Here is a 130,593-nt window from a genome sequence, read left to right as displayed (position 1 = left end):
TTTCCTGCTGTATTGCACATGTGCCTTTAACCATTAAACTCCATCAAACATTACATTTTTATCTGAAAAACGCACATTATTTACAGTTTTTTATTCAAATTATTCTGAATTTAATGATCATTTAGTCAGTTTTGAAGCCTTTTCCTCATGTCCTGCTGTATTTGTCCATGTGCAATATCAGATGTGTTATTAGATATAGCTGGAAATACAGATAGCTGCTGCCATTGACACACACGTACTGTAAAAGTGACACTGAGCAGATCTAAATATGCTTTAATTCAGTATAAACCCTTCAGTTTTTACAGCATGAATCTCCAGCTGCCCGTGTTTGACTGTCTAATACAGTAGTGTCATGTAATGTTCATATTAATCATATATGTGCAATGCTGCTGCTGGCCGACAGAGGGCAGGATTCAGCATGGAGGTGTCTTTCTCTGTTTCTGTGTGTTGTTTGGGACTTTATTAGCAACATGATTGTCTGTGCCAAGTACGTTGTTGCCTTTCTGTGTAAATCTGGAGTGAAGGGTTAATACTAGATGCTAATGTGCTAATAAAATTATTTTATTTTCACAGTTAAATCAGCAGTCTGTGACATTATTGACCTTGTGTTGATGGCTTTTAGTTTTTTGTTTTTACAGAAAAACACATCAGAAACTGAAGTTCTGAAGACAAAATTAACAAAAATATTGAAGTAAAAAGCCAAATAGGCTACAGATTCATAATAACCCACAATTGACAATAGCTTTTACATTTTTCACTGCTTTTAGAGACGTCGTTAAAATAAGTTTGTTCGTGAAAACCTTACAGAAATGGGGGAAATTCTGACAACCTGTATTTATGGATGAAGAACATGTCGTTAAAATTATAATTAAATGTATAGTTTCAGTCAACATGTAATGCAAATGTACTAATTTTATATGTATATAGTACTCTGTATCTGTACACTTCAGTCACTCTAATCTTTCATCAATCGCCATAACCTGCCCTGCGCTCTTGAAAGACTTTTCTTCACTTCTGGTCACATGGAAAGCTTTTAAGGTGGGACAATCCTTCTTTTTGGGTGGGACTATTACATGCATAATTTAGAGCGGGACTAACAGACCTTTAGGGCGGGACTTTCTGTCCATTAGGGCGGGGCTATTGGTCTTTCTTTTGAAGCGAGACTAACAGTCCTTTAGGGCGGGACTATCTGTCCAATAGGGCGGGGCTATTTTCTTTAATTTAGAGCGGGACTAACAGACCTTTAGGGCGGGACTATCTGTCCAATAGGGCGGGGCTATTTTCTTTAATTTAGAGCGGGACTATGTCCATTAGGGTGGAGCTATTGGTCTTTAATTTAGAGCGGGACTAACAGACCTTTAGGGCGGGGCAATTGGTCTTTCTTTTGAAGCGAGACTAACAGTCCTTTAGGGCTGGGCTACCAGTCTTTTAGGGCAGGGCTACCTGTCCATTAGGGCGGGGCTATTGGTCTTTCTTTTGAAGCGAGACTAACAGTCCTTTAGGATGGGGCTATTGGTCTTTTAGAGCGGGACTACCTGTCTTTTAGGGCAGGGCAATTGGTCTTTTAGAGTGGGACTGGCAGTCCATTAGGGCGGGGCTATTGGTCTTTAATTTAGAGCGGGACTAACAGTCCTTTAGGGCAGGGCTATCTGTCCATTAGGGCGAGGCTATTGGTCTTTTAGAGCGGGACTACCAGTCTTTTAGGGCAGGGCTATCTGTCCATTAGGGCGGGGCAATTGGTCGTTTAGAGTGGGACTAACAGTCATTTAGGGCGGGACTATCTGTCCAATAGGGCGGGGCTGTTTTCTTTAATTTAGAGCGGGACTAACAGTCCTTTAGGGCGGGACTATGTCTATTAGGGCGGGGCTATTGGTCTTTTAGAGCGGGACTACCAGTCTTTTAGGGCAGGGCTATCTGTTCATTAGGGCGGGGCTATGGGTCTTTCTTTTGGAGCGAGATAAACAGTCCTTAAGAGTGGGACTATCTGTCCATTAATGCAAGACTAATGGTCTTTAATTTAGAGCGGGACTAACAGTCGTTTAGGGCGGGGCTATCTGTCCAATAGGGCGGGGCTGTTTTCTTTAATTTGGAGCGGGACTAACAGTCCTTTAGGGCGGGACTATGTCCATTAGGCCAGGGCTATTGGTCTTTTAGGGCGGGACTACCAGTCTCTAGGGCGGGGCTATCTGTCCATAAGGGCGGGGCTATAGGTCTTTCATTTAGAGTGGCACTGACAGTTTTTTTAGAGTGGGAGTATCTGTCCAATTAGGGCGGGGCTATTGGTCTTTCATTTAGAGCGAGACTAACAGTCCTTTAGGGCAGGGCTATCTTTTAGAGCCGGATTAGCAGTCCTTTAGGGTGAGACTATCTGTTCATTAGGCCAGGGCTATTGGTCTTTTTTTTGGGGTGGGACTATATGTCCATTGGGTCTTTCTTTCAGGGTGTCAGTCCATTAGGGTGGGGCTATTGGTCTTTCTTTTAGGGCGGGACTAACTATACTTTAGTGTTTAGTGTTTCTCACTCTCATCATCTGAAATATTCTGCACCAGAGGGCGCCGACGGTGATTCCAGTGGACATTAATTCTCCACAACTGTACAATCTGACATTTAAATCTTCCTTTATAGTGTTAGCACCGCTCCTCTTCCAACAATTGGCACTAACAGTTTTTTAGAGTGGGATTATCTGTCCAATTAGGGCGGGGCTATTGGTCTTTCATTTAGAGCAAGACTAACAGTCCTTTAGAGCAGGGCTATCTTTTAGAGCCAGATTAGCAGTATTTAGGGTGAGACTATCTGTTCATTAGGCCGGGGCTATTGGTCTTTTTTTGGGGGGGTGGGACTATCTGTCCATTGGGTCTTTCTTTTAGGGTGAGACTAACAGTCCTTTAGGGGGGGAGGGGGGGTATAGGTCTTTCTTTTAGGGTGGGACTAACAGTAATTTAGTGTTTCTCTCTCTCATCATCTGAAATATTCTGCACCAGAGGGCGCCGACGGTGATTCCAGTGGACATTAATTCTCCACAACTGTACAATCTGACATTCAAATCTTCCTTTATAGTGTTAGCACCGCTCCTCTTCCAACAATTCACTAGTTCCCAAAGGGGAAAATCATGCACCGCGCTACATTTTTTCCCTCATTTTAGACTGGGTATCCCAGTCCAAATTCAAAATATTGGATGTTTTTTTTCCAAAAACACCTCATGTGTATTTTTATAACTGAATCTGCGTCTCATTTCAGGGTCAGTTTCTGTCCCTCAAGAAACTGCAAGACTAAAATGAAATCTGCTGTGCTTTACAACAAGGCAACCCAGAGTACTCAAATATAACTGGTTGAAGTGGCAGTGGGCGGAGTTACTGAGATCAAAACAAAGACAGACATTCTGACATGAAGCACACGTTCTCAAAGCAGAACATTTCCAGATAACCCAGCACAGGTATGTGCATTTGACATGTTTCTGAAATATCTGCCATCATATTATGGTACAAAAGAGTCAAACACACCGCAGCTTTACAGCTATATTTGAAATGTTCTTGTGAATGTGTGTTTGTATGGTTGTTAGGGTGTTGCTGTGGCCCGTGCTCTTCCGGTGACCCTCATCTCTGCTCAGCAGGAACAATACAGTGCAGCACTGCTCAGATTCTCACTGTCAGAATGAAGGATTGCTGGACTTCTGTCTTTTCTTCTGGATGAAAGATGCAGCGTCTCGTCTCCTGTCTGTCTGTCTGTCTGACACACACACACACACAGAAACACACACTGATGAGAGATTCCTCCTCTCTTTATGTGCGGCTACAATGCCTCTTTTGTTAGAAACATGGAAAGGAATCTCTCTGCTGTCTCTCTCTTGTCTTCTTGAGTCTCAGGATGGCCAGCAGTAGTAAAATATGACTGAATGTGTGTGTGTGTGTGTGTGTGTGTGTGTGTGTGTGTGTGTGTGTGTGTGTGTGTGTGTCTATTGTTTATCTTCTGAGCGCTGTTGAACTGCTGTCTCAAACACCCACAGCAGATGTTTTATGGTGTCGTCCTGACTGACACACACAAGCTCTGATGCGCGAGGAAACCTCATTCACACTCAGACACACACACCGAAGGATGGACAGTTTCTCTGACATATGCACTCTTGAAAAATGCTGGGTTGTCAATACCCAATGTTGGGTCAAATATGGACAAATTCAACTGTTGGGTTAAAAAGTGTCATGTAAATTTAAATGAAAAAACAATTCATCGTTGGGTCCATATTTGACCCAACATTGGGTTATGACAACCCAGCATTTTTTGAATGTGTTGTCTTAGGGTGCTTTCACACCTACACTTTTGTTTCGGAACGTATCTTTTTTGCCCAGTTAGCGCGGTTCGTTTGGCATATGTGAACAGGGCAATCGCGCTTTGTTCCGCGCCAAAGTGATCGCTTGAATGAGGTGGTCTCGGCTCGATTGAAACGAACCCTGGAGCGGATCAATTGAAGTGAGAAAGCGATCCGATCCGAGCGCGGTTATATCACAGTGTTTTATGGATATGTAATAGGCTTACGGCTATATGAAGAGAGAATTATGAGCATGGCGGGAAGTTTCGCGAGTCTCCAGATGCCCGCATACAAGTGATGATCTCCCGGTAATCTCGCGTCTCCCTCCCGGTCCTCAAATAGGCATCGTCACGCACCCTTCTCACCCCTCCCCACCGCATCTCTCCTCAGACACGTCGCGCGCGCACCCTGTCAATCACCACCAAACCACCACCTCTCCTGACAGCTGAGCGGGACACTGCAAAATAAACCCTGACACTGACCAATGTAAGGAGAGTTTACTCGCACGTGACTTGTTTTAGCTCTTTTGGTCCGATTAGAAACTTTGCAGCGTGAAAGTGAACCGGTCCAAGAGCAAAGAGCAACAATGTAACAATTGTAATCTCTGTTTCTGAACAACTGAATCGATTCACAGGTGTGAAAGCACCCATAGTGATGTTTGATTATAAACTATTTTCGAGAGGATCAAGTGCTTATGATTGATCACAGCTGGTCCTGCATCAACTACACATATCGCACCAATCAGATGAGGAATATAAGCTGCGTCCCAAATCGCATACTTATGCACTATTCTACGCCATTTTGTAGTATAAATAGTGTAAGTAGTGTGTTCACACTGAAAACTCTAAAAATAATAAGTGCACTTTAAATACCCGGATGATGCACTCATTCAGCCGCTAAAATGAAGTGTGGAATGATGGACACTTCACGCACTCAACGACCGCAGGTTTGCTTATGTAGCGGAAGGGGCGGAGCTATCGGACGCACATGTTGGATAACTATTTATTTTGGATGGTGAAAGCAAAATTCTCTTACAAGAGTGATTATAGCGCCTCCCGGTGGTGAATGCGGTTATACTCATGGCAGGTATTATTTGATAAGTCGGTCGTTTATTTCACTGATTTGGCAACAGTCAAACGTCATCAGGGAAACGGTTTGAATTTCCGGTTAGTAAAAAAACATTAGTGTGCCATTTGGGACGCCACTACATACATATACTATCCTGTTGAGTGTGTAAGTGCATAAGTACTTAGTGCATGAGTGCATAGTGTAGAGTGTGCCATTTGGGACGCAGCTTTTGTTTTTTCACTTCAGCCATCTTCATCTTGAAGAATCCCCCATCCACTTCAACTCCTCCCCCTTCTCCTGATAGGGCTACACGGTGGCTCAGTGGTTTGCACTGTAGCCTCGCAACAAGAACGCCAATGATTTGAGCCCTTAGCAGGCCAGTCTTTGTTCTGTGTGGAGTTTGCATGTTCTCCCCATGCTCACTTGGGTTTCCCTCAGGTTCTCTGGTTTCCTCTCACCGTCCAAACACATACAATATCAATAAATTGACTATTCTAAAGTGTCCTCATGGACAAACTCTTACACCCCGTTCACACGGGGCTTGAGCGTCAATGCTTGACAGAGGGCGTGTCTGAAGTTGGGGCTGACGCGATCGTCATAGCAGCGTTAGCCAATGAAATTAGTCGGCAATAGGCCACTGTTTGAGCTGGTGTATTTGCATACAGCGATCTGATTGGCTGACGCTTCCATTGCAACTTGAAAAGTTGAGCTAGTCCCAACTTCTGCAGCCAGCAACGCCACTGAAGCAGCACCGACAGCTCCACAATGCAGTTCTGCAGCGCCTGACGTCAGCCATTCAAAGTGAATTGGAAGCATTGAAGCTGACGCCCCTTGTGAATGCGTCAAGTGATTGGTGTGACCCATGGTGCATGCAACGCGCATAGCTGTGCATTCATACTTCTTTGCGCTGTTTCTGTTGCTCTGCAATAACACTTCCGAAACACTAGTTGGCAGTGAGGTATTAATTTTCCTCCGTGTCGAGTTTCTTCGCTGCTGTTTTGTTTTTTCTGAACGCTTCCTTTAATGTACAAGTGGCTCAAACTTGCTTATTTTGAGGCAGGAATCGGCGGACGTGCAACAACTTTGACCATGAGGTAAACACAAAACAGAACTTTTCATCCTGAACTCCTTCACGGGACTCCACACTTGTAAACAGTCGCTCCATGTGGCTCGCACGGCTCTCGGTCCCGCCCACACTCGTCAGCTTGCGCTACTCATAGTTGCGACGTGTACACTGAAAAAAAATGCTGTCTGCAAAATTGTTGCAAACAATTTATTTGTGTTGAATTTAAACAAACAAATTACATTTAGTATTGTTTAACATAATTTGTTTGTTTAAATTCAGCCCAGATAAATTGTTTACAAGCCCTTAACTTAAATTTTTTTAGTAAATCCAAGGAATCATTTTTAAATTATTTTTTTCAGTGTAGTTACATTTTTTTGTGAGGTGCGCATCAGCGACGGTGATGGCCACGGCGAGGGCTATGCGTGCGCTTGACGCAGAAGTATAAATCAGCCTTAAGTCAGCTATCTATTCTTAACACGTTTTTAACCAGGGGAGTTCTCAAGATCTACCTGAGCTCAAACTCCGATCTCACCCTTCAAACGAGAGGGAGCCCCGGGCTCGAGGATCTTCTGAGCTCAGGGCTCTCTCCCGGGACAGCATGCCATTGAATATACTCGAATATACTCTAGAAAATCTTGCGTTATAGTGTGAATAAAATAGATTTTAAACTGTCCTGGTTTTAAGCATAACTTTAAAATATGGTCTCAAGATTTCTAAAAATAACAACTGTAATTTTGTTCTTAAGGAAATGCATAGTGTCTCAGTGGTTAGCACTGTCGCCTCACAGCAAGAAGGTTGCTGGTTTGAGCCCTGGCTGGGTCAGTTGGCGTTTCTGTGTGGAGTTTGCATGTTCTCCCCATGTTCACGTGAGTTTCCTCTGGGTGCTCCGGTTTCCCCCACAGTCCAAAGACATGCGCTATAGGGGAATTGATTAACTAAATTGGCCGTAGTGTATGAGTGTGTGTAAATGGGTGTTTCCCAGTACTGGGTTGCAGCTGGAAGGGCATCCGCTGTGTAAAACATATGCTGGAATAGTTGGTCAGAGACTTATTTTACATCTTGTATAGAGTCGTCTCCTTTAAGAAAGACATTTGTATAGTGGAAAACAACAAAATCGGTGTGTTAGAATAAGAAAGTGATTTTAGATGCTTGTTGTTGTGTAATTTCACGCGGCTGTGATTTGCACATGCTTTCACATTCTGCTCCGTCTGTTTTCAGTCTGTTTCCTATTAGCTCTTCTATCAGATTCAGTCATTTCCATTCTTCTTTCCATCATGTTTGTAATGAAGCGTCAGACAGACTGACTCCGCATGGGACAGAGAGCGTCAGATGATGTGTTTCTCGCAGTGGGGGGTATTTCACAATCCATAATCATACAATTATCATGTCCATCTGAGGAAACACTAGCAGATGTTGGGTAATAGTGCTGATCTCAGGTCAGATCCTGCAGTTTTGCACACTCCAGCTTGATTAAATGTGTTCGAGGAGAGAAAAAGTGCTTGTTTTCATGTGAAATGGGGACAAATGCCACCCAGAAGCACAAATATTCATCAGATATATTTAGGATACTTCACTGAAGTTAAATACTTCAAAATAGTTTTTATAATGTATTCTAGGCTGTTATATGGGTCTAGACTGATATTGATCGATCATGAAATTAATTGTTTTTCAAATATTTCCCAAGTGTTCAGTAATTACTTTATAAATCTATTAATGATTTTTTGCATTTGAATAATTGTGTTAATTAAAAGCGTTTTAGTCCATAAGAAACTTCACTCTTGATTTGCAAGAAACAAATCAAAATTCATTCATTTTCTATTCTGCTTAGTCCCTTTGTTAATCTGGGGTCGCCACAGTGGAATGAACCGCCAACTTCACACATCCCAAGTCTCCCGGAAGTTGCGGGAGTATCACTCAAATGCATAGACACTCCCGGATGCCCGCAAATGAATGATAATCTCCCGGAAATCACTCGTCTCCCGCCCGGTCCTTAAATACGTTACACACCCCTCTCTCTACCGCATCCCTCAGGTACGTCATGCGCAACTCACCCCCCCCGCTCTTCAGGTATGTCGGGTCGTGCGCAACTCCCACCAATCTTCGGGTACGTCTCGCGCGCACACGCCCCCCTAATCAGATACGTCGCTTACTCAACCCCCCCACCTCCCACCTCTCTCTTCAGGCACCCACTATCCCGCTACCTCCGGCAAATCAACTCTGTATCCCCTGGAAATGTCTTTTCCCAACTTGGGATGTCTGCAACTTATTCATCATGTTTTATATAGCGGATGCCCTTCCAGCTGCAACCCTTCCCTGGAAAACATCCATACAAACTCATTCACACACATACACTACAGACAATTTAGCCCAGGGGTGCCCAAACTCAGTCCTGGGGGGCCGGTGTCCTGCAACGTTTAGTCCCAACCCCAATCAGACACACCTGAGTTAGTTAATCAAGCTCTTACTAGGCCAGCCAGGGGTGTCCTGGAGAGTGTAGCTCCAACCCTAATCAAACCAATCCAGTGTTTTTCGTTTTGTCAGTTTAGTGGTTAATTCGTACAAGTTCAGTCCTATGGTTTTGAGTTTTGGGTCATGACTGAAATGACAAGATCTCGGATACAAGCAGCTGAAATGAGTTTCCTTTGCAGGGTGGCAGGGCGCACCCGTATAGATCGGGTGAGGAGCTCTGACACCCGGGGGAAGCTCGGAGTAGAGCCGCTGCTCCTCCACATCCAGAGAATTCAGCTGAGGTGGCTTGAGCATCTGTTTCGGGTGCCTCCAGGACGCCTACCTAGGGAGGTGTTCCAGGCATGTTCCACCAGGAGGAGGCCTCGGGGAAGACCCAGGACACGCTGGAGGGACTATGTCTCTCTGCTGGCCTGGGAACGCCTCAGGATCCCTCTGGAGGAGCTGGAGGAAGTGTCTGGGGAGAGGGAAGTCTGGAGTTCTCTCCTATTGCTGCCCCCGTGACCCAGCCCCGGATAAGATGAAAATGACATAATATGACAAGAAATAATAACATTTTACTTCTAATTCCCTAGAATTCAGTAATACAAAACAATATACAACTGTAAAGCTTTCATATAAAGGAAATTCCCAAAAAAGCAATTCATTTGGTGCCAGATATTCTTTATATGGATCACAGTCCATAAATTAGTACACCCAAAATTAATATGTTGGGAAAAAAAAATTAAATAATCATTTATTAAGCAGTAAAAGTCAATAGAAACAAAGTTATCAAATTTAGTTTAAAATTTTGCTTATTTGATTTTAAACGTATTAACTTTTCATGTCTAAAGATGTTTAGTGACCAAACTCTTATTTTAATATATATAACTGTTTAATAAAACTCTTGTGTAAATGCACCAAAAATGTAGTCTATTCACTGAAAAATGCAGGCTATACGAATATTCAAAAGGAGGTGTACTCTTTTGTTAAAGAGACCCAAAATGAAGATTTCCTCACTATTTTCTGTCTCTAAAGTGATCAGAAACTTTTATACAGTAAGTTGCTTTATTCTGTTGAACACAAAAGGAAATATTTTAAGGACAGCTGAAAACCTGTGGAGATGCGGTGGCGCAGGTAGTGCTGTCGCCTCACAGCAAGAAGGTCACTGGTTTAAGCCTTGGTTGGGTCAGTTGGCATTTCTGTATGGAGTTTGCATGTTCTCTCCTTGTTTGCGTGGGTTTCCTCCGGGTGCTCTGGTTTCCCCCACAGTCCAAAGACATGCGGTACAGGTGAATTAGGTAAGCTAAATTGTCCGTAGTGTGAATGAGTGTGTATGGATGTTTCCCAGAGATGGATTGCAGCTGGAAGGGCATCCGCTGCAAAGAACATATGCTGGAAAAGTTGGCAGTTCATTCCGCTGTGGTGACCCCAGATTAATAAAGGGACTAAGCTAAAAAGAAAATGAATGAAAACCTGTAACCATTGACTTCCTGATTTGTCAATGTTCTTCAGGTCTTCAGCTTCCTTTAAAATATCTTCATTCTGTTCAATAGAAGAAAGAAACAAACGGGTTTGACTTTGAAACAAGTAAAGAGCATGTAAATGATGGCAGAAATTTAAGTTTTTGGTAAACTATCCCGTAACATATTTCAGACGGTGTATATGCACACACGTCCTGCGGGCGGCGCTGTGCGCGTGATTGTGAAAGCGCGTCTCTCTCCAGCTGATGCCGTTGCCGTTCTCTCACCCTGAAAGTGCTCAGTTTTGTCAGAAACTTCTGGAAGTGGCATCTTTTGGTCTAGAGCTCTAACCAAAGTCCTATTTTGTCGTCTGAAGATGTCTGAAGCGGGTGTTTTGTGGGTGTGTGTGCTGGTGGTGTGTGTGTCCGCGGTGTGTGAGGCTGGATGTGCGGACAGAATCGATCCGACCTGCTGCCCGGGCCGAAATAACGACTGTTCGGACAGGAGCTTCCGGAGAACCGTGTGTTACTGCGACACATACTGCCGGAGGAGCGGAGACTGCTGTGAAGATTATAATACCGTGTGTCACGTCTCTGGTGAGTCCGTTAAACCACATCAGCATCATCATAAGAACTTAACCCTTCAACCTGCTGCTGAGATAAGTGCGCGTCACCTTTGGGGATTACTTTTTCTCAAGTTAAAATATCTTACTTAAAAATATCATAAGGTGTTACTTGAGATATTTTAATATTAATATTCAAGTTATACTACTGGGGTGTTGAATGCGATTATTATTGGCTGATGTAATTTTACATTACAAGCAAGGTGTGTGCAGTTATTTTCAGATAACGTTTAACGCACGGCTAAAGTAGTTTCGGCAGGTTTTCGCTCAAAAATCACACCATAACACAACAGAAGGCTTTGAATGAGATGTGTCAGAAAGTACTACACTGGATAAAGAACATAACTAAACAAAACTAACTTATTTTTTTCTAACTTAATCTGAAGGTATATAAGGTGCGCAGTTATTTTCAGACAAACGCACGGCTAAAGTATTTCCGGCAGGTTTTGTGCGCATTACAGATCCATATCACTACGCTGAATGATTTGAGTCATTTCAGATAAAACTGTCAAAAATGACATCAAAACACAACAGAAAGGCTTTGGGTGAGATGTGTGAGAAAACACTACAACGGAAGAAAACAATGCAACTAGTCAAAACTGACCTTTTCAAAATTTTTGGTCAGTCCAAAAATATCAGAAGGGATTTATGCGATTCTGATTGGCGGATGAATATTAAAATAGGGTGTGCAGTTGCATGTTTTCCACGCGTGTTTGCGCGGTGCTCCGGTTTTCCACACAGTCCTAAGACATGCAGTAGGCAAATGTTCGGCCACTTTAGGTATTGTACACCTTACTAGTACCATGTTGGACCCCTTTTGCCTTCAGAGCTTCCTTAATTCTACCGGGATAGATTCAACAAGCAACTGGAAATATTCCTCAGATATTTTGCTCCATATTGACATGATAGCATCATGCAGTTGCTGCAGATTTGTCAGCTTTACATCCATGATGCCAATCTCCCGTTCCACCACATCCCAAGGGTGCTCTATTGGATTGATATCTGGTAACTGTGAAGGCCATTTGAGTACAGTGAACTCATTATCATGTTCAAGAAACCAGTCTGAGATGATTCACGCTTTATGACATGGTGCGTTATCCTGCTGGAAGTAGCCATCAGAAGATGGAGACACTGTGCTCATAAAGGGATGGACATGATCAGCAACAATACTCAGGTAGGCTGTGGCGTTGACACGATGTTCAATTGATCTTAATGGACCCAAAGTGTGAAAAGAAAATCTCCCCCACACCATTACACCACCACCACCAGCCTGAACCATTGATACAAGGCAGGATGATCCATGTTTTCATGTTGTTGAGGCCAAATTGTGACCCGACCAACCGAATGTGTCAGCAGAAATGGAGACTCATCAGAGCAGGCAACGTTTCTCCAATCTTCTATTGTCCAGTTTTGGTGAGCCTGTGTGAATTGTAGCCTCAGTTTCCTGTTCTTAGCTGACAGGAGCGGCACCCGGTGTGCTCTTCTGCTGCTGTAGCCCATCTACCTCAAGGTTGGACGTGTTGTGTGTTCAGACCTCAGTTGTAACGAGTGCTTATTTGAATTACTGTTGCCTTTCTATCAGCTGGAACCAGTCTGGCCATTCTCCTCTGGCATCAACAAGGCATTTTTTTCAGACCATTCTTTGTAAACCCTAGAGATGGCTATGCGTGAAAATCCCAGTAGATCAGCAGTTTCTGAAATACTCAGACCAGCCAGTCTGGCACCAACAACCATGCCACGTTCAAAGTCTCTTAAATCCCCTTTCTTCCCCATTCTGATGTTCGGGTTGAACTGCAGCAGATCGTCTTGACCATGTCTACATGCCTAAATGCATTGAGCTGCTGCCATGTGATTGGCTAATTAGAAATTTGCATTAACAAGCAGTTGGACAGGTGTACCTAATAAAGTGGCCGGTGAGTGTATATGATAGTATATTCTGTGTTATTATGCTCTTTGAAATTTCATAATTCTGTCAAGCGTTTACAGATGAAGAATAGCCATGCTGGGCAATTCTGGCACATTATACAGTAATGTTTATTAATGTGCATTGCCCCTGTTAGCAAATAAACTAAACCTGTGTGAAAGAGGCTCAGAGAGAGGCACGAGGAGATGAGAGATTGAGTTTGATGGCGTAGTGACAGAAGTCTGGCTCAGAAACAGCTGCTCTCCACTTCAAGATGAGTGACGTGATGAGTGAAGTATGTGTGTTGGTGAACCTGTAGGTTATTATCACAGGCGTCATTATCTGTGTGTCTGTCTCTCAGCGGCTTCAGCTACAGAGCTTAGATACAGCTACAAATACAGCGTTTGTATGTGTATAAACAGCACATCCCTTCAGCTCATCGCAGGAGCTATAACACTCCAGTGTTCTGCTCTGTGCAAGGATGTAAAGATGCTTTCATCTCGGTGTTTTGACGTGAGGGAGGTCTTGAGTGTTTTCCAGGTTTATTCAGGAGTTGCCCAATCGTCTGTGTTGTTTATGCTGTAAAGAGACATCTGAAAGCAGAGCATGACCTGTGTTTAAAGCGACAGTTCACACCAAAATGAATATGCTGTCACTTGTTTTAAACCTGTTGAGTTTCTGTCTTCTGTTGAACACAAAGGAAGATATCCTGAAGAATGTTAGGGGAAAAATGCAGCTAAATATATTTCTATCATCCGGTTTTTATGCACATTTTGGAATGTTGCGTATAAAAATGCTTAATAGAAACCCAAGGTGCAACTAAAAATAGAAAATGCACTTTAAAAAAAATATATGCGCAAAGTTCAGCAGGATAAATGTATTATCTGATAACAAAAAAATGTGCATAAACTGCAATGGGAACACATTTAGCAAATACCTTCTGACATGCCCATTAGAAAAGGCATGTTATTTTGTTATAAGAGATCATGTGATGATAAAAATGATAAAAATGCGCTTATTTTGGGCGCATATGCGCCCGATATTTTATCTCTGTGACGTCAAAATATATTTGGGAGCATGTGTGCGAGTGCATGAAATTGTTGTGAGGGACCAGTTTTTACTGCAAAATGTTCAGCACATGCGCGGATTCGGGAGACATTCATGCATAATGCATCTCTGCACTTGAAACGCGAACGCAGCGCTCAGGAATGGTTTAAAACAGTTGTCATGTCAACTTGCTGCAGTAAACAAAGCCAAGTCTGTAATGCTTGCCCCGCCTTCGCGCTCTTCTTATTGGTCCACTGCTCTAGCACTGAAATATCAGCTGTCAATCACTCAGTTAATGCCGTCTGGCTTGGGATGACAGAGAGAGCTACTACCGCGAGAAACTGTAAAGCGCTGAAGATGAGAATGAAGATAACACTGACAGATATTGTTTTACAAACCATGGCATCTAAAGCTACAAATTATGACACATCTTACTAGTGATCATGTGCTGAATGTTAATCCACCATCTACACTTTTCCAAGAGTGGATAAAAGACTTCCTTTGGCTTCAAGTCCGCTATGAAAAGTCTGTGGGATGGAGTTTTTAGGTAACTGTTTGCCACATCTAGTACGAGAGCTTCAGTTTAGTCCTTCATTTAATTGCCAGATGCTGTCCGCCATGCAAGTGGCAGCTATTTGTCAAATTTAACACCACGTACACCATCGCAAACGGGCTTGCACTGAGTAAACTAATATCATTACTCATGAAAAGACCGGTATTGCTATTTCAAGTGCAATAAATCTGTTTGTATAAAACTTGTAGTAACGGTGCTTATAATCGGTGGGTGCGACTAAATTTTGGCTGGTGCGCCTACATTTTTTAAGTTAGGAGCACTGGTGCTACCAAGCAAATAGGTTAATTTCGAGCCCTGAAATGTGTGTGTTGGACAGCATTATTGGACAAAGCAGCATTTCCAGCACATTGTTGCAGATCTGAAAGGTTGTTTTGCTGATTGTAAAAGGCCTCAGCCGTCGGTCTGTCATCACAGAGCTTTAGTATTATTATCATTCCCTCCAGAACTGTCTTGAGCATGTGTCTACGCTCCCAAAGAGCATCTCACACTAGAGATCTGCGCGGGACTAAAATTTTAAGTAGAGAAACTTCACAGAATGTGAATACCTATTGGAGGTAGACCGTAGAAAAACTGTTATTTGCAAGTTTGTCCTCTGGAATTAAAAAGTTCACACTTAGCTGATGATTGATTATGAAGCTTGTTTGGCATGCTGTCCCGGGAGAGAGCCCTGAGCTCATAAGATCCTCGAGCCCGGGACTCCCTCCCAATTGCAGTGCGAGAGGGGAGTTTGAGCTCAGGTAGATCTGGAGAACTCCCCTGCTGTATTAGCTAATGAACAGATAGTGATTGCTCTTAAGAGATAACTGCTTACTAGGAGCATGTCTATTGTGCTGATCTGGATTAGTCAATTAACTTAAGTAGCATGTTTTTGGATCGTGGAAGGAACCTAGGGGAAACTCACATGAGCACGGGGAGAATGTGTAAAATCCAAACATAAAATAGAACCAGGGACGTTCTTGATGAGGCAACAGTGCTAACCAATCCAGCCACCGTGCCACTCATCTAGGATAGGGGGAGGAGTAGAGGTGGAAGGGGGGATTCTTCAAAATTAAGATGGCTGTGATATGGAACTAAGGAGATTTTATAGTAGGTGCGTTCGACTTGAACCATGGCTTACCATGGTTACACCCCTAATATATATATTTATATATATATATATATATATATATATATATATATATATATATATATATATATATATATATATATATATATATATATATATATATTAGGGGTGTAATGGTTCACAAATATCTCGGTTCGATACGATACAGTGGTGTCACGGTTCGGTACATTTTCGATACAGAAAATAAAAGACTTTACAAACAGTAATAGTTATACTTCCAGGGTTTCTGCTTAGCAGCAAATAAAACAAATCCTTCTTTATACTCAAAACCAAAAAGCTGCTTATAAAAAAATAAATATAATATTGTAGCAGTTAAACAAATAAAAATAAAAGAAAAATTTAGTTTTTAAATGGAGTTCAGTTTTAATCAATTAAAAATGTGAGTCTGGAGTCTGGATGCACCGATTTAAGACGGATTTCAATCGATCTGTGCAGCGCTGCATGAAGTTGAATGCACCTATTGGCTAAGCAATCTTCTGATTGCTGAATCATAAATTGGATAATGCAGGACCAGCTGCAAGCAATCATAAGCATGAGATCTTCTCGATATTAGTTTATAAATAAACTACTTAGCAGTAAGAAGCTACGATACAGAATAATGAGCTTAAGCTTGACTACAAAATTAAATGTGTCATCAGAGGGGGAAAGCCCCGCCCACTAGTGCCCATCTCATTAGCATAAACAGCAGCCCTGAGTGAGAAGCAGCCGTCTGTCCATTAGCCATTAGAGTGTTTGAGCTGCTGTAGATAATGTCAGCATAGACTAGGAGGATTATAGATGTGGAGTTTTAGAGGAAGCACAAATGAACAGCGTCAGGAGTCTCCATAGACTAACAGAAACATGAGGCACACACTTATTTACACGTTATTAGTTTTTCACACACTTTCCTGACACGCAGGCATTTGTAGCTCCAGCCTCTTTTGACAAGAGCACAATCTCAAATTTAAAGTGACAGTCAACAAAATGGCAAAATTTGTATTTAAGCCTAATAGGGTCAGTTCTAGAGAGTTGCAAAACAATATTTGTGTGCTATTTTTAGCTGAACTTCACACACACACACACACACACACACACACACACACACACACACACACACACACACACACACTCTCTATGGACATCAGAGACTTATTTTACATCTTGTAAAAAGGGGCATTGTGGGTCTCCTTTAAATATAGCTGTGGAAGTGTGCACACTTCATCTCTTATTTAGTTTCAAAAAGCTCGAATAAAGTCTCCAGATCTTCAAACATCTGCGTTCCTGATGCTTCAGATTCTCAGCCCAAGCCGGACATTGTTGGCAGGTGTGCTGTTGTCTTTGAGAGCGGTCTTCATAATCATCATCTTCGCTGTGCGGATCGTTTTTATTATGAGTAATGCTGGACTGGAGGGATTCGCTTTTGGTTTGTTCATGTCTCCAAATAACAGCTTGATCTGATTCATTCGCACACGCACACTCGCGCTTTTACTCATGATTACTGCCATATGTGTGCGTTGCAGCAGCTGACTTGATATATTTAGCTGAGGAAAACAAATGTTCAGAATATTTGCAAACAAAAAAACTAAACTCTGCGAGCCCTTTAGCAGATTTATGAGTGTGAGTGTGTTTGGCTGTGGGATATTGCTCAGCTATTATTGCTCCATGTTGTTGCTTATTTGACGTTTGGTATTGTTTTGGACTGTAGATGTTAACACGAGACTAAGAGGTAGGGTTTATTTAAATCAATAAATCAAATGTATATGAAACCGTTCTAAAGTTAAAACAAGATTTCCAAAAATGATTTTAAAATAGGCGGCATGGTGGCTTAGTGGTTAGCACTGTTGCCGCACAGCAACAATGAAGTTTGCTGGTTCGAGTCCCAGCTGAGCCAGTTGGTGTTTCTGTGTGGAGTTTGTATGTTCTCCCCGTGTTGGCATGGGTTTCCACCGGGTGCTCCGGTTTCCCTCACAGTCCAAACACATGTGCTGTAGGGGAATTGATTAACTAAATTGTCCGTAGTGTATGAATATGTGTGTGTGTGAGATTGAGGTTGTATGGGTGTTTCCCGGTACTAGGTTGCAGGTGGAAGGGTATCAGCTGCGTACAAATATGCTGGAATAGTTGGTGGTTTATTCAGCAGTGGTTACCCCTGATAAATAAGGAACTAAGCCAAAAAAAATGAATGAATGAGTGAATGCATATGCTTAGAAATGTACTCATTAATATGTGACTATATTTTAATTAGAACTTCAAGGCAAATGTTTGATAAAAAATGTAGAAATATAATATATTCATTCATTTTCTTGTCGGCTTAGTCCCTTTATTAAACTGGGGTTGCCACAGCAGAATGAACCGCCAACTTATCCAGCAAGTTTTTACGCAGTGGATGCTCTTCCAGCAACCCATCTCTGGGAAGAAAAGATTAAAGATTATCTAATGATCTGAATTGTGGATTAATTGTTCACTTTAAGACTAACAATGTGTGCTAGCAAAACAAACAGCATATTTTGATATCATGCAGATTTTAAAGTGATGTTCAGTCCGCAAGTGTTAATAAAATGTCAGTTTGCATATGGGATCTGTTTGTTTTGAGCCATGTTTTTTTTTTCTTTGCCTCTGTCTTTGCTGTTTGGTTGACGTGAGTCTGTTGAATGTGTCTCTGGAAGAGCTTTATTGTGTCTGTGACAGATTCCTGACATGCTGAGAAGTATCTGCCGTGGGTTTGGTGGCCCTCATAAACCTCAGAGGCTGAGAGAGAGAATATAATAGCATAGGACTGCCTGGAAATGGTTGAAATACGGGCATTACACAGTAAATGAGTGATTTGATAGGAAAGTATGTTGGTGTGGCTCAAGGTCATTAACAGTTTTGGATTTTTCGTTAGTTTTAGTTTCCATTTCATTTTGACTTTTTGTTTTCAAATTCAGTTAGTTTTAATTAGAGGGAGATTTACTAGTTTTTATTAGTTTCCATAATTTGAAATGACTTAAGTTTAGTTGAGTTTCTATTAGTTTCAGTATCAGTTTTTTTTCTCTATAAGCATATTGGTTAGGTGCAAGATTCAAAATCAATAAAAACTCAGCCATATATTTTTTGAAACCTGTATTTAGAGGATACATGAACACTATCATCTACCAATACCATATCCATCCTCAAATTCAAATACAACAGGCCACAAGATATCAGCTGTGTTCACACCAGATGCGGAAGAAGCGTCAAGCGTGAGTGATTTACATGATAAGTCAGTGCAAACGCGCAAAAAGACATCCTGCGGCGCGATTCGCGTGAATGGCGTGACACAAATGACGTGAATTGTGCGGCGTGAATGGTGTGTTATGCACCAATGGGCGTCGCAAATTGAGCATTTTGCGCGAACACTTGAGTTTAAAAATTTGAACTTAAGCGAACATTCGGGCCATTCGCGTCAGGTGCTTCCTCTTGTGGGGGCGTGATTGTGATATAGCGTCTGTTGTTGGTGTCCTGGGGGAAAATCCTCCTGCTGACATCGACAACAGTTCATCAAACTGGGCTCGGCTCAGTCAGAAGCACCGCCGAAAGCCTCCATCATCCAGGTTCAGGTTCTGGAGGAGTTTATGAACTCAGAGCTGGATGCATCTCTGAAAAGATCTAGTGAACTCAGTCACAGCCCTAAACGTATCTGCTGTTTTTCAGCCTTCATAAAGCACATAAACACTGTTATTTTAAATCCATGTTAGCCATTTACCAACGAAGCTTGAGTCAGCGGGCTGACAGAATCCCTGCCCATCACCCGTCTGTTCTGAAGCGGGGTTTGATGCGCAAATAAAGCGAGTAAACTCAAATGTTATTTACGCGCGAATAGCGCAATGACATTTATACACAACGCATATTAAAAACATTAAGCGAACGTTACAATATCACAATAATTAACCCCAAAAAAAGCAGCACAATCACTATCAGACTGCTCTTGTGTTTGCGATAAGAAGGGACGAGGCTGAATCCAGCTTCTTATTGACGCTATCTAGCCCACCTTAAAAACTGCAACGCTTCCGTTTTTCAGCTTCTTAATCGCGCTCAAGAAAAACTGTTTTAATCTTCTAAGCAAGGGCTCATTATGCGGTCCTGGCATCTTGTGGATTGACAACGTCAACCGTCTTTGACTAATGGACACCGATGCACTGACTCTCAGAAATTATAAGTATTTGAAAATAGGCACTATCCTTATTAATAAACTGTATGGTTGCAATCTAAACAACTACATTCTCCACTAAAAAGCCTCAAAAGCACATGATGTTGCCCAAGAGCAGGAATATTTGTCAAACTGTAGAGCGTCCTGTGCTTGTCTGTGGGCGGAGTAATACACAAAGGTGAAGAGGCCTTTGTGTGCTGTTACTGACAAAATATCTCTCGGCTATCAGCCAATCAGATTCTAGAACCAGACAGAACTGTTGTATAAAACTATATAACCTGCTTAAATACAAAAATTATATCTGTGTTAAAACAAATTTTTCTTAATTAAGTTTTATTGGTAATGTATGTAAAACCTTTAAAAACAGATATTTTTATGTGGGATAACAATGTTCAGAGTGCATGTAAACAGATCTGTGATTGTCTTCAGTTCATTTGAATTGAAAAAAAAAATAGGTGCATGTAAACATAAACATAACAATGCCTAAATTGCACTTCTTGTCCAGAGAAATCTGATTTTAGCCTGATGCTACAATATATCGAGCTATCAAGACAGAATCAGAAAGCATTGCAATAAGACAATAGAGCAGTAACTCCACTCTGTTTCAAGTGTTTCTGTTTTCCTGATTTGTTCTTGATGCTTTCAAACTAATAAACTATAGCAGTGGAGCAAATTAACGTTTACATTGTTAATGTCTGATTTGTTTTATGCATCAGTAAAACATGGCTGCTGTTCACTTTTAGAAATTGTAGTGATGCATTATTTTTCCTGTAATAGTAGGAAACATATGTTGGTTACAGTATATTGAGAATACAGCCCTAATACGTGGAGCTTGTGTCAGTTACCTGACTGAGTGAGCTGTGTCTGCTACTTTCCACTTTTATGTCATGAATGTGTTGGTGTTGAGGAAAAGCACATGTTCCTCTCTGTCCTCCCTCTTCCTCTCCTGTCGAGTCTATCGCTAATTAAGAGCCAGCAGAGCCGCTCCATCTGTCAGTGCATGAGCAGGTGTGCTGCTTTAGCTCTTTACTGACCCCTGAGCCTCTTAAAAAAAACAATGAAATTTTCATTTTCATTAATTTGCTTTTTTTTTTCAATCAAAACATTTTCATGGCAAATATTTGGGGTATTTTAATAATAATCTCTGTTTTATTTATTTAAAGCTTATTTTGTCATTTTTTTAAAGTAATAATTTAAAAAATAAACAATTAATCAATTCCTTTTTGATAATTTTTTTTATTTTTTGCTTTATTTTTTAATTTGATTTATCAAAAATAATACAGTTTCGTTTCCCTTCTCCTGCCACTGTAAGAATACTTGTCTATGCATGTTTTGAAATAAACTTTTATACAATTTTTATAGACACTACAAAGAATTCATGAATATATATATATATATATATGTATTGTATGAAGAGTTCAGATGTAAAACCCTCTAAGTTCATCAGACCTCTTTTTTTGTAAATGAGCATTTTCCATCAGGCTCCTCTGATTACGTTACAAGTTTAATTTTATATGTAATGATCAGGATATTAGCTGGTAAATAAAATACATTTCTTTTCCAAAAATGTCACTTTAGACAATTCTTTGGTTTTTAACAAGGTCAATTTTCTTTTGTGTCAAAACCAGCTAAATCCACGTCTGCTTTTTCTGCAAAACCCTCTAAATCAGGGGTTCCCAAACTTTTCAGCCCGCGACCCCCAAAATGACAATGACAGTGACTCGTGACCCCCAATGACGCACACAAACACACCAATAGACCCAAGTCTATTTATTTTTATTATTATTATTTTTTTATGTATGTCAGTGCTGTAAATGGGCTAGAAAGTTTAACCTGGTGTTACAAAATCTTCTGCATCTGACAGTATTGCTGTGTCTTTAGTTTAATGTAGTTACCCGAGAAGTCACAATCCAATAGAACTAGTAACTATAAGCTACTATAGTAACTATAGTTTATAGTAACTATAAACGACTATTTTTTTCTCTTCAGTAGGTTATTGATAAAATACAGTAAGTCTTAAGGTTTAATAAAAATTTATTGATTTTTAAAAATCACCTGGCGACCCCCCTTCATTGTCACGCGGCCCCTTGGGGGGTCCCGACCCCCACTTTGGGAACCTCTGCTCTAAATCCACATATCGGGACAAGACATTGTAACTGGCTGAAAATCACTAAAGATGCAATTAGAGATTATTTTACCAAACATAAAACACATTACACAGATCACCTGAAACTAAAAATGTATAAACCTGCCAAGTAAGTGGCGGTTCATTCCGCTGTGGTAAATAAGGCAAAAAGCTGAAGGAAAATGAATGACTGAAATCTGTCAAGTGCATTAATCAATATCAATAAAACATGATATTAATTTAATCTTTACTATCTGTTGTCATTTCTGATATTTGGGATTTAGATTTAATGTAAGTAGAGCAGTGTAAACATTGCAAACATTGTAAAATAAGCTTGGTAGGGTCATATAATGTAGTGTAAAAACATTATGAAACATCAATATCTGTGCACTGTGCATTAATATGAAAAAATCTTATGTATAGGTATTATAAAGTCAAATAAATAATGTACAGTTTTATACATGATATTTATCTTTTAAAAATAGCTTACATTAGCTAATAAAACACCATCATCCCATCATACTTTAGGTCTTGGTCTCTTGTTTATCCTCAGAGCATCCACGTGGGATAAAAGAACGGCTTTTATCTTAACTCTTAGTCTTTCAAGAAACGCAGTTGCAGTTTAATGTATAGTAAATCGGACTCATTCAAAGTAGCGTTGCCACAAAAAAAATGTTATGAATGCATGCTATACTTCTGACTGTATATTGTGTTTTCTTTTCCTTATAATGCACAGAGTTTTGAGGTGAGGGACGTTTTCATTTGCCATTCACTGACAGTCGGACAGGCTCATCCGGTTCATCAAACTCCATCCTCTAAAATTGAAATCTGAAGTGAAATAAATCAGTCTCCTCATAAAGTCGGTGTATCAGCGCGCTGCTACATTGAAAACATATTTCGATTGGCACCTTCTGATTGGTTCTTGGGATATAGTGGTTTTTGCTGTCAAAGGCAGGTGGTGTTTTTAGTGGCTTTTGTTACTGTTATTTCTGAATGCGCTGACGCTGGGATTTGGATGATTAGAAGCAAATCTATTTGTTGAACATGTACTACGTGCCTGAAGCATTCACTCAATGTCATCATATCATTTTTGTCGTAAGTGGCGTTTAGCGGCTTTTGCATCTAAACTCTACATATATTACAATGCTTAGAAGTCTTAGAAGAGACCGTGCAAATGATGAAAACATCAACCTGCAGTCTTAACATGCTCCTTACATCATTCTTCAAAACTGCATGTACCTGTTTAGAAATGGATCTTCTAAAAGTGGTAAATGCTTCACTTCTCTCAGGGATTTTTCCCAAACTCACTTAAAACTGCAGTGTAAACCCCTCTTGAAGAAGAGAAACCTGGATAACACCATATTTTTACCGTGTTCAATTCCTTATTGAGTAATTGAATTAGATTTCAGACATAGTAATTAGAAATATCATTTAAATCCAACTTTAATGATGTAATTAGTAATTAATTACTTTTTTTCAAGTAACTGACCCAACACTGTTGTTGTTATTGAAGCATTGTAGTTTAATGCATCACCAGATCATTGACCTCTGGTGGCCCAGAGTCTGTGAGCGAGATTAAAATGCGGTCGGACCTTTGGACCAGCGGTGAGGCTTTTTTGGCAGTCTGGGAATGGCGAACGAGGCACTTCTGCAGAACTAATGCAGGGGAATGTGGGGAATTTGACAGGGCCTTTGTATGGAGGTGTGTGTTTGTGAGTGTGTTTGCGTTCATTGTGTTGAGATGTGTCACTCTGGTGCGGATGAACAGAAGAATGACAACCAACAAACCATGAGGTCAGAACGCCATGAATAAAACAGAGCGATTCCCAAGCCCCAAATTATTCTTAGCCCTGGCAAATTCTCACTTAAAGTTTTTGGGTCAAATGTAAATAAAAGTAAACACTACACCTATAAACCAGTCATCATAAATGGAAATATAGTAGAGCAGGTCTCGAATAACAATAATAACTGACAATAAACTTAATTTTGATTATAATTTAGAGGCTGTTTATAAGAAGTCAGCGCCTCAGTCTCCTCCGCAAGTTGAGGAGTTTTAATGTTAGTACCCAGACTTTAATCATTAGATCATTAATAGAGAGTGTTCTCACATATAATATAGTGTTTGATGGTTTGGTAACACAACACTTATACAGCAATTATCGCAAATTATCAATTAGGCAAATATGATAACTGATCACAAAAAACATTCTCTGCAGATTATATTCGGCTCCTTTATTGAGATTATACACGTGCCCTTAACTCAGCTTTTAAAATGTTACCATCAGGACAGGTTTAGAATTCCTAAAACCTGAATAAATGCTAATAAAAAGTCATTTATACCAATTGCAGCTCTTGTCTTATATCAGATCACTGTTTGAAGTGAATGGGGTGCTTGTCAAGAATAATCTGCAGTAATATACTAATACAATACTACTAATTACTAGCCCCCCCTGAATTATTAACCCCCCTGTTTATTTATTTTTATTTTTTTATTTTTTAAAATTTGTTTACAGAGAGCTGATGTTTCCAACACATTTCTAATCATAATAGTTTTAATTACTCATCTCTAATAGCTGATTTATTTTCTCTTTGCCATGATGACAGTAAATAATATTTGACTAGATATTCTTCAAGACACTAGTGTTCAGCTTAAAGTGACATTTAAAGGCTTAACTAGGTTAATTAGGTTAACTAGGCAGGTTAGGGTAATTAGGGAAGTTATTGTATAATGATGGTTTGTTCTGTAGACTATCAAAAACAAAAATAGCTTAAAGGGGCTAATAATTTTGTCCTAAAAATTAGGACATTTTTAAATGTCATTTAAAAATCAAAAACTGCTTTTATTCTAGCCGAAATAAAACAAATAAGACTTTCTCCAGAAGAAAAAATATCAGACATACTGTGAAAATCTCCTTGCTCTGTTAAACTTTATTTTGGAAATATTAAATAAAGAAAAATAAATTCAAAGGGGGGCTAATAATTCTGACTTTAACTGTAAATGGGGCTAATTTGCTTTTTAAGTTTTTAATGTATGTTGTTGTCTTGACGAGTGTTGATATTGTGTGATTGTTGTATGGTTGTATGCATGCAGTTGTTGTCTTAAATCCAGTGTTAAAAACAAAATTCCTTTCTATGCCAAGCAGAACAAACTATAAAGTTTAAACTAAACTAAACTTGACTAAAAGCTGAGAAATACTTTTTTCCACATTGATGCCTCTTGTACATCGTCTTATCTTTTGGACGAAACTGTGTCAAAAGAACTTGCTGGTTGAATTTAACTTTAAAGGGCCATGAAACCCCCTTGTTTCAGCAGGGTGTTTCACACCTCTAATTTGGAAAAGTCAGAAAAGTGGGCGTGTCCAGCTCTGTTTAGGGGGAGGGGCGGGTGTCGGAGGAGCAAAAGAGGGAGGGTCTGTAAAAAATGGAGTGTCGATTTGGGCCTGTGTTGATTTTCAGAGTCAAAACACACACACACACACACACACACACGCACACACGCACACACACACACGCGCACACACACACACAGACACAGGTGGGAAAGTGTTTACATGGACATCAGTAATCAAATTATTTGCCAAACTATTAAATGGTGGACTTCAACTGCAGTTTGGCTCTTTCATTCAGGAATTTCATTCATGCCCCTCATGAAAAACGACATATTTGATTCGGGGAACTGCTCTAAGCGTGTATTTTTTATGTAATGTTTGATACCGCACGGCGAATGAGAAAAAAAACCCTCTGCATTTCCTGGAAACTAAGATGCTCACGGTAGGCAGCGTCAGAAAGCCGTGTGTGTTATTCCGGTCACAAAATGCAGTGAAAAACCTACATGACGATAAGTTTAATTGTGGTGCTTACACGTTTACACTCGGTGTAATAGTTAGTTCAATACAAACTAACTTTTCCATTTAAATAAACAAAGAGCACTGGTCTCTCACTTACCAAATCTGTAGAGACTGGAAAATCACCAGCAACTAGAGCCGCGTCTTTATTAAGAGGAGACGAGCAGCAAATCCAGATCTCAGCGTTTGCAGATGAGAACAGCTCTCAGGTAAACAATGTTCCTTAGACACGTGTTGTTGTCGAGCGTAGTGTGCACTGTAATCCACACGTGAGTCCATCTGCGCTCTCATCGAGAGAAAATATAAACAAAACCGTCACTGCAGCAAATTATGAAAGCAACACTTCACGCTTGTTTTAGTAGCACAACGTGTCGTCTTTCTGCCGTCTGAACACTGTAACATTAATGAATATTAATGAAGTTGCACAATAGAGCGCGCTGATTGGTTTGAACAAAGTCTTACTCATGAATGAATGCAGCACACTCAGAGACGTAATAAGGCACTCTCAGGTACAGACGTCCAGTCTACACGCTGGAATACACGCTAAGATGTCATGGCCGTGACGCAGCTTCAAAAATTTGTTTCAAACCGGAAGAACGAATTTGCTCGAAATAACGCAAAAACAACCAATTTACACTTTTTAGTGAAATATAGGTGTCCTAATAGTGTTTTTAGCAGTGTGGGACACATGAATGACAGTCAACAGCTCCAAATATGTTTGGTGTTTTGTGACCCTTTAAGGGGTATGAATAATTTCATTTTAAAGTAAGTATTATTAGCCCTCTTAAGCAATATTTGTTTTGGATTTTCTGCAGAACAAACGTTCGAGGTTACTAAAGTAACCCTTCGTTCCCCGAGGAGGGGAACGGAAGCACTATAAGTGGATTTGATTGTAAAATCCACGCATTGGGAGGTTCGGTTCAGAAGCTACTCGTCTGAAAGAGTATTGAACGGGCCAATTAAGAATGAATTGGCAGCGCAAGCCTGCGCAGGTGAGCGGCATGAGCAATCAACTGAGTATATAAGCTCACCTGGCGCCAGCAGACGCTATCCTTTTTAAGCTGAAGAGACTTTCAACAGCTAAGGGACAGTCATTATGGCGACGGAGTATAGTGCTTCCGTTCCCCTCCTCGGGGAACGAAGGGTTACTTTAGTAACCTCGAACGTTCCCCTTCGGGGGGAACTTCAGCACTATAAGTGGATTTGATTGTAAAATCCACGCATTGGGAGCCCATTGAAAGCGCCATAATGACTGCACCTTACCAACACCCCCGATGAGGAGATAGTCAAGCAAGCGTGACGCACCCACATCATGGGGGGCGCGGTCCTCCAACGTGTCCCTGGCCCTAATTTATCCTACTTCAACAGAAGTTTTACGGATTTATATATATTTTTTGGGAAGTCGTGAGCATCTAGATAATTCTAGGAAAATACGACAGTACGTTGGGAAGCGTGCAATCCCGATAGGGAGGACGCTGCGGAGGCCATCCGTTACCCAAGGGGGGATAGATGGCAGAATTTACATATGGACTAGCCCTAAAAAGGGGGAGTACGCATAGCAAAAGAGTGGTTAGCGGGGAGGGAAGACACGGGTCCGCCCAGGGGGGGGGGACTTAACCGTGGCTGAATAAGCATATGGGATCGCCTAGTGGGGACCACGCATAGCAGGCACCTTTACCCAAAACGCGGGCTGACCAGCGGGCAGACCTACAACGTAGTGGGCCAGCAAGTGACTCCTCCGCTGAGTCAGTGCTGGGGGCCACGGAGGAATCTGCAGGGCTCACCTGACGGGGAACTTTACTGACAGATAAAAAGGCGCACGTATCTCCGTGTTAGGGAAAATGGCGCAGCAAGCGTGTTTCAACACCCTACCGAATTGTTTCCTCAATCACCAAGGGTTACCTAATACCCTTGAGGAAACCGGCTCCACTCGCAGATTGTAAAACCTTGCAAATGTGTTGGGTGTCACCCAGCCCGCAGCTCTACAGAAGTCTGTTAGAGGGGCGCCGCGTGCACGCGCTCGAGAGGATGCGAAGCTCCGAGTGGAGTGCGCACGCGCTCTCGGGAGACGCGGCTCATCTCGGCTCTGATAGTGAAAGAAAGGCATCCACAATCTAGTGGGAACTTATTTCGGTACGGCACTTCCCTGCTGCCGACCGCTATAACAGACGAAGAGCTGCTCAGATGATCTAAACTCTGAGTGCGGTCCGGATAATACGCAAAACGCGAACTGGACCATAAGAAGGGCTGGGTCTGCCTCCTCCGAGGGCAGCGCTTGCAGGCTCACTACCTCGTATTAAAACGGAGTGGTAGGAACCTTGGGCACATATCGCGGGCGGGGTCTCAGGACGTGAGAGAAGCCAGCCCAATTACAGGCACGAGTCACTGACCGAAAAATGCCTCCGGGTCCCCGACCCTCTAATCGATATCAACGCGACCAGCAGAGCTGTCTTCAGGGACAGAAAGATACTGAGTCGAGGATCGAAGGGATCTGACGCGGCTTGTGTAGCGAGGGCGAGATCCTAAGAGGGCATGCGGATTAATTCGCTTAACGCCCCTGAGGAACCGGATGATGAGGTTATGCGTTCCCACGGTGCTGCCAGATGGCAGCCACGTAACCTTGAGTGTGGAGGGCGACAGCCTGCTCTCCAACTTCTCTCGGCGTAAAGAAAGCACAACGCTGATCTGGCAAATTACGGGGGTCTTCTCAGCGAGAGACACGCCATTCAGTGAATAGACTCCACGTCAGGGCATAGGCGCGCTCGGGGAGGGGGCTCTAGCCCGAGTGACGGTATTAGCCACCGCGATCGGAGGTTACCTAAGTCTTCCTCGCGTCTAAAATCTCAACAAAGATCGGCGAGGGTGCCAGGTGGTGCCCTGTCCCTGAGAGAGTAGGTGCTCTCTCGAAGGGACTGCCAGGGGAGGGCTATCGCGAGGGAGAGCTCTGACATCCAGGTCCGGTTGAGCCAGAGGGGCGCAACCAGCAACCTGTTCCTCGTCCTCTTCCTGACCTTGCACAGTAACTGCGCGAGCAGGCTCACTGGGGGAAACGCGTATTTGCGCGTGCCCCGAGGCCAGCTGTAAGCCAGTGCATCCGTGCCGAGAGCACTCGGTCAGGGAAAGAACAACTGGCAATGAGCGATCTCGGGGGAAGCAACAGATCGATCTGGGCTTCCCCGAATCGCGCCCATATCAGCTGAACAGACTCGGGGTGGAGTCTCCATTCTCCAGGACGCAAGGCTGCCGTGAGAGCGCATCGGCTGCACGGTTGAGCTTGCCTGAATATGAATGGCGTGCAGTGATTTCAGCCGCGGATGACTCCAGAGGAGCAGACGGCGGGCGAGCTGAGACATGCGGCGAGAGCGCATACCCCCTATACGGCTGATATACGCCACCGCCACCGTACTGTCCGTCCTGACCAGCACGTGTTGCCGCTCCAGCACCGGAAAAAAACGGTGGAGAGCGAGGAACACTGCCAACAGCTCCAGGCTATATGCCAATGCAACTGGGTACCTTTCCACAGGTCCGCAGCCGCATGCCCGCAACGCACAGCCCCCCAGCCCGTGTTGGAAGTGTCTGCTGAAACGACAACAAGACTGGACGCCTGTTCTAGAGACACCCAGGCCTGTAGGAACGAGGGGTCGCTCCAAGGGCTGAGGGCGCGGCGACACAGCGCAGTAACAGAGACTCGGTGTGCGCGCGCGTGCCATGCGCGTCTGGGGACTCGATCGTGAAGCCAGTGCTGAAGTGGTCTCATATAGAATAATCCGAGCGGCATGAAGCGGCTGCGGATGCCATATGCCCCAGGAGCCTCTGAAATAGTTTCAGTGGGACCACTATTTTACTGTCGAGCTCTCTCAGACAGTACAGCATCAGCTGAGCGCGCTCTCCGGAGAGGCGCGCTGCCATGGTGACCGAGTCCAGCTCCAGCCCGAGAGAAGAGATCCTCTGCACGGAGGCGAGTTTGCTCTTTTCTCGGTTGACCTGAAACCCCCACAGGTGGAAGTGCCAGAGCACTTTGTCTCTGTGCATAATCAACTGCTCCGAGAGAGGGCAAAAATCAGCCAGTCGTAAAGAATTGAGTATGCAGATGCCCGCGAGCCGAAGGGGCGCTGAGGCACCCTCCGCGGGCTTGGTGAGGACCCGCGGAGACAGAGAGAGCCCGAAGGGGAGGGCTTTGTATTGCCAAGCTCGACCTTCAAACGCAAACCGCAGAAACTGTCGGTGGCGAGGAAGAGTGGAGACATGGAAATACGCGTCCATCAGGTCTAATGCTGCAGACCAACCCAGAGGACGAACGCACCGGAGGATGCGCTTCTGCGTGAGCATTCTGAACGGCAGCTTGTGCAGGCAGCGGTTCAAAACGCGCAGATCTAGGATTGGCCGTGACCCACCGCTCTTTTTGGGCACGATGAAGCGTGGGCTGTAAAACCCGCTCTCCATCTCGGCTGGAGGGAGCGGCTCGATTGCATCCTTCGCCAGGAGGACAGCAATCTCCTCTCGCAAGACAGGGGCGGACAGGGGGCTGACCCTGGTGAATACACACCCGTGACTTGGGGGGGCCGTTTCGCGAACTGAATCGCATAGCCGAGTCTGATTGTGCGTATGAGCCACCGCGAAGAGCTGGCCCGCGCTAACCAGGCAGGCAGAGCTCTCGCTAATGGACTCATCGCTACAATCGCTGACGTACCAGCAGTGGGGCAGCGCGGAGTGGGTGTGCTGATCCGGGAAGCTCGCGGGTCCCACGGAAAAGCTGGAGGTGAGATATTTGCTCTCACTCCAAACCCGAGCTCCGGAGGGGAGGCTCGAGGGGTGGGAGAAAGGAGACCGTCCTCCCAGCGCTCGTGAGCCACTGGCGAAACGCACCGAATCTGCAAGCTAGAAAGCATAGCGTCCCAGACTGGCAGATTTCGGGCTGTCACATCTGGGGAAGTGAAAAGTGCCCTTTCATAATGTTTTCATGGCAGTAAAAAGTGCCGTTGGAAATAGGGCCCCGCCCTCCAGCGGGGAAAGAGCAAGTTTCCTCTTCTCTAGATGGCCTGTCCCAGGGGCGCTTCGCGGTCCGTTGCCGGACTTAGCGGCGTTCTGGGCAGGGGGGCTGCCTGCTTCCGAGGTGCCCGACGCGCTCGCTTCGCCGAAGGCGTGTGCGGGGGCGGAGCAGCTCTCGTAGGCGGGCGCCTTCGGCGAGGAGCAGGTATGAATGGCACGGCGGGCGGAGCGGGCTACGGACCGCCGATAAGACATCACCCACCAACTGCTCTCTCACCGCCTTGAATTCCTGGGTGAATTCACAGACAGTGTCGCCGAACCTGGCTGGGGATATGGGGAAGTCAAGAAAGCGGACTTTGTCGACTTTGCGCATATCAGCCAGGGGTGGCGCTCCTGGACCACTAATGTGGACATCGTCCTCCCCAACGCACACGCAGCGGACTCAGTAGAAGAGCTAAGTCGGCGGCGGTGCGAAGCTCGTAAGCCTGGGTTGGACCCACCCTCGTGCAGCTCGGCCAGCGCCTGCGCTTGGTAGCGCTGGTAGGTGGCTATCGCATGCAAGGCGGAAGCAGCCTGGCCCGCAGCTATGTAAGCTCTAGCTCCGAGGGAGGTAGATAACTTACAGGCTTTGGATGGGAGACAAAGCGGACCCCGCCAAGAAGAGGCGCCGCGCGGATTTACCGCCATCGCGCACTCAACCTGAGGAATCGCCACATACCCCCTGGCTGTTTCACCGTCAAGAGTGGTTAGGGTGGAGGAACACGCAGCACGAGCAGAAAAAAGTGCTTTACAAGACCGCGTGAGCCTACTGTGCACCTCCGGGAAGAAGGGAACGCCCCTCTAGTCGGTCCGGCCGCGGAGCTGGGGGATAAACCATCTCCAACCCACGGCCGAAGCAGCCCGGGAAAGCACGGCTAACATGTCCGTTTCAGGATCCGTAGTGACAGCGCTCACCAGCCCGAAGGGGGCGAGCGGGTCTGGATCATCATCGGACAATGAAAGCCCACCCTCCGATGCCGCGATGGACATCTGGTCTCCGGTGTCATCGGGCGTAAGGGCTACCATCTGTTAGACGGATCGCTTCCCCCGCCCGAAGCTTGGATGGAGCGCTTAGAGGAGCGGGAGGTCCGCGGGCCCGTGGGCGACGGATTATCTCTCGCTGAAACCCTCAGATCTGCCCGAGTGCCCGCTGCAGAGCAGGGGACAACTGGGGTGGTTCGCCCTTCTGCAAAGGCTAACCGCGATCTTGCGCAACAGTCATGGCATCGCAATGACGACATGAACTGCCCGCGAGCAGCGCATTAACATGCTGGACCCCCAGACATGTAACGCAGTGCCCGCGCCCATCATCCGAGGACAGGAAACCACCGCATCCAGAAACGCACAGTCGGAGCGCCGTCCTGATAAGGACGTGCTGCACGACTGTGTTGCTCTTTCTGTGAAGTTTGCAACTTTATACGCACCGCTCTGGAGGACCGGACCCAAAGAACGCCAGGCAAGGGAGAAACCCAGCTCGACCGTCTGCCACTGCGTGTACACACTCTGGACCGGGAGAATGCTCTCGTTCGCTCAGAATCGCTGGTCACAGCAGGAGGAACCCTCATCGACTCGATCAGAAAGTCTCTGAAGCGAAAAGGATAGCGTCTGCTGGCGCCAGGTGAGCTTATATACTCAGTTGATTGCTCATGCCGCTCACCTGCGCAGGCTTGCGCTGCCAATTCATTCTTAATTGGCCCGTTCAATACTCTTTCAGACGAGTAGCTTCTGAACCGAACCTCCCAATGCGTGGATTTTACAATCAAATCCACTTATAGTGCTGAAGTTCCCCCCGAAGGGGAACCACTGATATACAATGACCAGGGCCGGCGCGTCCATAGAGGCGACATAGGGTGGCAGAATAGAGAGGGCGGCATCTGCGATCGGCGTTACTTTATAAAAAATAAATAAACGGTTTACATCAAACACAAATGAAGCACTGCAGTAAGAAATATTTATTTTGCTTGTTTGTTTTTACAAAACAAACAAACGATTATAATATCGATTATAATAAATCATTCAATTTAAGGCTGAACAGAAAAATAACATGCATCTCAAGAAGGAATGGACAAGAGTAAGTAATTAAAGTCTCGCTTCTACCACTTTAAAAGTTTTGGTTTTGGTTTGTGTCATTGTAAATGCTCAGTCTCGTTCTGTGCGGATCTTCATTTTTCTGTGTGTTGTGAAATATAGCAGTCGAGTCAGCCGGCCCAATATATGAGCAGGCAGAGCAGGATTCTCGCAATGACCACCGGCGCAATGCCGTTTTTTTTGTAATGAGACAGATTCAATTTAAACTCGGTAAAGGCGAGCTTCATTGGCGAAGATGTGTACAGTGTTAAATACTACATTTAGCGGACATTTGCGCTGAACATACAGTGAATGCAACGCAAAAACATGTCAAATTGCACAAACAAAATCCTCTAAAAAGGGCAAGGTACATGATATTTGACTAGTTATTTAGCAAGATAGTATTCAGGTGAACTGCATTATAGTGAGGGACCACTGTATTTGGACATAGATATATACACTAGATATCACATAGGGACCCTGAGCATGCGTCAGTAGCGCCGCCATATTTGTACAGTGCTCCCAGGACAAGTGTCATTCAACCGCACTAGTCAAGACAGTGTTACTACATGAAGATGCGGGACTTTAGTGCTGTCTATGGGTGTAGTAACGAGCAAACAAAGAAAACAAAGCACAAAGGCAGAACATTTCATAGGTAAGATTCAGTTTTTTACGTTTTTGTATGTTATGAACCTTTGTAATAATCAGGTAACGTTATTGATGATAATACAGTCACTTACTGCATTCACCATAAGGCAAAGCAGCTCCAACTCACACTAAACACTCGGCTTATGCTAGTTTTGTTGAATAAAATCAGCAAACAATGCAAAAGAAATATGACAACGAGATGCTGCGGTAACTTGTATTATTGTTGGCTAGTGAAGGAGTCGTTCATAACGGAGATTCATTCACAAATATGCGTATTTGGAAAGGCTCCCACCGACTTCCATTGTAAGGACAAAAATACAATGGAGGTCAATAGGAACCAAATCCATTCGGTTAACAACATCCTCCTTCACAAAGGGTTCCATAGAAGGAAGAAAGCTATACAGGTCTGAAGCTTAACAAGTGTAAATGCAGCATGACAGGATTATATTGTGGTTTTGTTAATTTGATGTGCTTTCGAGTGTGGAATAATGACTTTGTTTTGTTTAATATTCACTCAGTGTCTTGCCAGGAGGGTTTGGGTGAGGTCCTACAGCTCCAGATCTGCTTTGAATTACTGATTTGATTGCCTGTTTTTCTCCGATTCCATTTATATTCTTGGAGCAGTGGTGGAAAGACACGCATTTACTGCTCTGAGGGTCAAACAGGCCAGTAAACAACAATAAAAGCCTGATTTACAGTTTGAAGAGGTCTCAGGGAATACAGCGCATGTCAGTCTCCAGATTTTTTTTTTTTAAACTCCAGTTTATTTGGGCTTTTTGAGTGTAGTATACAGTTATACATCATCAGCGCTTGACATTACCATTTTTGATCACCAGCCACTGTGGCTAGTAGATTTCCAACATTACTAGCCACTCTTTATTTTCACTAGCCACAATTTTATTGTTGGGAAAATATATTTTATACTCATAAATATGACTTTGTCATGCTGAAATGGCTTGTTTTAGATTTTGCGTTATGTCCACATGCATGTGTTAGCCCATACCTGTCAACACTGAGATGTGAAAATACTTAAATACCCGACCCCCTTAAAAAATTCCCCAAATTACTAAATATGCTCATTTGGAGCGGTTTCATTGTAAATAAACAGTTAAATGGTCAGTAATATGTTTTAATATTATTATTATTTACAAAAGAAACAAATAAATAGTGCACATCAGCAGCAAATAAATGAGTATAAAGTTCAGCTTATTAAAATGAATAGCTATTATAATGACATAGAGTCAAATCTCATTAGCCGTTTCTTCACCGCATAACTTACACATTTTGATTAAAGAGCATTGCATGAATGATTTATTTAGATTTTTTTTGTTTGATTAAATTAAATAACAGGTGTCACTTTAAAAATGCACACGTCTAGCATTATAATGAAAGCATTCGACTGCTTTCCTAACTGTTTATGCTCATTTAGGACGAAATTACTTGTGTTTGAAAAAAAAAAAAAGTGTAGTTTTTTACCCAGACATTTAAAAAGCATATATATTAGAGCAGTAATCATAATACTGTGATACCGTGATATTTTTATCCAAAAAAATGTTATACCTAATATTATACCATGCCTAAAAATTTAAACAAATTTTTTTTTTCTGATTTTCTTTCTTTTTAAAATTGTATTTAATATTTTTCTATAACATAAATTTGGCTGTACTAGTTTTTTTGAAAGTTATCATTAGTTATTTTGTTAGATTAGCTCCAGATTTGGCTTCAGTACTGACTAATCTAATGTATATGCACAAATATAATATTGTAAAGCTTCCTATTAAAAATATGAAGGATAAAAATATGAATATGGTGTACTCATATGCTGAGCACTGTAACACACACATATACATAGTCAAAACAAACATTTAAATCGCAACTCATTTCAGTCCAGCCCTACTAATACCATTTGCTTCAACTGTTTGTGGTGTTTTGACTCTTGGCTATTTGTTTTGTATTTGTTCCAGCCTATTTTATGTTTATGTGTGTTTTCTTACAATCTGCTCATGCCTCAGTTTTGTTTACAGGTGGGCCTCATGATATTTTATGTTCCAACAGTTATACATTATGTGCTGATGTGCATTTGTTTGTTATTTAATATTATCATGTAGAGCTGCACAATTAATTGTAAAAAGATGGCGATCTCGATTCGACCCCCTAGACCAGGGGTCTCAAACTCGCGGCCCGCGGGCCATTTGCGGCCCTCAGTGCAATATTTTGTGGCCCGCGCCGATCGCTGTACACTGACAGAATCAGCGGAGCGGGGAGAGAGAGCACTCCCCGCTCTGCTGATTCTATCTGTACACAGCGGTCACAGGCATTCCCCGCCCGCCGTGTAAACAAAGGGGCGGGGATGCCGGTGTTGTCACCACGCACCCCGCCCTTTTGTTAGACGCTGTGACGGGAGGGAACTCGCTCCGGCCAGAACCAAGGTAAGCTGTTCCCGCCCCTGCCTGCCACTTAGCTACCTAGCTACAGCCTGCGTCTTACAGGGCTCAAAATTGCATGCGCCCGAAAATTAATCTATGCGACCTCAAAATATATTTGGGCGCATTAGTGCGACTGCAGATAATGGTTGTAGTGCGACCTGTTTTGATTTTTTGTAAAAACGTGCTAAATCGCTCTTCCCTGCCGCTATATTGGTTCATATTAGCTGTCAATCACTCAAGGTATTCCGCTGTCAGATGACAGGGAAGGAGCTTTTATGACCACAGGAAATGCAAACGGCTGAAGAGTGAAAACTTAAAGCACACAGGTTTGCAAACCCCACCTAAAGTAGAGGCGCAGATGAGAGCGATCATGACACGTCACGTGGTGAATAATGATCCGCCAGCTGAGATCAATCGAGTACGCGCTTCTTAGAGAAGGCGCCCGAATCTCGATGCGTCGCATTCACTGCGTGTGCAGCGCAAATGTCCGCTAAAAGTCAAAATCTAATACTGTACTGTACATATCATCGCCAAAGAAGCTCGCCTTTACTAAGTTTAACGTTACACTGAAACTGATAAATTGGGTCGACTGACTCGCCAGCTTTTCCACTAACACAGAAAAATGAAGATCATCTCAAACTGAACCTTTAAATTGACACAAACTGAAACCAAAACTTTTAAAGAGTGATAGAAGTGAGACTTTACTTACTTTCTTTTCTCTATTCTTTTTTGAGGTGTATATTATATATATTTTTTTTATTTACTGATGACTGCTTTGCAGCTTTCATCATTGAATTGAATGATTTATTATAATCTTTTGTTTGTTTTGTAGCAGAAATATTATTTATTAATTTGACATGCATATAAAAACAGCAGCACAAAATAAATATTTCTTACTGCAATGCTTCATTTTTGTTTGATGCAAACTATACAATTATTTTTCATAAAGTAACAGACTTTTTATAGCAGATAACCTACATTCATGCACATTCAAGGCAGTATCATAATGAGAAATGTAATTCATTGTTACTATTATTGTCATTTTCATCATCATTAATATTCTATAATTATTAGACATTCATTTTGGAATTATTGCACACAAATATCAATGTCTTCGCAGCATTAGTTAAATAGTTGTTTCTGGTTTTTGTCAGTCCTATTAATGTTGTTTTAAAATACAATAAATCCCTTAAAAAGCAATTTGCAGCGGTGCTCATTCATTTTTGGTGGGTGCTCCTAAATTTTTTTTTGTGCTCCTAAATTTATTTTGGTGCCCCTAAATATTTGAAGTTGGGAGCACCGGTGCTACCAAGTAAAAAAGTTAATTTCGAGCCCTGAGTCTTATATATATTATAGGTAGATACAGACTGGTACAGACTGATGTGACTGGAGTGGGGTGGGGGTGTTTTATTTATACATATATACGCCTTTTGTTTAGGTGAGGGAATGGAAGTTTTGAGTGAGTTCCCCCATATTTTTCCCTAGGACTTGGCCTTTTTGGGAGCACATATTTGTGTGAGAAGTTATTCTCCACCTTGAACTTCAATAAGTCAAAGTACAGGTCTAGACTTAATGATGATCATCTTCAAGCCATACTGGGGGTCTCAACTGCTTCCGCTCTAAAGCCAAATGTGGTTCAGATTTGTGAGAAGAAGCGCTGTCAAGTCTCTGGCAGCAAAGAGTAGGCAAAAGATGCCATGTTCAGAAGAACTGTTCATAATCTTCACTCAATGTTCTATTAATGTTCAGGACACTTCATCTTCAGAAGAAATAATTAAAACTGTTAATAATGACATTTGAGGACTTTTTTTTTGTGAAATCCCTTATGCGGCCCAGCCTCACCCAGACTTTGCCTCCTGCGGCCCCCAGGTAAATTGAGTTTGAGACCCCTGCCCTAGACGATCTTAATCCAGCATTTCTACGATTCTGTCAATCATATATTTAAGTTCAGGAGAGAAGTAAAGGCGGCTGCACGAGTCTTTTCATTGTTTCACACACGTTGCTCAGCGATATGGACGACTCCAAATAATGTTCAAAGAGTCACATACTGTATTTATAAGGTATAATTCACCTAAAAATGTCATTTTTTATCTTCATGTAACGTTAATGTTGTATTCGGGGCCGGGAAATCACACGTGGCGCACCCTACCTAATGATAGACGCGCACGTCTATTTTAGTGAACAGAACCTGCTTATGCTGTGAGTAACAGGTAATACAGTTGTAAATAATATTCAGTTTGTGCCACAGAGTGATCGCTTGAGAGCCGCGCGAAGTATGAACAGCACACGGCAGTGAAAATGAAACCGAAAGCGTGCACTTTATTTAAATAATCATATCGCATTTAAGAGTTATGACTGCGACAAGCATTTGATTTTTTTCTTTCATAGGGAACACACAGCTGTGCATGAAAATAAATGTTTACAGTGTCAGTATAACTACTCGAGCCTATATAATGTTGATTTTACCAGTGAATTAAATGGTCTAAAAATGTTGTCAATGACAGATTGCGAGCATAGGCCAATATCTCAAACATAATTCAACATCAGAATTATTATAAGTAGAATAGAATTATTTAGCTACACATAATATTAATATTGTTTTACCGTATGTTTAAGAAAAAACAATAATCTCTTAAGCTTTATTTTACATCTACAGAATCGTGAGAAAATCCTGATCTTTAAATCAAGCAAAAAAATCGCGATTCTCATGTTAGCCAGAATCGTGCAGCTCTATTATCATGGTATTTTGTGTTTCAAGACTTTGGTGTGTTTTACAGCTGCAGTCTACATGTGCTCTATGAGAATAGTGTGTGAGTGCTGTACAGTATGTGTGTGCTTGTGCACATACAGTACCTGGTTGCATGTGTTCATGGTTTGCATGTTCTGGTGAATAACCTGAGCACATGTTACAAATACTGGAAGGTCAGGAGTAAAGTTCACCGCACACTACGTCTGGAATTTTCATTGGAAATTATTGCCATAGAGCGTCACAGTGGCTCAGTGGTTAGCACTGTGGCCTCACAGCAAGAAGGTCGCTGTGTGGCACAGGACACAAAATTGACACCTACGCCAGGCTGACGCAAAAATCACTTTGGTGAAGGAACTATACTGTAGGGGCGTCATGGTGGCGCAGTGGTTAGCACTGTGGGCTCACAGCAAAAGTTTGCTTGTTCTCACCATGTTGGTGTGGGTTTCATCAGGGTGCTCCGGTTTCCCCCACAGTCCAAACACATGCGCTATAGGGGAATTGATGAACTAAATTGTCCATAGTGTATGAGTATGTGTATGGGTGTTTCCTAGTACTGAGTTGCAGCTGGAAGGGCATCCACTGTGTAAAACATATGCTTGATTAGTTGGTGGTTCATTCTGCTGTGGTGATCCCTGAAATAGAGATAAAGCCAAAGGAACATGAATGAATTTCATTTTAGTTGATTTGTTTTCTCTTTATTATAGGAGCTAACCTGCAGCCGGTTTATTATGTGGCGCAGGAATGACTGGTTAAGTGTTTGGATCTTTGTTCCTCTGAGCCCCACATGAGAGAGCAGCTGTGTTATTGAGATCTAGACTCAGCGTTGTTGCTTTCTTCTCTGTTTGTGTGCAGTCTGTGGGTGTGTGTGTGATGTCACAGCGCACAGCTGCTCCAAGATGAGCTGTGGAAATGCATCTTCACCTATTCTCAGAGACAAAAGTCTAAATGAATTACTATCCTGTGAAATTTGTATTCTTTTTCAAATATTTTCCAAATGATGTTTAACAGAGCAATCTGACAGTATACATTTCCTATATTTATATATATATATATATATATTGTTTTGAAAGTCTTTGAATTTGTTTTAGCTTGGCTGGAATAAAAGCAGTTTTAATAGCTCATATTAGCTCAATATTTCTTTTGAGTTGTCCAATGACTTGCCTAATTAACATATCTTGCCTAATTAACCTAGTTAAGCCTTTAAATTCATGTTTATTTAATTTTAATTCATGTTTATGTAGCGCTTTTTACAATGTAAATTGTGTTAAAGCAGCTTAACATGGAAGTTCTAGTAAACTGAAACAGTGTCAGTTCAGTTTTCAGAGTTTAAGTTCAGTTCACTTTAGCTCAGTTCAGTGTGGGTTCATTTTCACTGCTGAAAGTTCAAACACGGAAGAGTAAATCCATCGATTCACAGCTCCACAAGTCCCAACCAAGCAGGCCAGTGGCGAAAGCAGCAAGGAACAAACTTCACCAATTGGCAAAAGTGATGGATAAAAAATCTGGAGAGAAACCAGGCTCAGTTGGGCACAACCATTTTTAATTTAGCCAAACTTCCTGTTTGATCAATAAAATGAAGCGTATGCGGCATAATTAAGTTCAGTTGTTTACTTCAATTAAAATGCTGTTCCAAACAGAAGCAAATTTGACTAGACAGCACTTGCAGTCTAAGCACCAGAGACTGGAGAGCGCTGGACATCCATTGTAGGGGACTGCAGGTGTGAGTAGGGCACCTGGGGGTGATCAGGGTGGCCCACAGGATCAGTGTGAAGACTCGTTTGTCACTGTGGTCTCATGCTGTCCACTCCTCCACGACCACCAGAGCATCAGAGATACCTTGGCATCATTTCTTCACAGGACTTGGATTGCATCAATGGTGCTGCATAATCTCTGGGGGCCTCGGGATGAGTAGCCCCAGGTGGAAATGGAGAATAAAGAAAATAATTAGCATAGCTGCTATTCATAGTGTATTTAAACGAGATACAAAAATGAAGTTTCTTAGTTTGTTTTTGTTTGTATACTTTATAGTCCCTCAAGGGGAAATTTTTCTGTGTATCACACTGCACTTCAGCAAGTTCTGACACAATAACAATAAAAATAAGCAAACGTGCAAAAGAATTACATACAGGAAAAAAAAAAACATAACACACTATTGATCAGTGTTCAAAAGTCTGATTGACACTTGGATAAAAGAGTTCTTGGATCCTATCATACACCCAGTGCAATGTGGCGCAAGGCTTGACGCAAGAGTCATTTTGACGTTTAGCGCTACGCTGTTAAAATAGCAAATGCATTTGCGCTCATATGTGCGCCCATAGGTGTTCTGCTCTAAAAAGGAATGCGTGTTTAGGCACATTGCTGGCAAGTTGCTATTTTGTAAAACTATAATAGATTTTTTAATAAACCAGAACAAAGCCGGTCTATTGTCGAGCGCAGAGTGCGTTAGTTGTGCGCCTGACTTACACACTGCTTAATACACACAAGATGTAGAGCAATACGCAAATATCTTTAGATATAAAAAATAATAAGGATGTATATATAGGATATAATAAGGATATATAGGATATAAATATAAAGGATTAAAATATTACAAAACATATAATTTTCTAGCCTACATAAATATAAAAACCACTTCCTTCATGCCTTCTTCATCTCAGAGGGATTTTTTTGTTCATTCATAACAATTCGCTTTTGTATAATGTTGCTATTATTAGCAGTATTATTTATTATATCCATATTTATATTTGTTTTATTATAAACAAGCTTAGATTTGCCCACCGGTCAGGTTTTAGACCATATGGGTCGCAGCATGTGTATTTGGATATAACTCAGTTTTTTGAGCACACTTTGTTATTATTGTTCATTTATTCGTTTGCTGGAAATTAGAACTGAATTTAGAAATAGTTTTTAAACAAATCATAGCGCTTAACAAACGAAATTAAGTATTTATAGGCTAATGGATATCTGTGCGTACAGCAAGTTTCCCTATCCACGAGAGTGAAAGTGAAAGTAAAGAATGAGGAGGCTCATCTCTCATTCTCGCGCTGCAGATGCTCTGTTTAACTGCTTTCTCTCTAATGAAGTGTTCAGTTTTTCCACTTACAAATTTTGTTATGTAAATAGCAAATGCGCTTATGGCGCGATGCAACTGACTCTTAAAGGGAATGTGAGATGAGACTCTGATTGGTTTATTCTCAACACACCTATAACTCATTAGGAGAATAAGCTTAACCCTGTTAGACCATGTGCCACGACGCAAAGCGGATTTTTCTGTCCTTATATTAGCAAAAGTGGATTCTGACACGCCCTTAATGCATTTAATGTAAAATGGCAAGAGTACATGAGATGGATTGTTTCAAATTCTTTTCGCTTTATTCAGAGTGCATTGCTCTTTAAGTGTTTGAATATTAGTAGGAGTTTCAGATCCTATTAGTCTCGTAGCAGTTCTGATAATATAAAAAAAAATATTTCAGATTTACAGAAAGTGCTATAAATGAAAATAGTAGTTATATAAACAAACAGGTAAAGCATATGAGTTTTTCTAGCAAAATGTCTGGTGCATTAAATGTCACTTTAAGCTAAATAGTATCTTGCAAAATAACCAGTAAAATATTACGTGCTGTCATCATAGCAAAGACCAAATAAATTAGTAAATAGAAATAAGTTATTAAAAATATTATGTTTAAAAATGTATTGAAATAATTCTGCTAAACAGCACTAGAGAAATATTGGAAAAAGAATAAAAAATTCATGAGAATCATTTTGTCTCTTAACTGTGTATAATCTCCTCATATTAAAAGTTTTAAATCGCATCTTATGACTTTTTCTTTAGCCATTTAAATGTTACTGTGTCATTTTTATGCTGTATTTTATTCTATTAACTTTCTCTAACTCAGTTATGTTGTTGATATGATTGTGGGACGTCGTGCTTTTAATGTGCATTAGAAATCTGCCTTATAGCAACTTTATGTAAAGAATTATAACGTTGTGTATATGTATATTCTCATTGTATTTTAAAAGGTTGGCGGGGTGGGTAGCACTGTGGCCTCACAGCAAGAAGGTCACTGGTTCGAGTCCCGGCTGGGTCAGTTGGTTTTTCTGTGTGGAGTTTGCATGTTCTCCCCGTGTTGGTGTGGGTTTCCTCCGGGTGCTCCGGTTTCCCCCACAGTCCAAACACATGCTGTATAAGTCAATTGGGTAAACTAAATTGGCCGTAGTGTATGAGTGTGTGTGAATGTGAAATTGTATGGGTGTTTCCCAGTACTGGGTTGTGAATGGGAAAGGCATCCACTGCGTAAAACATATGTCTGAATATTTGGCGGTTCATTCCACTGTGGCAAGCCCCTGATAAATAAGGGACTAAGTTAGGGAAAATGAATGAAATTAGCCTTGTAAGCGTGTGCTCATCTGTTTCCTCTCTCAGCAGCTAAAGACTGTGAGGTCACACTGTGGGGTGCCTGGTCTCCATGTTCATCCGTCTGTGGGGCGGGGACTACAGAGCGGAGCCGACAGGTGGCTACACCCCCTCGCAATGGAGGCACGCCCTGTCCTGACCTCAAACAGCGCAGAGGGTGTTTCGCACCCACCGACACGTGCAGCGCAGCTAAAGGTGAGTTACTTATTGAGCTGACGTACGAGCGGGCGCAGCCATTGAAATCTTTTTAACTTGACACTTCTGGTCTCATCCACTTCCATTGATTTTTAGACACTAAAACAGCTTGGAGATGTGAAGCCGGCGTCTGGCCGATGAAAGTAAATCCATATAATAGCAAGAATAGCAAATTCTTCTTTCTGTTTTATGGTGGTAGAAAACAAACTTTTTGGTGAGTTACTGCCATCTCTCGCTCGGGTCGGTGACAATACCAATTAATCATTGGGCTGACACGAGAAACTTGCTTGATGGAAAGATGACTGTAGAGGAATTATTTCTGAAGCAGGACCATACTCTAGAAGAACATGTCTTTAGGGTGCTTTCACACTTGGTTCATTTGCCTGAACTGTACCCAAGTTTGATTGTCCCCTCTTGCCACCTTCTCGGTTGGTTTGTGTTCACACTGTCTGAACCCCGCTACGCTTGCGTCATCGAGCTGCTGTTTTGTTTACGGTTGTTGCTAGGTGACGGTCACGAAAGCAAATCGCTGAAATGGAAAGACGTCTGCACATCGCGGTCATTCTGCTTTTACTGAAGCTTTTAGTTTTGGACATACAGAAAGCGACTCGCGTCCATCTGCCGCAAATATATTATAAACATTCAGAAAATCAGTGTGTCTGCAGAAGCTGTTTTTGGAGGAGACAAGCAGACATCACTGTGCTTGCCCTAGCTCAGTCCCGCTTGTTACAAATGTATGAAACATGAGACACACACACATACACACACACACACAAACGAACGTTATGAAAACAATAGTTTGTTGTACAGTTGGCAGTTTACTTGATGTGTATGATTGTTCACATCAGAAGTGAACCGTACCAGAGTTTGCATGAACCGTACCCCAGAACACCTCTTTCAGGCGGACTCGGGTACGGTTCACCGGTGCGCACCCGAGTTCAGAAGACACGTTCACACTAGCTAAACGTACCATACTAAGACGTCAAATGAACCCGGGTGCGGACCAAAGGTGCCAGTGTGAAAGCACCCTAAGTTACAGTAATTCTGATGCTGTTCTGTTGTTAGAGCTGAATTGGTTTTACATTTATTCACGGTCTGTTCTGCAAGTGTGCTCAAGTGCTGTCTAGTCAAAATTGTTTCTGTTTGGAACAGCATTTTAATTGAAGTAAACAACTGAACTTGCCCTTTTCAGCTAGTTGCCCTGCCTTGTCCCGATAGGTGGATTTAGAGGGTTTTGCAGAAAAAGCAGACGTGGATTTAGCTGGTTTTGACACACACACAAAAAATGACCTTGTTAAAAAACAAAGAATTGTCTAAAGTGTTATTTTTGAAAACCTGTATTTTATTTACCAGCTGATAACCTGATCATTACATATAAAAAAAAACTTCTGAATCTAATCCGCCTGATAGAAAATGCTCATTTACAAGAAAAGAGGACTGATGAATTAAGAGGGTTTTGCATCTGAACTCTTCATGTATTTCCAATATCCATATAGCCTGTGCTATAAAACTCCAAATTAATTTAATATAGAATTAGCAGAATCATAACACTTAACTTTGTATTAGCAGTGTGCATGCAATCATTGAAACAACTGCATGTGTGTGTGTGATCCAGGATAAAGAAGTAGAGGGAATGAAAAATGTGTGTTTGTTTATAGTCAAATGTCAGCTGAATTCCCCCATCAGTATTGCATTATAACAGTGCATCATTCAACCTTCAGAGACTTCACCAGATGATTTTACTGGTGCAGCTGCATTATTATTATTATTACAGATCTCATTGCAAGATGTTTGACTGCATACATAAATACAAAGTCTTTACCAATTTACAACGTTGTTATGTTACATTGTGTTTTAATATACCTTTTAATGTCTTTGCACTTCATATAAATGATGTTGCATTGTGAAAATTAAATGCAATTGCAATAAATGTCTCTAAATCAATATGAGCTTTAATGTTTAATGCAATACTGAGAGATAGTGTATTCAAGTTTAAAAATAGCCTTAGAAGTACAGGATGCCAGACTGCAGAACACTGCTGAAGCTGTCCCTGTGCATGTGTGTTGTTTTTTTGGCACTGTGCTTTGTCTCTGGAGGAGGTTAATTTGCTCTCTTTCATTATCTTGATCTCTTCCTCCTCTTTAGAGGTGGCCAAAATCCTGCCTGACTCATTCAAGCGGAACTTTAAGGACCCTTGGAGACGGCCGCATATGCTTATGAAGGAGGTGAAGAAGAGGTGAGAGCAAACGTTTTAGAAAGCAAAGTAAAGCAACAACAAAAAAAGGAGAAAACGGTACATTAGCAGATAATGCAAACACATTCCTGTGAATGAAGGCCTTGCACTGCGAGTCTAAACATCAGCAGTGTTGTCTAGACGTACAGCGACCCTCACAACTACAAGAAGAGAAGTATAAAACTGCACTAGGATTATATAGTTAGGAAAGTAAATGTAAAACTTGGACTAGGGCTGCACAGAATTGGAAAAATCTAGTATTGCAATTATTTTATTTATTTTGCAATGTACAGTTAGTCAAAATTATTAGCCCCTCTGTTTGTTTTTCCCCCCAATTTCTGTTTAATGGATAGATTTTTTTTCAACACATTTCCAATCACAATAGTTTTAATAACTCATCTCTAATAACTAATTTATTTTATCTTTACCATGATGACAGTAAATAATATTTGACTAGATGTTTTACTAGTATTCAGCTTAAAGTTACATTTAAAGGCTTAACTAGGCTAATTAGGTTAATAGGCAAGTTAGGGTAATAATTTTGACCTTAAAATGGTGTTTAAAAAATTTAAAGCTGCTTTTATTCTAGCCGAAATAAAACAAATAAGACTTTCTCCAGAAGAAAATATATTATCACAAACCTTGCCGCTTTCGGTTTGAATGCACAGTTATAGCCAAAGTTTTAAAACCCTCGTCTGATGATGAGACTGATGTGAATTTGGTCACTGTTTAGTAGCACACTTGCTTAGGGTTAAATATTCAGTCTATAAGCCACCTTATTTACCTAACACCTGATTGAGCCAGGAAATCTTATTAGTGTGTGCTTTGAACACAAGACAATGAACACAATGTGTGTGTGTGTGTGTGTGTGTGTGTGTGTGTGTGTGTGTGTGTGTGTGTGTGTGTGTGTGTGTGTGTGTGTGAGATCAGTAATGAGGAGTTAAACAGGATCACAGGAATGAAATGGCAGGTGCAGGTTCAAATGAACTGAGATTAAACGACTATCCAAGGCTCTTTCCCAGCCGCGCACACACACAGGAAATCCCAGAACACCCTTTCATTAATCACAGGTGTATGGTTTCATGTGTGTGAGAAGAGGACCAGGATGACATGGAGACCATGGAGGAGGAAAAACACAGGCATAACACATCAGACTAATTAAATCCAGTGTAGGAGGACTGATCTTTAACCTTGACTGCACCACACGTGCATGGACAAAGGAATTATTATTGAGTGGAAAGGGTGTTTCGCAATTGAAGTGCATATTTAGGGGGTCAAGCGCGAAGCGCTGAAACCCTATTGTTTTTGTTAAGATTTTTATTATTAGGGGGTCAAGCGCGAAGCGCTGAAACCCTATTGTTTTTGTTAAGATTTTTATTATTATTATTATTATTATTATTAGGGGGTCAAGCGCGTAGCGCTGAAACCCTATTGTATTTGTTAGGATTTTTATTATTATTATTATTCTGCCGAAGTCACTATTGCCCAGACCAAACCGTAAGGCCGAGAGAGCTGAAACTTGGCCAGATCGTAGTACCCCGGTACACTACATTCTCACCAAAGATCAGCCAAATCGGACCATAGGTGGCGCTACAGCGCTAAAAACCAACATTTTGGACATTTTTGGCCGCTGTACGTTCACCGTTTGTCGTAGACTCAAAAACTTTACATTTTTTCAATCCTTGGGTTAGCCCCAACAAAAGTGCACAGCTGCACTTTTTGCTCTACGACGCACCGTTTTCCCGTTACATCGCCATTTGTCCGAAACCTACTTTTGCGAACTAGTCCTAGGTTTTTCTTTCAATCTAAACCAAACCAGCTCTCAAATGTTCTCTAGACACTGAATATCAATAATTATCAAAAAAAAGTTGACATTTTTATTCTCACGCGAAACAGTGCACAACAATGTTCGATGCTAATTGAAGCTAAATGCTAATTGGAGCTATAACTTTTGAACGGAATGAGATATCATCACCAAACTTGGTACACACATGTTTAAGGTCAATTTGAGGTGACTGTGCAAAAACAGCGGACTTTGGCCACACGGTGGCGCTATAAAGCTTAAAAACCATAAAATGACCCTAACCTTACAACCGTTAGTCCAATCAGCTTGAAATTTGGCATGCAGTGTCTTTGACCAGTTTGCCATGATATATTATAAGGACATTGGCACATCTCAAAAAACGTGGCCGCCATTGGCCAATTAAAATTGAGCAGCCATTTAACAAGGTTAACGATGAGTGATCGAAACGAAACTCGCTGGGCATGTTCGACTCATGGTCCTAGAGGTCTGTAAGAGTTTTGAAAGAAATCGGCCACTAGGGGGCGATTTTACGTATTTTTATTGTGTAATGGGTTGTGTATCACACAACCTTTTGCGCAACCACACAAAATACATATCATATGATAGGCCTGCTCATACCGAACAGTTTGACACTAAAACCACTGCTGTCACTTACACCGTTCATTAAATATTCATTAATATAGTAAAAACCTACTTTTGCGAACTAGTCCCTGGTTTTTTGCTCAATCGCGACAAAACCAGTGTTGTTAGAATCTCTGGACTGTGTAGATCAATAATTATCAAAAAAAAGTTGAACTTTTCACTTTGACTAGCTGTAACAGGCTAATTGACAAAAGGGGCGTGTCCACACGAGCCTACATGCCTGTAAACCAATACGGAAAGCCCAAAACATCACAGAAATTGGTGAGCACATGTGGCATATCAACGAGAAGAAACGGGCAAAATTTTGTGAAGATCAAACCATAGGTGGCGCTATAATAGCAAAAATAGTCTTAAAAACATGCCAAATGGCTTAAAAATAAAGTAAATGTGCTTCATTTAAACACTATTTCACAAATACACTTAATCTACATATCATATGATAGGTCTGCTCATACTGAACAGTTTGAGACTAAAACCACTGCTGTTACTCAAACTGTTCATTAAAAAACCATCAATATAAACAAAACCTACTTTTTCGAACTAGTCTCTGGTTTTTAACTCAATCGCAACGAAACCAGTGTTGTATGAACCTCTGGACTGAGTAGATCAATAATTATCAAAAAAAAGTTGAACTTTCTATTTTAGATAGCTGTAACAGGCTCATTAACAAAAGGGGCGTGTCTACACGAACCTACATGCCTGTAAACCAATAAGACAAACCCAAAACATCACAGAAATTGGTGAGCAGATGTGGCATATCAATGCGAATAATCATGCAAAGTTTTGTGGTGATCGGGCTATAGGTGGCGCTATAATAGTGGAAATGGTTCTAAAAACATGCTAAAATGGCTTAAAAATGCAGTAAATGTCCTTCATTTACACACCTATCACTGAAATGATTTATAAGTTTTTTTTTTTGCCCATCTTGGATGTTTAAATGTCTCAAAAACACATATTTTCAATATTCTATCATTTTAGCCACTATAACACAGACTTTTAACTGTCACCTACTATTTCTAACCACTAGATGTCACAACAAGACCACTTATTTATTGTTCATAACATTTGCATACCTTTGTTGTTTTACTTTTTTGAGTTAAAAGTCAGGGAAATTGCATTTAGGATCATTCTGAATCACATTTGACCTGATATAAACACTGTTATGCATTAAACATCTAAGTTGGTCCCAGTTAACCTCTGTGTAATAATTCTAATAGGCAAAACTGGTTCTATGATTAAACACATTGTTTTAAAACATATGTAAAGAAAATCACAACTGTGGCCACTAGATGGCAATAACAGACCACTTATAGTTTATAGTTTATTTTACTGCTCTGTAGCAAAGAATGTGATGTAATGTAATGTAATGCATTCTGAATCCCAAATTGACATGAACTGAACACAGTTAATGCATTTAAGATTAAATTTTGTCAAAGCTTGTCACACTTTTTACTCAGTAGATTTTTAAATTCTTTTAATAAAACACAAAATTATTAGTTTATATAGTTATATAGTTTTGTAATTTTTGTTGGGAAGAGCTAAAATAGCCATAACTCATGAATGGATTGAAATATCTACACCAAACTTGTTACACATATGCAAGAGGATAATCAGAGGTCATAGCATGAAATTCGTAGACATTGGCCACATGGTAGCGCTATACGTTGTAAAATCACTTTATCTGAGTAACCATTTATCTGATTAACTAGAAATTTGACATGTCGTGTCTTTGTCTAAGGTGCCATGACTCGATCTACACATTATATCTTAGGGCTGCTTATACTGAACGCTTTGACATAAAAGCGGTCACTCGAAATGTTCATTAAAAATTTGTCAATATTTAAAAATCGAAGTTGCTTCTCTGGAGTGTTTAAGCAAACATTTGTTAGCTCAATCTATAAACTTTAACCCTCTAATCGTATATTTCGTTGTCGAATAAACTACTTACAGGCGTCCTAACTGCTATATGACCTTACCCTGCTAAACTGCTTGACCCCCGTTAATTGCTGCTTGCAGCTATATTTATTATTATTATTATTATTATTTTTCTGCCCTAGTTTTTATTGGGCAGACCAAACCGTAAGGCCTAGAGAACTGAAACTTGGCCAGATGGTAGTACCCCGGTACACTAGACCCTGGCCAAAGATCAGCTTAATCGGACCATAGGTGGCGCTATACCGCAAAAAAACAACATTTTGCACATTTTTGGCCGCCATTTGTAAACCGTTTGTCGTAGAATCAAGTAATTTACATATTTGGAATCCTTGGGTCTGTGCAAACAAAAGTGGAGTGACTCAGATTTTCTCTATGACGCACCGTTTTCCCGCTACATCGCGATTTGTCCGAAACCTACTTTTGCGAACTAGTCCTAGGTTTTTCAACCAATCTAAACCAAACCAGCTCTCAAATGTTCTCTGGACACTGAATATCAATAATTATTGAAAAAAAGTTAAAATTTTTATTCTCATGCAAAACAATACGCAAAAATGTTCCATGCTAATTGAAGCTAAATGCTAATTGTAGCTATAACTTTTGAACTGAATGAGATATTATCACCAAACTTGGTACACACATGTGTAAGGTGAATTTGAGGTCACAGTGCAAAACCCGTGGATTTTGGCCACATGGTGGCGCTATAAAGCTTAAAAACATAAAAATTACTCTAACCTTACAATCATTAGTCCAATCAGCTTGAAATTTGGCAAGCAGTGTCTTTGATCAAGTTGTCATAACATACTATAAGGACATTGGCACATCTCAAAAAACATGGCCGCCATTGGCCAATTAGAATTGAGCAGCCATTTAACAAGGTTAACGATGAGTAATCAGAACGAAACTCACTGGGCATGTTTGACTCATGGTCCTAGAGGTCTGTAAGAATTTTGAAAGAAATCGGCCACTAGGGGGCGATTTTGTGTTTTTTGAGGGTGTAATTGATTGGTTATTACACACAGTTTTGCGCAACCACACAATTTACATATCATATGATAGGCCTGCTCATACCGAACAGTTTGACACTAAAACCACTGCTGTCAGTCACACCGTTCGTTAAATATGCATCAATTAATGAAAAACCTACTTTTGCAAACTAGTCCCTTGTTTTTCACTCAATCGCAACGAAACAAGTGTTGTTAGAATCTCTGGACTATCTAGATCAATAATTATTAAAAAAAAAGTTGAACTTTTCACTTCTGATTGCTGTAACAGGCTCATTTACAAAAGGGGCGTGTCTACATGAACCTACATGCCTGTAAACCAATAAGGAAAAACCAAAACATTACAGAAATTGTCGAGCACATGTGGCATATCAATGTAAAGAAACATGCAAAATTTTGTGAAGATCGGGCATTAGGTGGCGCTATAATAGTGGAAATGGCATTAAAAACATGCTAAATTGGCTTAAAAATGCAGTAAATGTGCTTCATTTACACACTTTACCAATTTTAGTCTAAGCTTATCACTGAAATGATTTACATGTTAAACTTTTTGTCCATCTTGAATGTTTTAAAGGTCTCAAAAACACATATTTTCCATATTCTATCATTTTAGCCACTATAACACAGACTTTTAACTGTTACCTACCATTTCTAACCACTAGATGTCACCACAAGACCACTTATTTATTGTTCACAACATTTGCATACCTTTGTTTTTTAAGTTTAAAGTCAGGGAAATTGCATTTAGGATCATTTTGAATCACACTTTGACATGATGTAAACAGTGTTGTGCATTAAAAATCTAATTTAGTCCCATTTAACCTCTTCATAATAATTCTAATTGGCAAAACTGGTTCTATGATTAAACACCTTGTTTTAAAACATGTGTAAAGAAAATCACAACTGTGTCCAGTAGATGGCAGAAACACACCACTGATAGTTTATAGTTTATTTTACTGCTCTGTAGAAAAGAATGTAAAGTAATTGGCCATATCATGAAACTCGTAGACATTGGCCACATGGTGGCGCTATACATTGTAAATTCACAGGCTTCATGACTGCTATATAACCTTACCCTGCTAAACTGCTTGACCCCCGTCAATCGCCGCTTGCGGCTATATTTAGGGGGTCAAGCGCGAAGCGCTGAAACCCTATTGTTTTTGTTAAAATTTTTATTAGGGGGTCAAGCGCGAAGCGCTGAAACCCTATTGTTTTTGTTAAGATTTTTATTATTATTATTATTATTATTATTATTATTATTATTATTATTATTATTATTATTCTGCCGAAGTCACTATTGCCCAGACCAAACCGTAAGGCCGAGAGAGCTGAAACTTGGCCAGATGGTAGTACCCCGGTACACTACGTTCTGGCCAAAGATCAGCCAAATCAGACCATAGGTGGCGCTATGACGCCAAAAAAACACTTTTTGGACATTTTTGGCCGCTATACGTTCACCGTTTGTCGTAGACTCAAAAACTTTACATTTTTTGAATCCTTGGGTTAACCTGAACAAAAGTGTATACCAGAACTTTTTGCTCTACGACGCACCGTTTTCCCGCTACATCGCGATTTGTCCGAAACCTACTTTTGCGAACTAGTCCTAGGTTTTACACTCAATCTAAACCAAACCAGCTCTCAAATGTTCTCTGGACACTGAATATCAATAATTATCAAAAAAAAGTTGACATTTTTATTCTCACGCGAAACAGTGCACAACAATGTTCAATGCTAATTGAAGCTAAATGCTAATTGGAGCTATAACTTTTGAACGAAATGAGATATCATCACCAAACTTGGTACACACATGCATAAGTTCAATTTGAGGTGACACTGCAAAACCCGCAGACTTTGGCCACATGGTGGCGCTATAAAGCTAAAAAAACATAAAAAGTACTCTAACCTTACAGCCGTTAGTCCGATCAGCTTGAAATTTGGCATGCAGTGTCTTTGACCAAGTTGTCATAATATACTATAAGGACATTGGCATATCTCAAAAAACATGGCCGCCATTGGCCAATTAAAATTGAGCAGCCATTTAACAAGGTTAACGATGAGTGATCAAAACGAAACTCGCTGGGCATGTTCGACTCATGGTCCTAGAGGTCTGTAAGAATTTTGAAAGAAATCGGCCACTAGGGGGCGATTTTACGTATTTTTAGTGTGTAATGGGTTGTGTATCACACAACCTTTTGCGCAACCACACAAAATACATATCATATGATAGGCCTGCTCATACCGAACAGTTTCACACTCAAACCACTGCTGTCACTTACACCGTTCGTTAAATATTCATCAATATAGGAAAAACCTACTTTTGCGAACTAGTCCCTGGTTTTTCACTCAATCGCGACGAAACCAGTGTTGTTAGAATCTCTGGACTGTGTAGATCAATAATTATCAAAAAAAAGTGGAACTTTTCACTTTGGCTAGCTGTAACAGGCTAATTTACAAAAGGGGCTTGTCCACACGAACCTACATGCCTGTAAACCAAAAAGGAAAACTCAAAACATCACAGAAATTGGTGAGCACATGTGGCATATCAACGAGATGAAACTTGAAAAATTTTGTGAAGATCAAACCATAGGTGGCGCTATGATAGCAAAAATAGTCTTTAAATAATGTTAAATCGCTTAAAAATAAAGTAAATGTGCTTCATTTACACACTATTTCACAAAAAACACTCAATCTACATATCATATGACAGGTCTGCTCATACTGAACAGTTTGACACTAAAACCACTGCTGTCACTCAAACTGTTCATTAAAAAACCATCAATATAAACAAAACCTACTTTTGCGAACTAGTCCATGGTTTTTAACTCAATCGCAACGAAACCAGTGTTGTATGAACCTCTGGACTGAGTAGATCAATAATTATCAAAAAAAAGTTGAACTTTCCATTTTAGATAGCTGTAACAGGCTCATTTACAAAAGGGGCGTGTCTACACGAACCTACATGCCTGTAAACCAATAAGGAAAACCCAAAACATCAGAGAAATTGGTAAGCAGATGTGGCATATCAATGTGAATAAACTTGCAAAATTTTGTGGAGATTGGGCAATAGGTGGCGCTATAATAGTGGAAATGGTTCTAAAAACATGCTAAAATGGCTTAAAAATGCAGTAAATGTGCTTCATTTACACACTTTTCACTGAAATGATTTATAAGTTATTTTTTTGTCCATCTTGGATGTTTAAAGGTCTCAAAAACACATATTTTCAATATTCTATCATTTTAGCCACTATAACACAGACTTTTAACTGTCACCTACCATTTCTAACCACTAGATGTCACAACAAGACCACTTATTTATTGTTCAAAACATTTGCATACCTTTGCTGTTTTACATTTTTTGAGTTTAAAGTCAGGGAAATTGCATTTAGGATCATTCTGAATCATATTTTGACCTGATGCAAACACTGTTATGCATTAAACATCTAATTTGGTCCCAGTTAACCTCTTCATAATAATTCTAATAGGCAAAACTGGTTCTATAATTAAACACCTTGTTTTAAAACATATGTAAAGAAAATCACAACTGTGGCTTCTAGATGGCAGTAACAGACCACTTATTGTTTATTTTACTGCTCTATAGCAAAGAATGTAATGTAATGTTATGTAATGCATTCTGAATCCCAAACTGACATGGCATGAACACAGTTAATCCATTTAAGATCAAATTTAGTCAAAGCTTTTCACACTTTTTACTCTGTAGATTTTTTATTATTTTAATAAAATACAAAATTTTCTTTTTATACAGTTAGAACATGCTTAGTCATAGAAGGGATATGTTTATGCACACCTAAATGGCTGTAATCACATAAATAAATTACACTGTGGCCACTAGATGGCACTAGGAGATCACTAATAGCTTATTCACTGCTCTTTTGTCATTTTTATTAAGAAGAGCTAAAATAGCCATAACTCATGAAGGAATTAAAATATCTTCACCAAACTTGTTACACATATGCAAGAGGTCAGTCTAAGGTCATAGCATAAAACTCGTAGACAATGGTCACATGATGGCGCTATACATTGTAAAATCACTGTATCTGAGTAACCATTTATCTGATTAACTAGAAATTTGACATGTCGTGTCTTTGTCTAAGGTGCCGTGACTCGATCTACACATTATATCATAGGGCTGCTTATACTGGTCACTTTGACATAAAAGCGGTCACTCGAAATGTTCATTAAAAATTTGTCAATATGTAAAAATCGAAGTTGCTTCTCTGGAGTGTTTAATCAAACATTTGTTAGCTCAATCTATAAACTCTAACGCTCTAATCGTATATTTCGTTGTCGAATAAACTACTTACAGGCGTCCTAACTGCTATATGACCTTACCCTGCTAAACTGCTTGACCCCCGTTAATTGCTGCTTGCAGCTATATTTATTAGGGGGTCAAGCGCGAAGCGCTGAAACCCTATTGTTTTTGTTAAAATTTTTATTATTATTATTATTATTATTATTATTATTCTGCCGAAGTCACTATTGCCCAGACCAAACCGTAAGGCCGAGAGAGCTGAAACTTGGCCAGATCGTAGTACCCCGGTACACTACATTCTCACAAAAGATCAGCCAAATCGGACCATAGGTGGCGCTATGGCGCCAAAAACCCACTTTTTGGACATTTTTGCCTGCTATACGTTCACCGTTTGTCGTAGACTCAAAAACTTTACATTTTTCCAATCCTTGGGTTAGCCCCAACAAAAGTGCACAGCTGAACTTTTTGCTCTACGACGCACCGTTTTCGCGCTACATCGCGATTTGTCTGAAACCTACTTTTGCGAACTAGTCCTAGGTTTTTCACTCAATCTTAACCAAACCAGCTCTCAAATGTTCTCTGGACACTGAATATCAATAATTATCAAAAAAAAGTTGACATTTTTATTCTCACTCGAAACGGTACACAACAATGTTTGACGCTAATTGAAGCTAAATGCTAATTTGAGCTATAACTTTTGAACGAAATGAGATATCATCACCAAACTTGGTACACACATGCATAAGCTCAATTTGAGGTGACACTGCAAAACCCGCAGACTTTGGCCACATGGTGGCGCTATAAAGCTAAAAAAATATAAAAATTACTCTAACCTTACAGCCGTTAGTCCAATCAGCTTGAAATTTGGCATGCAGTGTCTTTGACCAAGTTGTCATAACATACTATAAGGACATTGGGATATCTCAAAAAACATGGCCGCCATTGGTCAATTAAAATTGAGCAGCCATTTAACAAGGTTAACGATGAGTGATCAAACCGAAACTCGCTGGGCATGTTCGACTCAAGGTCCTAGAGGTCTGTAAGAATTTTGAAAGAAATCGGCCACTAGAGGGCGATTTTACGTATTTTTAGTGAGTAATGGGTTGTGTATCACACAACCTTTTGCGCAACCACACAAAATACATATCATATGATAGGCCTGCTCATACCAAACAGTTTGACACTCAAACCACTGCTGTCACTTACACCGTTCGTAAAATATTCATCAATATAGGAAAAACCTACTTTTGCAAACTAGTCCCTGGTTTTTCACTCAATCGCGACGAAACCAGTGTTGTTGGAATCTCTGGACTGTGTAGATCAATAATTATCAAAAAAAAGTTGAACTTTTCACTTTGGCTAGCTGTAACAGGCTAATTTACAAAAGAGGCGTGTCCACACGAACCTACATGCCTGTAAACCAATAAGAAAAACTCACAACATCACAGAAATTGGTGAACACATGTGGCATATCAACGAGATGAAACTTGCAAAATTTTGTGACGATCAAACCATAGGTGGCGCTACAATAGCAAAAATAGTCTTTAAATAATGCTAAATCGCTTAAATATAAAGTAAATTTGCTTCATTTACATACTATTTCACAAAAAACACTCAATCTACATATCATATGATAGGTCTGCTCATACTGAACAGTTTGACACTAAAACCACTGCTGTTACTCAAACTGTTCATTAAAAAACCATCAATATAAACAAAACCTACTTTTGCGAACTAGTCCCTGGTTTTTAACTCAATCGCAACGAAACAAGTGTTGTATAAACCTTTGGACTGAGCAGATCAATAATTATCAAAAAAAGGTTGAACTTTTCATTTTAGATAGCTGTAACAGGCTCATTAACAAAAGGGGCGTGTCTACACGAACCTACATGCCTGTAAACCAATAAGGAAAACCCAAAACATCACATAAATTGGTGAGCAGATGTGGCATATCAATGTGAATAAACATGCAAAATCTTGTGGAGATTGGGCAATAGGTGGCGCTATATTAGTGGAAATGGTTCTAAAAACATGCTAAAATGGCTTAAAAATAAAGTAAATGTGCTTCATTTACACACTTATCACTGAAATGATTTATAAGTAATTTTTTCTGTCCATCTTGGATGTTTAAAGGTCTCAAAAACACATTTTCAATATTCTATCATTTTAGCCACTGTAACACAGACTTTCAACTGTCACCTACCATTTCTAACCACTAGATGTCACAACAAGACCACTTATTTATTGTTCAAAACATTTGCATACCTTTGTTGTTTTACATTTTTGGAGTTTAAAGTCAGGGAAATTGCATTTAGGATCATTCTGAATCACATTTTGACCTGATGTAAACACTGTTATGCAATTAACATCTAATTTGGTCCCAGTTAACCTCTTCATAATAATTCTAATAGGTAAAACTGGTTCTATGATTAAACACATTGTTTTAAAACATGTGTAAAGAAAATCACAACTGTGGCTTCTAGATGGCAGTAACAGAGCACTTGATGTTTATTTTACTGCTCTATACCAAAGAATGTGATGTAATGTTATGTAATGCATTCTGAATCCCAAACTGACATGGCATGAACACAGTTAATCCATTTAAGATCAAATTTAGTCAAAGCTTGTCACACTTTTTACCCTGTAGATTTATAATTATTTTAATAAAATACAAAATTTTCATTTTATACAGTTAGAACATGCTCAATTATAGAAGGGATATGTTTATGCACACCTAAATGGCTGTAATCACATAAATAAATTACACCGTGGCCACTAGATGGCAGTAGGAGATCACTAATAGCTTATTCACTGCTCTTTTGTCATTTTTATTAAGAAGAGCTAAAATAGCCATAACTCATAAATGAATTAAAATATCTTCACCAAACTTGTTACACATATGCAAGTGGTCAGTCTAAGGTCAAAGCATGAAACTCATAGACATTGGCCACATGATGGCGCTATACATTGTAAAATTACTGTATCTGAGTAACCATTTATCTGATTAACTTAAAATTTGACATGTCGTGTTTTTGTCTAAGGTGCCATGACTCGATCTCCACATTATATCATAGGGCTGCTTATACTGGTCACTTTGACATAAAAGCGGTCACTCAAAATGTTCATTAAAAATTTGTCAATATGTAAAAATCAAAGTTGCTTCTCTGGAGTTTTTAATCAAACATTTGTTAGCTCAATCTATAAACTCTAACACTCTAATCGTATATTTCGTTGTCGAATAAACTACTTACAGGCGTCCTAACTGCTATATGACCTTACCCTGCTAAACTGCTTGACCCCCGTTAATTGCTGCTTGCAGCTATATTTATTAGGGGGTCAAGCGCGAAGCGCTGAAACCCTATTGTTTTTGTTAAGATTTTTATTATTATTATTATTATTATTATTATTATTATTATTATTATTATTATTATTCTGCCGAAGTCACTATTGCCCAGACCAAACCGTAAGGCCGAGAGAGCTGAAACTTGGCCAGATGGTAGTACCCCGGTACACTACGTTCTGGCCAAAGATCAGCCAAATCAGACCATAGGTGGCGCTATGACGCCAAAAAAACACTTTTTGGACATTTTTTGCCGCTATACGTTCACCGTTTGTCGTAGACTCAAAAACTTTACATTTTTTGAATCCTTGGGTTAACCTGAACAAAAGTGTATACCAGAAATTTTTGCTCTACGACGCACCATTTTCCCGCTACATCGCGATTTGTCCGAAACCTACTTTTGCGAACTAGTCCTAGGTTTTACACTCAATCTAAACCAAACCAGCTCTCAAATGTTCTCTGGACACTGAATATCAATAATTATCAAAAAAAAGTTGACATTTTTATATTCACGCGAAACAGTGCACAACAATGTTCAATGCTAATTGAAGCTAAATGCTAATTGGAGCTATAACTTTTGAACAAAATGAGATATCATCACCAAACTTGGTACACACATGCATAAGTTCAATTTGAGGTGACACTGCAAAACCCGCAGACTTTGGCCACATGGTGGCGCTATAAAGCTAAAAAAACATAAAAAGTACTCTAACCTTACAGCCGTTAGTCCGATCAGCTTGAAATTTGGCATGCAGTGTCTTTGACCAAGTTGTCATAACATACTATAAGGACATTGGCATATCTCAAAAAACATGGCCGCCATTGGCCAATGAAAATTGAGCAGCCATTTAACAAGGTTAACGATGAGTGATCGGAACGAAACTCGCTGGGCATGTTCGACTCATGGTCCTAGAGGTCTGTAAGAATTTTGAAAGAAATCGGCCACTAGGGGGCGATTTTACGTATTTTTAGTGTGTAATGGGTTGTGTATCACACAACCTTTTGCGCAACCACACAAAATACATATCATATGATAGGCCTGCTCATACCGAACAGTTTGACACTCAAACCACTGCTGTCTCTTATACCGTTCGTTAAATATTCATCAATATAGGAAAAACCTACTTTTGCGAACTTGTCCCTGGTTTTTCACTCAATCGCGACGAAACCACTGTTGTTAGAATCTCTGGACTGTGTAGATCAATATTTATCAAAAAAAAGTTGAACTTTTCACTTTGGCTAGCTGTAACAGGCTAATTTACAAAAGGGGCTTGTCCACACGAACCTACATGCCTGTAAACCAATAAGGAAAGCCCAAAACATCACAGAAATTGGTGAGCACATGTGGCATATAAACGAGATGAAACTTGAAAAATTTTGTGAAGATCAAACCATAGGTGGCGCTATAACAGCAAAAATAGTCTTTAAATAATGCTAAATCGCTTAAAAATAAAGTAAATGTGCTTCATTTACACACTATTTCACAAAAAACACTCAATCTACATATCATATGACAGGTCTGCTCATACTGAACAGTTTGACACTAAAACCACTGCTGTTACTCAAACTGTTCATTAAAAAACCATCAATATAAACAAAACCTACTTTTGCGAACTAGTCCCTGGTTTTTAACTCAATCGCAACGAAACCAGTGTTGTATGAACCTCTGGACTGAGTAGATCAATAATTATCAAAAAAAAGTTGAACTTTCCATTTTAGATAGCTGTAACAGGCTCATTTACAAAAGGGGCGTGTCTACACGAACCTACATGCCTGTAAACCAATAAGGAAAACCCAAAACATCACAGAAATTGGTGAGCAGATGTGGCATATCAATGTGAATAAACATGCAAAATCTTGTGGAGATTGAGCAATAGGTGGCGCTATAATAGTGGAAATGGTTCTAAAAACATGCTAAAATGGCTAAAAAATGAAGTAAATGTGCTTCATTTACACACTTTTCACTGAAATGATTTATAAGTTATTTTTTTGTCCATCTTGGATGTTTAAAGGTCTCAAAAACACATATTTTCAATATTCTATCATTTTAGCCACTATAACACAGACTTTTAACTGTCACCTACCATTTCTAACCACTAGATGTCACAACAAGACCACTTATTTATTGTTCAAAACATTTGCATACCTTTGTTGTTTTACATTTTTTGAGTTTAAAGTCAGGGAAATTGCATTTAGGATCATTGTGAATCATATTTTGACCTGATGTAAACACTGTTATGCATTAAACATCTAATTTGGTCCCAGTTAACCTCTTCATAATAATTCTAATAGGTAAAACTGGTTCTATATATAAACACCTTGTTTAAAAACATGTGTAAAGAAAATCACAACTCTGGCTTCTAGATGGCAGTAACAGACCACTTATTGTTTATTTTACTGCTCTGTAGCAAAGAATGTTATGTAATGTAATGCATTCTGAATCCCAAACTGACATGGCATGAACACAGTTAATCCATTTAAGATCAAATTTAGTTAAAGCTTGTCACACTTTTTACTCTGTAGATTTTTAATTATTTTAATAAAATACAAATTTTTCATTTTATATAGTTAGAACATGCTCAATTATAGAAGGGATATGTTTATGCACACCTAAATGGCTGTAATCACATGAATAAATTACACCGTGGCCACTAGATGGCAGTAGGAGATCATTAATAGCTTATTCACTGCTCTTTTGTCATTTTTATTAAGAAGAGCTAAAATAGCCATAACTCATGAAGGAATTAAAATATCTTCACCAAACTTGTTACACATATGCAAGAGGTCAGTCTAAGGTCATAGCATGAAACTCGTAGACATTGGCCACATGATGGCGCTATACATTGTAAAATCACTGTATCTGAGTAACCATTTATCTGATTAACTTAAAATTTGACATGTCGTGTCTTTGTCCAAGGTGCCATGACTCGATCTACACATTATATCTTAGGGCTGCTTATACTGGTCACTTTGACATAAAAGCGGTCACTCGAAATGTTCATTAAAAATTTGTCAATATGTAAAAATCGAAGTTGCTTCTCTGGAGTGTTTAATCAAACATTTGTTAGCTCAATCTATAAACTTTAACACTCTAATCGTATATTTTGTTGTCGAATAAACTACTTACAGGCGTCCTAACTGCTATATGACCTTACCCTGCTAAACCGCTTGACCCCCGTTAATTGCTGCTTGCAGCTATATTTATTATTATTATTATTATTATTCTGCCGAAGTCACTATTGCCCAGACCAAACCGTAAGGCCGAGAGAGCTGAAACTTGGCCAGATCGTAGTACCCCGGTACACTACATTCTCACAAAAGATCAGCCAAATCGGACCATAGGTGGCGCTATGGCGCCAAAAACCCACTTTTTGGACATTTTTGCCTGCTATACGTTCACCGTTTGTCGTAGACTCAAAAACTTTACATTTTTCCAATCCTTGGGTTAGCCCCAACAAAAGTGCACAGCTGAACTTTTTGCTCTACGACGCACCGTTTTCGCGCTACATCGCCATTTGTCCGAAACCTACTTTTGCGAACTAGTCCTAGGTTTTTCACTCAATCTAAACCAAACCAGCTCTCAAATGTTCTCTGGACACTGAATATCAATAATTATCAAAAAAAAGTTGACATTTTTATTCTCACTCGAAACAGTACACAACAATGTTTGACGCTAATTGAAGCTAAATGCTAATTTGAGCTATAACTTTTGAACGAAATGAGATATCATCACCAAACTTGGTACACACATGCATAAGCTCAATTTGAGGTGACACTGCAAAACCCGCAGACTTTGGCCACATGGTGGCGCTATAAAGCTAAAAAAACATAAAAATTACTCTAACCTTACAGCCGTTAGTCCAATCAGCTTGAAATTTGGCATGCAGTGTCTTTGACCAAGTTGTCATAACATACTATAAGGACATTGGGATATCTCAAAAAACATGGCTGCCATTGGCCAATTAAAATTGAGCAGCCATTTAACAAGGTTAACGATGAGTGATCGAAAAGAAACTCGCTGGGCATATTCGACTCATGGTCCTAGAGGTCTGTAAGAATTTTGAAAGAAATCGGCCGCTAGGGGGCGATTTTACGTATTTTTAGTGTGTAATGGGTTGTGTATCACACAACCTTTTGCGCAACCACACAAAATACATACCATATGATAGGCCTGCTCATACCGAACAGTTTGACACTCAAACCACTGCTCTCACTCACACCGTTTGTTAAATATTCATCAATATAGGAAAAACCTACTTTTGCGAACTAGTCCCTGGTTTTTAGTTCAATCGCAACGAAACCAGTGTTGTTAGAATCTCTGGACTGTGTAGATCAATAATTATCAAAAAAAAAGTGGAACTTTTCACTTTGGCTAGCTGTAACAGGCTAATTTACAAAAGGGGCGTGTCCTCACGAACCTACATGCCTGTAAACCAATAAGGAAAGCCCAAAACAACACAGAAATTGGTGAGCACATGTGGCATATCAACGAAATGAAACTTGCAAAATTTTGTGAAGATCAAACCATAGGTGGCGCTATAATAGCAAAAATAGTCTTAAAAACATGCCAAATGGCTTAAAAATAAAGTAAATGTGCTTCATTTAAACACTATTTCACAAATACATTTAATCTACATATCATATGATAGGTCTGCTCATACTGAACAGTTTGAGACTAAAACCACTGCTGTTATTCAAACTGTTCATTAAAAAACCATCAATATAAAAAAAACCTACTTTTGCGAACTAGTCCCTGGTTTTTAACTCAATCGCAACGAAACCAGTGTTATATGAACCTCTGGACTGAGTAGATCAATAATTATCAAAAAAAAGTTGAACTTTCCATTTTAGATAGCTGTAACAGGCTCATTAACAAAAGGGGTGTGTCTACACGAACCTACATGCCTGTAAACCAATAAGGAAAACCGAAAACATCACAGAAATTGGTGAGCACATGTGGCATATCAATGTGAATAAACATGCAAAATTTTGTGGAGATTGGGCAATAGGTGGCGCTATAATAGTGGAAATGGTTCTAAAAACATGCTAAAATGGCTTAAAAAAAGCAGTAAATGTGCTTCATTTACACACTTATCACTGAAATGATTTATAAGTAAATTTTTTTGCCCATCTTGGATGTTTAAAGGTCTCATAAACACATATTTTCAGTATTCTATCATTTTAGCCACTATAACACAGACTTTGACCTGTCACCTACCATTTCTAACCACTAGATGTCACAACAAGATCACTTATTTATTGTTTATAACATTTGCATACCTTTGTTGTTTTACATTTTTTGTGTTTAAAGTCAGGGAAATTGCATTTAGGATCATTCTGAATCATATTTTCACCTGATGTAAACACTGTTATGCATTAAACATCTAATTTGGTCACAGTTAACCTCTGTGTAATAATTCTAATAGGCAAAACTGGTTCTATAAATAAATACCTTGTTTTAAAACATTTGTAAAGAAAATCACAATTGTGGCCACTAGATGGCAGTAACAGACCACTTATAGTTTATAGTTTATTTTACTGCTCTGTAGCAAAGAATGTGATGTAATATAATGCATTCTGAATCCCAAATTGACATGAACTGAACACAGTTAATGCATTTAAGATTAAATTTTGTCTAAGCTTATCACACCTTTTACTTTGTAGATTTTTAAATTCTTTTAATAAAACACAAAATTATTAGTTTATATAGTGATATAGTTTTGTCATTTTTGTTGGGAAGAGCTAAAATAGCCATAACTCATGAATGGATTGAAATATCTACACCAAACTTGTTACACATATGCAAAAGCTGCCATGACTCGATCTACACATTATATCATAGGGCTGCTTAAACTGGTCACTTTGACATAAAAGCGGTCACTCGAAATGTTCATTAAAATTTTGTCAATATGTAAAAATCCAAGTTGCTTCTCTGGAGTGTTTAATCAAACATTTGTTAGCTCAATCTATAAACTTTAACACTCTAATCGTATATTTCGTTGTCGAATAAACTACTTACAGGCGTCCTAACTGCTATATGACCTTACCCTGCTAAACTGCTTGACCCCCGTTAATTGCTGCTTGCAGCTATATTTATTATTATTATTATTATTTTTCTGCCCTAGTTTTTATTGGGCAGACCAAACCGTAAGGCCTAGAGAACTGAAACTTGGCCAGATGGTAGTACCCCGGTACACTAGACCCTGGCCAAAGATCAGCTTAATCGGACCATAGGTGGCGCTATACCGCAAAAAAACAACATTTTGCACATTTTTGGCCGCCATTTGTAAACCGTTTGTCGTAGAATCAAGTAATTTACATATTTGGAATCCTTGGGTCTGTGCAAACAAAAGTGGAGTGACTCAGATTTTCTCTATGACGCACCGTTTTCCCGCTACATCGCGATTTGTCCGAAACCTACTTTTGCGAACTAGTCCTAGGTTTTTCAACCAATCTAAACCAAACCAGCTCTCAAATGTTCTCTGGACACTGAATATCAATAATTATTGAAAAAAAGTTAAAATTTTTATTCTCATGCAAAACAATACGCAAAAATGTTCCATGCTAATTGAAGCTAAATGCTAATTGTAGCTATAACTTTTGAACTGAATGAGATATTATCACCAAACTTGGTACACACATGTGTAAGGTGAATTTGAGGTCACAGTGCAAAACCCGTGGATTTTGGCCACATGGTGGCGCTATAAAGCTTAAAAACATAAAAATTACTCTAACCTTACAATCATTAGTCCAATCAGCTTGAAATTTGGCAAGCAGTGTCTTTGATCAAGTTGTCATAACATACTATAAGGACATTGGCACATCTCAAAAAACATGGCCGCCATTGGCCAATTAGAATTGAGCAGCCATTTAACAAGGTTAACGATGAGTAATCAGAACGAAACTCACTGGGCATGTTTGACTCATGGTCCTAGAGGTCTGTAAGAATTTTGAAAGAAATCGGCCACTAGGGGGCGATTTTGTGTTTTTTGAGGGTGTAATTGATTGGTTATTACACACAGTTTTGCGCAACCACACAATTTACATATCATATGATAGGCCTGCTCATACCGAACAGTTTGACACTAAAACCACTGCTGTCAGTCACACCGTTCGTTAAATATGCATCAATTAATGAAAAACCTACTTTTGCAAACTAGTCCCTTGTTTTTCACTCAATCGCAACGAAACAAGTGTTGTTAGAATCTCTGGACTATCTAGATCAATAATTATTAAAAAAAAGTTGAACTTTTCACTTCTGATTGCTGTAACAGGCTCATTTACAAAAGGGGCGTGTCTACATGAACCTACATGCCTGTAAACCAATAAGGAAAAACCAAAACATTACAGAAATTGTCGAGCACATGTGGCATATCAATGTAAAGAAACATGCAAAATTTTGTGAAGATCGGGCATTAGGTGGCGCTATAATAGTGGAAATGGCATTAAAAACATGCTAAATTGGCTTAAAAATGCAGTAAATGTGCTTCATTTACACACTTTACCAATTTTAGTCTAAGCTTATCACTGAAATGATTTACATGTTAAACTTTTTGTCCATCTTGAATGTTTTAAAGGTCTCAAAAACACATATTTTCCATATTCTATCATTTTAGCCACTATAACACAGACTTTTAACTGTTACCTACCATTTCTAACCACTAGATGTCACCACAAGACCACTTATTTATTGTTCACAACATTTGCATACCTTTGTTTTTTAAGTTTAAAGTCAGGGAAATTGCATTTAGGATCATTTTGAATCACACTTTGACATGATGTAAACAGTGTTGTGCATTAAAAATCTAATTTAGTCCCATTTAACCTCTTCATAATAATTCTAATTGGCAAAACTGGTTCTATGATTAAACACCTTGTTTTAAAACATGTGTAAAGAAAATCACAACTGTGTCCAGTAGATGGCAGAAACACACCACTGATAGTTTATAGTTTATTTTACTGCTCTGTAGAAAAGAATGTAAAGTAATTGGCCATATCATGAAACTCGTAGACATTGGCCACATGGTGGCGCTATACATTGTAAATTCACAGGCTTCATGACTGCTATATAACCTTACCCTGCTAAACTGCTTGACCCCCGTCAATCGCCGCTTGCGGCTATATTTTATTATTGTTTTTATTCTATTTTGCTTAAATGTGGATCTAAAAGACGTCCAGAGTTTACATTTTTTGGGTCAGTTATCTTTTTTAATAGGGTTGGGTATTGTTTAGGATTATGTCGATACCAGTGCTAAATCGATGGTATGAAAACTGTATGGGAAATTATGTTGGATGCGTCTAGAAAAATCTTTTACAGGGTTTCTGCAGATATAATTTCAAATTTAAGACTTTTTAAGAACTTTTTAAGACTATTAAGTAAATTTAAGACCTATATCACAATATCAAAAACACGCATGCATAGAGAGAAAATGCAAAATCACAAAATTAGTGGCAAAATAAATATATTCAAATTGAACAGTACTGAAGACAGGTTAGATGCACCATTGAACTACAGAAAAAACAAACATGCATCTTAAGACCTCTTTTTTTTGTTTGTTTGAACAAACTCATCCCACAGGTTTTTTTCCAAACTTTTCCAAAGACTTTCCTCCTTTTCCACTGCTGTTGCAATTTCTAGCCAAGAATTATTAATCATCTGGTTCTACTTCTCCCTATGATCACGCATGGACGGATCATAGAAGATGTCTGTACAGTCACACCTGTTTCAGACAAAATCTCTTCAAAGTGATTCATATTCAACTTAAATGAAATGCGGCGCCGCGTGAACTGTTCTGCAAACGCAGCGATGATGTCACATTCGCCGTGCGCACCGAGTTCAATAACAGAAAGCTGATTGGCTATTGCATGTCTGTCTCTCATTCGTAGTTGTAATACTGCAAATTACATTAGGACAAGTGGAATAAAGAACTACAACACCATGAAAACCAAGCAACATCAATAAAAAAGAATTTAAATGAGCATTAGATGTAGCGTTACATGGACATCAGAAAAATAAGACCTGTGCAAAAATATTTAAGACCTAGAACAGCCAATTTAAGACTTATTAAGGCCTAAAATTTAGATTTTTAAATGAAAGACTCAAGACTTTTTAAGACCCCGCGGAAACCCTGTTTTATTTGACAAAATAATTTTTTTTTATCATTTTAATTGAACAATATTATTAAAGTTTAAAGTGTACATCAACTCATATTTTAGATAATAATTGAACTGCATTAATATATTTCTTTTGATCAATATTTGTTAGCACTAGTTTAAGATTTACATTACCCAATTAACATTACATTAGCTTACTGCTAACCTGTGGAAAAGCTTTCATCAAAATCAGGGAACTCTCTCTTTTTTCCTAGGGTTGCAGCCACTGATCTCTCTTTATAGATCAGTGGTTGAAGCTTGTGACTACGTTTACATGGACTTCAGTTATCTAATGATTTTCCTTAATCTGAGTGAGACGTTTCAGTACCCAACACTACTTCTTAATACTAATGACTTTTACTCTCACTTGAGTACATTTTTAGTGCAGTATCAGTACTTTTACTCCACTACTTTCCTTCAACTTACAGTCACTACTTTGTTTTTGTCTATGGGGATTAGAGAAATCAGTCCTGTGATTTCTGTCCAATCAGATTACACATAGAAGGTAAATTGCATCATAATGAACTACCTCAAGACATGTGCGCTTTATAATTGCAGCAAACTGTTTGGAAGCATTAAATGTGTCCAACAGGACGTCCAAAATCTTTACACGCGTTGACCCAGAGACTGTTTAGATGTCACTGATGAGAAGATGACGGATGTTTACTGTATGATGACCGAAATGGCCTTTAACACCCAGCAGGCACAAGACGTCAACATGATGTCAGATTAGCGTTGTACCCTAACATCATGGGGGCGTTGCAATTTGTTTGGAAATGAAAATCAGGTTGACGTCAGAACTCAACATCTGGCCGACATCAATGTCCAACCTAAAACCAACCATATATCAACGCCTAATGATGTTACAGCTTGACATTGTGTGGACGTCACCACTATGACGTTAATCAGATGTTGAATTTAGGCTGCCATACCTGATGAATAAATGTCAGTATTTGATGTCAATAAGGTCAAGCTGGATTTAGCTGGTCATTTTCCAGCCTGACCAGCTAAGACCAGGCTGGAAATGGCTGGACACCAGCCTGGAAATGACCAAAACCCCTCTAAAACCAGGCTGGTCAACCAACTAAAACCAGCCAACCAGCTTAGGCTGGTTAAAGCTGGATTTTTCAGCAGAAATATTTTTGTAATTGATCTTTGCCATTAAAATGACTTTTTTTTTGTCTCGGCCCATATTCGTTTTTTTAAATTGATATTTTGTAAATAAGTAAATGAGTTTGGCTGAACTGCTCAGACAACCTAGAATAGTAAAAATTATATATTTTTGCATATCGCTCACGCCTAGTTGAACACAAAATAACAATAATATTGGAAACCAGTAACCATTGACTTCCATTGTATTTTTCCCTACTATAGATCTTTATCTTTTGAATCATACTATCCGCTTGTTAAGTGGTGACGTGTTTGTGACGTATGTATACTGTTTCCGGGTCCAAGCCGCCATTCATTTGAGTGGAGAAATCATTCGTTTATGATCGCGTTTTATTCCTATCACACATTACAGTTAATTTTATATAAAGTCAGTATACACAACAATCTCTGGGCTTGCTGCATAACAAATACCAAAATTTTTACTATTTCTAAAAAATGTATCACCATCTGGCCATCGGATATTAGGCATGGACATATATACTGCGATTGTGATTTTCGAAAGCCTTAAATCACTTTGTAAACGTTTATTATTACCATTTGATGAGTCTCCCCATTCAGTTGAATAGAGCGCTTGGACCCGGAAGACGCTTCGCGTGACGTCACACTTAACAAGCGGATAGTATATATTCTATAGTTGCTATGGTAACACAACAACTGTAGTAGTTAATGTTAACAAATGACTCAATACTATAGTTTCCAATACTAAAGTTTACCCAATGGTTACCAGTTTCCAACATTTTTCAAAATATCTCACCTTTGTCAGAAAAAAGAAACTCATGAAGCCTGGCAGTAAATGGCGAGTATATTGATATTTTTTTAAGAGAACTGTCCCTTTAAGTATGCTTCATGCAATAAGCAAACCAATGTCTCTGCTCATATTATGATATGTTATTGGCAATTTTGCAAGTTTTTTCAGAGAATATTGGGTTATTGAAGTGTGCAGATGCTGTATTAACCTGTCTCTCTCTCTCTGTCTGCAGTTATTGTGTGCAGATGCGTGTGAAGCAGGCGAGTGCTGCATGTAAGGTGAGACCGTGGAGCGCAGGTTTGATTCATGAGCGCTCCGTATGTGTTGAGTGTCAAAGCGATGCCATGGTGACTGATAACCGCTGTCGTGGAGACGGGCTGCAGAACATCAGGTACATGCATCTAAACACTGATATTAAAGGGAACCTATTACGCCCCTAATTACAAGATGTAAAATAAGTCTGTGATGTCCCTATAATGTGTGCGTGAAGTTTCAGCTTAAAACATCACACTAATAATGTTTTAACCTCTCTGAAACTGACCTTTTTAGGCTTTGGTCCTAATTGTGCTGTTTTGGTGACTGTTGCTTTAAATTTAAATTTTCAAAAGAGGGCGGAGCTACAAATGGATATGTAGATTCCATAGCAGCAGATTCAAAGTGGACGGCTGCTTCTCACTCCGGGCTGTTTATGCTAATGAGGGAGAGATGGTCAGTAGTGGGCGGGAGAACTGTACCTAATTTTAGTTTCATATAAATTACAAAACCAGAGAACGTCTGTTTTCAAGTGTAGTTGGTTTAATTAACAGTAGAGATTTCAAGCATTATGTAATATACAGTTGAAGACCAAGCTTCAGCCTCCTGTTCTCCCCCAGAAAGCCAATACGAAAGTAAATGAAACTGCAATTCATCGAAATTCCGCTAGCTGTTAGAATGGGCAACTTTACAACAGAAAAAAGGTGTTTACAGCCTGGTACAAAGAACGATTTTGGTTAATACAGCTAATATTACCCTTCATGACAACTGTGAGGGGGTGAATTTTTTTATAACTCATCCGTTTCCTTTATATTAAATTTGCATAATTAAGGGCGTGGCCACTTGAGTGACAGCTAGGTCTCGCTGGTCACCGTCACTTCAGCTCAGCTGATTCAGGCTGATTAGCTGCTGATCTCGGCATATTCATCCTATTTTTGTGTTGTTTTATGTGGCTTTACACAGTCAGTCGCCTTTTGGACTTATTCCTTACAATTATCAGATGGCATGGCATGCTGTGTGCACTTAATTATGCTCACAAACCATTCACATGGCCTCCGTTTCCCATGTGAGTAAAGTTATATAGTTTTATACCATCTTTATACATGTATTTGTTTTATTTAAGATCATTTATCATTTATAATGTTCTTTAGAGCTGTAATGCACTCCAGAATCTGTCAGTTTGATTAGCTGTAGGCTCTAGAACAGTCATCTGAAGCGTTGTTATACAGTGTTATGCTGGATTTCATCAATAGTCTTACATTAACTAACACAGACTATATCTGAAGTGTCATTCTAGATATGCACGTGCTCTTTCCGGCAATCTTCCTTCTGCATTCACACAGCGCTGCATTCCGGCAAATTGCCGGTAATGTTACAACTGCTCTTTCCGGAAAATAGCCAGAACAAATTAACCGGTATTTTCAAAAAAGGCCTGTTCACACACACACACCTTTCCGGAAAATTGCCGGTAATTTTCCGGAAAGGTGTGTATGTGTGAAAGGGGCTAATGACTTGCCTATTTACCCTAACTTTACCCTAATTAAGCCTCTAAATGTCATTGCAAGCCGAATACTAGTGTCTTGAAGAATATCTAGTCTAATATTATGTGCTGTCATCAAGACAAAGAGAAAAGTTCTCACAAATGAGTTATTAAAACTATTATGTTTAGAAATGTGTTTCCATTAAACAGAAATTGGGGGACAAATATACAAGGGGGGCTAATATCTCTGACTTCAACTGTATTTCTCATGTCAGTGAAGCAAGTATTCGCTGTGATTTCAGCTTCCGGATGGTCCATTAATTAATCAAACTGAATATCAGAATAGACTTTATTGGAATATTTCACAATAAAGCTGAGAAAGCCCAGAGCAAACCCATCTGCAGTCTCTCCCCAAGACTGTGTATTCTTTATACAATGTTCTCTCCCCACCTCTAGGTGTTCTTGTTGTAACTTTGACCATCTTAAGATGTTTTCCCTTTACTGAGACATTTAGCATATCTTTAGGTGCTCATGTTATTCTGGGCCCTGTCCCCTGCAATGCAAGCAACTGTTTTCACACCAAAGTTGACCCTCCATAGTTGCAACCCCTTCTGAGTGTTTACATACATTGCCATTATGCTACGTTAATTTGAAAATATGTCACTCACTCTCCTGAAAACCTCTCACAGATTTAACTTCATGTGTGTGTTTTACATGTAACAATCAATGTTTTTCATTCATTTTCCTTCAGTTTAGTGGCTTTATTCATCAGGGGTCGCCACAGCGTAATGAACTGCCAACTTATCCAGCATGTTTTACACATCCTTCCAGCTGCAACCCAATACTGGGAAACATCCATACACAATTATACACTTTGGCCAATTTAGTTTATTCAATTTACCTATAGTGCACCCGGAGGAAACCCACGCCAAGACGAGAACATGCAAACTCCACACAGAAATGCCAACTGGTAAAGCCGGAACTCAAATCAGTGACTTTCTTGCCGTGAGGCGACAGTGCTAACCACAGAGCCACCTTGTCGCCCTCAATGTTTTTCATATAAACTCATTCTCCAGCAGTTCCTCACCACGGTGACCCCACACATTCCTCAGCAGAGACGCCCATGCTACACACACCACCAGTTGTCCTCTTTTTTCTTAAAATACACCACCAGTTGTCGCGCTTTTTCCTCAAAATACACGTCTAACTGTCTCTATATGGTTATCCAGGTTGACATGTTTACTGCATGCTTTTAGAGAATACAAGATCTTCTTCAATTTCTGCAGAAACCGTTGTAAAAGCACACGTCTGGTCCAAGCCCTTCCCTCTGAGAGTTCTCAGTCTATATCAATCAATGACTGACTCCTTCACTAGATGTCGGGGCTTTATTTGCCATATCCATTACACTTTTCTCTCAAAACAATACAAGTGTCATGTCTTTCATATTGAGTATTTTTCTCCCTCTAGAACCTTCTGGGCCGCTGCTCAGGCACCGGGCTGCTCTGGGTCGTGGGTTCGAGAGTCACTCACTGAGAACTGCCGGTGTCCATCATACTCTGTGATTTTCGTCTGAAGCAACCTTTAAAAGCTCATTTTGAGGGACACTTTATTCCACAGGAGTCTTCAAGAGCCTCCTCCTTTTGAAGCCAAATTCTCTCCATCAAAGGTTAAGCAATGACGCCCCAGTATACCTGTCACTTTATCTGTTTCCCCACCAAAACAACTGCTTTTCTCTGCTGTCTACCTCCACAATGCACCTGCACCCGTTTCTAATGGCTCACTTTGTCTACTCTCTCGACTGTCTTCTGATTCATATGTACTGTATTTATATATGTTTGAATGTAATGCCCGTGCGTCTGTTTTGTGTGTGTGTTTGTAAATGCACGAGTCAAGCTAATGTATGTGAATGTTTTTGTAGTATTTCGTTTTCCAAGAACTTTATCTTTAAGTTTTTCCAAGTGTCCTGATCTGAATACATTGAACTTTCACTTGTGGCTTGAAAGTTTCAGAAACCACACTCGATTCCTCTTAAAAATGTTTACTATTATAGTGTAAAAGCTAATCAGCCAAAATTGTGGTTAAATTGTCACCCCACAAGGACAAAAATACTATAATAATTAATAGCAAACCATTCTATAGTAAAGTACTGCAATAAACTCTTGTGGTGATTCTATAGTTGCTATTTTGTACATATATGTGATACGCCACAGTTTACTGTAGTAAAAACTAAATTATACTACAGTATTCACTACAGTTTATTAGTTCACTACAGTTAAAGGTGCTGTATGTAAGATTTTGACTCTTCTAAAGCAGTAAAAAGCCATAACATGTTTGCAGATATTTCAGAAACATGCTAAATGAACATACTTGTTTATCTGAAAAACAATGCTGAAGTCAGATATTCTGCTTTTAGTTACGTGCCGGAACGGCTGTCTTTGTTTTGGTTATTTTAACCTGCCCAATGCCTGTTTAGCCTTAATGGAAAACCACGTATTTCATTCAGTCATGAAGGCTCTCAAAGAATGCGCCTGTGACTGAAATGCGTCCTCCGGTGGACAATAGCAGACGCAGATTCAGTTCCACATGAGGTGGTTATTAATTAGCAAATAATATAACGCTGTGTCCTAATAACACACTACATGACGAGATTTGCAGTGATGAGCAATTTGGCTGTTTGCACCAGACGAAACACTACAGAAATGTAAATACAGCCATTCAGAAGCACAGAATAGTGCACTCACTGCACTCCAATGAAATGGTAAGGTTTATAATGTAAATACATATTAAACCTCTTTAACATTATTAAATGTAGATGCTGAATCACTGATATGTGTTGGCTTGCACTGAATCAGTTCTAAAGTTTAGTTTCAGACGGTTTATTTTATTTTCCAGATCTGATTTGAACTATCTGCTGCTGCTTTCAGTAGTATGGCAATAAATGTGATGTAAAACAGCATTCAAACTCACATTATTAGCATTTAACAATGAATAAAGCACATGAGGTGTACCTGAGCTGATCACTGTTAGTTTTCTGTTGTTCAGCTGTGAGAAATAGAAGTCGTTTCTAAAATATAAATATCAGGTGTTGGTTAAGACAAAAACACCTTTTAATATATCGCGTGCCGTTGCTTTTATTTTCAATGTGACTTAAATCAGTGTTTAGGCTCGATAGTTAGTAGGGTTGGGCAATGTTGACCAATTTGGCATCGTACGATGTCTAATGTGAAACCACGATGGACGATGGCATCGTCATCATGTGAAAAGCGAAGGGGAGGGGAGGGGTGACTTATTTGAGGACTGGGAGGGAGGTGCGCGATATCCAGGACATTATCACTCATATCATTATGAGTCCCGCAAATGCATAGAGACTCCCAGAACTTCCGGGAGACTTGGGATGTCTGAATATCACGTTAAACAACAATAGTGAGACACGATCCAGCGGTACATCATTGATAAAGTGACAACGTGCACTGCTCTCTGCCTGGAGCTCAGAGGCGCATGACAGTGCGTGTCTGTGTGTGTGTGGTCACGTGATGTGCATTTTCAGTGAACGGAGAGCTGTTGTGGATGTGAATCATTTTCGTTCTAAAATGCCATTTTAACACTAAGACGTATTAGTGTAAATGGGGCCAAGTGTGTATTTTTCGCAAGCGGGTTTGTGACGGGGCGGGGCAGAGGATCGGCGATGACGGCTCAACATCGTGTTGTCTATTGTGCATAGGCGACAATACCCTAATAGTCAGGGATATTTCTGTTTGATGTCATCAATCTGGCAACCTGCGCTTGCTGTGTTTTGAACTAGGAGTGTAATACCTAGTTCAACCACCGGGTGTCAAACTTACATACTGCACCAATAATACTGCATCATTAACAAAAAAAAAAACGTAAATATTATAATATATACAGTATAATACACTTTACTATAGTAAGGTTCAAAAACAATTTAGTATTTACTATAGTATTTTTTCACTTGGGTACAGCTGATGACAGTATAAATAATTTCTTTCTGCTGCTTGCCATATTTTATTTCCATAAAATTATTATTTTTATTTTATTAAAATAAATTAGCAATTTATTTATTATTACAGGATTTCTGATTGTAATATATAACATCAGGACTGAACCAAACCAATTCTATCTAGATTTCAGTTTAGTTTCTAATATTAGTCAATAATATTAGAGTTTTATTGATGCTTTTGTATGTTTTATTGCTTTTTACTATTATTTGCAATGTTCTTCTTTGTTTCCCATCACACATTAAACAGTCATAGGTCTCGAGTCTTTCTTTCTCTTTATTGTTTGTTCAATTGGCACACGAGTGTGAATCTTTCTTTCGTATGGAAGCATATGAGTTTGCAAAAGGTTAATTTTCAAATCTAATATGCAGAATGAAAATGATATATGTAAATTGGCAAAGCATTCGTGCATTTAAATTAGTTTTTACCATCACATATGTAAAGTTTTGTGCAAAATGAAATTATATAAATTTACATTTGCCATTTCCAACAATAGTTCATTCATTCATTTACTTGCAGCTTAGTCCCTTATTTATCAGGGGTCGCCACAGCTGAATGAACCGACAACTATTCCAACATATGTTTTACGCAGCGGATGCCCTTAAAGCTGAAACCCAGTACTGGGAAACGCCCATAGACATTTACACACACACACACACACACACACACACTCATACACTACGGACAATTTAGTTCATCAATTCCCTATAGTGCATGACAGTGTTTGGACTGTGGGGGAAACCAGAGCACTCGGAGGAAAGCCACAGCAACACGGGGAGAACATGCAAACTCCACACAGCAATGCCAACTGACCCAGCCGGGACTCAAACTAGCGACCACCGAGTTTGCATGTTTAAAAAGTATTTTATTTATTATTTTTCTATTTTTAAACACTAAAATAATAAGATAAAATAAAAAGAAAATATCAGTTTGCAACATTTAGCAGCACAACAAGCTGTTTTTAACATCTAAAAATCAACTGAAGTGAATAAATATCACATAAAATTGTATTTAAACTCACATTGGGAGCATTTAACACTGAACAAAGCACATCATTTGTACCTGAGGTGATCTTTGTCATAGTAGTATATGACGTAGTGTTGTCACGATACTGGAATTCGATACCAATTGGTGCTGAAATTCTAGAAACGGTCATTTCCCCCTATCATTTGAGCACTTTCTTAAACAGCACTGATTTGTCGTTGTTTTCATGTGCTCAACAGAAATGACTGTAATTGGCCGTGAAGGTCATCAGCTCACTGAACTCAGTATAGTAAGCATAACCACAGATACAGGGACACTGGAGTGTTTCAAAGCCGTAAAGATCAGTCGATTCATCAGCGGATCGCTTGTATGTCAGCTTATGAACAGACCAGCTGATCTTCACAACTTGAAAACACTCCAGTGTCTCTGTATCTGTGTTTACACTCAGTAAACAGCGGTGAGTTTAGTGAACTGATGAGCTTTACGGCCAATCACAGTCATTTCTGCTAAGCATGTAAACACAATGGCAAATCAGTGCTGTTTAGGAATGTGCTCAACAGTGCTCAAATGTAAGCGGGAAATTGGCTTTTTTTTTTTTTTTTTTTTTTTTAAACGTCAGTACTGACTGCTACCGAAATTCATTATCATGACGTCATAAAAAAAATTAAAAAGCATTTCTATAGAAATTTCGCCATTGCAGATGGAAAAAACTACTTATATTAACATGGAAAAGACTGTTATTGCATCGCTGTGCTGCGTCACGTGTTGTTAGGACATGGTGAAAGGTCAATAAATACCATTAGTACTGTATGCAATTTACATATTAAAAGTGTGGTTTGATAATGCCAAATGTAAATTAAATATTTTACTTTCTTATTTTGCAATGAAAGAACATATGCCAGTGTAATTGGTGGTTCATTCCACTGTGGTGACTCTTGATATAGAAGAGACTAAGCAAAATTTAAATACAGAAATGCACTGCCATTTTGCATATCACATTTGAAAATAATCTGTATTCTGCTTCTGATGCTTCAACACTTCCTCCCCCTTGAAGAGTTTTTTCACTAACACACACTGGCGTCACTGAGCTGTACTGGGTGTTTATCCTGCATGTGCTCATTACACATCAAAGCCTTTCTGTTGTGTTTACGCTCACCCCGTCTGCACACATACTTCACTCACTACATATATTTTGTGGCATTTTTGGCATGCTTGCTCAGCAGAATGCTAAGTACAGTACACTTCAGGTAATTGTGTGTTTTCACACTAACACCACTCGACGTTTGGTTTGTAGGGTGGAATGTATCTGAATGAGCATCCAACACAGTTACACTACATTCCACACTGCTTTACATGCATCAGTTTACTGTAACACTTTACATTAAGAGTTTTTGTGTTTACTAACATGAAGGAAAAAAGTCAAACAATACATTTATAGCAGTATTTTAACTCCCGGTGCATTAACTGTGGTTACTGATTTTCAATTTTAATAATGCATGAGTAAAAGTTGAATTCTGATTAATAAATGTTGTACTAGTGTTCATTCTTAGTTCATGTTAGTAAATACTAGAGGTGTAACAGATCACAGTTGATCCATGATTCTTACGATTTGGAACACACGTGGCCTGCGGATTAATAATTTTTTTTTACATGTAGATTAATCCTAAATGTGGTATTATGGCAGAGAGATCACCTCTCGCAAATCACATGTATGAAAGCATTTAGGCTTTCCTACGGTGGCCGAGAGAGCTTAACGCACTGCAATTTAAGAAAGCACATGCAATTACGAAAAACACCAGCAAATAAAGAAACGATCTTCATCAATTTGACAGCACACGTGTTGCATATTCTCACAACACAAACAACTGAAGAAACGCGCAGCAATTAGTCACGATACCTGCAAATATCCATGTAACACATCAGAAATGTTTCAAAGGGAACCAAAAACATGACGGACCATGGTGAGATATGGATGTGTTATTATGTCGTGCAATCAGGATATTAAAATAATCGAAAAACAACTTGTTTTTGTGTTGTTTCCAATTGCTGTGCGTCTTGGCCACCGTACTTACCTGTAAAACATAATGATGACGGAAGAAGTTGTGGTGGGTTATATAGGATGTGGAGGGTTTCTTAGGTTATTAAAGGTGTTTTCTGTCTAATTGTTTAGCCTAAATCAATGCATTCAGTGTAAGCTGCACGATTAATCACTACAAGATCAGGATCTCAACACCCACGCAACATCAATTATAAATGATGGTGATTTGCATATGTTTATTAATCCTTCAAATTGCTGCATTCACATGTGAAAACGCAAAAATCAAGAAAGAGATTCAGTCTTTAGTCTTTTGAGATAGTTATGAAGCTACAAACTGCCAAATAACACAGAAATACTGGGAGAACAGTTTATAGTTTAGAAAAAAACACTGATGTTTATAGTAAAGATTAAAATCACCGTCATATGCATTTAACTTGATGCTCAAAAATGAAAGTTGTAGGCATCAATTTCATTATTTAACCAATAGGTGGCGACAACCAGCCATCAAAAATATGCCACTGAATAATTCTTTATAAATGATCATCTAGCAATGAAACATGAAGGTTTATGAGTGAATCGCTGAATCATTTATTGAAAATATAAAAATATTAAATAAATATGGGTTGTACAAATTATGTTAGGTTTCTACATTTAGCGTCATCAGCAACAGTAGTAGAAACAGTATTGCATCGCAGTACTGAATATTTTACAATTTATTTGTACTCAGCTGATTATTTCTTCATTTTATTTTTTATTAAATTACAGCTTCTAATTTCTGTTTGAACCAAAAGTGTCTTGCAGTGCTGTTTTTGTAATAAATGGAAAGAAAATTACATTTGTTTTCTCCCCTTTTTGGCTGATCCAAAAAACGGTCCGATCCATGACTAAACCATGATGTGATCCGAACCGTGAGATTTGTGATCTGTTACACCACTACTAATTACAATGATTGCAACCTTTTTGTAAAGTGTGACCCACACTTTAAAATGCTCATGACTAAATCTCTGCTTAGTAAATCCTTTTAAATTTAAACTCTGCCTTATTTTTTATGAATGTATTTACAAAAAATATATGTATTTACTTAACTGATTAAAAATAATGCAATTATTATGTATAACTGAACCACATGCTGTTTTATTGTAGTTGATTTAAACCACAAAACAAAAAGATTTTATGTACATATACAAGTATATTAAATGCTAGTGTCTATTATAATGTTTTAAATAATGTTTTTAAAAAATAAAATATGAATGAAATAGTGTTCCATCATCATCATTACACACATATTTACAAAACAACATGCTTATATTTACTATATAAAATACACAATCATACTACATTTAATTCTATTTGAAATAATGAAAACTATAAAACATTTCAGATGACCAATATTTTAGCCAGAATGTAATTTTTGACACATCTGAATAATAATTTAGTGTGTGTCTTGCGGAAATCATGAGAAATTGTGTCTTTTTTGGTCAGGAATAAATAAATTTTATCAGGAAAACTTCTAACCATTTCAATAGCTGCGTCCCAAATTGCATACCTATGTACTATTCTACGCCATTTTGTAGTATAAATACAGTTAGTAATGTAATGTAATGTGTATTTATATAGTTGCTTTATTGTGTATGGCCATACACCCAAAGCGCTTCACAATCATGAGGGGGGTCTCTCCACACCACCACCAGTGTGCAGCATCTACTTGGATGATGCGACAGCAGTCACAGGACAACGGCGCCAGAGCGCTCACCACACACCAGCTATTGGTGGAGTGGAGAGACAGTGATAGAGCCAATTCAGTGGAAGGGGATGATTGGGATGCCATGATCGTATGGGCCGATAGAGGGACTTTGGCCAGGACACCCCTGCTCTTCCACGAGAAGTGCCATGAGATTTTTAATGACCAGAGAGTCAGGACCTCGGTTTAACGTCTCATCCGAAAGACGGCGCCCACTGACAGTGTAGAGTCCCCTTCACTTTTACAGGGGCATTAGGACTCACGCAGACCACATGTTGAGCGCCCCCTGCTGGCCTCACTAACACCACTTCCACTTCCAGTAGTGCGTTAACACTGAAAACTTAAAGGTGCAGTAGGTGATTGTCTTCAGAAGCATTTTTGTAATGCTGGTTGAAAGTCTCTTCACATTCCAATAGTAATGATTAAAGTAAGTGATCTAAATGTATTTAAATGTATTTTGGGTAAGGCATAAAATAAAAAAATGTTCATCCAATTAAATAGAGTCGGACCGACATCTCTCATAATTCCAATAAGTAGGCAACTGTCTGTCAGCAAATGCAGATTTGAACAACTGCACAGCTGTTTGTATGCATCTCCGCCGACCGCTGTTGGTGCTGCGCGTTTACAAGAGAGATCGCGAGATCGGTAAAAACATGCTGAATCAAAACTTTTTAAAAACCTGAATCAATATTGGAGTTACCTTTGCACGCTGGTGAAAGGATGACACAATGGCTGAAGGATTTCTCTTAGACAGGTAATGTTCTGTTTTAAAACTATTTTAGCTTCACGCAAAGCTGATGTAACGTTAGATGTTGTTGTTGTACAAACGGGTTATATCTTCACAGAAGTGTTGTTCAGCCACTAAAATCTTCCGATAAAAGATTGATAAGACTATTTTCAGTTTCATAAGGGACCTTTTACAGCATCGATAATGTAGATTTTAATTATTTTAACAACAAAACACAAGTAAATACCGCTATTCCGCCTAGTCTCTCCCTATATTGTTTACCATACAACTCTAAATATTCACTCTGAAATAGCATGTCAGTTTGCCTTGCTCGCTGCCGGACAAGCACTAGTCGCTTTTAACACATGAGAGAGGGTTCTTTTGCTGTGCTAGGAGGCGTGGCTCTAGACAGCAGGGGAGGGACTGTGATTCAGAGATTTATGCTAAGCTGTTAGCATTGTGAAAGATCACCTACTGCACCTTTAATTACTCGGATGATGCACTCATTCAGCCGGTAAAATGAAGTGTGTAATGATGGACACTTCACGCACTCAACGACCACATGTTTGCACACGTAGCGGAAGGGGCGGAGCTATCGGGCGCACATGTTGGATAACTTTAGCTGAGTCCCAAATGGCACACTATACACTAATGCACTTACACACTCAACAGGATAGTATATGTATGTAATGTCGTCCCAAATGAAACACTAATGATTTTGAAACGGTTTGAATTTCCGCTTAGTAAAACAAAAAACAGTGAAATAAATGACCAAACTACCAAATACCTGCCATGAATAGAACCACATTCACCTCTCGGAGGCGCTATAATCACTCTCATAGGAGAATTTCGCTTTCGCCATCTAAAATAAATAAAGTTATCCAACATGTGCGCCTAATATCTCTGCCCCTTCCGCTACGTGAGCAAACCTGCGGTCACTATTTATACTACAAAATGGCGTAGAATAGTGCATAAGTATGCAATTTGGGACACACCTTTTATTTATGAATGGTGAAAGAAAAATTCTACTAGGAGATTATAGCGCCTTCCGATGCTGAATGCGGTTATACTCATGACAGGTTATATTTGATAGTTTAGTCATTTATTACACTGATTTGACAATCGTCAAATGCTTAAAAAACATTAGTGTTTCATTTGGGACGACATTACATACATATACTATACTGTTGAGTGTGTAAGTGCATAGTGCATGAGTGCATAGTGTGTCATTTGAGTCAGCTTATGTCTTAAAAGGATGCATCCTTAGAATTAAAGCACAGCTAGCATGAACTAATCTTCCTGTCATCTCTTCTAAAATTATTCATGGGTTGAGGATTACGTATGTATATTTAGCTGGAATGTAGAGTTGCCTTTAAGTTTATTGGTGCAGCACAAAACTATTTAGTATTATGTAAATGATCCCAAATCAAACTTATTCACTATTCTCCATTATTTTGTAGTATAAATAAGTGTAAGTAGTATGCTGCAAGCTGTTTTAACAAATATAGCTAGTGCATCCTGTTGAGGATTCTGGATTATTTTTTTTTTATTATTAAAATCCAGTATTTGTTAGTAGTTCAGATTTTGTGCATTTGACTTTTAAGTGCTGTTTTGTTCACTGCTCACAGGAACAGGTTCACAAAAAAAAAAAAAAAAAAAAAAAAAACAAGATCCTTTCCCCTAATTGTCTTTTGTCTACTGTCAAAATATGATGAAAATGGCAAAAACCCATTAGTAATAATAAAAATATGCAGTGACACTGAAAAGACAACAGATGAGCTCAGTGATTGGATTAGCTCACCAGTGAGGTCATTGAAAAACTGGCTCTGGATGGTGTTTGAGAGTAGATAAGGTGTTTATTTTACTGTCTAATTCTGAATTAATGACACAGATTGAGTCATCATTTACTTATCCTGCTGTTTTTCTATATGGAAGGTATTTTCTAGCAGTTAAAAAAATTTTATGAATCAAATTTAAATAGAAAGTTAAATGCAAACCAGATTATTGAAACGACATGCAAAATATGTGTCAGAACTGGAAAAAGAAATCAAATATTTTATGGTGATAACCTATCGTCCCGGTCAAACCAATCAATAAAATTAAATTAGTGATTTGACATTTAATTTTCACTGCAATCTCTATCTGTAATCTGTAAGGTATACAGTAAAAAAAATTCTGCTATATCGTTTCTACAGTAAATGCAAGTTATTTTTTTTTACGTTTTAAGTTTTTTAGGACAACAGTATCTCCAGCAGAAAAGATCTCCGAAGATGCCGTTTTAAATAGTAATGAAATCTGTGTTTTTGAAAATGATGAAGACAGCAGAAGTCAATAGCTGCGTTCGACATGAAGCGGCTGCAGCCAGCAATCAACAAGATTAGCGGAGGGCAGGCCGGAGTGGAGTTGAATACGAAGCCATCAAGCCAGGCAGACACTTCGGGGCTCAAAGTTGCTGCGGTCATGATGACCGAACACATGGCATGATCATTTATTTATTTAATTCAATAGCGACAAAAGATTTACAGTACAAATAAAGCAGAATGCAGTCTCTACAAACATTTTTAAACAATAAGGGAATTATGAATCTAATTTAAGTAGCCTATATAACAAACGCATGAGAAATAAGGGGAAAATGTGAGGGCACATAAAAAGGAAATAAATATCCACGAATAAGCCTATTAAACACAAAACAATAAGCACAAATGATAGGAGTTAAAACATCAGTCTTTAGGCTATAGATGTTGAATGGCATGTCAATGCTGTTCCAGTGCTTGTTTGATTATGCTAAAAATGAGTTTACATTTTACATTTATAGATATAAAACTTTTCCAATATATATTAGTGTCAAACCCAAAATGAGGTGTTTTGATTAAATCTCAAACAGTAATTAAGTATCCTTTAAATAAAAAAATCACTTTAATCCAAAAGGATTAAACAAAAGAAGCAAAATAAATGAGCTACAGTTTAATTAGAATTTTCCCAGAAAAACAGTGTCACTTTTAACATTTCTGCATTAACAGCTTGACAGGAAAACAAATATTTTATAATCACATATTTTTATATTTAATCAAATATTTTTTTTACTTTGTTAAGAAACCTTTATATGGATGTCAGGATCAATGATGATAATTATTACAAGTCTGTAAGACTTATTTGAGTTAATATCTTGGTTATTTACTGAAATGTATCATTTAAATCGCTGAATGCAGTAAATAGTCTGTATAAAAAAGGTTGAAAATAAACCTGTGCAAAAAATCTAGTCATTATAAACAAATTATTTACCAAAAGATACAGCAGTAAAATGTGTAGTCTTTTAATAAGCATGAGGTGTACAAGATGATGTGTACAAGAAAGTGAATCGTTTGTTTTAAAAGTTTGTAAGACAGAATTTGTCCAATAATAAACCCGAAACACACGTGGTTGTTATCATACGGTGAACTCCTGCAGTCGCTCTTCAGATGCTGCACAGGCTGATTCAGTCATCTGATCTCGGAGCGCTGTCGTGGTACTTTGATGCCACATGACAGTCCTGTGGCATTGACGCAGGATCAATCCGGACTAAATTTCTAACCGGCATGCACCGCTTTAAGACAGATTTTGATCAGTCTGCGCATCGCTGCATGAAGTCGAACGCACCTATAGATTAATTTTAATTAGTTAGCCAGACATGTTTACTGCTCCAAAATATTTTAAATGTTTCTCAAAATAAAACATATTGTGTTCAAATAGGAAAAAGTTTTTGTTTTTTACCCAGACATATATTTTAGAGCAGTAACCACAATACTGTGAAACTGTGATATTTTTATCCAAGGTTATCAAACCTTCAGAATCTTATACAGGCCCATGCAATAAGCCCTACCTGTTTATTAACATATTAATGAAAACGTAAATAAGTGACAATAAAAGGAAAATTGAATGTTGCATTTTAATTTGAATGGTCTCTACTATTGCATTAGTATTAGTAAAGTATTTTCTTCTAAGAAATAAGTCAAAAATAAGGGGTTTTCCTCACAGTAAACAGTAATCTTGTTTAAAAACCAAAAAAAAAAAAAAAACCTGATTATTTTGCTTGTTATACAAACAAATCCTCTTAATTTCAATTTATTTCTGAAAACAAAACAACCTTAATTTGTCTGGAAAGAACAGTGAACTGATTTCAAACCGAAAACCTGATTATTTTGTTTGTTTTAAGAACAAATCCATTTAATTTTGATTTAATTCTGAAAACAAAACAATATTTGTACCTGAATGGGAACACTGGAATGCTTTCCTCTGTCTGGAAAAAACAGTGAACCTTTTTCAAAGAGAAAACCTGATTATTTTGCTTGTTATAAGGAAAAATCCATTTAATTTTAAAAACAAAACAATATTTGTACCTGAATGTGAACACTGGAATGCTTTTCTCTATCTGGAAAGAACAGTGAACCTATTTCAACTTGAAAACAGGAAAAATCCACCTAATTTTGATTTATTTCTGAAAACAAAAACACCACTTGTCTAGAACTGAAACACTTTCATTTGTCTGAAAAAAAAACTGAACTTATTTTAAAGTGAAACCCTGTTTATTTAACTTGTTTTAAGGAATAATACACTTAATTTCATTTTATTTCTGAAAACAAAACATGAACCTGAATGGGAACACTGAAACACTTTTATCTGTCTGGAAAAGAAACTGTGAACCCATTCCTGCTGAAAAATCCAGCTTAAACCAGCCTAGGCTGGTTAGCTGGTTTTAGCGGGTCAATAAGGCTGGTTTTAGAGGGGTTTTGGCCATTTCCAGGCTGGTTTCCAGCCATTTCCAGCCTGGTCTTAGCTGGTCAGGCTGGAAAACGACCAGCTAAATCCAGCTAAAACCAGCTTGACTAGCCTGGTTTAAGCTGGACATAGCTGGTTTTAGCTGGTCATCTCACAGCCTGACCAGCTAAGACCAGGCTGGAAATGGCCAAAACCCCTCTAAAACCAGCCAACCAGCCTAGTTTAAGCTAACTTGTTTTAAGGAATAATACACTTAATTTTAGTTAATTTCTGAAAACAAAACAATATATATACCTGAATGGGAACACTTTAATCTGTCTGGAAAAAAACAGTGAACCTATTTTAAAGCGAAAACCAGATTATTTAACTTGTTTTAAGGAATAATACACCTAACTCCAACTTATTTCTAAAAAACAAAACAATATTTTCACTCGTCCAGCCAGAACGGGAACACTGGGCGTCGCCGCTTCAGCACTGACAGATAAACTTTTTCCCCTCACGTGTATTTTTTCCCTTTCAGACTACAAACATTCTTCCCACAACCCCAACCCGAGCTCTGCAAGCTTTACTGCGACTTAACGAGTAAACTGATTACATAATAAACCACAGATTGTCAAAGCACACGACGTACCTGAATGAAAACAGCCGTCCGTCATTTTCTCCCGCGCAAACCAGCTGCTACCGCCAACCGTTAATGAGAGCCTTGGGCGCGCGCGCAGGTGTGCACGAGCGAAAGAATGATAATGGAGGATCTTCACCCTTTCATTTGTCAACTAAACGCCTTTCTTGAACATTTTCCTGATATTTTGGGTGAAGAGATTGCCTGTTTTTCTACTACTGATAAATGTACGCTTAATTAGTTTATGGTCTCAGCAGTAAACCTTATGTTAACGCCTATTCAAGATGTGTGTTGTACCGCCATCTAGAGGACTGAGTTTGTAAGTACAACAACACTTTGATTTTAACGTGTGATAAATGCAGCTAAAATACAAACAAAATCATAAAAAAACTACACTTAGAGCTTTCCTTAAGTTGTCATTTCGTTTTAAATTCATCTACAAAAATGTCATATACAAAATTCACACAAAAGAAAAACCATTGAATTTGTTATTTTTATTTTTTACATTTTGCAAGGTAAACATGTACTCTAAAAATGGCTGGGTTGTATTAATCTAATACTAAGTCAAATATGGACAAACCAAATCATTGACAATTTGTTTTGATTAAATTTAAATAGCATTTTCTTTAACCAAACTTTTGTTTGTCCATATTTGACGCAACATTAAGTTAACACAACGTGTTTTACATGTAAAATGTAATAAAATTTTAATTATTAGAAAATAAAGACCTTAAAAAAGTCTCTAATGCAAATTATTAATAAAAAGAATGACTTGCTGTTATATCTAATTTAATACTTAAAATATACACTCACCGGCCACTTTATTAGGTACACCTTACTAGTACTGGATTGGACCCCCTTTTGCCTCCAGAACTGCCTTAATCCGTCGTGGTATAGCCACCACATCCCAAAGGTGCTCTATTGGATTGAGATCTAGTGACTGTGGAGGCCATTTGAGTACAGTGAACTCATTGTCATGTTCAAGAAACCAGTCTGAGATGATTCGTGCTTTATGACATGGAGCGTTATCCTGCTGGAAGCACTTATCAGAAGATGGGTACACTGTGGTCAGAAAGGGGTGTACAAGGTCAGCAACAAGACTTGGGTAGCCTCAGTTTCCTGTTCTGACAGGAGCGGCACCCGGTGTGGTCTTCTGCTGCTGTAGCCCATCCGCCTCAAGGTTGGACGTGTTGTGTATTCAGAGATGCTTTTCTGCAGACCTCGGTTGTAACGAGTGCTTATTTGAGTTACTTTTGCCATTCTATCAGCTGGAACCAGTCTGGCCATTCTCCTCTGACAACAAAAATCAAAATAGAGCCCATAATGTCTAAAAACAAACAATATTTTTTGTTATTTGTCTAAAAATGCCTTTTGATTTCAGAATTTTTAGGTATTTGGGCTATAAACAAGACTAAAGTATTAAATAAGAATTAGTTTATTCAATTATAAATGTATATGATATTTTTTAACCAAACTGTTGGGTTTGTCCATATTTGACGCAACATTCATTTAATATAACCCAGCATTTTTGTGTTTTATTCATAAACAAAAAGCTGCAAAATCCAAAATGTAATTTATTTTTAATTATTAGAAAATTAAAACATTTAAAATGTCAAGAATGCCGATTTTTAACAAAAATAATGACTTGCTATTATATTGCATTTAATACTTAAAAATACTAATTGAAACCCATTTGTTTTCACAGCCTTTACACAAAATTAAGGCTCAGAAAAGGTCTTAAATTGGTGCACTTTAAACCATAAACAAGATTGTTTTTCTTATTTTAAGTAAAAACTCACTCAATTATGTCTTTTGTCTAAAAACAAAACAACAGTTTTATTATTTGTCTAAAAATGCTTCTTGATATCAGAATGTTTAGGTATTTGGACTATAAACAAGACTAAAACTTTTAAGAAAAGTATTATTGCAGCATAATACTGTGAGTAATGTAAACATCTCAAAACATTCACAAATTAAAACCTTTTATTTTATTCATGTTCACATCTGTCACATTCAGCAGACAAAACCCCTTGTACAGGACAACAATGTGTGAACAGTGAGTTTCAAACTCAGAAACAACAGTACAATGTTTCTGGTAGATAATATAAAGGTACCCTCATATATAAACCAGAGAAAGGAAATAACAGATGACCCATTAAAACCCAACATAACTCCTCTCAGTCACTCCATTGAAGGTTAGTAGATGTTTGATGGGGTTTTCCATCACAATAGTGCATGATTAAAGTTATAGTTCACCTAAAAATAAAAAAAAAGTTATCATTTACTTTCACATCCTGTTTCTCCTGAGTTTCTTTCATCTGTTGAACATGAAAGAAGATACTTTGAAGAATGTTGCAAACCGGTAACCATTGACTTCCATTAGTATTTGTTTTTCCTACTATAGAAGTCAATTGTAACAGGTTATCAGCATTCTTCAAAATAACTTCTTATCGAGTTCAACAGAAGAAAGACACTCATAAAGGTTTGGAATCACTTGAGGGTGTGTACACTGCAAAACAATGCTTTTCTTACTTAGATTTTTGTGTTGTTTCTAGTCCAAATATCTACAAATTCTTAAATCAAGAAGCATTTTCTAGACAAGCAAAACATGTAGTCTTGTTTTAAGAAATAATATGCCAAAATGAAGTGAGTTTTTCCTTAAATCAAGCTCAATAATCTGCCAATGGGGTAAGCAAAATAATCTGATCACAAATAGAAAAAAAAGATTATTTTGCTTACCCCATTGGCAGATTACTGAGCTTGATTTAAGGAAACACTCACTTCATTTTGGCATATTATTTCTTAAAACAAGACTACATGTTTTGCTTGTCTAGAAAATGCTTCTTGATTTAAGAACTTTTAGATATTTGGTACTAGAAACAAGACAAAAAATCTAAGTAAGAAAAGCATTTTTTGTAGTGTAAAAATTCTTTAATATACTTTAATATATTAACCATTGACTATCTTTAACTTTAATATACATAAAATCTGAGCACAGGGTGAAATGCAACGGCACAGTGCAATGCTGAGATGGATTAAATGTGAAACTTCAGGCAAAGCAATATCTTTCTCTCATGATCTGATAACCAAGACTGTACTAGCAGAAAAAACATGAAAAATGAGCATAAAGAATTATAAATATGTCTGATGAATGCAGATTTCACATTATATTATTTTAAACCCAATTTTGCACAGTTAAAGAAGCAGTTCACCCAAAAATATACATTTCATTTACTTACAAGTGGTTCAAAATCTTTATCAATGTCTTCTGTTGAACACAAAAGGATTAAACAAAACAATTTCTTTGTGTTCAACAGAAGACACTAGTAAATGATGAGTTTTATTTTGAGGTGAGCTGTCCCTTTAAGAAGTGCAGTGATTGTAAAGTGGTATAAGTGAGGTGTGCACATGTCAGATTTTTTACAGGAAACATTTTTAACTCAAAGTTTGTAAACAGTTTAACCCTAAACCAGCTGATTTACAACTAGAGTAAATTAGAGACTAATGAAGGCAAAACTAAATTCCCCACTCTGTATTTGTGTCTCGCTCTCCAGTAGAAACAACCATATATTCTCTTAAAGGGACAGTTCACACAAAAATGAAAAACCGGTCATCATTTACTCTCCCTTGTATCATTCTTCTGTTGAACACTAAAAGAAGATATTTTGAAGAATGCTGAAAACCGGTAACCATTGACTGCCATTGTATTTGCTTTTCTACTAAGAAAGTCGGCTACAGGTTTCCAACATTTTCCAAAATAACTTTTTTTAACTTAGTAAAGGTCTGGAAACACTCAAAGGTCAGTAAAATTGCAATTTTGGGTGAACTGTACCTTAAATAAATCTGAGCACAGGGTGAAATGCAACGGCACAGTGCAATGCTGAGATGGATTAAATGTTAAAAATGAAGGCAATGCAATATCTTTGTCTCTCGTGATCTGATAACCAGAACCATACTAGCAGAAAAAACATGTAAAATGAGCATAAAGAATTATAAAGATGCATGATGAATGCAGATTTCACGGTATATTATTTTTAAACCCAATTTTGCACAGTTAAAGGGGCAGTTCTCCCAAAAAAATATATATATTTCATTCACTCACAAGTGGATTAAAACCTTTATCAATGTCTTTCCTCTGTTGAACACAAAAGAAGATATTCTGAAGAATGTTGAGCAGGAAAAACAGATGTTGACATCCATAGCAGGATAAAACACAAAATCCTGGTGTTCAACAGAAGAAAGACACAAGTAAATGATGACAGCATTGTATTTTTGGGTGAACTGTCCCTTTAAGCAGTGCAGTGATTGTAAAATGGTTTAAGTGTGGTGTCCATGTCTGACAAACTATTTCTGCTACAGGGAAAATTTTTAACTCAGTTTATAAACAGTTTATCCCTAAACCAGCTTATTTACAATTAGAGTAAATTAGAGACTAATGAAGGCAAAACTTAATTTCCCACTCTGTATTTCTGTCTTACATAATCATTCATTCTTAAAGGGACAGTTCACCCGAAGACAGACATTCTGTCATCATTTACTCACTCTTTACTGGTTTCAAACCTGTTTTAAAAAAGATAGTCAATGGATAATAGTTTTCTGCATTTTTCAAAATATCCTCTTTAGTGTTCAACAGAAGAAACACACTAGTAAATGAAGACAGAATTATATTTTTGGGTGAACTGTCCATTTAGCAGTGCAGTGATTGTAAAGTGGTAAAAGTGTGGTGTGCACATGTCAGATTTTTTACAAGGAACATTTTTAACTCAAAGCTTATAAACAATTGATGCCTAAACCAGCTTAATTAGAGTAAATTAGGTTACCGGTTTTCAGCATTCTTCAAAATATCTTCTTTAGTGTTTAACAGAAGAAAAAAACTCTGAGGTTTGGAAACACTTGATGGTCAATAAAGTTAAATTTTAGGGTGAACTATAACTTTAACAAGCATTAAATCTGAGCACATGGTGAAATGCAACGGCACAGTGCAATGCTGAGATGGATTAAATGTAAAACTTCAGGCAAAGCAATATCTTTGTCACTCTTAATCTGATAACCAAGACTGTACTAGCAGAAAAAACATGAAAAATGAGCATAAAGAATTATAAATATGTGTGATGAATGCAGATTTCACATTTTAAATACATTTTTAAACCCAATTTTGCACAGTTAAAGGGGCAGTTCACCCAAAAATATACATTTCATTTACTGGTTCAAAACCTTTATCAATGTCTTCTGTTGAACACAAAAGAAGATATTCTGAAGAATGTTGAGGTGGAAAAACAAATGTTGACATCTATAGTCAGATAAAAAAAAAATCAATTCTTCAGTATTCAGTAACGGCACAGTGCAATGCTGAGATGGATTAAATGTGAAAATTAAGGCAAAGCAATATCTTTCTCTCGTGATCTGATAACCAGGACCGTAATAGCACATAATGAGCAGAAAAATGAGCAGAAACACTTATAAAAATGTCTGATGAATGCAGATTTCACATTTATATATAACATTAAACCCAATTTTGCTCAGTTACCTTCTGTTGAACACAAAAGAAGATATTGTGAAGAATGTTGAGGAGGGAAAACAGACATTAACATCCATAGTAGAATCTAAACAATACTATGGAAGCCAATGGCTGTTATCTTTTCAGCATTCGTCAGTGTTTCTTCCTTTGTGTTTAACAGAAGAAAGACACCAGTAAATGATGACAATTTTATTTTGGAGTGAACTGTCTCTTTAAGGAGTGCAGTGATTGTGGTGTGCATGTCTGACACACTGTATTTTAGTTTTCTACAGGTAGCATGTTTAACTCAAAGCTTATAAACAGTTCATCCCTAAACCAGCTTATTTAAAATTCGAGTAACGTACTATGACTAATAAAGGCAAAACTCAATTTCCCACTCTGTATTTCTGTCTCGCTTTCCAGTAGAAATAACCGTGTACTCTCTTAAAGGGACAGTTCACACAAAAATTAAAATTCGGTCATCATTTACTCACCCTTGTTTTAAAACTTTATGATTTTCATTCTTTTGATAAACATTAAAAAATATATTTTGAAGAATGCTGAAAACTGGTAACCATTGACTTCCATAGTATCCGTTTTGATTTCTATGGAAGTCAATGGTTACCGGTTTTCAGCATTACTCAAAATATCTTCTTTTAGTGTTCAACAGAAGAAAGGAATTCAAAGGTTTGGAAACACTTGAGGGTCAGTAAAATTAAATTTCAGGGTGAACTATAACTTTAACAAACATAAAATCTGAGCACAGGGGGAAATACAATGGCACAGTGCAATGCTGAGATGGATTGAATGTGAAAATTACCAGGACCATACTAGCAGAAAAAAACATAGCATAAACACTCACACGCAAGTTCCAAACGCTTAATAATTTCTTTCTTCTGCTGAACACAAAAGAAGATATTGTGAAGAATGTTGGGGAGGAAAAACAGACATTAACATCCATACTATGGAAGCCAATGGCTGTTTTCTTCAGCATTCTTCAGTGTATCTTCTTTTGTGTTGACCAGAAGAAAGACACCAGTAAATGACGACAGAATTTTATTTTGGGGTGAACTGTCCCTTTAAGGATTGCAGTGATTGTGGTGTGCATGTCTGACAAACTTTGCTTTAATTTTTTTTACAGGGAACATTTTTAACTCAAAGCTTATAAACAGTGTAACCCTAAACCAGTATATTTACAATTTGAGTAAATTAGTGAGTAATGATTTTCTAATCTCCCACTCATTTTTTGTCTTGCTTTCCAGTAGAAACAACCATATATTCTCTTAAAGGGACAGTTCACCCAAAAATAAAAATTCGGTCATCATTTACTTTCCCTTTACTCGTTTCAAACCTTTATGATTTTCATTCTTTTCAAATTAGATATTTTAAAGAATGCTAAGAAAACGGTAACCATTGACTTCCATAGCATTTGTTTTTACTACTATGGAAGTCAATGGTTACCGGTTTTCAGCATTCTTCAAAACATCTTCTTTAGTGTTCAATGGAAGAAAAAAACTCGTAAAGGTTTTGAAACGCTTGAGGGAGAGTAAATAGTGAGTGAATGCTTTGTTTTGGGTGAACTGTTCCTTCAATAATCAATATTTGCATAAAAAAAAGACAACAATTTATCATCATTGTTACTATAATGTTTTTTTCTCACACCATCATGTGTTCTTCCTTAAGTCTCTTGTTTTGTTTTAATTTTCTCTGTCCAACACACTCCTCCTTATCTTGGAGAGAACTTGAGAAATGTTTTACGAGCGCACATGTTTTCAATTATGATCACCTTGGCCACGCCTCCAGGAAGTGACATCACCCCCTGAGTCTATTTAAGGCTTTTGAGCTGCCGGTTGGTGGAGCTGATCTTCCCGTCCATGGTGTCGGCTTTATTAAGCAGAGCGTCCAGAGAAATGTCCTGCTCATCGATCTCCGTCTGCAGGCCCAGACCCAGATTCTTCAGCCGGCCCAGACCCAGAGACATCTCATCTGGAGGACACAAACACACACTGTCACATCCGGACTCCTTGGATGGAGGTATGAGAGAAGCTGCTCTTGTGTTTCTCACCCAGGTTTCTGTCCAGCTGCTGGTGAGCGGCTCGCAGCTGTTTGTTTTTGGGAAATCCGTTCTGATCAGACGAGCCGTTATCAAGAGCAGCAGAAGCTCCGAATCCTGTTTAAACAAACATTGATGAGCACAAAACCAGTCATGGGGTAATCACTTTTTGGGAAACTGAGATTTATAAATCAGCTTTGCACAATATATGGTTACAGCATTGATGTTGCAGGGTGTAAATCTGCAATAGTCACATCGCAAGATCAGCAATGTCACGCTGGAATTATAGTTGATCATCACCACAGTTCAGAACATGATAATTGGGTTCAACCAGGCCCGGATTAAGAACTCAGGGGCCCCTGGGCACATTATCTTGTAAGGCCCCCTACCTGGCCGCACCCCTATAGTTGAATTAAAAAAATAAGAATAATATAATAATTTTTAAATGAAATGAATCTATAATTTGTTGCCCACATATTTAAATAAATGACATATAGTACATATGCATTTATAGTCTACAAAGATTTAAATGATTTTTCAAAGCATTAAATAAAAATACTAATAAAACTATATATATATATATACACACACACACACACACATATATACATATATATACATATATATACACACACATATATATATATATACACATATATATACATACATATACATTATATATATATATATATATATATATATATATATATATATATATATTTTTTTTTTTTTTTTTTTTTTTAAGGGTATTTTAATGTATTGCTTTTACAAACTTATAAAGCATATTATTGCCATGACATATAACACACAATGCTTCTCCAATCCAGTTCTATGAATCTGAGTTCTATGAATCTGAGTCTTTCATAATACAAACACTGGTTTACTGTCTCTCTCCTCCTCTCCCTGCATTTTCTCTACTCTTCTCGTGATGAAGACTTGATTATAAACCTAAAAGTATCCAAAATCACACACACTATACCTCTTCTCTCCCGTCTCTCTCCTCTTCTGGGCCTCTCTCTCTCTCTCTCTCTCTCTCTCTCTCTCTCTCTCTCTCCTTTTCTGTCTGTCTCTCACACGATGAATCCAGTCCGCGCTGCGCTGCCGTTAGCCTCCTTCGCCTGGTTAATGCTAGCTACTCATCATTTAAAGTTACCATAACGTCTTCTTCTGTACCCTCATTCTCCTGATCACGGGTCTGTTTAAAGAAGGTGTGTATGGAAAATGCCTCAATAAAGATGCCTCCTCTCCTCTTTCTGTCGCGTTTGCTAAATCCACTTGTCCACTCATTTTTGATCTATGACAGATATAACGTTACACTACAGTCCGCTCAGTTTAGTGCGGGTTATTACAAAACTGACGTTTCCGCGCTTGACCAATTACAGCATTCTGTTTAGTTAAAGAAAGAAAGGCAATTTAAATATAATAATAATATTAATATTTTTTTGCTCAGAGGAAATACAGTTGTCTGAGCAATATAGTTTTTGAAGAGAGGAAGACGCGGCAGGCGCCTATAATAAGGCTACACATTATTAAATACCCATGAGACACTTGTGACTTTATCACATTTGCATTATTTAAAAAAAATGTTTCTTTCCTGTTAAAAATAAATATATTTCCAATCTGATATGTAATGGGGAGAAAAAAAAAAAGTAGCAGGAGTTCAGCTGATGGTGGATTCGAACCGATATTATGATTAATCGCGTCAAAAGATGAGGCTGTGCGCCTTACAAGGTGAGCCACTGCGGCTGTGTCATTTTATAGCTCTTTACTCAACTTGTCTCTATCAATCAGGCATCGATAAGCGTAAACCCTGAATAGCTTGGTCCAACTAGATGCGCTATTTGCAATTAGCCAAAAAAGACACTCCGAAATTGTCTTTTTTTCTCCCCCCTCGCAGTGGCCCCTAGTGCGCACGGGCCCCTTGGCCTGTGCCCATAAGGCCCATAGGTTAATCCAGCCCTGGGCTCAATGCAAAGTTTAACCCTAAACATGGACTGAAAGATTTTCATTTGGATGCGTTTTTAAGACATGTGACTGTGTAAGATTTAAGAAAACATAAATGAGGAACACTGTGAGGAACACTTGACACACCCCTCACTGCACACCATCAATATGTAGCATGCAATGCACTGATAAAAAAAAAAATTAATCGGTGTTTGTAAATTGTTCTCGTGTAGTTTTCTCTGCATTTATACTATTCTGAACAGCAGACGTCAATTCATGTGCTTTGAAAAAAGAAAAAAAAAACACTGGGTCAAATATGAGCGAATCCATCTGCTGTGCAATTTAAATGAAATAATATTTTATATTTCACCAAATGTTGAGTTTGTTTTATTTGGCCTAAAATACCACTCAGCATTTTTAAGAGACTGAATCCTATCACTAGCTGATACTTGCTCTTAAGGGAAGAAAGTGTGTGTGTGTTGTTGTTGTTGGTGGTGTGTGTTTACCAGATGTTTCCAGTTTCCTGAGGTTTGGGTGACTGGCCTGATATTTGTCTTCTTGCTGTTTGCTCTCCGCAAGCGCCGTCTGTAGCCTAAAATCATCAGACATTCAAAAAATGACAAAGCAATTTATTGTAACATTTACATTTAGTCACTTAGGGTCAGTTCACCCCGAATTCACATTTCCTGATCATTTACTCGCACTAAAGTAAAAGTTCTAAACGTTTTATGAGTTTCTAACTTCTGCTGAACACAAAGGAAGATATTCTGAAGAATGTTGGGGAGAAAGCAGCCTTTGACATCCATAGTAGGAACAAAAATACTGTAGATGTCAATGGCTGTTTATTCCAGCATTCTTCAGGATATCTTCCTTTGTGTTCAACAGAAGAAATAATCCCAAACCGGTCTGGAACAAGAGGAGGATGAGGAAATGATGACAATTTTAAAACCATTTATTTGCTTAAAATGTATGCATCTGTGCTTATTCTGTAAGTTTAAACTTGAATAAAACTATTTAATTTGAAAGTTCCCTTCTTTAAATGGCTGTTTTTAGCTGGTTTACTTATTTTGTCAGCTGAAAGAACCGTCTTTCATCATTTATAAACAATGAAATAAATTATTATTGCACTAATTACTACTGCTAATTATGATAATAATTATCATTTCAATAGTATATTTAATTAGTATAAATTAGGTTTAAATGTTTAAACTCACAGCAAGAAGGTCACTGGTTCGAGTCCCGGCTGGGTCAGTTGGCGTTTCTGTATAGAGTTTGCATGTTCTCCTCGCGTTGGCGTGGATTTCCTCCAGGTGCTCCGGATTCCCTCACAGTCCAAACACAATTGCTATAGGGGAATTGATGAATTGGCCGCCGTGTCTGTGTGAATGAGTGTGTATGGGTGTTTCCCAGTACTAGGTTGCAGCTGGAAGGGCATAAAACATATGCTGGAATAATTGGCGGTTCATTCCGCTGCAGTGACCCCTGATAAATAAGAGACTAAGCCGAGTGAAAATGAGTTAATTTGAAAGTTATCTTCTATATCAGGGGTGGCCAACCTCGTTCCTGGAGAGTCACTTTCCTGCAGATTTCAGTTGCTACCCATATCAAACACACCTGAACCAATTAATTAGGACCTGAACACCACGTGATAATTACAGGCAGGTGTGTTTGATATGGGTAGCAACTGAAGTCTGCAGGAAGGTGGCTCTCCAGGAACAGGGTTGGCCACCCCTGCTCTATATATTTGAATGTTTACTAATGAAAAATATTAAAAAGAATTATAAAATATTACAAAGTGTAACTGTCACACAACCAGAGATCGCTGGTTAGAGACACTAACTTCAAGACTACACTTCCGCATTTCCCAGGACTACATTTTCATACATGCACTGCTCCCAGACACCCATGCTAATTCATCTATCCTGATTGCAATCACCAGCTGAACCTTGTCACTGACTGATATCACACCACTTATAAGCCACTCATGAACCCTTCCAGTTTGCCGAGTGTTGTTTTCCCAGTGTGACATTACAACGCGTTTCTCCTTGTCTTGTTTTCTCCGTGTTTAGACCCTAGCCTTGTTTACCCTTGTTCTCTAGTTTAGCCGCCTGCCTTTTAACCTGTTGCCTGTTTATACCGACTACTAGTGATGGTGAAATGAAGCTTTCTGAACCAGTGAAGCGCTCGACTCAATTATATTGGAAAAAGGTTCATTACTCGAAGCTTTCTAAATCAGACCTCGATGAGGACCTCTTCTGGTTAAAGTGTGGGAAAGCACTTTGTTGCCATAATGTCAAATGTTCACAACTGTTCAACTCATTCATGCAGTAAAACAACAACAGCAATCTAAACAAATTACTCAATTACTGTAGTTTTACACATAAGATATATTACATTACACCACTGATGACTGTAGTAACATCCAAGGTATTCAAAAGTTTATCACATTACAACTTATCCTGTTCCAATCGGGGATTGAACCAGCGATTCCTGCATGGGAGGCGAATGCTCTAGGAAGAGGCTATGTGAGTGATGTGTGTAGGCGACATCCGCCAGCTCGTCTCTGATAAACACAATACTACTATAAGCAGTGGTTTTCTTTACAGATAGTTGTAAAAAAAATATGCTAATACACTTTAGTATGGTTCAAATCCTTTTTACTATAAATTACTATTGTATTTTAGTTTAATTACTGGTGTGAGATAGGTGCAGTGTGTTGAAACAGTAGAAATGTATGTAATTGACGCATAATCTCTCGCTATACACTTTACTAACCCATGAGGGTGTTTAAACCTTTGAATCAAAATTCGAAGCAGTCTCGTGGGTATAGGCGAAAATGAAGCTTCGGACGTCACTGAGCACGTGATGATGGCAAAACGAATCAAGCTCCGGTACACTGCTTCACTGCGAGATGTATCGTTTTTTTGATACATGCTTCGAAGCCTCGGCGCACAACGTCACATCACTACCGACTACGATTCTGGACTGCCTTAACATACCCATTTGCACCTGTATGACCACTGCTTGCCTGACGCTGAATAAACCTGCATATTGGATCTTACCTTCTGTTGTGAGTGTCACTCCCCCCAGTTGAACAAAAACAAAAAGTGGCAACTGTTACTTTAAAGAGCCATTAAAACCATTTATTGGTAGAAATGAGTATCTTAGGTTGAGTCTGTGATACAGCTTGAATGAAACTACAGTAATATCTTCAGATGACTATTTTCAGCTGGGATACTTATTTTGTGGATTGAACAGCCTGCATATTTGAATAAAACTTGAATAAAAACATTACATTGGAAAGTTACTATTTTATTTTCCTACTTTTAGGTTTAGTAATTAGTTCAGCTGGGTTTCCTCCGGTTGCTCCGTTATAGGTAAACTGAATAAACTATATTGGCCGCAGTGTGTGTGTTTGAATGCAAGAGTGTATGGTTGTTTCCCAGTACTGGGTTGCGGTTGGAAGGGCATCCGCTGCGTAAAAAACATGCTGGATAAGTTGGCGGTTCATTCCGCTGTGGCGACCCCTGATTAAAAAAGGGACTAAGCCGAAGGAAAATGAATGAATGAATGAATTCATAAGTTATCTTCTATATATCTAAATATTAACTAATTAAAATTAAGAGTGTTATAAAATATTGTAAAGTGCAACGATATTCAGAAGGAAATGTTATACACTACAAAAAGTGGCAGAAAGCAATTGTTACTTTAAAGTTCCATTTCTACCTGATTAAAACCATTTATTGGCAGAAATGAGTGTATTAGGTGATTTTTTTTTTGATATAGCTTGAATAAAACTGTAGTTCATTTGAACATTACCTTTCTTTAGTTTAATATTTTCAGCTGGGTTACTTATTTTGTGGACTGAACAACCTGTATATTTGAATAAAATCATTAAATTTGAAAGTTACTATTTTATTTTTCTACTTTTAGGTTTAGTAATTAGTTCAGCTGGGTTTCCTCCGGCTGCTCCAGTTTTCCCCACAGTCCAAAGACATGCGTTATAGGTAAACTGAATAAACTATATTGGCCGCAGTATGTGTGTGTGAATGCAAGTGTATGGGTGTTTCCCAGTACTGGGTTGCGGCTGGAAGGGCATCCGCTGCATAAAAAACATGCTGGATAAGTTGGCGGTTCATTCCGCTGTGGCGACCCCTGATTAATAAAGGGACTAAGCCGAAGGAAAATGAATAAATGAATGAATTCATAAGTTATTTTCTATATATTTAAATATTAACTAATTAAAATTAAGAGTTTTATAAAATATTGTAAAGTGTAACGATATTCAGAAAGAAATGTTATACACTACAAAAAGTGGCAGAAAGCAAGTGTTACTTTAAAGAGGCATTTCTACCTGATTAAAACCATTTATTGGTAGAAATGAGTGTATTAGGTGATTTTTTTTCTTTTTTTTATATATAGCTTGAATAAAACTGTAGTTCATTTGAACATTACCTTTCTTTAGATTAGTATTTTCAGCTGGGTTACTTATTTTGTGGACTAATCAACCTGTATATTTGAATAAAAATTGAATAAAATCACTAAATTTGAAGGTCACTATTTTATTTATATTCCTATTTTTAGGTTTAATCATAAGATTAACGGAATAAGCTGCATAATAAATCTTAACCTCATTTAGAGCATGTTAAACAAGACATCTACTTTTGCTTAAATGTTTAAAATTAATCCATCCAGTTTTCCTTCGGCTTAGTTCCTTTATTCATCAGGGGTCGCCACTGTGGAATGAACCACCAATTTATCCAGCATATGTTTTACACAGCGGATTTCCAGTGCTGAGTTGCAGCTGGAAGGGTAACACCCATACACACTCATTCACACACATACATGTACACTATTTAGTTTATCAATTCCCCTATAGCACGTGTTTGGACTGTGGGGGAAACCGGAGCACCCGGGGGAAACCCTCACTATCACGAGGAGAACATGCAAACTCCACACAGAAATGCCAACTGACCCCGGCCGGGACTCGAACCAGCGACCTTCTTTCTGTTAGATGGACAAACCACACAAACAAGTATTGAAGATTTGAAGAAATAAAGCATTGACAATAGCTCCTTTCACACAGTGATACCGGTAAATACATGGAAAATTTCCTTAACGGCTTTACCGGTAAATTCAGAAAAGCCCTGTTCACACAGGCGAGGACCTTACGGAATTTTTCCGGAAAAGAGCATTCACACATCCATTCCAAAATACCGGTAAATTCTGACATCATTAACCAAAAATGAGCTTTAAACGGCTGCGCTTGTGTTTGTAAACATTTGACTACATTACAAACTCTGTGGATGATCAATATTGTGAACAACTTAGATGAAAACATGTAGAGAAACACTTTCGCATGTCGACATGTACATGATATGTGTGTGTGCTGGCGCTCATGGGCTGTTTCACGGGCACACGCAAAGCTTGAAGGTAAACAAACAATGGCTCATCATAAGCATCTCATCGATAATTATTTACACAGTTGGCATTAAGATGAACATATAAGTGTTATCTGACTAATTTCTAGCAGCTAAATGTGTCTGGAAAAATATTCAAAGGCTTTTATTCTCATAAACCGTGCGGACGTGAATGTGTCTGACTGTTCTGATTGGCTAAAGCAGGCATCTCACGTCAGCACGTTCTAGACGTGCACGCGATCTTTCCGGCAATCTTCCTTCTGTTTTCACACAGCGCAGCATTCCGGCAAACTACCGGTAATGTTACAACTGCTCTTCCCAGAAAATAGCCAGAACGAATTTACTGGTATTTTCAAAAAGGGCCTGTTCACACATACAACCTTTCCAGAAAATTGCCGGTATTTTTCCGGAAAGGTGTTTATGTGTGAAAGGGGCTATTGACCTGAACAATAGCCCGTTGTTCCACTTTTTAGTAATCTGGTGTAATACTTAACCAGTGTTAAATCTGACCTGCTGCTGGCCTCGTAACACACCGGCTGGTCCTTCTGTGCTGGTTTGGGTGGTTCAGGTTTGCCTTTGAAATAATTGACCATCCCCCCCCACACACTCTTAATGGTGTTTATGTGCCTCTGGCTCGTCCTCATGTCCTGCTCCATGTTGTCGATCATTCTCTCTGTCCTCTTCAGAGCCTCTCCCTGACGGATCAGTTCCTGCATGTGGAAAATAACATGGAGATCCTTCAGATTTGCTGCCCTGTGGTTTTAATATCTTCAAATGATAAGTATGTTTGATTAAATCCCACAATTGCCGGAATGACGCTTAAATGAACACTTTGTAATTGATATTACTATAATTATTATTTTTTTTTCTTATCAATGATCATCTTATGTTACATCTGAGTGTAGAATCTCTATTTTCTGCAGATAGGCATCACTTAGATTTTACTTTATGATACTTATTTACATTTAACTTACACACTTTCACAAGGTTTGAAACAAGCACATAACATGACCGTAATTAGGTTTAACCGTTTCAATCTTTTTTGTTGCTGACATATGGTGAGAATTCACTCTTGGTATTGCTCTGCAGGAAATAAATCTTAAACTCAAAGTAAAAGGTGTGTAAATGATGACAGAATTTTAATTATTGGGTGAACTGTCCCTTTAAGATATGAAAAAGTCAAAACTGTAAGCTGAATTACTGTAATACAGTTGTCAGAATTATTAGCCAATCTGTATATCTCCCCCCCCCCCCCCCTCAATTTAACATTTCTAAACATGATGGTTTTAATAACTCGTTTCTAACAACTGATTTATTTTATTTTTGCCATGATGACAGTAAATAATGTCTTGACTAGATGCTAGTATTCAGCTTAAAGTGACATTTAAAGGCTTAACAAGATACTTGTGTGACATCCCTATGTGTATAATGAAGATGGTCAGTTGAGGTTATTCTGGAAGGAGCTATATTATGACATGCATTCTTAGCCTGGATGTAAAAAGTGCTTTATTTCTATTTATTTTTGATTATTATATTTAATTTTATTTTCTTTTTCTTATTATTTTTTTTATTTTTCTTCTCTCTTTATGCTGTTTTTCATTTTATAATTTCCAAAATTTGAGTACTTCTGTGTAGTAAATACACCTGACAATAATGTACGTAATTTTTATACAACTCAAGGTCACATACTGAGATACCAATGTACCTTGAAATGCTGTATGATTGTACTCAATTGAATGCTCACAGTAAACATAAAATTTAAATAAATAAATAAATAAATAAAGGCTTAACAAGGTTCATTAGGGAAAAGTTAGGGTAATTAGGCAAGTCATTGTTTTACAGTGGTTTGTTCTGGAGACAATCCAAAACTAATATTGCTTAAGGGGGCTAATAATACTTACCTTAAAATGGATTTAAAATTATTAAAAACTGCTTTTATTCTAGCCGAAATAAAACAAATAAGACTTTCTCTAGAAGACAAAATATTATAGGAAATACTGTGAAAAATTCCTTAGTCTAATCAACATAATTTGGGAAATATCTGAAGAAGAAATTCACAGGTGGAAGAATCATTCTGACTTCAACTGTATGTTCTTGGTCTCACCTCTGCGGTTTCAGCACCGACTTTCTCTGATTCGTAGATAAGTCCGAGCGAGCGGTGGCTGCTGTCCACGGCGGACTGAGCTGTACGCATCACTTCCTGCTGCAGCTGCCTTTGCCTTCTCTCTGCCGGACTCAGCGAACTCTCCTCCGGATCATCATCGAAGTTAAAGCCTCTCCTCGGAGCCGTGCGCGAGTCCTCTTCTTCATCATCATCAGCGAAAGGATTGTGGGATTTGGGGTAGGCAGACATCCTGTGCTGGAGCCAGAAGACAGAGCTGAGCTGTTCAACCAATAGATATATGCCAAATAGCAATGTTTACATGTAGTCCAATTAAGAATAATACTGTTTTAATTGACACTAAAAGTTCATTCATTCATTTTCCTTCGGCTTAGTCCTTTTATTAATCAGAGATCGCCACTGCAGAATGAACCGCCAACTATTCCAGCATTTGCTTTACACAGCGGATGCTCTTCCAGCCACAGTTCAATACTGGGAAACACGAACACACACTCACATACACTGCGGCTAGTTTAGCTTATTATATTCACTTACAGCGCATGTGGTTGGACTAGCCCACACCAACACAGGGAGAACTTGCAAACTACAAACGGAAATGCCAACTTACCAAGCCAGGGCTCAAACAAGCGACCTTCTTGCTGTGAGGCCACAGTGCTAATCACTGAGTCACAGTGCCGCCCACTAAAAGTTCAGATTGGTCCAAATATTGATTTCTTACCTCTTCTAAAATTATGTTAAAAAATATGGACCTTTTGGCTAATATATAGGTAATTGTTTGAGTAAAACCTTTTTTGTTCTGTAAATTATTGATGACAGACATTGTCGTTAAGAGATACATACATACCTAAATATAAATATATATATATATATATATATATATATATATATATATATATATATATATATATATACATTTGCTACAAAACTGCATTGGCTGTTTCAAATGCCAGTAGTTGATCAGTAGGTGCACTGTACAGTTAATGAAGAGAAAAGATGCAAATTGTAAAATGTCACAACATATGAAAAACAAATAATTAATAATTAAAAACATCTAACACAGCTTTTACATTGAGTATTGAAGCAAAAATCAATACTCAATAGCAAAAAAAAAAAAAAAACTTTGTGGCTGCTGTATTTTGTAGTTTATTTTGATACACTTTACCTTAAGATAATTGGTATTTGATTTAAAAATACATTTCAATGTATTTTGGCCCAGCCCTGTATAAATTAAAGAAAACACAACACTGTTTTACCAATAGAGGTAAAGTTAGTTTTATATTCACATATTCGTTCATTTAGCTGTCTTCATATTGTTTACCGTGTTACTTTGAATATGTATATGTATGCATGTAAGTATGACTTGAAAACAACATTAACACTGTTTATTTGACTGTGAACAATGTTGTACTTTCATTCATTGGCTGCTAATTTGATTTCGCTATTTAGAGTTTGCAAATAATACTTTGATGAAGTTATATTATTAGGGGAAAGTCCAAATGTGCGAATATAAAACCAACTTTACCTCTATGTTTTACCACAGTATATAGGAGTAATAAGCTAAAACATAAGGACCAAATAATACAGATATTTAAGCTGAAATAAAAAGGTTGTGGAAGATCAAAAGGTTGTACAATGCTAAATTTTAATTTGCTCTGCTGTAAAAGATTAAATATAAGGCAGATGTAGCTCTATAGCTAATGGTAAACGTTAAAAAGACGGTACTTTCTGTTAATAGTTAAATAGATCTTGATAAATGGACGAAGTTTGTCCTGAATAAACTATTATATCTGGCAAATGCTCACCGACAAACAATCATATATACAGACTGAGCATAATAACATTTACAACAGTTATTATCCTATATAATCTTCAACATTTAACGACATTTCAGGTGAATATGCTGTAGAAAGTCGCCTGTTACTGTTTTCTTTCTCGGCTATAGTACGTTATATTACCTAACACAGACTCTACAAATGACCTACGTTATATTTAATAACATAAATCGCGTGTTTAACATAACTCTCAAACTATATTTTGAACGTTTTATCGCTGAATTTGTACCTTTGGTCGCTGGAAAAGGTGAAGTGTTCTGTTCTGTTCTCCTGTTATCAGCTGACGCTTCTGCTCGGACGATTTCCGGTGGTGTCACGGTGACGTCATATATTGGCTCCACTTTGTCGCAACACTACTGATCTATAAATCATGTGTGCCAGATGACGATCCGTATGGATAGAGAACATAGAAAATAGTCATTCTATATAGAGATCAGTGTTTAAGCCCACGTTTGTACTTTTCTGTTTTTCCTTGACAGATAATAAACTGTAATTGTTCCAGAACAACAATAAAAGGCTAAATATTTAAAAAATTATTATTCATTTATTATTATTATTATTATTATTATTATTATTATTATTATTATTAATAATAATAATAATAATGATAAAAATATTAATAATAACAGCAAAAAACAAAACAAAAGTCATTATTAGTAGTATATAATTATTATATTTATTTTTAATAATTATTATTAATATTTATATACTTTTCTAAATTATAATATGAATGTATTATTATTGCTGTAAGTAATAAGTATTAAAATAATAACAATATATCATTTCTACTAATATTAACTGTGCTGCTTTAATTACGATTATGACTATTATGTTTATATTTTTATACATGTATTAATCATTATTTTTTATTGTTAAATTTAATAATAGTTAGATATTAATAATAGTTATTATATTTATTATTGTTATTATTAAAACATATCCATAAAACATAAACATATTAGTTATACCATATAATATTATATGATGTTTATCACGGTTAAACATCTATATTGTCCCTATAATTATTATCTATATTGTTTCTATAATTAATAATAGTTGATAAATTTATCTATTTTTTAATTTTACTTCTACTACTACGAATTGTCATTATTATTATTATTATTATTATTATTATTATTATTATTATTATTATTATTAATAATATTATTATTGTATTTTAACTAGTATTATTGTATTTGTATTGTAATAAAACATTTTTTAATTATTTTCAATCTTTTATAAACCACTTTACATATTATATATAATATAATATGATGTTTAATTATACATTTATACCCAATTTATACTAATTAAATATACTATTGTAATGATAATTATAATAATTAGCAGTGGTAATTAGAGCAATAATAATTTATTTCATTATTTATAAATTATTAATAACTATTAAGAAAGCTTTACTTTACTAAACATTGAATATAAAATAAAAAATATATTATTTATTATTATTATTGTTATTATTATTACTTTACCTTCTTATGTCTTTTAATCAAGCTTAAATTGAATTCATATTTTACTGTTCCCCATCAGCAGTGTAAATATCCATCAGTGTCAAGAGCCAATAAGAGAAATACACACTGATGATGCTTTAATGCAGACCCGCCTCGGTCGCGCGCCTTTATTCATTGGCTGTTATTTGTGCCTTCACACTTTCCGTATTGCCGCTCGGCATTTGGCTTTTCTTTCTTTCTCCACGGGCGTCTACGGGAATTACTGTGTGTGTGAGAAAGTGTGCGTGTGTGAGTGTGTGTTTCTCCGTGGATCATCATGGCCACGCGTGATTTCTATTTCAACACTGTGCTTTCACTCGCGCGTTCACTGGCAGCACACCGACCAGCGCCCGTCGAGAAGGTACTCGCACACACACTCACACAGACACTTACACGAACGCACACACTCTGTTAAAGCGCTGCATTGTTATGAAATTGCGTGTTTTGGTGATGCGCGCGCGCGACAGGTGTCACTACTGTAAGTTTGTTGCGCAGTAATGCAACAGCTGTTATCATTCTTACTATGCACTTTCATATTTACACATTTGTGCTTGCATTTTGCATTCATATTACGCTCATCTTAAATATATCACGGCATATGCACTAGGGCTGCACTGGCATTTCCATGTTTTGTTTTTCTTTGATATACAGTTGAAGTCAGAATTATTAGCCCCCCTGTTTATTTTTTTCCGATTTCTGTTTAACGTAGAGATTTTTTTCAGCACATTTCTAATCATAATAGTTTTAATAAGTCATTTTTAATAACTGATTTATTTTATCTTTGCTATGATGACTGTAAATAATATTTACTGGATATTTTTCAAGACACTTCTATACAGCTTAAAGCTGGGGTGTCCAAGCTCGGTCCTGGAGAGTTTAGCTCTAACCCTAATCAAACACACCTGAACCAGCTAATCAAGCTCTTACTAGATAATAGAGGTAAAATTGGTTTTATATTCACATATTCGTTCATTTAGAAGTCTCTATATTGTTTACCGTGTTACTTTGAATATTCGATCGGAATTAGCATGCAAGTATGACTTGAAAACAACATTAACACTGTTTATTTGACTGTGAACAATGTTGTACTTTGATAGTCATTGGCTGCTAATCTGATTTCGCTATTTAGAGTTTGCAAATAATACTTTCATTAAATTATATTATTAAGGGGGAAGTCTGAATGTGCGAATATGAAACCAACTTTACCTCTATTACTAGATATACTAGAAACCTAGCAGGTGTGTTGAAGCAAGTTGGAGCTAAACTATGCAGGACGCCGGCCCTCCAGGACTGAGTTTGGACACCCCTGGCTTAAAGGGACATTTAAAGGCTTAATTAGGTTAACTAGGCAGGTTAGGGTAATTAGGCAAGTCATCGTATAGCAATGGTTTGTTCTGTAGGCTAGGGGTTCTCAAACGTTTCAGCCCACGACCCCCAAAATAACAATGCCAGTGACTCGCAACCCCCCAATATGCCTTTAAAAATACAGAAACCTTGCATGCAATGGCGTGCACACACACAACACCAATAGACTCAAGTCTATTCTTCGTTTATTTTTTTATGCATGTCAGTGCTGTAAATGTGCCAGAAAGTTTAACCTGGTGTTATAAAATCAATCTGCTTCTTCTGACGCTTTTGCTGTGTCATTAATATAATGTAATTATGCCAGGGGTCGCAATTAGGGGTGTCACAAAAATCGAAATCGATCAAAATTTATGCTCAATTTCGATTATCGAATCAAAAAATAGAATCGTCGATGCTGCCACGCCCCCATGTCACGTCAGCTTGGCTTGCCAAGCGGGAAATAAACAGGCTTGTTGAAGTGCTTGTTGAACTGCAGATGCAGGAGACCCGTCGACAGAACTTAAACCCTCTCCTCTTTCAATGAAGTCGCCGGTGTGGAAGCATTTTGGATTTCCAGTGAGTTATGTTGACAACGTTCGTGTTGTCGACAAAAAAAACACAGTTTTGCAAGCTCTGCTATGTACGTATTACGTACGGTTCGTCCGATAGACAACACCGGCATCGCGATCCTCCGCTTGCCCCCGTTGCAAATCCGCTCGTGAAAAGTACACACGCAGGCCCTGTTTACACTAATGGGTCTTTGTTTTTAAATGGCATTTTAGAACGACAACGATTTGACATCCACAATGGCGTGTAGCATTTCTGAGCAGCCCTCCTTCCACTCTACCTCTGAAAATGCACATGACGTGACCACACAGACACAGACGCACACACAGCCATGCGCTCGAGACAGCAGGTCCAGGCAGTCAGTGGACTGCTTCAATCTTTCACTCACTTTTACTTAGTCATTTTAGCGAACACCTCAGATACTGTTGGCTGGTTCCTGTTGGTTGTGCGTCTTTTTTACCGACGCCATTATAACGACACAGATCACTGCCTATTCACGAGTCCCGCAGAAAAAGTGATTGACAGGTGGTAATTATGTGTGTATCTTTCCTTTATTCATTTACTGTATGATTTGTTTATGGGTAAAACAAAGACCATGCAGGTCAGGTAGTTTAAACGGAAGGCTACAAAAAATTAATTGGTCATTAATTAATTAATTATTCATAACCGAAAATCGAATCGAATCGTGCCTTCAGAATCGAAAATGTAATCGAATCGAGGATTTGGAGGATCGTGACACCCTTAGTCGCAATCTAATACAACTAGTAACTATTAGCTACTATAGTAACCATATAGTAACTATAAATAACAGTTTTTTTTCTCTCCAATAGGTTATGGATAAAATATGGTAATTCTTATGGTTTAATAAAAAATAAATACATTTTTGGAAATCACCGACCGCCACCTCTCTTCATTGTCCTGCGACCCCTCAGGTAGAGTTAAAAGATGACGATCTCGATTTGACCCCCTAGACCAGGGGTCTCAAACTAAATTTACCTGGGGGCGGCAGGAGGCAAAGTCTGGGTGAGGCTGGGCCGCGTAAGGGATTTCACTAAAAAAAAGTCCTCAAATGTCATTATTAACAGTTTTAATTATTTCTTCTGAACATGAAGTGTCCTGAACATTAATGGAACATTGAGTGAAGATTATGAACAGTTCTTCTGAACATGGCATCTTTTGCCTACTTCTTGCTGCCAGAGACTTGACAGCGCTTCCTCTCACAAATTATCGCGTTATCGCGCGCGTACTGATCGGCTGTGTTGTCGCGCGCCCACTGAAGGGCGGGACCGTAGGTGTGCCAAGTCACGGGGGCACTTTTGATCATCTTGGAAGGTGCAGATCTGCAGAGTGGATGCGCACGTACTGAAGAGTGGTGTTATCGCGCGCGCGTACTGATCAGCTGCGTTGTCGCGCGCGTACTCAAGAGCGGTGTTGTCGCGCGCCTACTGAAGTGCGGGACCGAAGGTGTGTCGCGTCGCGGGGGCACTTTTGATCATTTTGGAAGGGCACTTTCTATCCAAGACTAAAAAAGGCATGTGCACTGCACAGGTTGAGCCCTATGTGTGCACGTGCCTGCCCTCACCTAAAAAAAGGCGTATATATGTATAAATAAAACACCCCCACCCCACTCCAGTCACATCAGTCTGTGCCAGTCTGTATCTACCTATATTATATATAAGATGCAGGCTGCAGCTAGGTAGGTGGCAGGCTGCAGATAGGTAGCTAAGTGGCAGGCAGGGGCGGGAACAGCTTACCTTGGTTCTGGCTGGCGCGAGTTCCCTCCTAACACTTCCCACCCGTCACAGCGTCTAACAAAGGGGCGGGGTGCGTGTTGACATCACCGGCATCCCCGCCCCTTTGTTTACACGGCGGGCGGGGAATGCCAGTGACCGCTGTGTACGGATAGAATCAGCGGAGCGGGGAGCGCTCTCTCTCCCCGCTCCGCTGATTCTGTCAGTGTACAGCGGTCGGCGCGGGCCACAAAATATTGCACTGAGGGCCGCAAATGGCCCGCGGGCCGCGAGTTTGAGACCCCTGCCCTAGACGATCTTAATCCAGCATTTCTACGATTCTGCCAATCATATTTTCAAGTTCAGGAGAGAAGAAAAGGCAGCTGCACGAGTCTCTTCATTGTTTCACACACGTTGCTCAGTTACATTGACACCTCCAAATGATGTGGAATGAGTCACATAATGTATTTATAAGGTATAATTCACCTTAAAATGTCATTTTTGTTCTAATATAATGATGTTTTCGCGATCAGGAAATCACACGTGAAGTGTGCTGCTGACCGTGAGCTGTACCACAGAGAGGGCGCCTGCGCGCTCTACTTAATGATAGACGCGCGCGCGTCTACTTTAGTGAACAGAACCTGCATATGTTGTGAGTAACAGGTAATACAGTTGTAAATAATATTCAGTTTGTGGCACAGAGTGATGGTTTGGGAGCAGTGCGCAAAGTATGAACAAGCACTTAGCAGTCAAAATGAAACCGAAAGTGTGCACTTCATTTAAATGATCATATCGCATTTAAGAGTTATAATTACGACAAGCATTTGATTTGTTTTTTCTTTCATAGCGAACCCACAGTTGTGCATGAAAATAAATGTTTACAATGTTAATATAAGTACTCTAGCCTATATATTATTTAATATAATCTGATAATGGCAAATGTCTGATTTTACCAGTGAATTAAATTGTCTAATATGACAGATTGCAAGCATGTATCTCAAAAATAATTATTCAACATCAGAATTATTTTAAGTAGAATAGAATTATTTATAAAAACCAGTAGACCTACACATAATATTATTATCGATGTTGTGCCATATGTTTATTTTTACCATATTTTTATTTTACATCTACAGAATCGTGAAAAAATCGTGATCTTTATTTTAAGCAAAAAAATCGTGATTCTCATTATAGCCAGAATCATGCAGCTCTACCCTCAGGGGGTCTCGACCTCCACTTTGAGAACCACTGCTGTAAACTATCAGAAAAAAAATTGCCTAAAGGGGCTAATAATTTTGTCCTTAAAATGGCATTTAAAAAAATAAAAACTGCTTTTATTCTAGCCGAAATAAAACAAATAAGACTTTCTCCAGAAGAAAAAAACATTATCAGACATGCTGTAAAAGTTTCCATGCCCTGTTAAACATTGTTTGGAAAATATTTTAAAAAGAGAAAAAAAATTAAAAGGGGGGCTATTAATTCTGACTTCAACTGTATATTGCGAGATGAATATTTCACCAGATGACTTGAATAGCTCAATTTGGAAATAATTTATATTTTTTTATTGATTTCGAATGAATATTAAATACACCACAACAGGAAAACACGAGAAATACCCCACAAGAAATAAATATAATTTATTTTTTTTATTTAAATAACTCAGAAAAACTTTACTATACTGCAAAAATACATGTTCACCATCGGTTAATCTTTTAGTGTGTCCTATTGAAATAATCAACTCTTCTTATTTTTTTAATTGTTGTATTATCAGAGGTATTACCTGTTTTGTTTCACATTTTAAACATATTTAAATGCTTTGGCAATACTGTACAAAATGTCATGCCAATAAAGCAGCTTGAACTTGATTGGGATTATTTCAACAGATACATGAAACAGTGTTTTTTTTTCTGGAGGTATTTAGACATTGAATAACCAAATGGAAATGATTATTGCTTCATAGTCTTCATTAATAATTATTACTATATTATTTTTTGTTAAAACTACAAATGATATAATTTTTTTATGCACAGAGTTCACCAGTTCACCTAAAACTGAAAGTTCTGACATTGTTTACTCATCATTCACTTACACACACACACACACACACACACACACACACACACACACACACAAAAGAAAGATATTTGGAAAAATGTTGTAACCTTCGCGTCGCGTCATGGTGGCGCAGTGGGTGGCATGATCGTCTCACAGCAAGAAGGTTGCTGATTCGAGCCCTGGCTGGGTCTGTTGGTATTTTCTGTGTGGAGTGTGGAGGCTAAATTGGCTGTAGTGTATGTGTGTGAAAGAGTGTGTATGGGTGATTCCCAGTGTTGGGTTGTGGCTAGAAGGGCATCCGCTGCGTAAAACATAAGCTGGATCAGTTGTCAGGTCATTCCGCTGTGGCGGGACTAAGCTGAAAAGAGAATGAATGAATGAATGAATGTAATCTTTGATATCAGGTGCCACTGGAGGAAAGTTAGGATGATTGGAAGGATGATTCTAAGGACGTTACTGTTACACCCCATTCACACGCGGCGTCAGCTTCAATGCTTCCCATTCACTTTGAATGGCTGACGTCAGGCGTTGCAGAACTGCATTGTGAAGCCGTCGGCGCCGCTTCAGAGGCATTGCTTGCTGCAAAAGTTGGGACTTGCTCAACTTTTCAAGTGCAAACGGAAGCGTCAGCCAATCAGATCGCTGTATGCAAATACACCAGCTCAGACAGTAGCCTTTTGCTGACTGAATTTCATTGGCTGACGCTGCTATGATGATCGCGTCAGCCCCAAATTCAGACACGCCCTCTGTCAAGCGTCGACGCTGAAGCCCCGTGTGTATGGGGCGTCAGGGCCTAGTCACAACCTCAACTCTCACCCCCTCTAGGCATGGAAATAACCTTAAAATAAATATCACAGTTTGATGGTTTTGTGATTACTGCTCTCAATTATCTGGTTTTTAAATGTCTTGGTAAAAAACAACGTTTTCCCTTTGAACAAAATAGATTTTATTTAAAGAAACGTTTATACAGTTAAAAGTAAACTTGTAAATAACTCATGATAGAATAAAGGCATGTTAAAATCAAGCACACCATTGTTTTTCTTGTGAAATTCCCAATAAGTTTAATGTGTCACATGACACTCTTCCTATTGAAAAAACAAAAGTTGGATCCAAGATGGCCGACTTCAAAATGGCCAGCATGGTCACCACCACCCATCTTGAAAAGTTTGCCCCCTCATATACTAATGTGCCACAGACAGGACATTAATATCACCAAGCATTCCCATTTTATTAAGGTGTATCCATAGAAATGGCCCACCCTGTATAGTGAGTAAATATTCGGTTTGGGGTGAACTATCCCCTTTAAGGTTAAACTTCACTGGGATATAATGCCAGTACTGGATTACAACTGGAAGGGCATCCGCTGTGTATAACATATGCTGGAATAGTTGGTGGTTCATTCCGCTGTGGTGACCCCTGATGAATAAGGGACTAAGCCAGGGATGTCAAACTCAATTCCTGTAGGGCCGCAGCTCTGCACAGTTTAGCTCCAACCCTGCTTCAACACACTTACTGCTAGAATTCAAACAAGCCTGAAGGGCTCAATTAGTTTGATCAGGTGTGTTTAATTAGCACTGGAACTAAACTGTGCAGAGCTCCAGCAATTGAGTTTGGCATCCCTGGACAAAGCTGAAGGAAAATGAATTAATAATAAATGTTGCATAGGAGTACTAATATTTTTGCCCTCAGCTGTACAATTGAAGTCATATTTTTCCATTATCGTGCGTGCAGCCCTAATTTGCATTACGCACATACATTTGTGATGTTTAGATGTACTGCGCAGCTCCATATTAAACAGATAAACAAACCCAACAGCTGAGAGTTGTCACATGTGCGGGGGCTTTAACACAGATGCCAGGCTCTCAGCGGTGCCAGTGTGTGCCAGCCGGGCGGATGGCAGTGTTTTCTGCTGTGACTGACTGTATGATGGTGTTTATTGCATCATGTGTCGATCTAGACTTCAGCTTCAGCTCTTGTCAGATGCATTTACACATGGACAGATTCATCACTGCAGGCAAACATCAGCAGCACTGCTCTCTGATGAATGCTGGGTTATTCTCTCTCAACATTGGGTCAAATCTGGACAAACCCGAACATTGGGTTAAAAATGCAAATTAAATTAAATTTAAAAAAACAACCCAACAGTTGGGGGTTGTCCATAATAATTACATTTAAATTACACTTTTTATGGGCGGCATGGTGGCTCAGTGGTTAGCACTGTCACTTCACAGCAAGAAAGTCACTAGTTCGAGTCCTGGCTGGGTCAGTTGGCATTTCTGTGTGGAGTTTGCATGTTCTCCCCGTGTTGGTGTGGGTTTCCTCCGGGTGCTCTGGTTTCCCCCACAGTCCAAACACATGCGCTATAGGGTAATTAATCAACTAAATTGGCCGTTGTGTGTGTGTGTGTGTGTGTGTGTATTAGTGTGTATGGGTGTTTTTTAGTACTGGGTTGCGGCTGGAAGGGAATCCGCTGTGTAAACATATGCTGGATAAGTTGGTGGTTCATTCCGCTGTGGTAACCTCTGAAATATATACTAAACTAAAGCAAAATATATGAATGAATATTAACTAGGGATGTAACGGTATTGTAAATACCGTCATACCGCAATATTAATTTTTTTCGATATTACCGTAGTCGCATGACTCGGTAAAACTATAGGTCTTCTGAGAAAATTTGCTCAGGCGAATGAAGCGAACGGGAGGTAGCGAAAACTACAATTCCCATCAGCCCAGGCTTGGCCATAATCCCTTGCGGTCTGTTGTCGCTACAGATCCAGTAATGCGGAAATGGAGTGTGCTGCTAGCATAGATATATACACTAGATATCGCATGGGGACCCTGAGCATGCGTCAATAGCGCCGCCACATTGGTACAGTGCTCCCAGGACAAATGTCGTTCAACTGCACTAGTCAAGACAGTGTTATTACGTGAAGATGCGGGACTTTAGCGCTGTCTACGGGTGTAGTAACGATCAAACAAAGAAAACAAAGCACAAAGGCAGAACATTTCATTGGTAATATTATGTTTTTTTCTGTTTTTTGTATGTCCTGTACTTTTGTGCTAAACAGGTAACGTTATTGATGATACCAGTCACTTACTGCATTCACCATACGGCAAAGCAGCTCCAACTCGCACTAAACACTCGGCTTATGCTAGTTTTGTTGAATAAAATCAGCAAACAATGCAAAAGAAATATGACAACAAGATGCTGCGCTGCCAGAAACTTGTATTATTGTCGGCTAACGTTAGTGAAAGAGTCGTTCGGGGATTCATTCACAAACAAATCGCTCTCTCCGTCAGTATGAGAAGTGAAAGCAGGAGAGGAGCTGTGTTTCAGGACACGGATTATATTAAATTTAACAGGGAGGGTGAATAGTACATTTCTGTACACACAAACACAAGCTTTTTGTCAGGAATGCCCGTGAGGTCACTGATCCATCAATGTAGAAAAGTGAAGTAAAATAAAAATTTTCGTAATAAGAAAAAAAAATTACATACTAACATCCAGGGAAACTCCCGATCACAGATATAAGTGTATATGTGTATATCTGTACGGCCACAGTCCTCAACTGTACCTTGGTCCTGCATTCATTTCAAAGGAGCGCTACCCTGTAGCAAGATGGCGGCGCTATTGACGCATTCCGTCAAATAGACTACAATAGGCCAGGCGACATCTAGTGTATATATCTATGTGCTGCTAGAAGCGGGGATGAAAAAGAGCTGGAAAACCCTAAAGCGGGTGTTGTCGCCGCGCGCGTACTGAATAGCGGTGTTGTCGCGCGCGTTCTTATCAGCTGTGTTGTCGCGCGCGTACTGTAAAGTGGGGACGGAGGGTATGTCGCGTCGCGGGGGCACTTTTGATCATTTTGGAAGGGAACTTTCTATCCAAGACTAAAAAGGGCATGTGCACTGCACAGGTTGAGCACTGTGTGTGCACGTGCCTGCAAGTTGGGGAACACGACTAATAATCAGTCATGGGGACTGCAGAAACACAGCACACTGTTCAGATTGATGCAGACATGAGACCTCTGTCTCACTCATGGTTTGTCCTCTCAAGTGGGGGAAAGACAATGCACAACGTTACCCACTGCTGTCAACCTGGGACAAGTCATATTTCTGTCCCAGAAACCTCAGTCCCAAATGAGAGGGTTTTTTCTGTTGCAGGGGACATTGTAAATGCCCAGAGATACCAGCTTTTACCAGATTATATTTATATGATCATTTTCCTTTAAACCCATCTCTATTTAAGTGAGTGAGTGATTAAATGTTGAATGTGATGAGTTTTCAACAATACTAAATTGAAACTTAATTTTTTTACATGGTTTAATATATTTTTTTGTTATTAAAATTGAAGTTCCTGTTTCAAAGCTTACAGATAGATGGCTAATTTGTATGTCATTGACACTTTTGGCACTTTTTTGGAGTATTTTCATAAGTTTTGTTTTTTCCTGTAAATGATTCAATAAATACCGTACCGTGACATTCATACCGAGGTATTACCGTGCCGTGAAATTCTGATACCGTTACATCCCTAATATTAACTATTGGGTCGAATATTGACAAACCCAATTGTTAATATGCCATTTAAATGAATAAAGCGATTAAAAAAATAACCCAAGCTTTGGTTTGTCCATATTTGTTCCAACTTTGGGTTAATAAAACCCAGCTTAAGGCAGTGTTTTCTGCTGTGACTGACTGCATGATGGTGTTTATTGCATCATGTGTTGATCTAGACTTCAGCTTCAGCTCTTGTCAGATGCATTTACACATGGACAGATTCATCACTGCAGGCAAACACCAGCAGCACTGCTCTCTGATGAGTGCTGGGTTATTGTAACCCAACATTGGGTCAAATCTGATCAAACCCGAACATTGGGTTAAACGTAAACTAAACTAAATTAAAATAAATAAATAAATAATAATAATAACTTAATAGTTGGGTTAGTCCATAATTGCCCCAACACTGGGTTAAAACAACCTAAAAATTTTTTTTAATTATTTAAATGTATTATCTGAGTTTATTTTTAATTAATTGCATTTAAATTACACTTTTTATAATCTAATAGTCCATATTTGACACAAGGTTGGGTCAATACAGCCCAGCGTTTTTCCCAGCAGCATTTCTACACTCTAAAAAATGCTGAGTAGTTGTTATATGATGCAAATCTCAAATTTGGTCTCACCTAACATTGGGTTAATTCTTTAATTAAAATTAAATGAGGCTTTTTAACACAGCTATTGGGTTTGTCCATATTTAACCCAGCATTTTTAAAGCATACACAACTACCCAGCAGTGTACACTGTAAAGATGCAGAGTTGTTGTAATTCAAATTCTGGGTCAAATATGGTCAAACTCAAACATTAGGTAAAAAATATAATAAAAAATTTAATAAAACCCCCCCCAACAGGTTAATCCAAAATTGACCCAACACTGGGTTAAAACAGCCTAGAAATTTACGATTTTAGAAAATTATTTAAATGTATTATTCATTCATTTTCCTTTGGCTTAGTCCCTTTATTCATCAGGGGTCGCCACAGCGGAATTAACCGCCAACTTACCCAGCATATGTTGCCCTTGTAGCTGCAACCCAGTTCTGGGAAACACACACACACACACACACACACACACACTAATGTAGTTAATCAATTACCCTATAGCGCATGTGTTTGTACTGTGGGGGAAATAGCAGCACCTGGAGGAAACCCACACCAACACGGGGAGAACATGCAAACTCCAACCAGAAATGCCAACTGACCCAGATGGGACTCTGTTGCCAATTAGAATAATATAAAGATGTAATATTTGAATATATATTTTAAATCAATTACATTTTAAATGACACTTTTTTTGTAATCTAATAGTTGAGTTTTTCCATATTTGACCCAACTCTGGGTCTAAACAACTAATTAATTGCATTTAAATGACACTTTTTGTAATCTAGCTGTTGGGTTTCTCCTTATTTGACACAACGTTGGGTTCATAAAGGCGTGTCCACTCTAATCTCCGTTCTGGAGGGCCGGTGTCCTGCAGATTTCAGCTCCAACTAGCTTCAACACACCCGCAAGGATGTTTCTAGAGAGCCTAGTGAAGCTGCGGTCACATTAGAATTTGAGCTTGCGATATTCTGTCGTGCGGCGCTGCGAAAAGGGGCGGGATTAAACAAGATTATTAGGCTTTAAAAAAGCGAGCGATTGCTCCATGTTTTAAATTTCTGTCCAGAGAGGTCGTGTTTTGTGTCTGATTGAAGTTGGAACTAAACTTTGCAGGACACCGGCCCTCCAGGACTGAGTCTGGACATCTCTGGGTTAATATAACTCAGCATTTCTTTGAGTGTGTTAAACCCACTGGGTCAGAAATCATGTTATTTTCAGTGGGCTAACTCACGAGATGTCAAAGCATGCGTGAATCTGTGAACAGGTTGTTCTTGTTCTGCAGATCGAGCTGTTGCTTATTTCCGTCTCAGAAGGAAGTTTTTTATATCTCAAGCTTTTATCAGAGATACTGCCGCTGCTGAGGATCAGCCTGTGGGATTTATGACCAATTGCAAGATTTCTACAATCAAAAACAAAATGCAGAGCTGGGGTTACATAACGCAAACTTCAAATATGGACATATCCAACATTGAGTTAATTTTTTGTCCTTAAATTTAAATGAGCCTTTTAAAAACAACTGTTGGGTTTGTCCATATTTAACCCAGCATTGGGTTATGACAATCCAGCATCTTTTAGAGTGCACACAACAACCCAGCAGTGTACAACTCTAAAAAAATGCAGAGATGTCATGACCCAATGCCGGGTTAAATATGGACAAACCCAACATTGGTTAAACTTTTTTTTAAATTAAATTTAAATGAACCTTTTCAAAACAAAATGCATTTGTCCATATTTAACCCAGCATTGGGTTACGACAACCAGGCATTTCTAGAGCATACACAACAACCCAGCATATACGCTCTAAGAATGCAGAGTTGTCATAGCCCAAATTCTGGGTCAGATATGGACACGCCTAACATTGGGCTCTTTTTAAATGAAATTTAAATGAGCCTTTTTAAAACAACTATTGCATTTGTCTATATTTAACCCAGCGTTGGCTTACAACAACCCAGCATTTTTTAGAGCGTACACAACAATCCAGCAGTGTACACTTTAAAGAAATGTAGAGTTGTTGTAACCCAAAATCTGGGTCAAACATGGACACACACAACATTGGGTTAATATATTTAAAAAAATAAAATTAAATGAGCATTTTTAACCCAGCATTGGGTTACAACAACTCTGCATTTTTAGAGCGTATGCAACAATCCATCTACGCTCAAAAAATGTTGTCATAACCCAAATTCTGGGTCAAATATGGACAAACCCAACATTGGGTAATTTTTTATTTAATTTAAATGGCTTTTTAACACAACTGTTGGGTTAAGTTGTGTTTAACACAACTTCCAAGCTTCAAGGAGGAAGAAGGAGAGGAGGGGGGTTTCTTCCAGACGAAGATAGTTGTAGAAAGGAAATGAGGATTTACTGTATGTAGTGATGTGAGATCCTTTGATTGGAGGATCATGATTAGCTAATGTGGGCCAGCTGGGTCAATCATGAGCACGTGCACCTGTCGAAACTAGTTTAAGATTAAACTGCACATATTCTATTGTAAAACTAAGGGTGTCACGAATTTGATTTTTAATCGAAATCGATCGAAATTTATGCTCAATTTTGATAATCGAATCAAAAAACAGAAACCCAAATTCTGGGTCAAATATGAACAAACCCAACACTGGGTTAATTATTGTTTTTTAATTAAATAAAAAAAAAATGTTATCCACTTTGAGCCTTTTCAACACAAGTGTTGGGTTTGTGGATATTTAACCCAGCTTTGGGTTACGAAAACCTGGCATTTCTAGAGTGTACACTACAACCCAGCAATGTACGCTCTAAAAAATCTAGAGTTGTCATGACCCTGACTAAGGTGTGTGTGTGTGTGTGTGTGTGTGTGTGTGTGTGTGTGTGTGTGTGTGTGTGTGTGTGTGTGTGTGTGTGTGTGTGTGTGTGTGTGTGTGTGTGTGTGTGTGTGTGTGTGTGTGTGTGTGTGTGTGTGTGTGTGTTTTTTCATGTCTACAGGTGCAGAAGCTGCTGTGTATGTGTCCCTGTGAAAGTCGTGGTGTGTTTGTTCTGGATGTGCGGCGCAGAGATGCGGTCATCGCTCTGGCTGTGTTTCTGGTCGAGTCTGATTTACAGGTGAGTGTTGTGTATACCACATGTGTTTGGACTGTGGGGGAAACCGGAGCACCAGGAGGTAACCCACGCCAACACTGGCAGGACATGCAAACTCCACACAGATGTCCACTGACACAGCTGGGAGTCAAACCAGCGACCTTCTTGTTTGTCATTTCTGCTTGGAGTTTGCATGTTCTCCCCGTTTTAGTTTCCTCCGGGTGCTCTGGTTTCCCCCACAGTCCAAACACATGCGCTATAGGGGAGTTGATCAACTAAATTGGCCGCAGTGTATGAGTGTGTGTGTGAATGAGTGTGTATGGATGTTTCCCAGTACTGGGTTGCGCCTGGAAAGGGCATCTGCTGTGTAAAACATATGCTGGAATAGTTGGCAGTTCATTCCGCTGTGGTGACCCCTGAAGAGCAAAGGTACTAAGCCAAAGGAAAATAAAATTTGTATTTTTTTTATTCTCAGCACAAAGATACCGTGGTAAATTACCTATTGAGTCTGCTGAAGGGATTACCCAGAGTGCAATGGGTGGAGGAGAATGCCGGGAGAAAGTGTAAAGGTACCAGCTGCTTCATTCATCATCACTCATGCATCTGTATATAGTGATGGGAGAAAAAAATCAGTTATAAACACACAACCAGGGGTGCGTTTCCCAAACAACGACATAACTCGCGGCTGAACTATCATAGTATGATGCATCGGTTGGGAAAAGAACGAAGTTCGAATTTAACATTAGTAATTTTTTTTTTGTAATACAGTTAGCGGTAGAACCAGAGAGGGAATTGCAGATTAGGAAGAAAAGTGGAGACTAAATAGTTGAGACTTTTAGTGGTTTCTTGAAGACAGCGAGTGACTCTGCCGTTCTGATGCAGTTAGGGAGTTCATTCCACCAACTGGGCAGATTGAATGTGAGAGTTCGGGAAAGTGATTTCTTCCCTCTTTGGGATGGAACCACAAGGCGACGTTCATTCACAGAACGCAAGTTTCTTGAGGGCACATAAATCTGCAGAAGTGAGAGCAGATAAGAAGAAGCAAAGCCAGAAATCACTTTGTGAGCAAACATCAGAGCTTTGAATTTGATGTGAACAGAAACTGGCAGCCACTGCAAACGGATGAGCAGCGGAGTGACATGTGCTCTTTTAGGTTCATTAAAGAAATAAAAATTATATAGTGAAAAATTTTGAAACGCTGAAAATTATTAAACACAATACTGAAAAATAACAAACACACTATAAAATAAAAATTATATAATGAAAAATAAAAAAATATAGAAATTTATTGGAAAAATACTGGAAAATACCAAAAACATTATAAATAAAAATTATATAATGAAAAATGACCAATCATAATGTAAATTATAAAAAAAGTTACAAAAAAATGTTATTATAAATATATAATGAAAAATAACAAAATAATACTGAAAGTTTTTGAAAAATGTACTGAAAAATAACAAAAACACTATAAAATAAAAATATATAATGAAAAGTAATAAAAATACTGAAAGTTATTGACAAAAATACAGAAAAATAACAAGAACTATAAACTATAAAATATAAAAAAATATATAAAAAAACAAAGAATACTGAAAGTTATTATCAGAAACACTAAAAATAGCAAAAACTATATAAAATAAAAAATACAATAATTTAAAATGAAATTATATGATGAAAAATAACAAAAAAAATGCTAAAAGTTATTGACAATTATGAAAAAAAAAACACTATTTTCCGCCAGGATGCTTTTTTCTGAAAATAACTAGAATGCTCATCAACCAATCAGAATCAAGCATTCAGCAGCCCTCTAGCATAAATCCTCATAATACAGCAGTTTATTACGGTGTGTTTCCATGTATAGTGACTTTATTTTGGTGTGTGATCAGAGTCTCTCCCGATGGCGGAGAACTTCAGCTTCTGTCTGGTGACGCTGCTGTCTGACGTGGCTCAGAAAGACCCAGAGTCTCGCACACAGGTCTGATCTTCAGCATATCTTTGTTACACTCTTAGTTATTTACCTAATGCACTCATTCAAAATCTTTCTGTCCAGATTCTGGAAGCCATCATGGATGTAATGCAGTCTCTGCTGGAGATCTGCCAGACGCCTGAGAATCATGATAAAGGTGATGGACACACACACACACACACACACACACACACACACACACACACACACACACACACTTGTAGAGCTGTCTTTATGGAGACCTCCTATATACATAATGATTTCAGACTGTATGTTTTGTAATGTCCCCATAATATATATGTACATATATTGCTATATACAAGTATATTGCTATACTTGCAATAACATAGGGAATAAAATGTAAACAGCTGTCCAAAAAGCTCCAAAAAGCTGTCTTTATGGAGACTTCCCACATACATAATGATTTTTTTTTACTGTGCATACTGTATATTCTGTAATGTCCTCATAAGGTCAAATTTGACTGGAATTGCTCTACTTGTGGGGACATTTGTAAATACGAGGTACACACACACACACAGGGCTGGGTTCACACTAGACATGTGACATTATTCAATAATACGTAAGGAATAATTAATGATGAGCAATAGATGTAGCCTGACATTTGAGCTTGGAGGGGGCCAGACGGCAGAAAAATAAAGAAATGGAATAAAAATAAAACTGTAAATATAAAAATAAAATAAAAATGCATAATAAATGCAAAGAAATCTGCGGGTACACGGCGCTCGCCAGTCTTTTTGTGTGAACTACTGAACAACGCATCAATGAGGCTCGCTGACGCGTCGCCGACACCTCGCAGGCGGAAATCCAATATTAAGCATGCTGAATATTCCAGAGCAGTCGGCCGACTCAACCCCACATGTGGTCAGATGTAGTGACGAGCTGCAGCCAATGAGAGAGCATATCAACATGAGCTGAATGGCTGTGTGTTCAGGAGCTCAACAGAAACATCTGTGATTGGTCAGAATGGGCATCGGTGCACTCGCTTCATTTTGCGTTAGCACAGACATGAGAGTAGGCTATATAACAGTGGAACTAGAATTATGCAACTATTAGAATTACCATACTGCTCATTCTGACCGTTCTCAAATAAAACGCCATATTGTCACAACATATTTACATTCAAAGCTATTATTGAGATATTAAAATTAAGCTTTGAATGTCTGGCATCATATTTAATGACACCATTACCCTAAAAACATAATTTCTTTGGTAATACAGCCTATAAATATGTAGTTAAGATACTAAAACACGCAAAGGTCTTGGCTTTCATTTTCACTTTCAAACAGGCTATTTCGCGGCACAGAATATGCTGTTTTGAAAGATATCTGAAGTAAATTTACGTTTTTGCCATCAGAAAGTTTTGTTTATGTTAGCAGGAAGTTGCCAGGCAAGAAAATGCACACATATTTAAAGTCACAGCGAAAAGTATCAGACATGCATGCAGTCATGCTGACCAATATGGTAATTTAAGGCAGAAATGCTCAGTTCTTTACTGTTTTGTATCTAAAAAAATAACAATGTCAGAAAGAAATAAACTGATAGTTAGAAAACGGCAGGGTGTTATAGATATTTATTTCAAAGAGTTATACAATTACAAAAATTAAAAACTCTTTGTGTGTCTATCCACTCGAACCTTGCAGATGAGTGATTAATCCGCTGATGAATCAGCTGATTTGACGATGTTTTTAAATGCTTCCTTGAATGCTTGAAACGCTGTCAGTGATGTCATCAGCACACAAGCAGCCAATAGTGTTCAGCTTTTTCTGACGACTCCTCCCTCAAAATTTAATTGGCTGTGGTTTGGTAGCTTGAATGAGCTGTTGGGGAACGAGTTGTTGTCAGATCATGTAGTGTGTGACCCCCCTCTTGTGGATCATTCACATAGTGTCGTTTAGTGTGAACGCCACAGCGACAACAAGGTTTTTATATATATATATATATATATATATATATATATATATATATATATATGCTTTTTGCTCGCTGTATGTGGGCGGAGTAATACACAAAGGGTAAAGAGGCTGTAGGAGTTCCGATATTGCAGAATATCGCACGGCTATCAGCCAATCAGATTTGAGAACCAGACAGATCTGTTGTATATATATGTATATAAATGTGTGTATGTATGTATGTATATATATATATATATATGTATATATATATATATATATATATATATATATATATATATATATATATATATATATATATATATATGTGTGTGTGTATATACATGTATATATATGTGTGTGTATATATATGTGTGTGTATATATATATATATATATATATATATATATATATATATATATATATATATATATATATATATATATATATATATATATATATATATATATATAATCTATATATACTCATGTGATATTGCTCATATATATTTATACATATACATATGTATATGTATAAATATATATGAGCAATATCACATGAGTGTATATATATATATATATATATATATATATATATATATATATATATATATATATATATATATATATATATATATATATATATATATATGTGTGTGTGTATATACATGTATATATATGTGTGTGTATATATATGTGTGTGTATATATATATATATATATATATATATATATATATATATATATATATATATATATATATATATATATATATATATATATATATATATATATAATCTATATATACTCATGTGATATTGCTCATATATATTTATACATATACATATGTATATGTATAAATATATATGAGCAATATCACATGAGTGTATATATATATATATATATATATATATATATATATATATATATATATATATATATATATATATATATATGTATATAATCTGTCGGTATTATATTTGATTTCATCATGACATTGACTGATGTTCTCCTCCTCCTCTTCAGTTCATCTGTGCCGGTTCGTGGTTCCGTGTCTGCTGGGTGTGGCCCGGGCGTTCGGCCGCTATAGTAATGCAGACGAGCCCCTTCTCTGTCAGCTGTTTCCCCGTGGAGCTCCGCCCCCTGCCACACCTGTCCGTGGATCAGTGGAAACCGAAGGCATCCGCAGAAGATCCTTCAATGACTTCCGCTCCATTCTGCCTAGTTCACTGCTGACCGTCTGCCAGAGCGACACGCTGAGACGCAAGAGCACCGCCACTAACCTCGACGCACAGGTAACAAGAATAAAACCTGAAAGTTATAATCAATAAAAAGATAGTTAGCAATTCCATACAAATGCCAACCTTGCCATAAAAAAATTATGTGTTTTTTTTTTTTTCACCAAAATAGCGAAACCATTTCTACGTTTTTTGTGTAAGGAAGTATTTTAGAGTACAGTGAAGTCCTCAATGGCTGCGTCCGAAACTGCATACTTCCATACTATATAGTACGCTAAAATCAGTATGTGAGCCGATTAGTATGTCCGAATTCGAAAATCAGTATGCGAGAAGTAACCGGATGACTTGCTACTTCCAGCGAGATTCTGGAGTGCACATCCCATGCACGCTGTGCTATCCCATGATGTAGAGATCTGCGCAGGACTAAATTTTGAATCCCGCTCCCGCCCACACCCGCCAGGTTTTAGCCCGAACCCGACCGCTCCCGCTTACATTCAGCATTTGTTGTCCCGCTGCCCGACCCGCCCCGTTTTCTACCCGGCGTGCCCGATCCCGCTAAAGAACGGGGTAAGAACGAAACCGAAAACCACCCAGCTATACAGAGTCCAGACAGCCTATAACAAGCTGTCTGTATAAACACACACACACATAAGCACCAAGCACACACACACTCACATACACAGACAGAGCTCGCTCTCTCTCTCTCTCTCTCTCTCTCTCTCTCTCTCTCTCTCTCTCTCTCTCTCTCTCTCATTTGCGCGCGCACTAACACACACACACACACACACACATAAGCACACAGTAAATGAGGTTTTAGTCATCTATATTTGCCCTTATGTAACGGAAGCCAGCTGGTGATCGCGTAAAGCTCACTCCTGATCCAGGGACAGACGTTGTTCTGCAATCTTATCGGAGCTTGTCTCCCATGCTGGCTCGTTACCTGCTCGGACCGGTGCGGTTATGTGCACATAAACCGTCTTTTGATGATGATGTTACACATTGTCTTATTGACTCTTTCTTCCATAGACGCTAAGTATTATATTGACAGCTAAAGAATATAAACGTATGAGAAACAGGAGAGAAAATATAATAATAATAATACAAAATAGATAAACATTGACAGGGCTAAGAACAATTACGATCAAAGATTTTCAAAACCAGAGAGATTTTATGAGAATGTCACAAAACAGTTTACTTGGAAATGTTAAACAGAGTTCAGGTATGATTTAAGGTTGGTTATGGATGGGGCGTCTAATTTAAAATAATTTAACATGATAATGCATTAAAGGAGCGTCTTCAGTTATTCACACAGAACCGTCTAATATGGCATAACTATAAGGAGTAATGTTTGCGCTGTTTAAACGCAGCTATGTCAGGATTGGGATAGGTTATACATTTTCATCATTTAAATTATTATTATGATTGTTAATATTATTATTGTATGACATTTATGTGGGCTATTGCGCTTAAATAAGTCATCCGTGATTCTAAATTAATATTTCTATTTATCCTTTTTATCACTCTGCCTGTCGTTCTCTTCTTTTTTCTAGTTTTTGGGGTTCTGCCATGGTTAAACGTTTGCAAAATGTCTTAGTTTGTCCAGATTATTGTTTTATTGTTATGTAGCCTATAGGCGAGAAAAAGGTATTAACGCAAAAGTGGCAATGTCGCAGCCAATGATAAGTAATAAAATGAGTCGCTTGTGGTTTGATAATAGGCAGTTATAACTGACTTTAATTTGTTTTCAGTATTAAATGAGAAAACCGTTATTTATAACTTTGCAGCGACCGTTTGCATTTTATGATTAGCAATGTTGATCTTTTTTGCAGTTATTAAACATATAAACTTATTTAAACTGGTTTAAATTTAATATAGTTGTCACTTGAGCTAGTTTCATAAGATTAATGTTTAGAATGCGTGGTTTGACATGCGTGGTTAAGGGGTTCCTGCAAAGCAGCTCAATGTTCATCCTCATGGGGTTACTGAGCTTTAATCGCCATCTACTGGAGAGAATGTATTTGCTCATTTATTCTATTAACTCTTTTCTGCAAGTCTGTTTTATGATTTCACGAAGTCAAACCATTATGTTTTTATTTTATATTTTGAGATGATCATATTTAAATAAACAATTGCTAGGGTAGCTAATAGTTTCTTTTTTCTTGTTTTTTAAAAAAAATCAGTAGCCTATAAAATCATAATTTTTGCTTGACAAAGTTATTGGTTTAGGATTCTGGATGCATTTTTGCTGTGTTGGAAACTCATTAGCTCACACTAAATCAATTATATTATCAGAAATGACAGATATAAGAAATCCATTAATATTCATCACTCTTTTTAAAATTATACAAGCAATTTCTCGCCGACGTCAGCTCCACTTTCGGAAATGGTAAACAGCGAGGTGTTATTCATATAAGCCCAAGCATGACATATGTCATGATTAATATAATAATCGAAACACTTTTGTAGGCTATTCTTATGCTTGGCCAAATGTCATGACTTTCACTTTCATTTTACATTATTATGCACAAGCCCAGATGTCATCTGAAACTTTGGAAGAATTCCTATCATATATTGGCAGCCATCCAGCATCTCTTCAGTTTGCTGTGGGGCCGGCCACCGGAGCTCGCGGCCACTCGTTCGACTTTGTCGTGAGCAAGCCGCACCGCACATGCATAAAAATGTCAATCATTTCATTCATTCATCAATTCATTTATTTTCCTTCTGCTTCGTCTCTATTTTAGAGGAAAAGCGATAAACTAAAGACATTTTGCAAACGTTTAACCGTGGCAGAACCCCCAAAAATTCGAAAAAAAGAAGAGAAAGACGATAGCAAAGTGATAGCTAAAAAGGGTAAATAGAAATATTAATTTAGAATCACAGATGACTTATTTAAGCGCAATAGCCCAAATACATGTCATAAAATAATAATAATAACAATCATAATTTAAATAATGAAATTATAACCTATCCCAATCCTGACATAGCTGCGTTTAAATAATAACTGAAGACGCTCCTTTAATGCATTATCATGTTAAATTATTTTAAATCAGACGCCCCATCCATAACCAACCTTAAATCATACCTGAACTCTGTTTAACATTTCCAAGTAAACTGTTTTGTGACATTCTCATAAAATCTCTCTGGTTTTGAAAATCTTTGATCGTAATTGTTCTTAGCCCTGTCAATGTTTATCTATTTTGTATTATTATTATTATATTTTCTCTCCTGTTTCTCATACGTTTATATTCTTTAGCTGTCAATATAATACTTAGCGTCTATGGAAGAAAGAGTCAATAAGACAATGTGTAACATCATCATTAAAAGACGGTTTATGTGCACATAACCGCACCGGTCCGAGCAGGTAACGAGCCAGCATGGGAGACAAGCTCCGATAAGATTGCAGAACAACGTCTGTCCCTGGATCAGGAGTGAGCTTTACGCGATCACCAGCTGGCTTCCGTTACATAAGGGCAAATATAGATGACTAAAACCTCATTTACTCATTTTACTCATACTTTTTATTATTTATAATGTCCAAGGCATTGATATTAAAATTGAATGCTACTTTTTTTGCCTTTATTAGCCTTTTTCTCGCCTGTTTACTGGGTTAAAAATCTTACATTATTCCATCTCCACCTGCTGGTGAAAGCTAGAGCAGCTGCGATCTTCACTCTGCAATCTATTGCTTCTCCTGCAGTTCCCGGATGTAATGTTGAAATTTATCAGTCGAATTTGATCCACTGAATTTATGGAAGCGAATATTAGAACTGAAATAAAATGAACTGAAAATGACCTTTTGAATATTATACATCGTATTTTTAAAGGGTATTGAATATTTTTTAAGTGAAATCTGAAAATTGAATATGAATTATTGAATTTTTAAGTATGAAAACGTGTTTGAAATATTTTTCGTTGAAATATTCACAGATTAAATAAACAGATATGTTAAATTTCAGGACCTAAAAATACAAACCCTGGAATTCAAGTCATTAAAATGCAAGAACTTGTTAATACGGTGTATTATTTTTTTCAGTTTGTGATATTCAACAAGCTTTTTAATTCAAGACTTTAGGCATTGATTTTGTTCCATAATTGAGCACATTTTATAAGTGGTCAGAAACTTGTAAATAACTCGCCCTATATAACGGAGAGGTGTCACATGCATAACACAGCTTTTTCTTCATAAATGTAAAACTGTAAAATAAAAGTTATATATAATAATATATAAATAATAGTTTGTTCTATAGTCAGTCGACTCTTGTGCTTTAGATTGGCATTATTTCTTTGGATTGTGCAGTTTAATTCACTGAATTTCTACAAAGTATGTTGTATACTGTAAACTCGCATACTTTTTTGGTCACATCCATAACGCATGTTCATTTCCCTCATTTAAAATCTAAAGAAGTGTTTACAGATTGATATTTTTCTGATCACATAACTATAACATAACCAAAATTAAACATATGTTTTATGTCAAGTAAATGTCAACATTTACTTTCTCTGTGAATTTATTCTTTGAATTTTTACTGCAAATGTCACATCCATAATGCTGGAATTGCTCTAGTACACTAAGAAAAGATTCATTGGATTTATTACATTTTCTTAAGGTAAGTGCCAACAATTTGCATGGGCTGAATTTAAACAATCAAATTAAATATAGTAATGTTCAACTGTTATGTGTTTGTTTAAATTCATCCCGTATACATTGTTGCCATTTACCTTAAGGGGCAGCATGGTGGCTCAGTGGTTAGCACTGTGGCCTCACAGCAAGAAGGTTGCTGGTTCGAGTCCTGGCTGGGCCAGTTGGCATTTCTGTGTGGAGTTTGCATGTTCTCCCAGTGTTGGCGTGAGTTTCCTCCCAACATATGTGCCATACACTCACCGGCCACTTTATTAGATACACCTTACCAGTACCGGGTCGGACCCTCTTTTGCCTTCAGAACTGCCTTAATCCTTGGTGGCATATATTCAACAAGCTACTGCAAATATTCCTGAGATTGTGCTCCATATTGATATGATAGCATCATAATCG

At 38.4% G+C, this 130,593-nt stretch overlaps 3 protein-coding genes and 1 long non-coding RNA gene across 21 annotated transcripts in view; 2 read left to right on the top strand and 2 right to left on the bottom strand.

Moving 5' to 3' along the window:
* Positions 1-10,645: 10,645 nt before the first annotated feature.
* si:dkey-178e17.3 lies at positions 10,646-75,567 on the top strand. Of its 2 annotated transcripts, none has more exons than XM_003199037.7 (5): positions 10,646-10,941; positions 43,079-43,261; positions 45,407-45,497; positions 69,790-69,948; positions 72,757-75,567. In XM_003199037.7, the coding sequence occupies exons 1-5, from the start codon at positions 10,722-10,724 to the stop codon at positions 72,860-72,862; spliced, it is 759 nt and encodes a 252-aa protein (XP_003199085.3). In that variant the 5' UTR covers positions 10,646-10,721; the 3' UTR covers positions 72,863-75,567. The 2 variants fall into 2 exon arrangements, with proteins under 2 accessions (XP_003199085.3, XP_005166797.2); XM_005166740.6 differs by having other exon boundaries at positions 43,076-43,261.
* A 7,445-nt stretch (positions 75,568-83,012) lies between these two features.
* Positions 83,013-86,442, bottom strand: LOC137496286 (uncharacterized). Of its 2 annotated transcripts, none has more exons than XR_012384031.1 (3): positions 86,182-86,442; positions 85,172-85,203; positions 83,013-85,089 (listed from the first exon to the last, which is right to left on the bottom strand). It is a non-coding gene; the product is annotated as an uncharacterized lncRNA (long non-coding RNA). The 2 variants fall into 2 exon arrangements; XR_012384032.1 differs by having other exon boundaries at positions 85,172-85,230; positions 86,182-86,214.
* A 203-nt stretch (positions 86,443-86,645) lies between these two features.
* On the bottom strand, positions 86,646-105,343 carry snap29 (synaptosome associated protein 29). 13 transcript variants are annotated; one of them, XM_073909474.1, is made up of 7 exons: positions 105,267-105,343; positions 103,188-103,466; positions 101,594-101,793; positions 96,170-96,255; positions 93,732-93,836; positions 93,453-93,652; positions 86,646-87,496 (listed from the first exon to the last, which is right to left on the bottom strand). In XM_073909474.1, exons 2-6 carry the CDS (start codon positions 103,434-103,436, stop codon positions 93,492-93,494), a joined length of 801 nt encoding a protein of 266 aa, XP_073765575.1. In that variant the 5' UTR covers positions 103,437-103,466; positions 105,267-105,343; the 3' UTR covers positions 86,646-87,496; positions 93,453-93,491.
* Positions 105,344-106,701: 1,358 nt separating this feature from the next.
* The window catches only part of pi4kab (phosphatidylinositol 4-kinase, catalytic, alpha b), a 158,510-nt gene continuing 134,618 nt past the window's right edge, over positions 106,702-130,593 (top strand). For 3 of the 4 annotated variants that reach the window (XM_073909892.1, XM_073909891.1, XM_073909890.1), the window contains exons 1-6: positions 106,702-106,906; positions 120,354-120,470; positions 120,922-121,015; positions 122,336-122,424; positions 122,500-122,572; positions 125,350-125,618. In XM_073909892.1, the coding sequence (XP_073765993.1) occupies positions 106,823-106,906; positions 120,354-120,470; positions 120,922-121,015; positions 122,336-122,424; positions 122,500-122,572; positions 125,350-125,618 (726 nt within the window). In that variant the 5' untranslated portion in view covers positions 106,702-106,822. 4 annotated transcript variants of the gene reach the window in all.

Source organism: Danio rerio, chromosome 8 (assembly GCF_049306965.1).
Source record: "Danio rerio strain Tuebingen ecotype United States chromosome 8, GRCz12tu, whole genome shotgun sequence".
Classification (NCBI taxonomy): Eukaryota; Metazoa; Chordata; class Actinopteri; order Cypriniformes; family Danionidae; genus Danio; species Danio rerio.
This window is presented reverse-complemented; position numbering and strand designations above follow the sequence as displayed.

Excerpts from the sequence above, each read along its gene's own strand:
- snap29 (XM_073909474.1), bottom strand. The coding sequence starts at position 103,436 with ATGTCTGCCTACCCCAAATCCCACAATCCTTTCGCTGATGATGATGAA. Across the intron at positions 96,256-101,593 it reads TGTTACGAGGCCAGCAGCAG|GCTACAGACGGCGCTTGCGG; the intron begins GTCAGATTTAAC and ends TGATGATTTTAG. Across the intron at positions 93,653-93,731 it reads GCAGCTGGACAGAAACCTGG|ATGAGATGTCTCTGGGTCTG; the intron begins GTGAGAAACACA and ends TGTGTCCTCCAG.
- si:dkey-178e17.3 (XM_005166740.6), top strand. The coding sequence starts at position 10,722 with ATGTCTGAAGCGGGTGTTTTGTGGGTGTGTGTGCTGGTGGTGTGTGTG. Across the intron at positions 10,942-43,075 it reads TACCGTGTGTCACGTCTCTG|CAGCTAAAGACTGTGAGGTC; the intron begins GTGAGTCCGTTA and ends TTCCTCTCTCAG. Across the intron at positions 69,949-72,756 it reads GACGGGCTGCAGAACATCAG|AACCTTCTGGGCCGCTGCTC; the intron begins GTACATGCATCT and ends TTCTCCCTCTAG.